This window comes from Rousettus aegyptiacus, unplaced genomic scaffold (assembly GCF_014176215.1).
Source record: "Rousettus aegyptiacus isolate mRouAeg1 unplaced genomic scaffold, mRouAeg1.p scaffold_m13_p_18, whole genome shotgun sequence".
Lineage (NCBI taxonomy): Eukaryota > Metazoa > Chordata > Mammalia > Chiroptera > Pteropodidae > Rousettus > Rousettus aegyptiacus.
Window position 1 is genome coordinate 6,769,930 of NW_023416293.1, and position 117,427 is coordinate 6,887,356.

The 117,427-nt window shown below is 39.7% G+C and overlaps 1 protein-coding gene and 1 long non-coding RNA gene across 2 annotated transcripts; one reads left to right on the forward strand and one right to left on the reverse strand.

Moving 5' to 3' along the window:
* Positions 1 to 3,644: 3,644 nt before the first annotated feature.
* On the forward strand, positions 3,645 to 101,910 carry LOC107498965. The gene is made up of 3 exons (XR_001594169.2): positions 3,645 to 3,764; positions 100,529 to 100,783; positions 101,801 to 101,910. It is a non-coding gene; the product is annotated as an uncharacterized LOC107498965 (long non-coding RNA).
* Positions 83,826 to 87,071, reverse strand: RGS2 (regulator of G protein signaling 2). The gene is made up of 5 exons (XM_016122675.2): positions 86,939 to 87,071; positions 85,869 to 85,970; positions 85,699 to 85,760; positions 84,966 to 85,132; positions 83,826 to 84,700 (listed from the first exon to the last, which is right to left on the reverse strand). The coding sequence occupies exons 1-5, from the start codon at positions 87,046 to 87,048 to the stop codon at positions 84,506 to 84,508; spliced, it is 636 nt and encodes a 211-aa protein (XP_015978161.1). The 5' UTR covers positions 87,049 to 87,071; the 3' UTR covers positions 83,826 to 84,505.
* Positions 101,911 to 117,427: the final 15,517 nt, after the last annotated feature.

The following is a 117,427-nucleotide window of genomic DNA, read 5'->3' on the forward strand; positions in this document are numbered from 1 at the left end:
GCCATCACGACCCACAATACACCCACGTCTGTCCTCTTGACTTACTTGTTCCCTCACTGGTAACTAGACACAAACATTCAACGAGGTCTTCACTTTGAGTTCTCTTACCTCCCCCTCTGACACTTGGTGGCTGTTTTGTGGAGCAGGTTCACCCCTGTGATGAGTCATGATCACCACTTTGCATTTTGATGCTACCACCCCTACTGGCGGGGCCATGTTTGAAGTTTTAAAATCGAGACCTATCTTCATAACCCTTTATTATTTATTACAGTTATGAGCAGAATGAGTACCCAGTTTGCAGGCTGCTAACTCCAGTGCCAAAGGGTTTGGCTAGTGTTTAGTATTGCTCCTTTCTCTGAAGCCCCATGCAGCGGGTCTCTTTAAGAAGGCCTTGGGATGGGTGGAGCTTCTGGCTTCGAAGGGATCCTCAATCTCTTATTAAGGGTCAGTGTGGGATTCAGTGGGAAAGAGAGAGTGGATGGATTGCTAGGCTGGCTGTGGGCAAGACTTCAGGAAGAAACTTTTTTATTGGGGTTGGTCTGACCTCTGTGCCTCTGTGAGGGTGGAAGACCTTGATGGCTAGGGTAGGATGTAGGCGAAGGGAAGAGAGCCAAATTTTAGTCTAGGCTTTAGAAACGTGGGCAAACAAAATCCTTATGGCATACACTGGGTTCAGTCCCCAGCAAGGTGTATTAGTTTCTGTCGGCCCCTGAACCAAAGTACAAAGTCGTCCTAGGAAATCAAGGAGTGTGGCAGGGTTGGCTCCTTCTGAAGGCTCTGCCTGTCTCGTAGCTTCTGGTGGTTGCTGGAGATCCTTGGTGTTCACTTGGCGTGTGGCCACGTCACTCCACTATTGGCCTCTGTTGTCAAGTGGCCTTCTTCCTTGTATGTCTCCACGTATGTCTGTCTTTTCCTTATACGGTCACCAGTGATTGGATTTGGGGCTCTGACACCTTACCTCATGGAACTAAGTACATCTGCAAAGACGTTATTTCCAAAAAAAACAAAACAAAACAAAACAAAACAGGTCATGTTCCAAAGTTTTGGGTGGACGTGAAGTTTTGGGAGACACTGTTCAACCCACCAATAAGTGTGGGAGTTTTGTAAGGAGTTTCTAGTCAGAACCTTATAAAATAAAGTGTATATTTTTGCAGTGTATCCATTCTGCTAATATCTCTCACAAATTTACTGTGTCAGGAAGGGGTGGGTCTAGAATTCAGAAATTCTTTTTACCTTTTTTTCTTTATTACCCTCATTATAATGAATACATCTAACTTTGTGACTTCTTAAATTTCTTAGGTGTAGCCTAATTTATTTAACATACCAAGTGTCCCATTTAAATATTTTTTAACTGACCAAAGTGGATGGTTTGCATAGCAAAATACAATCCAAATAAAAGACTGGAGTAGGCTTATCAAGATCTCATTAGATATTAGTGATGATAAATATTGAGTCAAGAGAATCAGCCAGGTAACATAAAAGGAGGCCTAAAATTTTATTCTCAAAACTCAAAACTTACATTTCTTTTCTTTCTCATTGAAGATATCAACCAGAGCTGAACTCTTTTTCTCTCTAAACCGTGATCAAAGAAAGAACAAGAACTTACATTATTTCTTAAAGTAGTGACTAAAAAAAGCAAAAATCAGAAAATCAGAATCGCTGGCTTTTGTGATAGTATTTCGTAAAAGGAGCCTAAGGAATAGGGTGTTGTGCCCAGAGTTTCAGCAGAAGGCATCACTGTAAGCTGCATCGTGGACGTCACCCGCCGTGATTTGAAACCGTAGAAACAAATCAAAGCTACTGCCGGTGTTTGCACTGAGTTTGCGTGTGTGTGAGCGTTCACACTGCCGAACGTGGTCAGAGCTTTCGCCAGTCAAAAATAAATTCAGGTGCATTTGTCCTGTCTCCACGCATTAATGGACGCCGAATTATTTTGGCATTTATGTAGTTATCTCTCTGGTCTCTTGACATGGTTGAAAGAGTGACATCATGTGCCTTTCATGGTACTTCAAGTTGGGGGTGAGAATGGGATGACAACAAGAGAGACTGCAAAGCCGAAGTACGGGATGATCAGCAGCACGATGGCTGTGACACAAAACCCTGTGTCAAAGGACAGGAAATTACTAACGCCTCCTTGTTCGGCTATGGTTGGTACATCCAGCTCACACTGCTTAAGAGAGAGAGGGACAGAGGCCATCTCTGATACACTGAACGAAAAAGAAGCATGCTACATTTTTGCTGGATCCAATACCACTTGAGTAGAAATAAAGAATACGATTGAGTTTCTTGGGCATTTAAGAATCTTACTGAAAGAGGGTAGAAGGGGTCAAATACGTGGTGATGGAAGGAGACTAGATTCAGGGTGGTGAACACACAATAGAGTATACAAATGCCATATTATAGAGACGTATACCTGAACTTTATATGATGTTATTAACTAATGTTACCCAGTTAAATTTAACTTAAATAAAAGAATCTTGAGGAATATGAGCTATTTTGCTTATGCTGATGATGTCTTGGAAACAAAACTTTCGGGGATAGTAATTTACAGAACTTTTTATATTTGATATTATATGCAAAATAATCCATACAGGTGAAATAGAACCAAATAGAATTAGTTTTGAATATGCGGAAGTGTTTGTTTACTTAACTTTTTAAAAATAAAGGGTAGAAATGTTTTAGAAAAAAATCATTAAACTTCAGACTTCTGCAAATGTCCCTGTATTTGGATATTAGAAATTAGATATTTTCAAATAATTCTCAACTCCTCTAACAGTCATAGACAGGCAGCCAAAAGCTAAATCTAGCTCTCCAGTGTATTTCCTTGGCTCTCACAGTTTCCTTAAACTTGTTTGGAAGGTGAATGTCTTTTACCTTCCAATTGGACTATCCTGCCAACCTTGCTCTTTGGTTTCCTGCTTTTTCCTGACTTTGCCCATGAGCTCAGTCAGATTTCTACGTCATTCTCAGGTGTGTCGCATGATTTCTCTATTTCAGAGAATTATTTTCCTCTTCTTCCTAGCTGATGCTGGTCTTCCTTCTAAATTTCCAAAAATCTGTTTTCTCTATTAAACTTATCATAATTGTGTGTAGCTTGCACTTCTGTTTCCCGCCATGGCTTCTCTGACATCATTGTGTGAGGTGATACACAGCAGAGAAACAGAATGCCGACCAAACTCAAACCGATGTAATTTCTAGGTCCTCCCCGCCGTTCTAGAATTGACTGGCTGGAGACAAAACTGGTATTGATAAACAGTCAGTTTCCCCTCTGCCTCTATCAGGGCCATTGCCTTTATCGATAATTGGTGCCTGGAAGGCAAAACTAGTGACCAAGACTCAGAACAGTGAGAAAGGGATGGCATCAGAATTCTCTGAATCTCTTTCCAAATGTTGCTCAAGTATCTACCCCTCCACCATGCAACCTAAGCCTAAGGAAGGTTGGCCCTGGCCTTGACTCAGGCAAATGCATTCTGTTTACCGTAAGCCATTCGGGGGTCATTCCATGGCATCCATTTCAGGCCAAAGAGATAGAAGGAGATAGTCTGCTGGGGGGTTCTGGGAAAGCTTCTCCAGTGTTAAGTAGGCGACATTGCAGAAGCAGACCTTGTTAACCTCTGCGTTTTATCCTTTCAGAATGTGGCACCTGGAAATGCTGCAGCCATCAGAGGAAGAAGCCAGCATGTGGAGAAGGGCAGATCCCAAAGAACTGCAGAGAAGCTGAGCTGGGACCATAACAGACCACAGCTGGAGTTGTTTCAGTCTCTGTGAGTAAGAACTTCCTGGCAGCCCAAGGCATTCTAAATGTCACCATCTCCCAAATGCACCATAACTTCGTTTAATAAGCATAATATGCTGACTTAACATTACCTCCTGAAGTCTGTTCCTTTGGTGTCTTTTGGGATGTAAACCACTTGTAGATATGGAAAAAACTCTTTGTAGAAAAACTAACTCAAGGCTATGGGGAGAAAGGTATGGAATAGTCACTGAGGATCACTATGATTTGTTTTTCCTTTCAACCACTACTTCAATTTTATTACAATTATTATACCTTGTATCTGCAAAACAATTTATAGTTTACAAAGTGCTTTATGTGTCACTTCATTTAATGCTAATAATAGCCCAGTGACACAGAGGAACGGAGGAAGATGTGAAAAACAGAACTTGTGAAGGTTATGGATTTTAACCAAAATCCCAAATTTAGAAAGTGTCAATGCCAGGACTTAAATCTAGTTCCTTGAACCTTGGATCTAGTGCTTTCACCACTGAACCACAGCTGGAGGTCGAAGCAAATCTGTGGGTTATTATGGTAAAGGAACAGTTCACAGAAAAGAAGTAGGAAGGTGGCTCCAGATCCCAGGGCAACTGGGATCTCCTCTTGGCTGTATCATGCACTAGCTGTGAAATCTTAGGTGAACCTTTATTTTTCTTTCTGAGCCTCAGATTCAAGGGACTCTACTAGGTGATCTATTGTGTACTTCCTGATTCTAACTTCTTGTGATTCTGCAACTGAGAATTGCCTATGTAAATAGGGTACAAATCACGCCTTTTTATAAGCTGTAAAGCTTCCCTAGTGACTAGTAAAGGGACACCGACTGTGTGTGTGTCCTGCTTATGGTTCCAGATTAGCCTCCATGTTCACGTCTCTTGAGCACCTGTGAAAATGTCAGCAGTTAGATGGCCCAAACATCAGCTTGCGCTAGCTTTATAACCCAAGTCATGGGCTTTTCATTTGCAGGATAATTTTACTATAGAACTGCAAAACTAATTTGTCTGTGAGCCAATCTTGTCACTGTGATTCTCGGAATATATTTAAGATGGCATAAAAGCCAACCCTACGAAGTCTTTAAGATGCTTATTTTTTTAGGCAGTTGACTGGTAGGTTCCCACAGTTAATTGTCCAAAGACTTACTTCCCTTCGCTATTTTCATGAAACACGTAATATTTGCTGCCTCATCACATTTAGGTTTGCAAATTTAGCAGCACAGAGAATATTTTCTCCTATACTCAGGATTTGAGGAATTTGCTGTCTCATCTTCACACAGATAGATTGTTTAGTCAAAGAAAAAAGTAGCACACCAGGACATAAGTGTCTTGAATAGAAACTGGGGTGTGTCAGAAAGTGGGAAATATTTGCGGTAAATTGTAAAGCAATGCTTTATGAATAACCGCACACTCGCCGACAAAATATATCAGGTGTTATGGCTATTGAAGGAAAATAGATGGAAGAGGATAAAAAAAAGGTTGGAGCAAATCTGGCTGAGTCTGAAAGATAGTGGGTCTTGCCTTTATTTTTAGAAAAAAATGCTAGAATTGAGGTCTTCAGAGGGATGGTTGTGAGTGTGAAGGTAGCTATGTAAAACTTGGTATTAGTTGTCTTTTTAAGTGATGGAAATCCAACTCACACTAGTTAAATAAACTAGAATTTATTGGCTTATATAACTGGGAAGTCCAAAAGGCAGGCTGGACCCCCCGACTGCAACCAGGGACTCAGAAGAGACCTCTGCCTATAAAGCCAGCATTTATCACTTCTCCCTCGATCTTATAATAAGATAATTACCAGAGAATAAATTTACACAAATTTACAGGAAAGAACGAGAGAGGTGACGTGGGGAGACGAGAGAGTTCAACGAAATTCTCAAGGTGAGAATTTTGAGCAGCGTTTTCCCCGATGTGGCAGGGAAGCCGAAGTCCAGAAAGGCTCAGAAGAGAAAAGAGAAAAAAGAAAGTCGATTCGCATGGATGGCAGAGTCCAGAGAGGGTCTTGGCTCAGAGATGCAGGGCTGGGGAGGAAGTCTGTATGTGGAACGCTCAACTGCCACCATGCGCATAGTGCCGGCACGACTTCCTCTAACCCCCATTTGGAAGATTGGAAGTTTTTTCTCTAAATAAATTGGACAGCGCTCCCCCACCCCCGCAAATGACCTCCAAATGGTGTCATTAGGGACACTGGCACGATGACCTGTCCACTTAGTTATGACCCTAACGCAAGTTAAAGCCATTGGAAAAACTTTGATGAAGTTAACAGAACCTCCAACTGGCTTATTGGTGCCTTATACTCAAATATGAACAGGGAGTCAGGGGTCACCATGCATTAGAGTTAGCACTCCATCAGTGGGACGCAAACACTCAGAATGTCTCTGAGGAAATACAGGGCAAAGAACAAAAGAGAGACACAAATTCCAATAGGTATCCTCGCAGGAGGGATTGGGAATGGCATGAGAAAGACAATTCAGAGGACAAAAGAAGAACTCTTAGAAATTAAAAATGTTTATTAAAACATTCAATAAAAGAATTAGAAGATAAATTTGAGGAAACTTCCAGGAAGAATAAAGTGGCTAGGCACAGAGTAAATACTTCATGCAGAGTAATATAGATTTTAAATCTCTGATGTACAGAAAGGGAGAAAACGTTGAGATACCTAAGACTTAAAATTGTAGAGAAAGCTTGTGATTGTAAAGTTATGTGAATCTGCACAACTAATCAAACATCTTTGCCATTTTCTATTGGCCAAATGAAAACAAAAAGATCATTAACAAGGCTTGGTTCAAATCAGAAGTATCAGCACCTGCCTTATTAGTATATACTCTCTGTTAGCAATTAATAGGACCTATGTCCTTTCCTCTTTGGAAAATCAAGACCTTGGAATAACAAAAAACATTTAAAAACAGACACAGAATTCTCTGTCAAAAGCCCACACTTGTTGACGAGCCCATACTTGGCTTTGAGACTGTGGCTTATGCTATGAGTTAAAAAAAAAAAAAAGAAAAGAAAATTCTACTTAGAGTCTCATTGAACTTCTCTATTCTGTCTGCATTGTTTTTGCCTGCTCTCCTAAGGCACTGAGGGACACTGTAGAACAACAAAGATAGAAACCTTGGTGTGTAACACCCAAGTTAATTCCATCACACAAAACAGATGTGAAATTTTAGCAGTTATAAGAATTACCAAAGAGTCAGATGTCTGTAGGATTATCTGTTCCCGAGATTTAAAATAGTGACAACCCAGACTTAGGTTGAAACAGACAACAGGGCCTGTGGTCACACTTGATGCTAAGAAGCCAGGCCTGATCTGGTGGAATTGTCGGTCACTTGAGCATTCAGGGGACACATTGGCTGGATCCGCAGGATCCTCACCTGTAACAGCAGCAGGCCTCAGTGGACAGTGGACAGAAGCTTCTCTAGAAGGGGTGGTCCCTCCCTTTTTACTTCTTTCCCTGCTTTTGTATGGGCTGGTATGATTTTTATGATTAGGATAGTATTTTCGGGTTTTACACTCTGTAAGTAAGCTCATCATAAGCCTGAGCCAAACCAATAACCTTTCAGTTCTCTATAAATCTTGAGACAGTCTCTTCAAGCCTTGTGCTTTCTAGTATTAGAAATGTTCATTAGTTGGTTGGGAAGATAAATGAGTCAGGGCATATGCCTGCAAGTAACAGAAAGACCTTCTCAAGTCAACTTTATCAAACAGAAATATTTGTTTGCTTACATACCAGGAAGCCTGGGATACAGCTGACTTCATATACAGCTGGGGACACGGGCTTAAATGCTGCTAGAGATTTCTCCGTTTCTCATCTCTGTTTATTTCTGTTTATGTTGGCACCTTTAACTCTTTTTCTTGTTATGTAAAGAGGTTTCCTGCATGTGACTTGGGAAAGTGGCCATTGAGCAGCCTTAAACTTAAATCCTCCCAGAGCTGTGATTCCCAAGGCAAAGAGGAAATGCACCTTATGTGAATAAACGTTTACAGTCCCACGGAGGGCTCTGTGGCCCAGTGGGGACCTCATGCTCATTTTTGAAGCTCTTGCTAGAGGTGTTGGGGGACGCCGACTGGCCTGATGTGCTCCTTTTCTCACAGCTGTGGCAGAGCCCTGTTATATTGCAGGGGGGTCTTTCTCAACGAAGAGGGGGTGTGCTATTACCACAAGTTTAGCAGGTAAATTTGTCGTTACCATAGTTTACACCGTGAGAAAGAGGAAGCAGATCTGCCTCTGTTTTCATTACATCCTTGACCTGATGACCATATTCCATTTCAGCTCCTCATAAACATGGCGGATATTCTTTGACTGTGCATTGGTTTTTAAGTTAGCGGTTGGCAGATTTATTTGGCAGTTAGCGATCATACACATGCACATATGATATTAAGAGAATTTTTCGTGAATTGTGCTTTTGATTGAACTGTCCATTCTTTCATTCACTCTTTCAGTGAATTTTATCAAGTACCTAATATATGACATATATAGAAAAAAATGTCATAGTCTCTGCCCTCATCATATTCTTAGGATAATGAAAGAGAAAGACAATCAGAGCTCATGCAAGCTCTATTTAAAATTGTTTTAAATGCTATCAGATTTTATAACAACAGTGGACATCTGGGTCATATTGCCATATCAAGAAAGCTCTCTCATAAGAAGTTATATTTAGGTGAAGTCTTGAATAATGAGCAGGAGTGAACCAGTTGAGTATAAGGATGACTTTCCAAGGAGAAGAAAGAGCATGTGTGAAGAGCCCAAATTGGAACAAAGGCTGAATCCAGTCTATTGTGTCAGATGGAAGAGAGTGAGGGGCCTAAAATGTGAGGCAAAAGACATAGAGGAGATCACGTAAGACCTTACAGGCTGGGCTAAGATGATAATGTTTTTATACTTATAATGGGGAATCCCCAAAGCGTCTAAATCAAGGCAGGGAAATCTGAGTTTCCATATCTGTAATATGAGGACATTAAAAGCACCTACCTAGTAGTGTCATTATAAAGAATAGACAAAATTATATGTCTGTATTTATGTACATATGTAAATATGTGTAAAATTTTTAGCACAATGCCTGCTACGTAGTAAGTATTCACTAAATGGTAGTTATTATTAATCTAAACTTAGGAAGTGTTGATAGTGATATATTTTTTTAAATGGAGGCTTCTCTGCTTAATTTATGTATCTTTCTGATACGTGTTCCAAATTATTGAGAAATTGGATTATTGTTAGCTGCTTAAAATATACCCCAAAGAAGAAGAAAACACACGATTCTTATATGGTAGTTATTTTTAGGTAGGGGAGTAGAAAAGATAGAATAGAAATAAGTGGAGATTTATATATTTTGCTAAAAATACTTACTTATGGACTATGAAAACCATTACTAGTGAAATATGTTTATAAGTTATTCATTAAAAATAATTATTATGAAAAAATAGTGATATACACAATATATTTTTTTAACTGGCAAAAAATGAATATTTCAAAATCACACGCATAGCTTTAAATTTTTATGAGAAAACAAATATATTTAGTGGATTTTACAAAGCACAGATATTTGTTCTTTAAAAGGTGAAGTCTGAGTTGAATATCTCTGTTTATTTTCAAAACTCTCCCAATGTTCTCTCATAATTTCTATTCTTCTTGTCTCTAAACATACCATGCCTGTGCTAGAGGCAGATGGATTTAATTTTTATTATGTTCCAGCACAAATGGAAAGTGAAATATGAAAAAGGATATTTCCATTTATATAGCAATAAGTTAACATTAAATCTAACTTTATGATGTTTAACTTTGAGATATAACTACCAAAGCAAAATTGATTGATAGGATTAAAATAAAACCACTAATGGGATGCCTCAGTCTATAAATCAGGGCTGAAGGTTATGGGGCAAAGGTCATTTTCTTTATTGCTCTTTGTGGAAAGGACAAGTAGGTAAACTTCAGTGAGTCTGTGGGCCTGGGTGCCCTGTATGGACACAAAAAAGACCTCAGGAGTTTATAAGTCTGTGGAGGAGAGAATAAAACTACTCAAGAAAGAAACTAGGAACAAGCGCTTGCAAGTGAGTTAACAGCACTAGGGGGGAAAAAAACAACACTGAGAAACGATCATGCGAAGGGAAAGTGAATTATAAGGTAAAACTCTCAGCAAATATCCTGCAATTTCTCTGTGTTCCACAAGTCAGAACATGATCCTATTTTCCTCCTTGCTAGAATTGTCAACCTAATCTACTGAGGGGGTTTTTCAGTATTAAAAAAAAAGGAAGAATAAAGGTACAAATTTTCCTTATGGCCAGCTATACATATCTCATAAAAGGAATTTATGTGTGTACCTTGTATTTCAGGCCCCAATCGATTCTCCTAAAAATAGGAACATGTCAATTAGATATTTGGCATGAAAGATTTAAAAGAAAGATAGACTGTGTCTCTCTTAAAGTCAAATAAAAGGAACAAATGCTTTGCTTGTTATTAAATTAGTTTCTCTTTCACCTCCACATTTTATCTTGACCATTCGGGTTTCCTCCCTGATTTCTCTCTTGTTTTTTCTATGTTTTGGCTCTGCTTATTTTCCTTTTTTCTGGCTATTTTCAGCATCTAAGAAAACTAGATGACTATAGTTCAGTGATTTCCTAAACTTAAACTTTCTTTCATGAATGAGAAACTAAAAACACATTAGGGGGCACCCAGAAGAATTATCATTTTTTTTATTTTTTTGTATTGCTAATGAAAGAAAGACATCAAAAACATAAAAAAAAATTAATAGATCTACTTTTAAGTGAAATTCACTAAATATTATTTCTTTCACTAATTCTCAGACTGGTGAAACATTTATTCTTGGTAGACCCCAATCTGGGCTCTAATTTGAAAAAATTAGCTTGAAGGATCCAGAGCTTCTGGTTATGAAGAGTTCTTGATCTTCTTTGTTCTAGGCCTATGAAAAATTTTCATTAAAAACTTTTAAAATTGTGTCTACTTTTTGGTTAAAGGAACATACAGTCTTCAATGACTCTTCATTGTGTTTAGGGTGAAGTCTGCATTTTTTGAAGACATATTTTCATCATCTGGTACCATCTACCGTTACAGCCTCTTCTTCCTACCACTTCTGCTTTCCTCCCTGTGTGGGTCTCTGTATACACCCATCCAAGGTCCAGTCCTACAGAATCATCAGGCTCCTTTGTGCTTTAACGTATGGTATTCCTTCTGAGACACTTTGCTTTAAAACCCGAATCAGAAACCTGATCCTAGGGGGAGCATTTCTGGGTACCTCCGTAGAGCTGGGGCTCCTTCCTCTATGCTCCCACGAATATACATCTCTATCTCTCCTCTAATACCCTCTATAATATCTTACGGCACAGTTTTATTTCTATAGTCTCTTAGAGAAGAACTCCTTGCAGATAGAAACTATACCCTTTCAGATTTTTTGTTATGCAAATAATTTACATTGTAAAAAGTTAAAATATATTAGGCAAAAGCAATCTAGGTATTAAAACTGTAACTTTTCTTTTAACTTGATTAAAATCTTAGGCAAGATGGATTTCACTGGTTTGTGTAGGCAAGAAGAAGTATAGATACTATTCTCCTACCGGCACAAATTCTATAATTCCGGTCACCATCTACACCCTTCCCTACCACCCAAACCAGCCCTTAGCAGACAGAATAACACGTGTTTGTGTTCGTTTAAAATAGCACTGCATAAAAACTGGATACACACACACACACACACGTAAACACACCGAAGTGAATGATGCTCATATGTTTTCATTTACTCTGACCATCTTCCCATGCCAATAAATGCACTTTTATTTTATTATTTTGAGTAGCTGCCTAGTTAGACAACGCGGCCGTGTCTTATTTAGATTTCTTTTTATTCTCTGGAAGTGTCTGGAATAAATACTCATTGAATGAAGGACAATGCATCTCCTCAGTATTTTTTGGTTAAGCCTGATTTGAGAATCTACGTCCTCTAGCCGCGACCTCCAATTGGAAAACAGGCAGGAAAACGAAAGGGAAGGGGTGGCAGTGGAGTGACTCATTCTGTTTTTGTGTTTAATTTCCTCTTATCGTAAAGTAAAAAACAGTGGCTGCAAAATGAAAGATGTGGTTTCACAAAACATCATCATCATTTCCTTACTAAAAGGACAATGCAGCAACATATGATTATGAAGTTTGATTTGGAGCCCAGATTATATGCCTTTGACGCAAGATGCAACAGTGGCCTTCACCAAAACATTACCTTTACTGAGGTATTAAGCATTCTGACATCATGTTATGAAATCAGGTGGGAAAATAGTAAATCGATTTAAAAATTCTTTAAGTATATGTCTTGAGCATTATATGAGTGGCAAGAGGCATCCAGTGGGAAGGACCTACTTTCCACACCCCATCCCTGGTTAAAGGGGGAACCTTGCCCTATACCAGGAAGGCAGAGAAATATTGACTCTACGTCCAAAAGTCTTCTCTAAAGATTTTTGACCTTTACTTTGGCCTCTGAAACTTCCTTTTCTGTGTGCTTCTCATTTCCTCATACATCTGAGTGCCTGATCTTTGGAGCAGGATATGAAGATACCATGGCTCCGGCCCCAAACCCTTGCCTATTAAACCAGGCCTGCTGCTGCCTAGAACGCCCAGCCTTCATCTTCTCTAGACTTTGTGGATGAGCCATTGTTCTGAACAGGGAGATAGTGCCTTTCCTTCACTGTCTCCCAAAACAGGGTTTTTAGGGAGTAGCTGTGGTCGGTTAGCACTGTGTATTGCCTGCTCAAAAGCCAGTCTTGTTTATAACTTGCTAGCAAAGCCCTGACTTTGGGTGTTGACTTCTCCCTTTGGGAATCAAAAGTGATGTCCTAGTTAGTTTTGGTAATCCTCTCCCGTGGTCACAGATTGGTTTAGGGTGAGTTATGATCTAGTGCTAGCCCATGAGAAGACAGATGGGGAGCTTGTGGGAAAGATCTCCTTATTCTTAAAAGGAGACCCCAGGAGGAAACAGTCCGTCTTGTTCTGCCAGTTGCCGTGGTACCTGGAGTGATGCTGGGAACTGCAGAGACCACCTTGTGCCATGAAGAGAGGTCCAAGCCAATGTGGAGAGGATGGCAGAATAGAGGAACTTATCAAATAGTGAATTTGATAAGCCGTGCGTTAACATATCTTGGAAGTATCTACCTTTGGACTTCTTTTTCTGCATGAGATAATAAGTTGACTTATTTGTTGAAGGTGCCAAGGTCTACTTGCAGTCAGAAACATCCTTACTGCTAAGCTCTCAACATCAGGAGGCCATAATCCTTATTTAGAACCCCAGGAAACTCAGTCACAAATCAATTTTGGACTTGAATGCTTTCCTACATATAATCTCTATTCTCTGCTTTCTCTAGTCAAGAATTCCACTGAATACAGAATGTTGTTAAAGAAAGTGGAAAAGCAATTAGACTTCTCCACCTGACCAGATTCTATGCTTTTCCATGCTTGCATACTTCTTGCATTTCTTCTATAAAATCAGCTTTCAGAACTCCTGGAACACACATATTCTTCACTACTTATGAATCTTTGCCAACGCTATTCCATCTATGGAAAAATAACTTCTTATTGTACTTCTAACTGGTGAACATTAGCCATTCTTCAGATCTAGTCCAGATCCTGTTACTTTCCAACATTCTAGCAGTCCAGATAGTTTTCTCCAGTCTATCTTTTGTACTTGTTCGAATCAGTGTTTTTGCAGTGATCTGTCTCCACTTGATTCCACATGGGTCCATTATCAGTATCCTCAAATAAGCACAACACTTTAAGGCAAAAATGAAATGATTTCTGTTAGGTGAGTCAAAACATCACATATTTTTCATACTAGTATCTATCCTACAGCTCTGGTACATTGCCCCATAGGTAGAAGGTGCTCCATCCAATTCGCCAAATCGCTTGTGTGTGAAATGAGAGCATTGGATAAAATGATGCCCTTTCCCTGTTTACCCTGAGAACATTTGCTGGCAGCATGTGTGGCTGCAGCCTTTGCCCCGAGATAACTCGCAGATTATAGCCCTAAATTCACCCCTCAAGTTTGCCATGAAATATCTCGCTTTTTATATTATTATTATTATTTTTGCATCACTCTAGTATATCGATAGTCTTTGGACCCAAATGACATCATTCTATTTATAGCATTCTGTTTTTAGTAGTTCGATCACTGAAAATGTCAAATCCTAGAAAACATAGCATTCCTACATGTGATGTTAAATGAATGCTGGCAGTGAGTGACCCTTTTTTTTTTTTACCCCCTAAATAGGGAAAGGGCTAAGACTCTTTCTGACTCTAAGCATCAGTGTTAATGTCTAAAGTAAAGTGATTTAGAAGTTTGAGGGTTGAAAAGGAAAGGAAAACTGTAAGAGTGAGTGGTAGTCAAATATAAATATCTTTGACTTTTTTTTTTAGATTAGTGTTTTTAAAACTATATCTTTATTTTTAAAATCTTTACTCATGGTATTTACTTTTTTATGACTTCTGGGTTCGCTCTTTGCAAATGTAGAAAGTCCCCTTGTTTGGGAAGCGTGTGCTGAAAATAGCATCTCATAATACATGGCCAGTCATGAACCTTTTACAGACCTGCCAGTGTTCCTAGTTTTATTGTAGAGTTATCCACCCTCGTTTTAAACTTCACACACCCCTGACATGTTGCAATTGGAGGGGATTTATTTGCTTTGCTTTAGGGAAACACTCCAATGAGTTACTTTTGAACTTGGTTTGACATTTAGACTTGAAAATACTGTATTTCCAAGATACTTATCTCTGCATAAGCTTGCAATGCAGATGTAAAAGTACATCAAGTCGAAATTTAATCATTTGCTCACGTAATCGCTCATAAAGGATTGCCCTGTTGTGGAATTTTCTTTGCGTAGATTGAGTGATGGGTACAAAATAAACACACGATTGGAAAAAGCATTGAAAGTTCAAGGACTCAAACTTACTCTTAATTATTTATCTGAAATTCTCATCTCTAAGGTTTGTGAACATAGGAAAGGCACACACACAAAACTCCCAGAGAACCTATGTTTTGTTTTAGCTTAATGCTGGACCAAATCTCTGCTTGTATTTTTACCACTTCCTCAGTCAGTTCTATTGATTTGTATGAGGATGGCTGCTAGGAACACATTAGCTACTTGGAAGTTTCCATTGAAGAGATGAGATGGAGGTGGGCCATGGAGGATGCACCAGGAGGCAGAAAGTGACGGCTGCCTTCCAAACCTCTGAAACCCCCAGAAGTGGAAAGGGAGGCTTTGGGGAGAGGGCATGCCCCATTCCTGAAGGTGAGCAGCATAGGCTGGGCAGGTTTAATTTTCAGTTGGATGAGTGGAGAAAACGGTATTTCATAGCTCTTCCATTTTTTTTTTTAATATTCTAGGATAGTGGCTCTTGACCTTTTGACCTTTTCTAAGTCTGGAATTCTTTTAAAATTCGAATAAAAGCTATCACTTCTCCAGAAACAAATAATACAGTTTCTCCCTGTAATTGATATAAAAAAATAGATATAAAGAGAACAGCTCTGGGAGAAGAACCGCCTCCCCAGATCCCCAAAGATCAGATTTTGAAAACTATTGCTCTGCCTTATTTCTCACTTGCAAAGGGTTTGAACAATTAAAGCCTTCTTCAGAAAGTAAAGATGCTTTTTAATCGTGTTTCAAGAAATAGCATTTTCCTCTGAATTAATTTAAATGCAGCGTATAGATCTTTGAAATTAACTTGTCTTTGAGTTTTATAACAAATATTTAATAACAGATTAAATATTTATATTAATTTGGAAGGCTTTTGAAAAGTTGTATTCTAAATTTAGCTGAATTTAAGTGCTATTTATAGATTAGTTTATAATGCATCACTTTTCCTATTTTCTTCTTTGGTCCTCATGAGAATCTTATGACATGAGTGGAGTATTTATCATCACTCCATGTTGCAAATGACCAAACTGAACTTCAGTGAAGTTAATTCGGTGGCCTGAGATCAACACTGAAGGAAACACGTGTCTGATGAAGAGTCACATGTAACCGATTCAACTCCTGATTCTAATGTGTGACCTTAGGGAACTGGTCTCTACCTCATTTCCCCATTTGTCAGTATCATTGCTGGTATCATTAAGCTTCTAGAGGTGTCGTCAGTTTTTACATATTCACAGCTTTCTTACACACAAGCAAGGCGCACCGGGAGCTCGTGGCCTGGGGTTTGGAGCGAGCTAGGCAGAAGCTGTGCCCGTTTTTCCAGCCCGCTCTCAGAGCACACAGCGTTGCTGCTCTGTCTTATGTCCATTTTAAGTCAGTCAATGTGGCCATCTGTATTCAAGAAGAGAATTAGGCTCCATCTTTTCATGCAAGGGTTTTAAAATCATCATGCTCCCCAAGTCTCATTATAGCTTCTTTATTCATTAACAGCATGAACAAGTTATAGTAAATATGGTGGGGTAGAAGGAGCAACTATACAAAAAAAAAAAAAAAAAAAAGACTTTATCTCTGTCCTTGAGGAGATTACAGTCTAGCTGGAGAAGATGATACTTTCTGAAGAAAAGATACCCACGTATCATTGGAGTAAAATGTTCCCCGTGGTCAATGGTGCTTGAAGGGAGGAGGACCTGTGCACTAGCTCCTGTCCCACCACTAACATGCCGCGTGACAGTGGCCATGTCATTTAGGTCCCTGGATTCTCACGTTTTTCTCAGAATCGATGGAGGGAGGGGACACCTGTGTGGAGACTGGAAGGTGGAGACTTCTTTGTGTTCCTTTCTGCAGTAAATCTGTGAAAGAGGTTTAGCTTTCATTTACTGGTTTCTTAAATGTATAAAGTACATCATATGTGTGAGGTGCACTGCTGAGTGCTCTAGGGAAAGCAGAGTAAGTTAATTCATACGTATTTCATGAACGGGTACATCTATATTATATAGATATTATATACGTAGCAAATATGTTCTTACATTGCAGGGAGAGAAAATTTTTATTTCTTTGTGTAGTATTTGATGTGTAGGATGCAAAAATATAAAAGGGCACATGTGAAGACTGAATACATAATATCTGAAACATGCATAACTCAAAGAGATGAATATAAAATTTGTATATAAATTTAACAATTATGTCAAATAATTGTCCACGTCAACTAACACCCTTTATAGAATTGGACATGTATTGTCTCCAGAGGCTGCAGACTCTATTACAATTGCTTCTGTCATTACCTAGTTTGGGCAACTTCCTTGTGCTCACCAAGCAACCCGAAAGAGCCATATCTGTAGAATAATGGGCTTGAACTATCTTGCAAGTTTCCTTCAAACTCTTAAAAAATCATTGATTTACTGACTTCTGAAAATTAATAACTCTCTGTGACTCCAAGTACAGGTGTTAAAACATTCTGCATTCTCTCCAACATTAATTGTCTATGGCGTAAATGCTTGAATAGTGATATTAAGAATATCCTTTAAATGATATTTTCTACTGAATACACTCCATGCCACAAAAAGAGAAAATGAATCTTATCAGAACAACTCTGTACCGAATTCATATTTTTTCATATTACAAAGTGCATTATGCGTATATCTACGAAATCATATTGCCTTGCCTGTGGGTCCTAGGACATGATTCAAGTGTTTCACTGGTTTCAGTTATGATTTTATCTATCTCCTGGGCTTCTCTATTCTTGCCCTTTTAAGGTCCTTTACTGGCCAGTGACAGCACTTCTGGGCCCCAGACCAATACCTCCTTGATGGGTAAACATTATATTCCCATATAAGAAGGATGAGACTGGATCTTAGCAGACAGGACTGCCAGAGAAACTATTGGGTCCTCCAGGCAATCCGCACTTTAGGAAAACTACAGAATGATACTAAATTATAAAACAACCCACTGCTTATACTCTGGCAGAGAGAAGTCTGGCTCGCTTAGGTGTGGGAAGAGGAGGGTGAGGTCTATTTTATGTGCTGAAAAAGGACTCAATTGCAAGGAGCTTTTCTAGGTAATGATAGCCTCTTCTAGGACATGCTGACTTCTAGTCGGTAGTTTCACGCAGTGTTCACCTGAAGCAGGTGAGACCCTGTTAATCAACCAAGACCCCATCCATCCTCTGTGGTCCTAACTCTGGAGCCTAAGGGCGCAGGCAGGTAGCATCGCATACCACTGGGCAGCGGTCCCCAACCTTCTCGTGCTCCCGTGAGAATCTAAGGACTGATGATCTGAGGTGGAGCTGAGGTGGTGATGATAACGCTGGGGAGAGGCTGCAAAGAGAGACGAAGCTTCACTCACTTCCCTACTATGCAGCCTGGTTCCGGACAGGCCACAGACCGGTGCTGGTTCATGACCTGTGTGGGGGGGGGCCCGGCTCCAGGGGACAATGGGCCCTTTGTACTAGGCTAACTCTCCCTGTTTTTTCACAGCATAGGGCAGGTTGGCCATTAAGGTGGCTCAGATGACATCCAACTGGGGAACAAAGCACCACCATCACCACCTCTTAGTTATTCCAAAAGCAAGTCTCTTCTCTTGACTTGAACTCATTTCATAGTTTTTGCCACAGAAACCAGAAAAAAACAAAAACAAAAACCCAAAACCCAAACAAACAAACAAACAAAAAAACAACAACAAAACACTATTAATGGAAGAGAATGGCCTCTCCTTATAAACACTGCAGCCCCCTCCCCCCAAATAGCCTTGTGCTTAGGGGCACAGAGTTTACTCTTATATTTCTGTAGGTAAAGGCTCTCAAACAAGATCATCACACCTAGGGGCAGAGTGGGGAGCTCCTTGTAAGAAGTGAGCTTTCTGTGAACTTGAATCTCTCTGCTTTCAACAAAATACCAACTCCTCTTCAATCCCTGGGATCATCGGGTAACCTCCCAGGGCAGGAAAAGATCTTAATTAGCAGACCTCACAAAATCCTATTATGCACAGGAAGGCATATCATTTTGCAAGCTCAGCTATAAACATACATATCAACATCCCTAATAAATATTTACTTAGTATCTGTAATGTGCCTAATGCCTAGAAAGATGCTTTATCAGGCATAGTCCTTCTCCTTAAGGGTTTTGCAAGTATGTTGGAGAGAAGGGACATAAATGTAAAGATATCAGGAACAATACATGATAATATGAGGTGCTAAAAGAACGTTCTAGGCAGCAAGAGTTGTGTAACATGGGCGAGAGGAGAGATTGCTGTGGCAAGGAGGGTTTGGGATGACACAAAGCATGGAGGATATGAACGGTAGGGCATTGAAGGGTGTGTGGGATTTGGAGACTCCGTAAGACATAGGAAGTGCTTTGCTTAGAGGGAGAGTAAATGGACAGAAGTGAGAGGTCAAGACTGTCTGGCGTTTGAGAATTACTCCGCAATACACAGAATCTTTGTCCACTTCTCGTTTAAGGACCACCAGCCCCTTCCCGCAGGCAGTCTCACGCCAGGAGCTGTTCCTGCCGTAGATGATCAGCAGGGACACAGCAATGGAACTTATTCATCACAGACAGCTAAGGTGATGAGGGCTTCTGCTGGACTCTCCGGCCTGCCTTTGGCAGTCCAAGGTCCGGCCCCTTCAAGTGTGTAAGACAGAGGACGATTTGTGGTCACCGTCAGCAATTAACTTGTGAGCCACCCACAGTACTCCACAGGCACAGGTGTGCTCAGACACACAGACCTCAAGATAAACACTGGTTCTCAGACACAGTGCAATCCAGATACTTGTCCAGGAAATAAAACCATTTCCTCAAGTCAAAATATCTGCATTAGGTCCGACTCCCTAGAGGCAGGGCTTGAGCCAGGGTCTGGGGTTTCTGTGATCTGTTGGGGGTCAGCTCTTCAGAAGAAACCTTTTAGAGACCAAAGCACGTGGGGTAGAAGAGAGATGGAGCTAGGTAAGGATATGAACGAAGGTGACATCTGGCCCTGGCCCCATGCAGGGGTACAGTGGGGTTGGGGCTGGGCCCGGAAGCATAAAACTACGCTGCAGAGAAGTCCTTCCTCGAAATAAGGGGCTTTATTTTTGTGGGTTGTGCCAGATAGGGGGTTGTGGCTTTTGTTGGGAGAACAGGGGAGAGTGACCATGGCGATGGTCAGCAGAGACCTTGTACAAGCTGCCAACAGCCAACCCTCGTAGAATGGGTATTTAAGCCCAGTAAAGTAGGTCTGGGCAGAACTGAGCAGACACCCCTCAACATCTACTATATGAGCACAGGACTTATACTATTTGGTGCTTCAATGTCACTCTTCATCTGGTCCCACCCCTCTGGGCCCTGATGGGGACCCCTGGCCCACCTACACAAGAAACCAGGACCCATCACAAACCCTTCTGTTGGCAGGACACCAAGAAGCGGCCAGAGCTCTGACCTTTCTTTTCCTTCGCCGGTGGCTCTCAGAGGCAGGGCAGGGTGTACCACCGTTATTCTCTGCAAACCAATCACGGCATTTATGGTTCTTTAGTACAAGCGCCCCAGGGGGCAGGAACTGGGACAGGGTGTGTGTAGGTTTCCTCTTTTCCAGTTACTCGAGGAAGTAACAGTGGCTTTGAGGTGGCGGTATCTGTGATTTATGGTTTTTTTAAAAAATTGATTCATATGGCATCATTTTTATAGTATCAGAACAGCATACTTCCTCATTAAGAGAAACAACAAACCAGAGAAAAATCTATTTTAGACTCTCAGATTTTCTTACTGTAACTGAACCATGAAGTTGTTCACATCAAGTGTAAAAGGAAATGGAATGATACAGTTTCAAATTCATATTAATACGGATGAGGACGAAGGAAGTGGTAGCTTTTGTAGAGTGGGCGGAAGTGAAATCGGCAGGGAGAATGATAGGAATGAATTTTTCCAGATTAAAAACAAAACAAAACAAAACAGTATCATATTAAAAATTTTTTTTTCAGCAAAACACTGCTCAAAATTGACTTGGAATTTCTAATCTAATCCATTTTTAGAATTTTATACACACACTTAAAAAATGTGGAACATAGGGTGCAAATAATTCGTAATCTGTTTTTAAATTAATAATGAAAATTTTCACTTACATAAGTATATTTTTCTAAAACATATCTTTAAATTGATAGCCTTTTGTTTTATGAATGTGCCATAATGTGTTTAATTAATCTTCTATTCAACATTTATTGCAGGGCAGTACATTTTGATTTTAATTATGCACAGTGCCAAACAATGTATTAATTAAAGGGGCTAAGTTACTATTGTTTGGTTGCAAGGTTTCTTTTGTCATTGAAGGAAATTTGTAAAAGTACATTTGCATTTCAGAACAACAAATTTACTAAGTGGTTCTTGATGAAATGCCTCATGATTAAGACCAGCACTATTTAAAAATTATTTAAATTTATCCAACAAATATGTACTTCCACAAGCAGGATTTTCCATTCCAAGACTTCTGAGGTAAAGGAAATTGGCATAATCTTATTTCCACGGTAAAATTAAAATAATACCACAATAGTGTCAGTATACTAAGCAGTTAGTGACTCCTATAAAATGATATTTAATTAGAGAAAAAACCAACAAATGACATTGAAAACACTAGTTTTTTTCCATAACTTATTCACTGCTAAGAAAATTTGAGAAATACCACTTGGTATGAAAGTCAGTACAGACCACATCATTGTTTAGAAGTCCTAGGGCTTGAGATGTGCCGCCCGCTCTGGTGTTCCAGTTGAGGTGTCTTATAAGTTCTTGCCTATACCCTGAGTAGGGTGCCCTGAACAATCTCTATGTTCCTTTTTGTTCTAAGAACAGAAAAATGTAGAAATTTACACTGAGTTAGGCCCAGGGTAGGGGCTATTACATTCTTATGACTTTGAGCTCTTCAGAACACACACACACACACACACACACACTTAATTTAAAACAACATATCCCAAACTTTGATTCCAGGTTCAGCTATACCACTAACTTAGCAGCCTTCGAGTTCACTTAGTATGTGTCAGCTTCCACATCTATAATGGAAGGGGTTAAACAACAACACATTTCAGATTCATACACCATCACTCCTGGAAGGTGCTGTGTGGCATTCACGCAGCCCCTTCATTTTGCGTGCAGTGGGGAGTACGTGCTGTGCCAGACCTCGTCGGGGAGGGACCGCGTCAGGGCCACAGCTCACATTCACCCCCAGGCCACCCAGCACCCAGACCCAGTGTGCTTTCCACCTGACTACCAGTCTCTCTAGCTATTTATGATCATCCAAATGGAGAGTTTATACAACCAGCCTCATGACTAGAAGCCTGTAAATACTTTTTTTTTTTTTTAAGGTTGTTCAAAACTGGCAAATTAGCTCACCAGCTTTGAGTGCTCTTTGAACAGGAGATGGTTGTTATGGTCTTCATCCTGTGAGAATAAATTTAAACCATCATCTATCTTTCCTGAATCCCTATCTGCTTGCTCTGAGACTCACTCTTGTGGCTAAAAGCATGGCTCAAAATAGCAACACACAAAAAACTAGATGTGAACAAATGGTAACAAGGGGGTTAGCAAATGATGGTAGAGCAGCCTGTTCTGTTTATTAGATTCAAGTATCTTAAAATAGTAACAGGGATAGTCTTGTGGACACAGCCTTATTTCGAAATAAAATACTTTATATTATTTCAAACATCAGCTGGCCTTGGAGTGAATGTTAATTCAGTTTTGCAACAAGTTGCTTTGCAGATGACATAGTGTATCAGCAGATTTGCCTACAGCTCAGGGTTCAAGCGAGTCTTGACTTGCAGACTGAGGTGAGCCTTCTTCAGAGGCTACAAGGTGGGAGGCGAGAAAGGATTCTCTGATCCCAATCATTTTCTCTGATGTAGATGTTGTTGGGCAGATTAAGTGTTATTAGCAGGTAGAATCAACCCTACAGCGTAGAAAGTAGGGGTGGAGATGTGGGAAATATGTGGCCAGCTGAGAACTAGAAGCTGCTTGGTCCTGCAAAAATTCACTTGGAGTTCGGCCCAAGGCCAGTGGGTGGAGCTTCTGTTTCTGCTTGTTTCTTCGTCACTCACATGGGTATTCCCAACAGAGTTCTTGGACGCATTCGAGGGGTGAGAAAGTAGAATTGCCCCACTCTCCATGTCCTGATTAAACTTGAGTAAATTTTTCTCCAACCCACTTAAAGACTGGAAGGGTTAGTTCAGCAGATCATCACTCTAGTTACTGGAAAATTCCTGGAGGAAATGGACTAACTCTCAGTTCCTGATACCACAAGGAAGGGGCCAGTCACCTTTTTCTGTAAAGAGCTAGATAGACCGTGCAGTCTCTGTAGAAACTATACAACTTCTGCTGGTGTAGGCTGGAAGCTACCACAGACAATAAGTAAATGAATGAGCGTGGCTGTGTTTCAATATTTAATTTACAAAAACAGGGGCGGGAGGAATTTGTAGTTTGCCAACCCTGCTGAAGAACGTAGATATATTTTACATCTGCTATAGATACCGAGGTGCTTTCCAGATAGAAATCTTGGGGATTATCTTTAGTTCTTTTTTTCCCCTTTATTTTCCACATTTAATCATTAATCAATATTGTGGATTCCAGCTTCTTAATACCTTCCCCATCACCTCCTCCAAGGCCTTTTCTGAGCAACTTATCTAAAGCAGGACCAACCCAGCTATTCTCCATCTCATCATGCTGTGTTTTCCTTAATAGCTCAGGTTCCAGCTTGAAATTACCTCGTTTATTTGTTTGCTTATTTATTATCTGTCTCCCACACTGGAATGTCAGCTCCTCAAGGGCGGGGACTCTGTCCTTATTGCTGTGGAATGGCACAAAGCAGATGTTCAGAGGATCCTTGTGGAAAGGGGAAAGATCCTGAACCAGTCCCCCTGCCTCTAATTTCCTGCATTCCCCATTTCATCTTTCACATGAAATGTAGAGTTATTAAATTGTCTTTGTGTCCTGCCCAATAGGAAAACGATGGCATGATTAAACAGGATAAATAAAGGGCTTTGATAGAGAGGCTTCTTATAAGGAGAGAGAGGGGCTTGATGGGCCAGCTGAAGCTCATTATCTTCTCAAAGCACAAGTCAAATGAAAACAAAGTCTTGCCTTGGATGACTTCCTATTGCCTATAGAACACAATCCAAAGTACTTAACGGGACACCTCAATCCTCCCACGACCTCCCTCCATGACATATCATTTCCGAGCCACACTCCTATTTGTGCTCTGTATTTTTGTTCTTCTCTGTAACTCGCACCAAAAGGCACTTCTCCCTAATCTGTCTCAAAACTTCGTTTAAAATTCTTCCCTGCGGAGCTGTCAAGGCACATTCAGAGTTCATTCCTTTTTTTCCCCACAGTACTTAATCCAGATTAGTAAGTACACTTTTCATTAATTTAGCCCCTATCGTTTATGAATCAGGTGCTTTGACTCTATCATTTCATTCTCATAGGAATCCAGCAATATGGCTATTTGTAGTCCTTATTACAAATAAAGAATCTGAGTGTCAGAGAACCTAGGTGTGACCACCACGCCACTTTGATGAACTTAGTGTAACTGAGGTTGTGTGGTGAGGTAAGCCTCCAGATGTGACGCAATATGAGATCAGGTCACCTCGTATGAAGGAATTTTGCCAAAATGCTTAATTTAAATCTAATCAAGACTTTAGATCTAAGAACCAGGGAATCTGGGGAATAGAAGACCAGGGTAAAATAGTACACGAAGAAACTGTCAGACCAAAGCATGAAATGGCACCTCCTATACGACACCTAGTCTGACTGCATCCAAAGTCAGTTTTATAAAAAAAATATAATAAAAAAGGGAGATGGCGAACCATGCTAGATGGAGATGTGGCAGATAGAACAATAGCCAAATACAATGTGTAATTTTTGATGGGCTCCTTGTTTGCCCAAAGCATATCGCATGCAATGGCAGAGTCATAATTCAAGCTTATCTCTGCCCGTCTTGGGTTGTAGAGATACATCCAGGCCCTGCCCATCTCCTCTCGGCACTCACTGTTCCCAATATGCCAGCTCTTCTGTGTCAAAGGCTTCTGACTCCAAGCACCTGGGGCTCTCTGCTCAGGGGCTTTTTGTTGTTTGTTTTGTTGGAAAGTTAATGGCTTTGGGAATAGCCCTCAGCCAATAGAGGAGAGAGCGTGGAGAATAAATGTTTCAGCTTCCTCTTTTGGGTGAAAAAAACTCTAAGGTGTTTTGTCTCCACCATTTCCCAGAAGTCCCCAGTGGAATTTATTTCCACTCACAGAATTAAGTGTCTCTTGAAAGCACTCCATGTGGAATTACTTTCCACACACTGTCCCCTGTACTGGCAGTGCTTCTCAAGATCCCTTTCCAAACAAAAGACTAACACTTAGCACCCTTTCCTCAGGGTCAGCTTGCAGGGGAATGCAGCTTAAGACAGGTGTCAAAGCTCCTGCTTTTTCTCCTAGACCACACTGTGTCTCTCAGGCTTTTCCGTCTACTTGTCACCTTAGGCAGTGGAAGCTGTTCTGGGAGCCCGCTTACCAAATGCAGTCTCCCTCACTCCTACAACTTTCTTGTAGCTGTGGCAGGTTTAACCTAGAGGATGGGACTCGATTTTTCTACTTTATGTTATGCCTCGTTTAAATTGTGGTAAGCATGAATTATTTTTTATAATAAAAAGCAGTGATATGTAATTCTATTAATAAAATAGCCACAAAGTATCATCAAGTACTTTGAATAAGTGTCACAGTACTTATGCGGAGCCTCTTGGTAGCGTTCCCAATGGAAGAAAATTTGTGATATTTGGCAATTTCACTCAAAAAAATTATCATAGTTTTTTTTTTTTTTTAGTATTTTTTTTATGGTCACAATGTAAAAAAAAAAAAAGTAAGATTCATATGAAACTGATGTAACAGGTCCTCAGCACACATACACATTTTTATAAAAATTTGATATAGGGAATTCTTGTCAGAACAAGGTCAGATTCTTACCAAACTTTGTGATGATCAAAGCTTTAATCTTATTATGTATTCTTAGTAGAGCTATATTTTCCTCAGAAAGAGAAAGGAGAAGGAAAGAAAAAAAGAAAAAAAAGTTCTTTTTCATCACAGCTAGTAGCTATTGCATATTCTTCCTCCCCACCCCCACCCCAAATCCATGTGAAATATAGTGGTAAAGAATTTCTTGACTTCCTTTAAGACTTGCCATTTGCCTTTAGAAATGCCTTGGAAATAGTGGAATATGATATATAAATGGGTGAACTGGCCTAATAAACATGCCAAGGTTCATATTCTTCCAGTTATAGCTCCTGGATTAAATATAACAACAAAAAATAAGGAAGTTGATTATTTTTTATTATCTGCTTAAATAAAGGTATTCATTTATTATTGATCTGGATACATTTGCAAAACCAACGAGTCGTACCCCTGACAAAGTCCTATGAAGCATAACCTCTGCATATTGCTAAACTATACAAAACTTCTAAATAAAACATTACTATCTCTAATCTGTTTGCCAAAATAATGAATCATAGTGGGCTGCTGTCGGTAAGCTAGCAGGCAGTGACGTAAGTTCTTTTGCTTTTCTTGAATGTTAGAGCAAGCGATTAAAGGCTTTATCACCAAAACCAAACTACTGGGAGCATTCTGATCCTAGGACACTTAATGCCTCACATGGCCGATCTCAAAAAGGCTTTGACGGGCACTGATCACCAACTTAGTTACAGTTTGTCAATGTCATGAATAAAAGAATACACCTCCCCACTTCCCTTCTTCCTTTAGCCTTTGCCAGAAGCCCAACTTACTGGCATGTCAGTGTGGAGCTGGCCGGACTCATTTAAAAGCTGGCAAATAGAATAAATACATTAGTCGAACTTTGGAGCAAGCTATCACCTCGGCAACCTGAGCAACATTTCATTCGTGCAGTGAGGGTATTAAAACTTACAGAACATGCGAGCACTTGCTGAAATACATTAAAGCATTTACGAATGGTTTTTTACATTGTAAAACAGTACATATTCGCTGTGATTTTTTTTTTTTAATTACAAAAAGGTGGAAAGCATAAAATAAAAGCAATGCATTATTCTGCTACCTAGGGATTACCATTTTTTTGTTGAACAAAAAATACCTGTACCTTTGGTATCTTGCTTTCTTTCTCACTTCGTCTTACAGTAAGTCTCATATTCTAAGTCACTAACTAGCAAAGCTTCATTTTTAAGCCGTGAAGCACTACATAAAGGCAAGTGTCAGACACCATTGCTCTTCTTCAGTCTTCAGCTTTGAGAGGAAAAAAGACTCCTGCATCACCCAGGGAACCTGAAGCAGCTAGTTTCTCGGCAGTTTTCAGGACAGTGACCCCTCTGTACCTGAACTGACCATCCAGCTTGTCAGACAAAGATGAACTTTCTATTTTCAGGTTAATATGAGATCAAAGTGCATCTTCGGATTTTACTTTAAATTCCCGAAGCATTTCACCAAGCAGCTTCCTCAGAGGAGCTTGGGCTATTTTGTGGAAGCTTTGCGAACAGATGCAAGAACTTTTCTTTTGTGAACCAGTAGCAAGACCAGGACATTGGAAAAACAGTACAAATGCCAATCTATAAGTTACGGGGACTGGAGTTTGAATTAAGACTTTTGGAGCACCCTAAAGTTAGCAGGGGCAGAGAAATAGAGTGGTTTTGTACAACTTACATGGAATGCCAGGAAATTTCTTTACCTGCTACTATTATTTACAAAAAAGCAAAAATGATGGTCTGAGAAAGAGATAGCCTTTGGCGAAGCCTCGGGGATATAAACGTAGATGTCCCTGACAGACACAGCTGGCCCAGTGAGGGCCTGAACACGTCACTGTTTTCTGGGATCCCACTTCCCGGCAGCGCTAGGAGCGTTCCCTTAACCTTGTGTAAGCTTGGCAGCTGCTGGGAAACACCCCGGTGTGGCCGTGGAGTCAGTGGTGCAGCTGTTGGTTTCCACGGCTCGCTTCAGTTCCCAGGAAGCCGCCATCAGATTAGGGAGGCAGAGTGCCATGTGGACCAGAGAAGTCCCTCAACACAGGGGCTTGCTAGAGCATTTCACAGAGATCTGGAGTGACTGGCCAGTGAGACCAGGCCATGGCACAGTTCCCTTCTTCACGTTGAGCCTGTAAGCCTGACCATAGGAAGACAACAGGAAAGGAAACATTTGTCATTTATTCAGAGTCTATCAGTTGAGTTTCCACAACGTGACAGAGACTTTCCATTTTTCTGGGGATGTTCTGGTGAGCAAGATAAATGATGTCCTCGCTCTCTTAGCTTAAGTATTTAATAAACAATGCGATCAACTTTCTTATTTTATATTTGTTGTTGTTGTTGCTATATTAAATCTAGAAGCTGTAAGTGGAAAAATACAAACCTCGAATGTTTATATAGCAGAGGAGAAAGACAGTAAATATACTGGTAAAAAAAAAAAAAAGATAAGAAAAACACTGGAACATAAGTGCAATACAAAAAAACTAAAACAGGATCATAAATAATAGGAAATCACTGGTAGCCATTTTATTCTGGGTGGTCAGGGAAGGCCTTTTCTAAGGAGGTGGCATTTAAACTGGGATCCAAATGACTGGAACGCCGTGCAAAGGTGAAGGCGGGGAATGGGGATACCATGGGCAGAAGCGTGGTTCATGCTTCCGATCGTCTCCGAAACGACCACCTCCACCCATTATCCCAGCACATCTAGAGTTGATCCTATCATTAATATTTGTCCTGGCCTTGTGAATGATTTACTTTTAAAAATAAAGTCAAATACACTTAACTCCATTTATAAGCAAAATGTCAGTTAAAACTATTCTGAGGTTAAGTTTTCCACCTATCAGATTGACGAAGTCTAAAGGTTAGATAACAATGTATTCACCTTCGTTCGGTTCTTCTCTCCGTGGGGTGAGGCGTCACTGGGCAGACGAACTGTGCCCGCCCAGGTCCTCCTTCCTGCTCTTGGTCATGTTCCAAGGACCTCAGAATTTCCTTCTCAGAGGGCCCTTAGTGCATTTCTACAATGTGCATGGGCCTCCTGCCAGGGTCTATCCACGACTAGGGCAAGGCATGGCTATGTGTGTGTAAAGTGTGGGTTGTCAAAAGACCTTGGCCATAGGTCAGGTTGTCCACACGTGTGTAGAGGAAGCCCTTGTACTGGGGCTGGAGCCAGAGATGGGAAGAGAAAGGAAGTAGGCTCTGTGGCCTGGGTCCCTCCATCTCTATTCTGCCCTAGGTCTTGCAAATATTAATAGAGACAATATAAGTCAATCATATGCTTACAATAACCCAGAATGAGTTACTATTTCTGGTCTGCCACTAATGCATTACTTTTCCTCAGATATTTTTGTCCTTTAAATGCCTTGAAATCTTTTATGCTGTTTCCTTTAAAAGTATGAACAGATTGTCAACTAAAGCTCTAAAACATGTACTGCAAATTCAGATGTCCTGGGGACCAGGCAAGGAACGGAAGTGATAGAAGCCGCTGGAACAAGAGGCAGTGAGAAAGGGTGGCCCCTGGTAAGGCAGAGGACACATGTCAACGTGCAGAGCAGCTTCAGCTTTATGAATGGTTGCCAGGCAGGAACGTGGCACCCGTGTTGATGCAGCTATGAGTCCTTTTAAATGGGAAGAATCCTGGTTAACAATGGTAATGAAAAAACATAATAATCTTTGCCAAACATGTAACATCTGGGGCTGAATCCAGTGCATGGTCGTCAGTTTTCAACCTCGGCTCCAAAGCCTTCGGTGATAGCAGAAGAAGAGGACTCTGTTGGGTTATGCCTGAGAGTTAGTGTGTGGTTCTGTTCCAGAATAATGAGGTCTCTATTACCAGAAATCTTGGACAAATAAATGCATGCTGATAATAATGTGCCCTGAGTGGCGTGAGAAACTGCGAGGTAGCCAGCTAATGAGCTAGTTTGGATCTCGCCTTAGCACTTGGAATGCTATCTGGGGATATTCTTTAAGTCCATTGTCAAAGGGGTTACCTGGAGATTTGTCAGGAGATTGGAGGTTTGCCTTTCTCTAACTGTCCATCAATCTCAATAAGCCTTTCGCTTATATAGGTTTTTGTATGGTTATTGATAGGTCAGCTCTTTTTGAAGCTATTTACGCTGCTGTTTCTACAGGTAGAGTATTTTTTGATTACAGTATGTTGAGCAGGCCGTCACAATGAGGTTTTGCCAATTTAAAGTTTGTAGAATTAATAGATCGTTTATGCTCAAGATGATCAAGTAGTTAACTTTGTGTTCTGTGTTTTAAATTGATACCAAGTTGTTTTAAGTATCTGTTTTTAGATTGGATATGTTTGAAAATGCCTCAGAAAATAATGCAAATTTATGTTGGGCATTTTTGTTTGTTTATTTTATAATGGATTCTTCTGGACTTAGCAGAAGTATGACAGATTTCAATTTATTAGACATAACACTTCGGACCCCTGGAAAAAAGGAATGGAAAGCCTGATTAATTGTTGGTCTAACGATCCTCTGGCCATGCTTGCTGTGTGATTTACACTGGTGTTTTGTTAGACACAGCTGAACAAAGCCCTGGCACTGTGGGTGTTCAATGAAAACAGTCATGGGGTTAGGAACTTGCATTTTCAAAGAAAATGCATACAGTACAGTCTGAATAAAGGAGATTTCTAATTTAAGGTCTTCTAGATTTTCCTGCCCAAATCATCTTTCCTTATAACCCTTATGATCACATTCATTCTCTTTCAGAAACAGGGTTCATCTATGTTTTCATGCCAAACTCGAACGATGCCTTTTAGTATTCAGCGTCTTTTGCTTGTTTATCCATGTCCACATAATTCTTCTCTGTTTCTCATTTTCCAGTGTTTTCTTTTCAAATAAACCTTCCTTCGTGTTCCTCACAGAGAATCAGTTCAGTGAGGCGATTCATGAGAAGATGCTCTATTCTACTGTGCTCTCCTGGGACTGGCTCACAGGGTTGTTTTTAAAAATAGATCATGTTTCCTGAGAGGAATTGCGCTTAGAATTTTTTGTTCTCACCTTCTTTGGCCAGTCTAGACATGGCCTTTTAATGACCTTTAAATGACAAGGGCAGCATAAGAGAAAGGGTTTCCGAACATTTGAGGGTGTCGTTTTGCTCATTAACTACCCACGAATGTTTATTCAAGTATTAAGAAATCAGTTAATCAACTAACCGGATGTACCTTTTTTTTTTTTTAAATGGCACGTACTATTAGGGGTTGGAGGTGGAAACCAGAATGAAACAGAATCCCTGCTCTCAAAGATGAACAAAGGAATCAGTGGCCACTTTATGACATATTACATCCTATGATGGCATTCCAGTTGACCCTGTTAGATATGTCCCAACAAAGTGTTACAAAGTGACGATGCTTAAACTGAACATTGTAGATAAGTAGCATTAAGAGAATAAAAGTTAGACAAGTGAAAGGGAGTGATGATAATGGATGTTAAAGAGAGAGTCAGGAGGGACCTGGGAGGACATTGAAATAGACAGTGAGTCTGTAGAAGAAAACACAATTTTGTCTTTTGCCCGAGCCAACCCTACTGGGGAGAAGGTCAATGTTTCCTTTCCCTGGAGGTGTATATTCAGGTCACAAAGACTTTGCATGATTGAGCTACACCAGACTTGTCGTTCTTGTACTTCAAGTGTGTACTATACATGAGAAACGCAGAATTTCTTATTGGTCTTGCAAATATCTGTTGTTTTTGTGGTGTTTTGCAGTTCTTGGTGTAATACGTTTATTGCATAATATAGAATTTGTCTGGTCATTGACCCTGGTTCCTGGCATGAAGTTTCTAAAACCCTTGGAAATTTCCTAAGTGACAGATATGTTTTTGTTATTCAGGAGGCCCTTGGATCTCACCCGAGTTTATGCTAATGAGGTATCTCATGGTGGGTCCCTAGAGAACTTCAAGATGGGTCCTGGTCACTAGAAAGACCAACTACCTGATTAGAGATTTGGGACTTTGAGCCAGCCTGACATCCAGAAAGGGCAGGGTGGCTGAAGATGGAATTCAATCATGTGGTCATGATTTAATTAAGCAAGCTCACATAATGAAACCCTAATAAAAACTCTGGACGCTGAAGTTTAGTGGAGTTTCCAGGTTGGTGCACACGTGGATGTAATGGGAGGGCGATGTGCCCTGATTCTACGAGGAGAAGGCAGAGGAGCTCTGCACTCAGGGCCCTCAAGTGTCTTCGTTGGCTGGTCCTCTCTAACCTTTATAATACAACTCTAATTGTAAATATTGCACTTTCTTGAGTTTTGTGAGTCATCCTAATGAATTAGCGAACCTGAGATAATTGATGCGAATTCTTAAATTCACATGAATAGCCAGTTATTCAGAAATACAGGTGACCCGGGGACCCTGAAAACGTGACTGGCATATGAAGTGGAGGCTTACGGAGGACCGAGCCCTTAACATGTGGGGCGAGCAGCACCAGAGTGAATTGCAGTACACCAGGTGGGGTTGAGACAAAATGTCATGGGATTCAGGTCGAAATTGGAGACGAGTCTTCTGCCGTTTCTGCCCAGCAGAGAGGGAAGAATTCAGTAATCACATATCCCTGCTTAAGCTGAGCATGTCTGGGAACCATCTAGATAGTCACACGGGGAAACAGGACTTCCCTCTTCCCCATTTCTCTTTAGATATCACGTTTGTCGTCTGTCCCCTCAACTGACCTTTCTCGCACCTCCTTGCGGTAAAGGTCGATGGCACCTGATCTTACACTGCCTTCTGGCAGTCGTGCTCAGTCCACGTCTCCTTTCCCTTCGTTCCCCTGCCTTTCCAGCTCTGCCGTTATAGTGCCCGCGTGCTGCCCCGGCCGCCAGATGCGCTTATTTTCAGGCCTGCGAGGCCATTGCACCATCGCCATCCACGCAAACAGTTCAGTTCCTTAGTTCACTTTCCTAGAGTGGCCTTTTTTTTTGAGAGGTTGAAAAAAAAAACTTTTGAGAAATGTCAGATCAACCCAACCAACTTAATTTGTTTTTTTCTTTAAGGGTTCTTAACCCACTGTTCTTTTTTTTTTATTCTTATACTATCACCTAAGGAAAGGATTGACTTAGCTCTTTTTCTTTAACCCGATATTTGGCTCATCAATTAATATTCATCGAGTTTCTTCTCACCGGAGGAATAGTTTTATTCTTTTTATTATTATTATTATTATTATTTTATTTTTTTAGGCGAGACAACCTTTAGTTGATCTCACAGATTGCAAGGACCTTGTCAGCTTACAACTCTTTATTTTTTAAAAAAGTTTTTATGTCTCCAGCACCTGGTCTTCCTAGGTAGCTCCCATCCAAGTACTAACCAGGCCCAAACCTGCTTAGTGTCTGAGATCAGACAGGATTGGGCTTGTTCAGGGTGACTTAGTTTTATTCTTTGGAAATAATACATTGTCAAGTCTTTGTGCCAAAAGACCAAAATAACAAAACAGACAAGCAAACAAAAACCCAAACATGAGTAAAATACAGTTATAAGATACACTTGGAAGATGACATTTTTTTTCGAGAAGTTGATTTATTTATTTTTTCCAGTTAATGTGCTTTTTTTTCTCTAGCCAACCTACACATACGGCTGTATCAGTATTTCGTGGGGAAGGAGTATGTGCTGGAACCATGTGCTGTGAGTTAACGGAGTTTGGGCAGTGACATAGTTTTTGTCAAGGTCTGTCGAGGAGATGTCAAGTTTTTCAGGAATATCTGTCCTGACCCTATTTCCATAGGAGAGGCAGTGACTCAGCGTCCCACAGAGGGCTGGCGGCAGAGGACGTCCCAAGGACCTTGCCTGCCAGTAAAGTACACTGTCCTCCCCACTTCCCTTTCTCTCTCTGGGAGGATTTGCTGTGCTTCCTTCCTCAGCCTCCAAAAGGGAAGCTCATGCTACCGACCCCCTCTGTCCGCTCGCCAACTTCCCTTTCCCTCGCGTCCCCTTTCTCCTTTCTTCCTCTTGGAAGGGAAATATGTCGTGGTTTCTCAGCTAATCCAGGTCTGAGTTTTGCCAAACTTGGCAAGTGCTCCTGGCCATCTGGTTTGGTTTCCTGGGCTGCTCGGGGACGGACACCCACAGCTGGAGGACCACCGGTCTCTCCCGAGGGCTGGGGAAACCCCACGTGAGACCTTACAGCCTCATGGTGCACTGTGGGTTTTCAGCAGCAAATCTATCCTGCCCCTGGTGAGTCATGGTGCCCAGAAGGTTTGCTGTGGAAATTCTCCGGCCTCCTTAGGCACCTCTGTGCTTCTCCTGTCTCTGCCCCCACCACGCTGAGCGCAGTGTGGTATTCCAGAAATATTTGTTGACTCGAATGGCATGGGACTGAACCGAATTGTACTGCAGCCCAAACAGTGGAAGCTCTGAGAGGTCAAGTGCCTTGCCTAAGGTCACACAGCCAGTAAGTAAGAATGAAGTTGAATTCAGAATGTGGATGCAGTCCATCTGACTTCACTGCATTGTATGAATCCCACATTCCAAGTTGGTTTTTAAAAGTTTAGCTAATGGACGAGAGTTCCACATAGCGATACCGTAGATTATTGAACAAGGGGGACCGCCCGTGATGGAATGGGTGACAGGGGAAGTGCCTGCCTCATCTATGCTTTGGAGCGGTTTAGCATATCGAAGATGGCATTTAGTCTGCTTGCCTGCCCCAGGTGAAGCCTAAATTCTTCACAGTCCCCTTGTCATCAGGTAGCGAGAAAGGCCAGATCCAGCAGAAAGGAGAGATCAGTCACCCCTGAACCTTGCCCGGGAAACTTGCATTATGGTGGTTTACCCAGTCTGCTCTGTGATCAGCCCCTAGCACCCTTCTCTCACACTTGCACAGTTTTTACATGCACGGAATATATCTCAGCCGAGGAACCAAACATGTCAGCAAAGAGGGCCCAGTTTCGCTTGTTTCAGCCCAAAGCTTGACTGATAGCTGAACTCGTATAAGGGGTTCCTCAAGCACCATTTTCAACAAAAATTTAAAGTAACAAAAACCCTCCATACCCAGTTGTTCAACTCGTGTCGTTATCAGAGGTTTTATGTATGATTTACAGCCCGAATATAGTCATCGCGTTCGGTGCACCTTACAGCATGGCAGTGGACATTTGGAAGCTCCCTGCCACTCACACCTCATCTGGAAACCTGTCTGGGGCATGGACTCTCTAAAAAGATCCCTACAGCTGCGTGACTTTGGTTGCAGCTCAGAAGCCTGGCATGCTTTATTCCAGGCACAGCTCTTTTCCTCCCCAAAGAAGCCTACAATCACCTTAGTTTCTCTTTTTTGGCTCACTGAAAAAATGAAGGCATTAACCAGAGGGCATTTTTTAAAAACTGGGATTAATATTGTCATACTCTCTCCATTTGCCTGATGGAAGGATTAACTTTGAATATTTTTGTGAAGCCAAATCTTGATTATTTCTCCCCTTTAAGTGCACGTTCCTTTAGTTAAAAAAAAAAAGAAAAGAAAAGAAAAAATGAAAAAAGAAAACAGGTACATTAATCTTCTGCCCGGCAGCGACTGGGCGAGGAAAGATTCACACGAGACAAGACACACTCGGGCCCTTGCTTCTCTCTCAGGCTCCTTTCTCACATCACAGACTGTATGCAGCAGGCACTAACTTCTCTATTTAAAGAGGCTTGTCTACATTAACTCGTGTCCACCAAGGAACTGATCAGGATGTTGGCTCTTTTCCTTGTGACCATTTAATCATAACAAAAGTAGGCAATGGGTACCAGTGAAACGACCATAGTGTCCAAAGAAGATTTAGGTCGAAAAAGGATGAAAAATGGCAACTCCCAAATGTATAGGGGTCTGTGGAATCCAGAAGCACCCTGGGCAGTCTGGAACGTACCAGTCCCTATATCAAACAGGACAGCAACTAGAGGTCAAGTTCTTATAGAGATTCAAACAGCCAAAGATACGAGGAGAAACAAATACATACTTCAGTTGGGATTTCTGGTTGGAACCCTGTTTCTTAAAGTTGAAAGAGATCGTTATTACTGAGACTCTCACACCGGCTCTGATAGCTGAAGCCATCGAACCACATCCAGGAATGTTTCAATAAATTCTACAGTAAAGTACTTGTAGAGATCATTATTTTTTTCTCTTCATATACTTACTAGTTTTTAATCTAACAAGATTTCAGTGGGCATTCCAGTGCAGTTCCGTTGGAGTTAGGCTCCATTGGGGTAACATTTGGAAAGAGAGGGCTCATAAGATAAATTTCCACCTCATTTTTTTTTTGGTCAATGGACAGCAGCAACTTTCCTATCTTAGCCTTTTCTTTAATCTTTTACTTAGAAAGCTATTTCCCCACTGCTTCTTTTCTCTCTTCTCTGTCCCTGAGATTAAGATCAAAGGCACAGTTCAGGTCACTTATCCTCACTCTACCTAGCTACTATGCTGATTAGTGTGAATATTCATTCGTTTCTACCAATATTCGATGACTTATTAATTGTATTACCCCGAGGACTCACGTCACCTTGTATACTTCATATTAATTCACAATTCTAAATTTTGTTCCTCTCATCTCTTCAGATAAACAGGGTCTCTTCCAACTCACGCCTCATCTCCGTCACACAATGCACTTGACTTTCAGCATTAGATTGAAGGAGAAGGAGCAGAGAGCCTGTCTCATGTCTGCTGGAATTCCCTGCAGTGCTTTGCACAATTGCGTGCAGTAGGTATCTGTAAGTGTTCATTACAGGAGTAAATGAGGGAGGACCTAGCCTTGAGTCTTCTTTGCCACTCACTAGTTGTGAAGCCTTAGACAAGCCACTTGACCTCTCCGACCTCCATTTCTCCACCTGTAAGTAAATCAGGACCTAATGTTCCCTCTTTTGTTTTCCATAGTCAGATCACATCCACTTACGTTGGACATCTACCTAAAAGTAGCAGTGGCTTCAGTAACCTAGGGCTTGCACGCCTTTTCTAAATCAGCAGCAGAACCCCTAAGGATGCTCGGTACTCATTTTCTTTCTAATTACATTACGTAACATCTTGTAACTAGGGCAAATAAGGTTTAATGAGAAAAGCTAAGAGACATTCTAGTTCTAGTACAAGGGAGACATCTTTTCTAGGAGATATTTACTAAAGCTTAAGATTTTTTGAAAAAAAAATTCTAATAGACAATTAGCTTTCCATTCCTTCCCTGCAAAATATATCTTTACATATCACATTATATTGAGATTAACTTTTTTTTGTTTTTTGTTTTTGTTTGTTTGTTTGTTTTACTTTTATGTTGCATCCACTATTGGCAAATGACCTGTGAGTATTGGCCAGGTCTTTCTCAATTATATTTGTATCCCCAGTGCCTAGAATACAATAATGTTGAACTACACTTTGGAAGTGGGGGTTCAGCTAAGTCAGCAAATGAAGGGAACACGATTATAAGCGTATCTCCTGATTCCAAACAGAGCAATGATGACATTAAGCCGTTAATAACCTTTGACATCTTTGTAAGAATTTGTTATCAGATGCTGGCATCAATTATGAGGACCCCAAATGGTGTCATTTTGGTAGATTTGAAATGTACAGTATACAGGCTGCTTCCAGGGTGGGTCTGGGTAGGTAGGAATGAGTACGGTGATTCTCTCTTTAAATGGAATAAGGAGGAGAAAGAGATTTAGGAGTTAATACCTCTAACCTTCTCTTCAGTGAGGACCAGGTGACCCAAAAGATATTTTAAATTTCATCCCTAGATAGAAGCTAAACTAGAACCAATGTAGAAAGATTGTCTGTGCTACATTTTTCTTACTCTACTTTAAAAAGAAATACATATTTTTTTTTCACTCAAAGGAGCAAGGGGTATTACATAATTTCACTTAAGAAGTAATCTGAAGCAATTTCATTGAAAGCGGTTATGACTTCAAGTATGCAACTAAACAAAAAAAGTAGAAAACAGGAAAATAAACAAACTATTGAGAATAAAAGCCAGGAACTGTGTGAATCAGGATTATTTACTTAATTTTATTTCTTTATATCTATGTGACAAACTAAATAAAGTTTTAAGTCTTGCATTCTGTAAAGGAAATAAGTATATAGGTAAATACAGTATTTTTAAAAGTATTTGACTAATTTAAAATTTCATAATAGGTTTATGCTATGATTTTGCTGAATATTGCTTCAAATCTTTATTCCCCTTGACATGCTGACAATATTTTTTTATCTGACTTGTTGTATAATTTTTAAAAGTAATTCGCTTCAAACTGCTTTCTTGTATTTATGTAAAAACTATTAGTAAAAAGTTTAGAAGGCTTTTTTCTTTCTTTTGTTGAGTACCTTTCTTTTAATTTTAAGATCTGATAAATAACTCATTTCATAAAAAAATAATTAATTTCATTTCATAAAAAATATTGGTTAAAATACTTTACAAATAGTAAATATAAACAATTGAAATAGTCTTGAAAGTTATTTAATTTTTTATAAAAGGCAACAACTTGCTTTCTCATTGCTAGCTCAATTCAGTTAACACAGGGATTTTTCTCCTTCGAAAAAGCAGCAATTTGAAACAGAGTCTTAAAAGAAACAATTTAAAACAGAGTCCTATTATAAAACAGGATGATTTATATAGTCTTAGCTCTGTAGTTTCGCCACTATTAGCCCGAAGTCACGGAGTTGGTGCCCCTGGAGCTGAACTGCATTGCAGATACTTGCAAGGAAAGAGCAGAACGCCTAAACAGAAGACAAAGGAAGGAGAACTCTGCGGGCTCTGTCTTGCATCAGCATTACTCCCTTTAGGCCATGGGATCATTTTGCTGAAATTCCATCCTCTTCACTTCAGAGTTAAGACAGAGCCCCAGATAAAAGAACCTTTCCTTTGGCCAGGTAATTCCAGTTTTAGAAATTCATATTTAAGAAATAATCCAAGGGAAACAAAAAGCTGGGAACACAGAGTGGTCATTGTCATATTGTCTGTAACAGTGAGGAGAGGACAGTAGTTAAAAGACCCAGCAGGAGGAGAACTGGGAAATGAATTGTTTATACTCTTCATTTGCATACATCTAAGCATAGTGAACATGCACACCTGGGTCCTTTACGTAGCATCCTCCTCCTGCCTGGCATGCCCTGACTGCCTTGTGCTCATCCTTTAAAACCTAAGAGAGATGTTCCTCAGTTTGCGCCCCTCTCTGATGGCCTTTAGTTCATCACCCTCTTCTGAGTTATCTTTCTTAGTGGAGCATATTTCTAACATTGACCTTAGTACACATTTGTATATATGTTGGTCCGTTCTTGACAAGTTCAAATTCATCAGTGTATCTACCCTGAGCATGGAGCCTGGCTCCCAGTGCATACTCAGTAAGTAACAGGAGAAATAAACAGGAACTATACTTGCAGGTAAGAATATTATGTCATCTCTAAAATGAAATTTTGAACATACAGATATATAAAAGTAGATAATAAATTACTCTGTGACAGTAGAACGTCATATATACATGTTGACTTAAGTTTTGTAAAATATACCTTAAAAAGGCTATAGGCAAAGAGTTATTTATGTAAGTGAGGTCAGGAGGAGGATGCTGAGTGACTAAAATAATTATTTGTAAATATTTTCAAACTATGGTTCCACCAATGCTGCCATCTGTCTTCCTCCTCCTTTAACTTTAGGGGACACTGGCCCAACTTCCAACTACTAACCCTGATGTTTCTTTAAGTTTTTCTCTGGCCCCTGGAGTCTCCATTGTCAGATGTGTATGGCGGGCCAAAGTTGCCCACCGGAGCAGCCCCCAGGTGGTAGTTGGTGTCAGTACCCCTGCTTCATCTGGGGTGTGTGCGCCGCTGGTGCTGAGTTCCCCAGAGAGATTTTGCACTATGTACTCTCAGCTGTAAGTTACCTGATAACTGCCACCCCTTTTTTTTTATTTGCTTTTACTTCTGTTCCCGCTCCTCCACCATTTCCCAGTTATCACCTGCAAAACAACTATTTGCACTTGAATCCTTATCTCAGGGTAAGTTTCTGAGAGAATCCAAATTAGGACACTCTGCAATAACGAAAATTAATGATGATATAGAAAAGCCCTACTAACATGTAAATATTAGGGAGAAGGTGTAACACCTCAATTTACCGAAGGTATTATTAAATTAAGTGAATGATGAAAACTGCCCGTTCCACTAGGATGGGAACACAAGCAAATGATTGTTGTGGTAGTGTATGAGGGTAAGGGAAACCTTGAATTGGAGCACCAGCAAAGTGAGGTGACATCATGGGGACCCACGGTAGCTAAGTCGGTTTGTATTTGGCCTAGTGTGGTCTTGGTAGTCACCAAGATTATACTGTTGTCATTACCTTCTATTTTCTCTCTCTTTTTTTTTTTATTTTAAACTTCTACTTTTCTTTCTCTCTTCTGGCTATTTGTTTCTATTTGCATATTTTTATATTTTACCATCATTACCTGCATCTGCATTCCCTTTAATCTCTACTGAGAATGAGAACCACCTAAGAACAGGAAGTTTGTCTCTTCCCCTCCCCCCCTCCCTAAAGTCATATATATCATCAAGAAAGTTCTCAAGACTTCTTTGTGAAAAAAATGATTGCGTGATTTAATATTGAAAAAGAAGGCCCTTCTTGGTCCTTGTTTTTTGCAAACTTTTAACTACATAATTGTTATTTTATTTCAAAGAGTCAGGTGGATCACTTTAAGCTCAGTGTCTTTACAGAAAATCACAGTATTGCAAAGTTTCTATCCAGAAAAACATTAGATCATATTAATTATATTTAAAAAAAAAAAAAAAGCTCCCTTCTCTAGTTCTGAATTGCTCTGGGGAGAAAATCACTGTAGATACAGTTCAACCAACTCTTAGGAAATAATTTCTCAAATTGTTTGACAATATTTTTATTTTATATGTGAGAGCAGACTTAGATAAAACACTATGTATTTATATTATTATCTATACAGCTCAGTGTGACAATAGAATGACCACAATGTAGATTTTTCTGGAACTAATTTTTTTATAGTAAAAGGTTTTAAAAACATGATTAAGTGGACATTTAAAGTAACAATCCAGGCATTTTGATTATTTGTGTAATGTTAACCATATCCAGATAGCTAGAAATATATGAATACATTTATAATGTCACATACAGATATTTGGTTGGTATTTGATAGGAATTAGATAAGCATTTCTCTTATAGTATGTGTATTCATCACAGGCTCCCCTGTTAAAATTCCCACTGTTTAGCCAGAGGCAGAAAGTAGCAAGCGCTTGAAAAAAATTGCAGGTGCCATGATGAGATGTAAGACAAGGAGCATCTTTGTTGCCAGATGAGTTGAAGTTCTTCAGACAAAGAAGAGCAGGGGACTCAGTCTGCAGAGAGCATGTGGTCCATGTAGAAGCAGCATACGGGTGTATGTGGGCACGTCAGGAACTGACTGGAGCATAGAGTTCACGGCAGGATATGACGTCAGAAACAGGGGCTAAGGCCAAGTTAAGAATAGCCTTTTATGCCACTCTAGAGGCATTTGAACTTTATCTTCTATTAGTCCTACACAGTCCGATACTGAAGACACTAGCTATGTGTTCATCGGCCACTTTAATGTGGCTACTCCACACTGAGATGCACTCTGTGAAAAAACACACATTGGATTTTGAATATTTAATGTGAAAAAAAAAGGTTAACAATCTCACTTATAATTTTATATTGCTTATATATTAAAATATTTTGTATATATTAAATTAAAATGCATAGTTAAAATTAATCTCACCTCTTTCTTTTTACTGGTATATTATTTTGTTGTAATTTCTTTATGTTCCTGTGTAAGGAAGTTAGAACATTTCTAAGGGAAGACAGTTTCCCTTTGTTCAGTGGATATAACGACCGTTCTATCTAAATCATGGTCTGACAGGCAGGAGGAAGATACCGGTGTTCTCTGAAACTCTTAGAATTATAGTCTAGGATTCTGAAAGTTTGTTCTGCTCTTTTTGAGGTTATATTACACAACAGTATGTGATGACTAAATAACGAATTGTTGGAATTCTTAACGAGAGATGAAAGGTTATTTTCCAGCCATCTAGAATCTTCTTTCTCTAGGAAACATTAAAGGTCTATTATTATTCATTTAATGGCCTTTCTCAAGGAATATAATTCATTTCTCTTGATGAGTAATGCATGATAAACAGGTATATTTGCTCTGTATTTATAAAGCTATAGAAGTGGGAATATTATTCCTAAGAAACTTTTTATTATTTTAAATGGCAATTATAATGGGAGGGGAGAACAGAAAATTTCTGGAACAGGGGTCAGGTTAAACCAGGTTTAAATAAATTTCAGGAAGGTTTTTAAGAGGGAAAAAGTTATCATAAAAAAATACATTTTGAGGATCCATGTGGAAAGTGAGCAAATCCAGCAGTCCCACCTCTAACCTAGAGACGCTCTTCTTGAAGTTAGTGGTCAATTGGCTGTCTTTCCTTGCACAATTAAGATCTTCAAGGCACGGGATGATCTCAGCAAGGCTGCTGCTTCTCCTCACTGCCCAAGACCCACAGGGTGAGCTGAGCACAAAATGGAACATCCATTATTGTTAAAATTAGAAAATTGCAGAGACAAAGACATTTCAGTTAGCCCTATGATTAGGTATCATAATCCTTAATTCTGCCTTTGAGAAGGCTTTAAGATGCTCGTGGGTGCACCCATCTATTTTATTGCAGCTTATTCATGAGGGTAGTTCAGGTATATTATACTCTAGAATACTACCGTAGACTTCATTAGTCCTAGCTCTCTCATCTTTATGCTTATCGGTGTTTACTCGAGTGAATCATTGCTAAAGAGATGACTAGCTCCATGCAGTCAGCTGCTCATTTATAATTACAGTCATTTCAACATTCTTCAGCTACATTTAGTCTAACTCCCTTATTTTATAGAATAAAACTGGAACCCCAGAGAGAGGAGGAATCTATCCAAAGTCACACAAATAATTAGAGCCAGAATTAACTTGGAGCCCAGACTTTTGACCTGAAGTTCTTTGTGTTGTCTTCACACTTAGTTGGGGTGCATGTCTGACAAATTAGTTCTTATCTTTAATGATTACGAAAGTTTCTCTTCTGAGATGTCATTTTCCCCTTATGTATTACTAATAGCAAGACTGGATCAGCTCCCTAGAATAATGTGAATTATATTCTCCTGGATATATTGCTCGTGATCAGCTTTTGTAATGGTGGATTGTTTAGAGGTGTTTTATTTTCCTGGAGCATTGGCAATACATGAAAATCACAGAATGCAATGGAAAGAAGCTTAACCCAGAAGCTCAGATTATAGTTTTGTCTTAATCACTGTCTTTGTGGAATTCACTTAACTTGATGGCATGTCAGTTTTCAAGCTGTAAAACAGAGGTCAATATACTGACTTAAACCTCTCATCGGGCTAGTATGAGAATCAAGTAAGCTAATAACATTATGTCAACATGTTAGATGAGTGTAATATGCTTCATACGTATAACAAAATTAGAGAAGTTTCAAAACGAGCATCAACTCATGGCAATGCATTTAGACTGACCAAATGATAAGCACCTGTCAAGAGATATTCATATTATTTGCTTTGGGAGTTTCTTGGTGGCTGGCCGACTTCTGTACCATTGATGACTCTGAAGGCGTGGTGATAAAAATGAACATCCTATTTATTTCATAATGTAATTCTGATGAACCATATCAGCATGAGCCTCAAAGAGCAGGGACCACGGCTGATTAACATCGTGCCAAGTTTTATGATATCCTAAGGAAGGTAGGACCGTACTGACTCATTTCCACTGCACATGGTGTTCTCATTTAGCAAACAAGAACACAACGGGCTCCTGAAAGTGGAGATCTGAACATTTTCTATTAATTTCAGGGAACTTGCACATTGTTTGCTCAGCTGTTCTGTCATATCCCCTTTACAGGAGGTAGAAGTCCCTCAGTAATCACGATGACAAACATAATAGCTATAATTTATGGGTTTCCTATTTTTTGTCAGTCACTGCGCAAAGATTTTACATGCATTATTTCTAATTCTCAAAGTAACCCCACGAGCTGCGGGGATTATTATGCCTATTTTACTTAATAATATCCATATAGAAAGAAGATAAACCGTATCCTAGTTTAAATGTCCGTTTCCTTTTGTGCTATGGCAGGCATGCTCGCATCTCATTTTCCTTCACGGCTGCTCTCTTGGCAAAGCAGAGGCAAGCATGATTAATTCCAACTGGCAGCATAACTAAGACAAAATGAAGTTAAATAACTTGCTCAAATATCAGAGTTCGATCTATGCGTGGGGCTTTCATTGCACCTGAGGCTATTTTTCCATTAGACCAATAGTTTTCTAATGAAAACACCGAACAGTTATATACTTGGTATGTGCTGAAATGTTGGGAGAAAAAAAATACATAGCCCCTATTTGAGTGGGGAATGAATCAAAACCTGAACTCTTTGAACAGGTCTACCTTTGGGGTTTCAGATGGTCTTACCTTTCCCTTTCCTCTGTCCCACAATATGTTTATACCACTTAACAGAGGTTTAAATAGTTGAAGTAATTTATCATCACCACCATTTACTGAGCACTATTCAAAGTACTTTACCTACATTATCTTATTTAATCCTTTTAGCACTGTGGAAGGAAGGATGCTACTTTTTTTTTTTTTTTTTTTTCTTTTTGGCCAGAGAAGAGAAACACAGAGAGGTAGAGGTTAGGACTGATTTGCATGTTCTAAAGCCAGCCATTCTGTCCCCTATCCTGCATGGCTTCCTGGTTAATGGGCCCCGTTGTTAAGTAGCAACTAGTGAATCCATCTTTTCTCTTGCTCCATGCTTCTTGGATTGCAAGGGCAGGAGAAGCGAAGGGTGCAGGGGTTGTGGAGTCCTCTCTCATCTGGAATTATGACATTATAAAAATGCCATAATGCAGTAGTAGCCTGGAACTATGAGCTCTGTGAGTGGGGAGAGCTGACTTTTGAACCCCCTCTAGGAGCTGTGCAATGATACTGAGAATTCAAACACCAGACTTGAACTATGAGACACATTGGGAAACGAGGTGTGAAGGAAACTCTTGGTGGGATTATGAAGGGAAAGTCTCAAAACACTCAGCCAGGATTATGGCTAGTGTTCCAATGCGTTTTATAATGAACCAAACTCTGTTCTTGATCTGTGTTAGCCTAGTCTGTATAGCACAGTTCTTTCATACAATTTCCCTCTAATCTCTCACATTTCATCCTAAATGCACAGTGGTATACCACACCCTGTTTCTGAGCTAAATGGACCCTGGAACTCCTGCCAAAGTGCAGTTCCTTATCTAGTATGACCCCTTATGTATCTACGAGCTTCAAAAATATGTGACCAGTGAGTAAAAGTAATGATTAGAAAAGAATTTCTTCTGGGCATAATATTTTCAGCAGTTGATAGGGTATATTGATAAATTGTTTTACCTCGCTGATTGTGGAATTCAAAGTAAAAAAGAAGAAAAGTGCTTCATCAATCATATCTTATTACACAAACAACCCCACTTCTCTGCTTTATGTCTAGCAAGCACCTCATCTTTTTGGCACATCAACCTAACTTGCCTAATGGATTACTAATCAGTTTCGGGTCCCTGCTTCTCCACCTCAATACTAACTCAATAGATAGAGAGTACTTTGTTTTAAAGTCTGTTAGAATACCGGAAGGATGTTTTATTGTTAATTTCCCAAAGCATTTGATAAAATAAAATTTAGTTGTATAATTAACCATTGGTAGTAAAAAATAATTTGATTGTCCTCTTACTCTAACAGTATCTCTATTCTCTGCATATTAAATAAGAAACAGTCTGTCATTTCTAGGATGATCTATTTGATACAGCACTAGACACTTGAAACATGGGAAATAGACTACCATAATTTTATCTTAAAATTCATTTAAAATTTTGAATTTTATAAGTATGTTTTGTTTTATTCATTTATGTATTAAAAAGTATTAAATGAATACTACTTGTCAATTTTGAGTTAGATTGTTTAGAGGCTTAAACTACATTTAGTATCAGGTTCCAGAGAATTATGAATGTATAATTCATAGTTCAATGTTTACAGATCCCTTGGCAATTTTATCACTCAATATACAAGGCAATATTGAACATGTTTGTGGGCCCTATAAATGTTTAAAGGTTACTTGGACAGTTGATAAATGATTGCATTCTGGTTCACTCTCTTTATTGACAGGCTATTCAGAAAAAAAAAATTGCTATGTTAGAAGTAATTTTTCTAAGGTCTAGATCAGGGAAATGGGAAGTAGTTCAGGGGAAAAAGCTAAAGTTAAAACCAGAAATTTCTCAATGTGTAGACTTTTTTTTTTTTTAACTATTCATTATAGTTGAGTTCCTTTAATTTCATGTTGTAAATTAACCAAACCCGGTGGCCTGTTGTTTCATCTGAACTTTCCTCATACCCTTAAACTCATGCAGTCATGCACCACTCCGCCGTGGGGATATGCTCTGAGACATGCATCGTTAGGCAATTTCATCATTCTGAGAGCCTGTCAGAGGCACTTACACAAACAAACGTAGGTGGCCTGGCCTGCCACACACCTGTATGGCACGGCCTGCTGCTCCTGGGCTACAAGCCTGCACAGCATGTCACCGCAGCAAACACTGCAGGCAGTTGTCACACCATGGTAAGTATTTGCATCTCTAAACATAGAACAGGTACAGTAAAAATACAGTATAAAAGATAAAAAATCAGAACACCTGTATAGGGCCCTTAACTGTGCATGGAGCTTGTAGGACCGGACGTTGCTCTGGGAAGGTCAGTGACCGACGATGAGCCATGCGAAGGCCTAGGACACGGCTGTGCACGACTGTAGATGACCAGCACTGCCCACTTGGCGCACCCCGAATTTATAAAACAACACAAAATCTAGTCAAGCAGAGGAGAAAATGGCACAACAAAGAGACTCAATACACACACGAGGCTGCTGCTGCCATAACTGGGCGCGCTGTCTTACAGCAAAAAATTTCTGTGCGTAGAAAGAGTACACTCTAGAATAATGATAAAAAGTCTAGTATGGCAAATACATAGACCAGGAACAGTCGTTTATTATTATTGTCGAGTGTCGTAGACACTCCCTCATTGTAGCTGCTACACTTTTCTGTGGCTGGTGGTGCCGTAGGCTTGTGTACCCCAGCATCACCGCAAACGTGTGACTGACGTGCTGCACCGCGACGTCACGGCCCCTGCAGCGGCCGTCCCGTGAGGTCGCACCGGTTGCGACAGGGCCTGGCTGCAGCGGCTGGACGAGGGGAATGTTCCAGCTCCTTTGTGCTCTCATAGAAGTGCTCTTATGAGCGGTCTGTCACCTACCCAAAACATCATTATGTGTCACGTGACTGTAGGTAAGCGTTTAAGTGACTTTCAAAGAGATTTTAAGAGACTTGAAGGCCAACCGCACCTCAGTGGATAGGATTAGATGCCCTAGAGAGTAAAATCCAGGCCAGGGGATTTTTTTTTTTTTTTTTTTTTACAACGCCCTCCGCCTTGCACCACGGGATTCATTGTGAGAACTGGTATTGGGGATACACCTCCCCATCCCTTGGGCTGCATTCTCCCAGGATCTCTGGGCTTTCTCTTTGCCTTTATTCTCTTTCACAACTGATTTTCTTGAAGGGTCATTATCGTCTCCATCTAAAATTCAATTTAGTCCATTCAGTGTCGGATATTAGTGAATGTATATGCTTGTCATTTCTTTAAAACAAAATCTGATTCTACTGTGTTACTTTGATTTGGGTGTTCTGTTTTTCCTTTTTTTGCTGTTTCTACCACATAAATGACAACGTTGGCTTCTTAGAGCAACCAGGATTCTAAAATGTGTACAGAAACCTGAGTTAGTAATATTTCATACAGGCTATAAATCATACATTAATAATATGATGTTACTATTCAACTATATACAAAATCAATATTTAACATCCTGGTTCATAGCTCTATAAATTTATAATCTCTTATCTCTTTAGCAAAAGAGATAAGAGATTATAAAAGCCTATGCGATTGATTATAAAGTTCAAAATTTTCCAATGTGGTCCATGATTTTAGAAAACATTTATTTGACATTGTATATGTAGTTAATCCTAGATTTAATTGTAATTGTATTCATTTATACTTTTCAAAATGACAATTTGAGTAGATTACCTACTAATTGAGAGCAGACTTGTCAGTAACTAGTACAACACTTGCCACTGAAGATTTCCACAAGCTCAGGATCCCTTAACCCTAAACCGAATTGGTAAAAAAAAAAAAAAAAAAAAAAAGCAACATTGAACCCTACACATTTAGATAGTTTATATCTCAAGAAGAAATCTGGGAAGCTTGACTTGCTTTGTTTGCTCGCCATTTATCGTAACCTCTTCTTAGGTTATTATTTTCCTCCATTTCTCAGTCAGAACTTTCTGATCACGTCGCTTCTTCTGTCTTCCATGATTGTCTTCTCTAATCTTTTCCTCCCTGCTGGCTGTTTGCTTGAGTAGCAAGTCATCAACTTCCATTTATGTTATCGTCTCTACCCTCCGTAAACATCCCCTGTGTGTTTACTCTTGCTTTGTGTTTGCTTTCCAAACGACCCTTGCTTATCTGGGAACAGAAGTGGTGCCTGTGGTCTAATGAATGTCTGTCAGGGGCAGAGAAGGCCAGGTGGTGTCTTGACTGGCTGCCGTGGTACTTGTCCTCTACTTTGAAGGACAAAGACACACTCCAGTTGGTGTTCACATTTAAACAGGTCCCAAGAGACTGAGTAGCAATAACTAAAATCCAAACTAGACTTAGGTAGACACCAGAATGCCAATTTGATAATTTACTTTAAGAAATAGCTGTTTCGAGAATGGAGGAGCTAAAAACCTGAAGGGTCAACTCATGCTTTTACTGTAGTTGATCTACACACATGAGTCATCATCAGAGGTCTTCCTTGGTGAGAGTAGTCAAAATAAAAATAATCTGCATCACTTTCTGAAAAGTCCTATGATAGCGTTAGAAACATCAGTGCAAGGTTAGGCCATGTTAATGAGCCATGTCAATCAGGAGGCTTGGAGTCTGGCTTGGAGGAGGCAGGCCTGCTTTCATTTTGCTGGGCTATATTCTAATCCAGGCAATTAGTGCCTCAGGTTTGCCAGGGCACCAATTTTTTAATACAAGCCATAAATCTGTATTTTTTTTTTTTTAATTACTGGTCTGTGGCTACATCTGTTTCAATTTGAGCCTCAAATAATGATAGCAAAAAATTATAATCCATTGTGTATATATGTGGATTACAATCTATTGTATAAGTTGATATTGACATATAAATATATAAAATCACTGGGAAGAAGGAAAAGGTCTTATAGTAAAAAAGTCAAATAATAAATGATGAAGTAGTGATGGAATTTGAAAATGACCATTCAGCAACCATGATAAGAATCAATAATTTAGGCACAAGTCACCATTAAATGCTAGCACTGGTGAGTAGTAAAATACATACGTAGTATCAAAATAGCTTCCCATAACATACTCAAAATATAAAGGGAAAAACAAAAATTATAGTGGAGAAACCTGGTAGAAAACACTTTAGCACAATAATTAAAATTAGCATCACTAGTAACAGGGCAAAATGACATCGATATGCCCTCTTGATAAAAAGGCTATAGAGATAAGTATATCACTCTGTGACATTTCTGCCCAAAATGCATAAACGTAATCAAACCATAAAGAAACATCAGGTAAACCCAAATTGAAGGCCATTCTATCAAACAGGTGATGTATGCTATTCAAATGTCACTGTCATGAAACTTTGAGGACTAATTCCAGATAAGAGGAGGGCACAGAGACGGGACGACTGAGTCAGTGCTTGATCTAGGATTTTTATTGCTGATATAGAGCACACACCTGGGATAATGTCTATGGAATCGGTGATCATTTTTAACCAATGTTAATTTCTCGATTTTGAGCATTGTAACAGGGCCAGAAGAGCAATACACACGCAAGTATTTAGGGGTAAAGGGGCATTGTGTCTGCAACTGACAATCCAATAGTTCAAAACAGAAATTAGAGAGGGAGAGAGAGAAGTGAGAAAGGTAAGGGTAAAGCAAGTACAAAATACTAACAACATTTGGGTGAAAAGTATACAGAGATTCTTTGCACTATTCTTGCAGCTTCTTGGACAGTGTAAAATTATATCGAAATGTAAATGTGAAAGCAATCATCAGTTTGAATTAATGCTCTATACAGAGAGCTTTTAACTGGGAGGGGGATACCTGAAATCCTTCCAGTGGCTCTCTGAGGTCACAGTGTGACAAGACACACAAGGACCCAGTGTCTGCATTTTTCCTTTCCTCCTTGTTCTCTTTTTTAGATACGTGAATAACGTTATCAGTCCTACCGTTTTCACTACTGAGTCTCAGCTAGAACTGCTTCTTGTCTACATAAAGAAAAACCTTCAGCCTCCTATTTATAAGTTGTTGTTTAGTGGTGTGACTCCAACCTTTAGGAAAAACATCCATCTCTTAATTTCATAGTTTACATTTTTTTTCAGAGAGCAATCCCTTATTCCAAGTTTTGGGGGATAATGTTCAAATAGTGACAGTATCTTTACCCTTCCTTCTCCCAGGCGGACTACGTTCTGTATCTGACAGTCTCGCTCACATGAAGCTGCTTTAATACCTAAGACCCAGAGCTCCCTACAGGTCTAATTTATTATTATTTTTATTTTAAATTTCCAGTCTCTTGGTCCTGGTCTAGTTCTGGGCATATGCAAGACTTCTCCTTCAATAGCACTTATTATAGTCATATTACCCTAAAAGTAAGTGCTTTCGGTGAGCGAACCAATGTGCAATTCGGCAACTGCTCAAGAAGTATAATGAACATTTCTATTTTAATAAGGTTTGATTAAAGTGCAGCCGTCTCTGTAAATTATCCAAAATGACACAGTACCTGTATTAGAAATTCAGCCCTGCCTGCGTCAGGGCATGCGGAGAAGAACTTATTTCCACCCTCATTTTTCTTCCATAAAAGGGAAGACTTGCTGGATGAACCACTTTAATAGGAAGTAGCAAATTGATTTTTTTTTTTTTGACAGGATTACTGAGGAGAATGATGGGGAGTGGGTGTGGAACTGACTGAGCAAAATGAGAGATGAAAGATGATAGCCCGGAATGAGCAGGAGCGCTGCTGGTGAGGGCCGGGTGGCGACTGGAATAACGAAAACGCCTGTCCTGAAAACATACTTCCGTGGATGTTCAGACAGAATTTGGTCGAGCACTCGATTTTTACGATTTAAGGCTTTTTCTGTGACTGGTACAAATCATTCTAGAAAACAAAACATAACACATGCCAAATACCACCTCGTGGGACACAAGACTTTAATCTGAGAATTATGATGGGAAGAATGCTGCGTCTTGATTAGAAAATGATTAGAAAATGTTGGCAGCCAAGAGAAGGAAAGAGAAGAGTCTTGACGTTGTCTCGGTAAAAGCTCCGAGGACCAGTAAAGAAAAAAATGGTACAAGAATGGGAGAGAGAGGAGAGGCGGAGGGATGCAGGGGGCTGGCGTGGGGAAAAAGCGTTTGTGATAACTGGCACTTTGGAAAAATAGTTGTCTGAAACAGTTTCCAAATTTGATATGAGCGGCACTCACCGATGTGAAGTTTAAAACCCAGAATGGCTAAATATTTAGGATTTGAATTAATTACACGAGAAGGCTAAGAAAAAATGAACCAGTTGGAACCGGTTCTGCTCCCACTCGTTATAAGGGAGGAATCTGCCTGCTTGACCTTGTCTCAGAACGAGGAGAGCTACCTCCTCTCTGTCCTTTGCTTAAATGTCTGAGCTGAGGTCCTGTCGGGGAGGAGGAACAAGCAGGATGTCCCCAGCAAGGCTGGGGCGAAGTTATGGCCATTTTTCCTCTAGGAAATGAGTGATTCTCCATGTCTGGCAGAGACCCTGCTCAGCAGTTGAAAGCCATCTTAAAAAGGCTGTTTTGTCCGTGGCCATCTCGCTTCGATGTAGACCGAGCTGGGTTCGCACCTTGGCTTTGCTTTTCATCAGCAAATTTCTTAATCTTCTTTCCTATTTCACATTTACAAACCTACCTAGGGTTGTACCTGTTTTCTTCTTCTTCCCCTTATAATGAAGACGTAGTGTTCCTCTTGCTTTCATGATTATTTTTTCCATTTAGGTTAGGATGCCGTTTTCTCTCACTTTCCCTAAAAATCCAGTTACACAGTATTCTTTCAGCTTTACCTGCAAGACGTGGTGCTCTTCTCTGCCAGATCCTGTACTAGCCTCCCTAGCAGGCTCGCATAGCTCCTGTTAAATTACTTAAACATGGAGGCTGGTTCTCATACCTTAGCCACCTACATGGGCCAACCCCAAACCCAAGCCTGCAAATGCCTCAAGGTTCAATCAAAACCTAAGAACAGCCAATCATGAACAGCCAACTGGGCTCTTCTGAAAAAGGCAAGCTCTTAAGCTCCAGTCGATCAAATTGTGTTCTGGCTTTGCGTTCACCTCTTGTCTAGAAGAGCCCATCCCCAGCTCCTGTCCTGGAGTGCTCTTACAACTTTTTGACTTGTTGGTGCCTCATTCAAATTGATGTTTTTGGCCAAATAAACTTTGAAAGTTCTTGAGCATGCCTCGCTTTCTTTCAGCACGCCCATGTCGAGACAGCCCTCACTGGCCTGCACATCTCCCTCCCCTTTTCTCAGCTCGCTGTGGTAATGACACGTGTCATCTTCTCACCTCCCTAAAACCCTGTTACCACGTTTGTCAGTAATTTCCGTGTTGCCACCTTCAGCCAGCGCTCCTCTGTCCTTAGTTCTCTCCATTCTCATCAGCATTCGGTGTAACTGACCAGTTCCTTTCTCTCGACAGACACCTCCACTGGCTTCCTTGGGGTCGCGTTCTCTTGGTCTTCCTCTGACCACATTGGATGGTTTTCCACCCCTTTCCACCCCACACCAGCGTCTCATTCCTGATTCAGATGTTAAATGTTGAGGCTCCTCAGGGCTTTCTCGGATCCCTCCCTTTTCCCTTTTCTTCCTCCCTCACCTCACTCCTCCTAGGTACTCTCGCCCATACCCCATGACTTTAAATATTATCTTTATACCATTGACATTTTTCTAATGTTTCTAACAAAATTTATCCAAAAGAGAAGTCTTAATTCTTCCCAAACCTGTTCCCTGCCCCTCCCCTTAAGTTTTCCTATCTCAGTAACTGGATTCACTATCTACCCAGGTGCTCAAGTCAAAACTCCAGGAGTTACCCTTCTTTCTGCTCATTTTATCTCCACATCCTATAAATGCCATCTCCAAAATATGTCTCAGATCCTGTTACTTCTCTCTGTGTCCGCTGATCACTATTATCTCTATTCCCAGCTACAACTACACAGCCTGGCAGCTGGTCTCCCTGTGCCCACTATCAAATACGTCCCCTCGCTACCAATATTTCTATTTCATCTGCTACACTGCATATAAGCTATCTTTAAATATAAATCCGGTATGTGTGCTCTCCTGCTTAAAAAGTTTCAGTGACTTTTTGTTAAAGTTAGAATGCAATTTAAACTCTCCTGGGCCTTCCGGACCCTGCATACTCAGAGCCCTTCCCAATTCCTCAAGTAAATGAGATTATAAATATGGAGTTATTAGCCAAGAGCTTGGTGCATCATGAACATTCCATAAGTATTACCTGGTAATTTTATTCACTTTTTATTCTGCAACAGCTAGTATAGTGCATAGAACACAGTAGGCTCTTATTAAATGTTTGTTCAATGATTAAATAAATGAATGAATTGTGGGCTCAATTTAATTCATCGAGTCATTTTGAAGATGAGGCATGGCATATATCAAGTTATTAAAATAGTGCCTGGTACATCGTGAGTGCTAGATGAAACTTTGTTATCAGTACTGAAAGAGCCTGCCTATTTGACCAATTAATATGACGAAGAACTGCATCCAGGGCTCTTATCTAAAACAATTGTCAGTAATTGTCCACTGGCTCCTACCCCTCCCATGTTATCAAGGGCACGGCTCCTACTATTGCCTCCCTTTATCTCTCTCTCTCCTCTTCATTAGACCCCCACCAAGAAACAAACGTGCTGAAACAGTTTTCATTTTAGTAACTCCTGCCTTGAATCCCCACATGTCCCTTCAATGACCAGCCCCTTTTTCTTCTTCTTTTTACAATTAAACTCTTGAAGGAGTTGTTCGCACTCTCTGTCTCTGATTCTTCCCCTCTAATCCTTCACCCATTTCAATCAAACTTTCTTCTCTCTTCTCCACAGATGCTTTCTTTGTCAAGGCTGTTAATGACTTCCGCGTTGTCCAAGCAGATGTTAAATTCTTGGTTCTCGTCTTCCCCGTCCAGTCAGCAGCATTGACAAGTTGCTCCTTCCTTTTTTGAAACGCTTTCTTTGCTTGGTTTCTAGGACACCATTAATTCTTGTTTATTCTTCTGTTTGATGAACCTACTTTTTCTTAGTGTTCCTTTACTGGTTCTTCTTCATGTTCCCAAACTCTAGACTTTGTCTCAGTATGAGAACCTCACCTTCCTTCTCTATACTCACTCTCCATGAAAACTCATCTAAACCCCATTTCTTCGAACATCATCTGAAAACTGATGATTCTCAATATTTTCACCTTCAAACTTTCTTTGGAACTCTATACACACAACTGGCTCCTTGCTTTTTTCCATTCAGGTGTTGAATAGGCATTTCAAATGTAACATGTTCAAAACTGTGCCGTATGTCATATCTGGAACTAACATAATATTGTATGTCAACTATAATTTTGTAAAAAATCATGGGATGTAATATACAGCATAGGGAATATGGTTACTATCATAATAACTGTGTATAGTGACAGATGGTTACTATACTTATTGTGGTGATCATAAAGTATATAAATGTTGAATCGCTGTTGTACACCTGAAACCAATATAATGTTATATGTCAACTATAACTAAAAAAACCAAAACATCTGTGCTCTTAATTCCATACTCTTCCTTCATTTTCCTGTGGGTTTGGCAACTCCATCTTTCAGTTGCTCAAACAGAAAACATGTGTTCATCTTTGATTCTTCTATGCTCCCTAGTCAAATCCGACGGGTCCACAACCACCTTTTATCACCTCAGTGGGTCTCTCCTGACTCCAAGCCTCTCACTGTGATCACTGTAATATCCGCCTCTTCATTCTCTCTGCTTCTCCCCACTCCATCATCTGCCACACACGGGCCCCAGCGATCCTTTTAAAATGGCATATCATTCCTCCACTCAAAACCATCGAACGGCTTTCCATTGAAAGTCAGTACTAAAATACTTGCCGTTGCCTGAAACTTTCTAATCTCTTTCTGGACTCACAGCACCTTTGTGGTCCATCTTTTCCCCTTGACCCCCCACTCCAGCCACACCAGGTGAGTTGCTATATAGGGAACATGCCAGCAACTCTCCTGCCTTCAGGCCTTGGCATTTGCTGTTCCTGTGTTTGAATAATTTTTCCCCAGATATATTTGCATGGCTCATTCCCTCACCTCCTCCAGGCCTCCAGCGTCCCCCTTTCCTTCGCTGTCCAATAGAAAATTGTAGTCCTCCCTCGTCACCATCAGGATCACCTTTACCCTGTTTATTTTTCTTCATTTATACCCATTTCCCCTGACTTTTGATAGGTTTTGTTATTATCTTTGGCCTCACTATTTAAATACCCTAAGAGTTTATTCTCCTCTTTACTCCCTGAACCTAGAACAGTAGACATTAAAAATATTGGACAAATCAATCAGTGAATTAATAAATGTTTTAGGAGTCTACTGACTTCTAAGTGTTTCTATTTAAGTAAAGCTTTTGCTTATTGATAGTACTAACCTGATGAAATTATGAAGGCTCGGTTTGCTGGAGTGATTTGCATTGTAGAGGGAAGTTTGTTGAATTTTTCCGTGTCCCTCAAGCCCAGCATACAACTAGCTCTATCCAGTGCCAGAATCAAATGTTACTTTTGAAAGACTTTTGTTCAACCCTAAATCATTCTGCACATTGCAATGGAAACACGACTGTAGGATGACTCATGGCATGGCTCCCCAAACTCCCAGGGCCTCCTTTCTTGGCTCCTCCCAATCACCTATTAATTGACTATTTAAAATGGTCCCAGAGAGGAAAATCTCATTTGAAAGCCAGCCTCCCTGTGATTCAGAGGCGATAAATGTGCATTTTGGCTTTTCGTCCTCCTAGAGGCACAGTGCAGCTTGTCTCATCTGTTTGGTAGGTGACCAAGTGGAGTCTGGTTTCCATCTGAAGCTCAGTCATGCTTGTGAAGTGATGATTAAGATGTCTGTGGAAGGACTTTGGTATCTTTCCTAGGAACAGAACAAAACTATAAAGTATAAAACCTCCCAAGTGGCTCTTACTCTAAAGCCAAGCCTATATATGAAACTTATTTATACATTTGGTGATTAAAAAAATAAAACAAAAAACAAAAACAGTAATACCCACGTTAGTCTTGAGTATTTCTTTCTTTTGCTCTCCTTTCTCCTTTCCATGACCCAGATCTACAGAACCAATTTGCTGCATTTGCCTGTTTTCCATCTACCTTGCGTATTAGATGAAGCCTACATTCCCATCAAAACCCTTTTAAAAAGACATTCGGCCTCTTATGATGTATCAATTGTGATCATTTAACTTTTAAGGGATACTTTTCACAGAAATCTTGAAAGTACTTTTGCTTCTTTTCTTCCAGGAAAATCTTACTGAGAGTTAGTGGACATATGCCCTAACACTTTCTGATTTGGTAGAAATGTCCAGCAGCAACTAACTTAGATGTCGATGCTGATAATAACTTCAAACCTCATAATCACAACATGTGTTTAGTGCAACTTGTGTTCACAGGGTCACATGGTGAGTTAATTAATATGTGAGCATCTTTGTGAGTGCTGACTTTAACTACCATCTTGCCTTTAAAAATAAACCTGCAAGAGGTGTTTAACTTCTACTAAAACAAATATAAAGTAGAGTTATCTTCCCTTATTCTTAAGTGGTCTCCCTACCATCAGCCTTTTCCCTATCTAGAACATCTTGCTTAGCTAGGTAAATATTTTTAAGAAATTGTTTCACATGTTATGTCACTATTAAAAGACTTCATTTTACATTTTCAGTAGACACAAACTCAATTTCTCTCTGTCTCTCTGTCTCTCTCTGTCTCTGTCTCTGTCTCTGTCTCTCTCTCTCTCTCTCTCTCTCTCTCTCTCACACACACACAGACACACACAGACACACACACACACACACACACAGTACCAACTCTATAAGAGGCAGTGGGCTAGGCTAGCAGGAAGTACAAAATAAATAAGATACAGTTTTGTTTTTTTTCTCTCAGATACACTTGAATAAAGGCTAAATTTGAAATCTTTACATTCAACGGCTTTTAAAATTTGATCATAACCTACTTTTTAAAACTTACTTTGCATTGATATTTAGATAAACTCTGTTGAAGCCTAAAATATCATGCTTATTCTCCATGAGTAGGTCTTGTGCATCCTTGATTCCTACCTGGGTAAATATTTTTCCTTACCTGTTTTCCCCACTCCTTTCCTTTAAGGCCTGCTCACGTCGTAGCCTTTCCTTAGAGTGTTCCCTGACCCCTTGTTTACAGGGCTTTCACCTTCACCTTGGGCTTTGTGCATTCCTTTGCTAGTTGACTTTCCATTCCTGTATCTTCTCTTTCAAAATTGCCTGTGACCTTCCTGAGGACAGAAACTATGTTTTGTTTGTTTTTTTTTAATATCTCTTACATTTAGAAGGTGTTCAATATTTGCTTCCTTCTTAAAGTCCATCATTTTACTTTGTTGTTGTTGTTGTTATTTTCCACATAAGTGGAACTTCTAAAGTTCTAAGTTCTTTTTTTTTCCCCTAGTCACAGGCAGCTGTCTCGGGGCGAACTCATTTCAAATTCTTTTAACTTTCTGTTGCTGGGCCTTTAATGTAAAAAATAAAAAGCCTCCAAGTTCACTTATATAAGTATCACATCACATCCTTAGAGATTTTACCGAACTGAGTGACATTTCTGATGTTTATAGATGTTTATAAATGATCCATAGTTAGAAATGAAACTGTAAGTGGTGAGGTAGAAGGATTGGCAATCTGGCTCAAGTGTCACCAACTGATAGATATTTTTTTTTTGTTTCCAGTCTGGATTTTCAGTCACAGAAGCTCTTAAATAATTTGTGCTAAACACATTCACAAATTAATTAATTTATAAAAACAGATTCTGCCCCAGTTAGTCCCTTCCTGAAAGTTTCTACCTGGGGAGGGAGGGGGAATATTGTCTAGAAATTTGGAGAATAAGGTAGAAGCAAAGGATATTGAATTCTTTAAGGACATCTTTTATCAAGTGATGATACCCCGAAGAGCTTTCTTTCTCTGATTAGCCTGAACTCATTATCTGGGACCTAAACACAGGACCGACTAATTTCTAATCTTCCTAAATTCCTTTTGTGATCTCTCCTTTGGATTTACACTTATTACAAGTTCGCACTCTCATTGTAATGCATTGCCGTAGTCTGAACTTCACGGCGTATCATTTCTAACTTACTACTTTCCAGGCGGTTTGCTCTTTGCTAACCACACTGTAGGTGAATCCCTTCTGGACTGGTCTTCAGGGGACAGCTGATCCACTCTATAGGTTGAGAATTTTTACTGTCTTTACTTTTCTCTAACTTCTGGTGTATATTCTACATTTACAGCAAGATGCTGACTAGAGAGAGCTTATTCTAAAAATGATTTATACATATTTATTGGTAAGGAATATCACCTTTTGCAAGAAATGAACTTAAGACTTCTTATAGTACTGTTGCTTCTTCACAGCTATTCGGGTGTTTGAGTTACAGCATGCTTTGTGAAAAGTGAGCCAAGACTTATAATCTCTCAAAGTAAGTAATAATAAGAAGACAAGTTCAAACATGCAACTCTAACAATAAATGAAAATAGTTAAGTCAGGGGATGAGAACAACTCTTGTTAATGTTAAACTATGTTGATTTTTTTATTGATGCTCAATAATCCAACAATTTCTTCTTTTAGGATCAATGTTTATCACATTTAAAGATAAATGCAGGAGGAAAAATTTTTGTAAATCTTTCAGATGTCAAGATTAGATATGTAAATATCAATTACTTGTTTCTGTTGGACATTGTGTTATAAGAGAAATCATCCCCGTTTTAGGATAGCTGAGTCTGACCCTCCTCTAAACCAAGTGTCACTGGCAAATGAAACAAATTAAATGAAATTAATCTTTGAGGAGCTGCAGTAAAAGAAATCCCTCTTAAATATAAATAATACTAGAACAGAATGTGCTCATTAAAAAAAATACTGACTACAGTTGTTCAAAGCCAACTGAAGAATTCTGCTTCATGTTTTAGCAGGATTCTTTCTCTATTGTATAAGGCGTGTGACAGTGTAAGTAATGAAATCATGGAAACTGGTACTGGTAATACATCGAGGCCCTTCTTGTAAACAATGCACCAGTATTAACTGTTCAAACATATAGATTAACAATTTACATAATGTGTCTTCCTCAAGTTTGTTTGACTAAAAGGAAGAATTAGTGATTTAAGATCTAAATAAATATGAAATGATTTTTGTCAAAATAATTTTTAGTTATTATTGCTCGTTTAGCTGCCATAACATATCTTACAGAACTTTAAATTGTATCTTCACAAATATCTTATTTCATCAAACAGACCATAAGCCCTTGAAAGCTTTCCACAAATTTTACTTCTTTGTATTTCTCTTATTAATAAGAAAGAAATTTGTATGGGTTCGGTATGAATAAATATGTTTTGGATTTTTGATTAAGGAAGGAGATGTGTGGTTTAAAATATGATTTATATACTACTCAAATTAGCAATTTACAAAGAATAAGAACATAATTAGATTCACAGTAAGTCTAATTTAAACATATTTCAATGGCTACCTAAAGGCCCACTCTAGATGTTATAGAGTGATAACACTTCATTTTCTAAATGCAGAAGTACTATTTAGCAAAAGGCTCTAATTAACAGTGTAGTAAATACTGGGATTGATTTTTATCATGCAAATAAACTGCTGACTGATACATAGGCATTTGTTATATAGTCACATTCTTCACAATTCAAGATGTGATACATCACATAACCATTAAATTAGGCAAGCCTGTAGAAAACAGGTGAGAAAAAATTGTGCTCATAAAGTGATCTATAATTTTTTTTTTTTGTAAAACAATCAGGTGAGTTAACATTTAATAATTTTTATGATTTTTTTATATTTTATAATTTTTTGAAAGGACAACATTAGTACTAAACAGAGATTAAGGGAAATGTTTTATTCTCCCAGCCTAAAAACAAGTCCAGTCCCATGGCTGTTTCTTGCATAAAGCACACACAGATTATGAGAAACAGAAACTTTGTGATCCTTGCTTGATATTACATTACTGAACATTTAATAATTTAAAAATGATAAATTATTTAGAAATCAACAACTGTATTTATAAGAAGGAACATATAGTAATGGAAAATTTCCATCTGTGTAAATTATTTTAAGAATATACAAATAAGGAAAATGATGATTTATAAAGAATTATCAAAACGAGACATCACACCCCATATTTGTGGACCAGAAATAATGTCATATGACTCTCTATTGATGACTCCAAAAGGAAGAAATATATTGAGACTGAATGAACTATAATAAAGTTTCTCTTTTTTTATTGCCACAATTTATAACCCACTTATGTTCTGAATTTGCTGTAAGTTTATAATAACCATATGTGTGTGTATAAAATTATGAATTCAAAATTTTTTTTAGATACCTCAAAACTCTCCAAGCAAATCTGTTTCCCACGACAACAGTTAACCACGACAGGCTTAACACAGCTGTTCAGCTATTGCTAGTGCATCTGGGCTCTCATGCTTAGTATTTACAGATGACTCAATTTTGGGGAAATAACCCTAGATTTCGCCAAACTCTGCGTGCGGTTCCACAACTGATCCCCATCCTTCCTTATGGCTTGAGATCTGCGGTTCTCCCACTCTCTTTTCTCCTGTTGAAAATCAGATTTCCTAAGAATAGTCACACGGGCGTTTTCAAGTCCTTAACCGTCACCCTTTCTGTTTTATTGTCCACCTCCTCAGCTTATCGAGAGTGTCCTTCTTGCAGCTTCACACCTGGAACTGGACACACTTCTGAGTGGCAGAAGCAGCACACAGTCTCGTATCTTCCTCGTTCTGGACATTAATTTTCTGATAACAGCCAAAAAGGACATGTATTTTTAGAAGCTACCTACTACTAATCTTGCGGTTAATTAACAGTCGTAGATTTATTTCCTAGGAACTATTAATTCAGTTCTTACGCAATCCGAATTTATAAAATGCATATTTTTTAATTTAAATACGCAGCTTACAAATAAGTTGTGCAGGATTTCATCTCGTTGGTTCTTTTTGTAGTATTCTAGATCTAGCCTTAGCATCTCAGCTCTCCAGTGCATCCTCATGGATTGCGGCCAGACCTGAAATTCCTGTTCTGTTTATTGCAATCTTCTTCTCAAAAAACAAATTGAGTCAGACATCTCAGCCTGGTGTTCAAAGTCCTGTGTAACAAGGCGCTTGCTTGGTGGCTCCCAAAGTCCCGTGGAGAAAGCGTGGCATGTGAAAAAGTGGCCACTCAGCAAATCTAGTTTCTAGTCTGACTGTGACATTTGTGGTTGGTAACTGAGGAAGCCACTTGGACCCAGTGTTCCTATCTGCATTAGAATGGGGGGATATTAGGCCACTGACCTACTTTAAAGATTTTGGGGACTTTAAAACAGATGGTGCAGCAAAAATGAAAGCCTGTAAAGACATAAGGTCTTGGCGAGGCTGAGAACGTCAAGGCCCTTGCTGTGCTGTTGAGAGCCTTTTGTGATCTGGCCCTGGCCTGCCTGCCAAGTTTGTTTTTCCCGCATGGCTGCAGACTCCTCTCCTGAACATCTAGACACATTTTGTTTCCTCCTAGTCCTTAAACACATTCATATGCTTATGCTCCTGTCTGTAGTGATACTTCCTGGGACATTTCCCCGGAGCTTAGTCTCTCTCATTCTCTCTCTCCTGTATGTCCACTCTCTCTCTCCTCCTCACTTCCCACCTCTCATTCAAGGCCAAACCCAAATGCCATCTCTTTGGTCATACTTTAATTTCCCTAATCAGAACCAACCGCTTCCTTGAGAGTATTCCCGCAGAACGAGATGGGCACCTTTCGTATTTCATTTTCATCGCCTGCCCTACGTTCCAGGTGGTCTCATCACAAGCAGCAGGTGCCATGCGCTTCCATCTTCCGACAGTCCTTGGGATTGTGCCTTCCATGGCAGGGGGATCCCAGCCTGCCTCCCTGCGAATCTCGGGCTGTGTGTGCAGTGCTGCTCAGGACCAGGCGTCCCCACGTCTGCCTTGAGGACCCTTGACGAGTGTTTGCTCATGCACATTAACACTGACTCCTCGTCTTCCTGTCTTCCTCAGCTTCATGTCCCCATGTTAGTGGCCCTAATATGGAATTATATTCATTTCTGTGCTGGGGTTTTGGAACATGCTTTCATGCTATTTGGAGTACGTATTGCATCGTGCCCATGCTGACCATTTTTGCTCTACTTCGCTCGCTTATCTTAGGTTGGTTCTTCCGAGCTGGACATTTTCCAAATTGTTCTGGGCTCCTGCCAGTCTCAGTCGCATGTAGAATCCAGTCCTGTTCTGGTGTTAGGGCAGTTATCACCCTCTCTTTTGACAGCTAATCTCGCACCCCAGGACCTGCACCTAACAGATGCAGAATGTATTCTCAGGCTCTATGACTTGTTAATAGTAGAGCCTAAAAATGACATTTATAGAGTGTTCACTCTGTGTCAGGTTCTGTTCAACTTTTCTGTTTATGGGGAAGAGGGAACGAGTGAAGATTTTTGGGTAGAAGAATAACATGTTTGTATTTATCTTTAAGAAGATCATTTTTGGCTGCAATAGTGGGAATTAATGAAAGGAGGTGGGAATGAAAGGTTCCAGATAGAAAAGATGAGGGCGGCCGTGAGAATGGAGGGGAAATGGCAGTTGGAGACAGTTTATATGGTAAAGCAACAGAACTTAGTGGCTGGTTTGCTAAAAAGGAGAAGGGCGTTTGGGAGGGGGAGAATCATGGTGACTACAGGACCCCGGCTTGGGTGACTGCAGGTGGTGGTGTTATCAACCACAAAAGGCCACTTCAGAGGAGGACAACAGGGGAGCTTTGAGTGCAGAGCAAATATGCAAATATGAGGGGGTTCTGGGAATGAGCTAAGTTTGGGGTGTCTGGGAATCATTCTAGAGGACACACATTTTATAGGCAAAAGGGCGTGTTGTTCTGGCATTTAAAAGTGCCATTAAATGCTTTTGCATATCCTCTCTGCAGATTAGGAAATCGAATTTAACGTTCCCAGATTTCACGGCTAAGCCAACTCCTAAAAATAGGAGAAAAACACAGAAAGGTGAAACGCACATATTATTTCATCTGCCGGAAATCCAAATCTCAGATAGCTGAGGCTTTGGGAGTGAAGTAGCTTGGAGGCATCACTTCAAATCAATTTTCCTCACAGTTCTGCTTGGAGTCACGTTCCCTCATGCAAAGAAATACCGGTGTGGGTGAAAGTGCTAAAAATGACTTACCTGAAAGACGATTTTAAAAAACAAAGTTCTCTGCCAGTCTCTGTGAGTTTAAAAGGATTCACACCGTATATCGTGTATTCTCCCTTTTATGTGTCATATAAGGATGGGTTCTTGCCTGACATTGTCAGAGCCCCATGTTCTTAATCATCTCAGACCTGGACTGGCAGATCCAATGGTTCTGACCCAATACATAATTTTTTAGGTGAGCTATGATGTGAAAATTGTTGGTAAGCATTTTTGTAAGGCACGCTTAAAGTCGATATTTATTCATGAAAACATACCAGTTGAAGTCTTACTATATTCCAAGTACGTGGCATTGAGTTCATTTTTATAGACTTTCATAACAAAGAAAAAGCTTAAATTAACAATAGTCAACTAAATGTTTTAAGAGAGAATAAGAAAACACTTGTTAAGGGATCGTATTTTTTATTATTATTATGTAAGTATGTTTTGAATATCTTTCCATGTAAGTACAAGTCCTGAGAGGAGAAATGAGATCTTCAGTGTTCAACTTTTCCTATGCTTTCTCAAATAGTTCTTCACACAAAGCATTTATTCAAACGTTTTATGAATGAATAAATATGATCACTTTAGACTTATTCATCCATTAATCCATCCATTGAATAAATATGAATGAATTTTAATTCCGAGAAAGGTACTAGTATACTTGTTTGGTGCATTAAATTAAAAATGAAAACAACCTCGTCTCCAGTTCTGAAAGAATGCCGTCTTCTCAGCAAATTACTGTGATAACGGAAATAACCGATAATGCAGTCAGGTGTGCTAAGCAGCACTGGCGCAAAGCGTTTCTGGTGTGTAGAGGATGCTCAGAAGGATTGCAGCTAAATGATGGGGAAGGGTAGGAGCTTCGTGTTGCTTTTTTCTGTTGCGTCTGATACTTTGCTCGATACTTTGCTTCTCTTTACATATTTTTTTTTCAATTTTAGAACCAAGTCTATACTCTCAATATTTCATGTGGCCAGTATGGCAGTGGATATATACTGGACACTTACTGGAGGGTCTCTGCCATAGCTTCTCTGGGAACTATCTTATGATCCCACCCTTGTAGGTCACACAAGTCCTTTCATAAAATGACTACCTCGTGACTGGGGAAAGCCACCTGATTCATACTGTATAGAACTTCTTTCCTAGAATTCTAGAACTGAGACCTGGAAAATGAGATATATTTTCTCAGGGAACTGGACTTCATGTCTTACCAAGAGCCAGTGGAAGGCTTACCCGCCATGCGGATGTGAGAATGAAGGAAACCAGTCCACACACACAGAAGAGACAGCAGATCCACACAAAGGAGAGAGGAAGACTGAAAGTTTCAGTGACTTTGTACTCTGGGTTCTGAATCCTTCCAGAAGTTTCAATAGAATTCATGTCGTTAAGCCTAAGGGACCTTTTTGGATCTTTATAATAAAGTTCCATTTTCTGCTTAGGCTAATTAGAATTGACTTCTGCCATTAAAAAAATATCCTAAATAATAATCTGTTGTTTGTCTCCTCAGAATTCTTCCTTCACACTTGTCTATTCGCCTTCTACCAACATCTAGATATTTCTTCGGGGGAATTAAAAAGAACATATTTTTAATCATTACGGTGGGAGTGGGGGAGTTGGTGACACTGACTGCACCCTCAGGCCCAAGGCAAGGTCCTCATTGTCAATTAGCAAAACCCTTACTCTTCCTGTCCGTGATGGGTTTAACAATGGTCCTGTGACTGCCCAGTTAAGTGGTTGGGGCATAGAGATGCTAAGTGAGAGAGTCTGGGGAAAAGGCCGGCATCCTCATTTGAGGAAGCGGCTGGAGATATTCCTATTCTTTCCAGACAACGTGGCTGAAGAGTGTGGAGCCTGGGCCAGCAACAGACCTTCTTACTGTGAAGGGAGTCAGGCAAGGGGCAAGGGAGGAGTACAGAGCGAGAGAATGCCGAGAAGCAGACACATGATGGCTTTCTGAGTCAAATTTTGATAGAAATCAACACTAAATACGTAAATTTATTTTTCCTTCCTGTTTTTTTTTTTTTTTTTTTTTTTTTTTTGGTTTCAGTCATTAGTCACTTGGATTTTCTACTCCTAAACAAAAGTGTCATAATCAACAGCAGTGCCTTCAGAATTTATATAAATATTTTTTGCTAACCTCTTGGGGACTGAAAATCTCCTGATTTACAGACTCTGGATTTATAAATTCAGTTGCCTCCGGGCTGTCCTTTGTGAAATATGGGTCTGCCAGTATTGCTCTTACTTCCATGTTATAGTGAAACTCCATTTTGACAAATGACAGTAACGAACAAAGACCAGGACACAATTGACGAGGCAGGAGAATGAGATAGGCTGTCTTGACCAGGGCTGTGCTAAGATGGTATTAAGACATGCTTAGCAATTTGAGTAACCTCAGACGCCTTCGTTTCTAGAACATGATTTTTTTTTTTTGTGAATACTTTCAACTAACAGTTTTAGGTTTTTAGACCTTGAGGATTGGAAAACTTCCTGACAAGGCATATTGTAGATAAAATCACACCTCCTGAAGCCGGCCGCCTACTCTACAAATTGTTAAATTATCGCTTTGACTTAGAGAGCCATTTGTTGTAGAAATGGGTGGTAAACATTTTCGGTAACTTAAAATCGAAGTTGATCAGATGATCTATGATTGAGCTAGTCTTCCTTTCCAGTGAGGTGTTCTCGAAGGGTCTTGAGAGTGAATGTTGCGTTCTTTGCCAGCGCTGAGCCCTGGCCTCCCTGTTCCTCCACTGCAGAAGCCCAGAACTTTCATTTCCTGCAAATATAGACGCGCTAACATCCTCTTTCCTTTTCTTCCTCTAACTTCTTCTCCTCTCCTCTTCCCCCGTTTCTCATTCCGACAAACTCTCAGAAGATTTTTACTGAGAATATTACGTCTCATGATAAAACCGATAAATTGCTAACCGAGCCAGCCAAATCTTCATTCATGCTTAACTTGAATCACCAGCTAACTGTCTAAGACACAACACTAAATGCTCTGTTTACCCGCCTCTCTACTTTGCATCTTATCCTTTAATGGAAAAGCTATTTTTAGATTTCTACGCTGTGTGATTACAAGTGTTAGCTGCCTTATCTTTCCTTGTAAGATGAGTAAATCCATTTTATGCATTTTCTGGACTCTCTGTTCCTTTGTCACAGGGTGCTTCTCGTATACTGGGACCTCACATGCTTGAGCAGACATGTTATTTGTGTAGCTAGTCAAAAGCGCCGGTTTAAGAAGCATTTTCTTTCTTCAGAGGCCATGAGGGGGTTTAGAGAAAAATAATCCTTTCCTTTGCTCATGCAGTGACCTTTAGAAGTCACATTCTAGATAATAACTTCTTAGAGTATTGTGTGATCTACTAGACTTGAGACCGAAATGTCAAGTTTACAAAAGGATCTCAGATGTAACGTTCTTTCCTGTAATGGCAAACGCAACCGTGGAAGAATGAGAACAGGGCAGCTGCGCAGAGAGGTTAGTAGCTTGTCCAAGGTCACACAGATGGCAGTGGTAGAGCAGGAATTCAAGCTCGAGCCCGCCTGGTCCCGATGTCTAGGCCCTTAGCCACAAGAATCAGAATCGCAAAGATTCAGGCTAGGTGGAGAGCCAGAGGAAAGAAAGAGCAATCAGGGGATCGTTCATAAACTATATAAATGCCTAATCAATGTACCGTATAATTGAAACTAATAAAAAAAAAAAGCTTTGAAAGATTAAAAAAAAAAGACTTGCAAAGATTCAGTGGGCCAGGTGTAGCTACACACACTGTGACGTCACAGCGAGTGGGAATTGCATCTTTCATTTCTGTATGTCTTGTGCTTATACAGTGTTTTACCTCGACAGATGTCAATTTAAATAGGCCCCCAATGGGCCTAAAGACAGGGTGGGATCTTGATGGAAGCGAGGCTGGGCTGAGGGCTTGGGAGGGACTCGCTCTTATGATGAAGCTAAGAAGGGATTTAAAAATTTGTGATAAGAACACTTAATGTGAGACCCACTCTCTTAACAATGTTTGAAGTGTATAACACAGTGTTGTTCACTACAGGTTCCGCGTGGCACAGCAGGTCTCTAGAACTTAGTCATCTCGCACACCTGAAACTTTATACCTGTTACAGAGCGAATCCTCATGTCCCTCCTCCTCAGCCGCTGGCGAGCACAGTTTTACGTTCTGCTCCTTCGCGTTTAACTCGTTTAGATGTCTCCTCCACGTGGAGTCGCGGGGTAGTTGTCCTCCTGCGACTGGCTTATATCACTTAGCATAAAGTCCTCCAGGCTTCCCCGCGTTGTTGTGTATAGCATGCTTCAAGAAGTGGAGGTTTTTGGTGTGAAGAGCAGCCGTGTACCGATGCTGGTGCTCAGGTTTCCCGGGCTGTGGCATGCTTTCTCCCCTTCCTCCGTAAGACATCCTTTAGTTGTTAGCCGGGCACAGCAGACGGCAGACGCAGTGTATGCAGCCTCCAAGAAATGCCCTGGCAGAGCAGGGGGACACCCTTTTCTTCTGCGTCTGTCTTCCTGCATGGAACGGGGACCGAATGGCGGGACTCCAACAACTGTCGTGTGCCGTGAGGGAAACTTGAGAGTCAAGCATCAAGGTAGCAGCTGTCTTTCTCAGAATGGATATCTTTGGACACTTGCATGTGAGAGTGAAGGAAACTTCTATCCTGTTTAAGCCACAGTTATTTTTTTTAAACGTTATGCATAGCTGAAACTTATCACACCTAATACATGTGTATAATTTCATTTGATCCTGACAATAACCCTCCGAGATTAGGTACTATGATTATCTCCATTTATAGGTGAAGAAATTGAGGCCCAGAGAACCTAAGTAACTGTCTCGGGGTCACACAGCTGCTGAGCAGTAATGCTGTGATGCCAGCATCCCCTCTTAGGCACTGCAGGGCGTGGATCATATGTAAGATGAATCAGACACAAAGAGCCCCTCTTGGTCTCATGTCTCTCGTTAGGCTGCCTTTTTAATAAGACCAAATGATGGGTCTGACCTTTATTAAACGTGGATAGTGCAGAGCAAAACTCTTATCACAAGTACTAGTGGAGAATACAAGATGTTTGGGTTGGGCTGTTTTGACTTTGTTACTGAAAATCCAATTTGAACTGACTTGGAGAATGAAGACATTTGTCAGTTTACGTAACGGGAGATTCAGACAGAGAGTGGTCTCAGGGTCTGTTGGTTCATCAGCTAAGTCATGTAGGCTGATGAGCTCATGAGTGCTCATCACACGAGTTCTCTTCACCTCTGTTCTGTGGCCCACAGTGTCAGCTTTATCCAGAAGCTGGTTCTCCTTGCGGGGACAGCAAGGCTGCTTGTAGCATTCAAGATCACATACTTTTTTATTCATGTCTAGCAGAAAGGAAGAAGGTATTTCCTCATCTTTGTTTTAAAATTGAGGTAGAACTTTCTCACGAGCTCTCCATCAACCTTGGCTGTAGATGTAGGACATTGGTTGTGTATAATCTGAAGGGAGATGCTAATTGGCAAATGACACCCTGGGAGTGGATGAGGTGCCTGGCTGCCTGCTGGCAAACACCTTATTTGTGACGTTGACAAAAGGACACTCCCAATGGGCCAAATAATTAGACATCTGCACTGCATACCTCCCTCCTCCAAGTCCTACATTGAGACTACAGTGGTGACTAAATTCCCCTCCTCCGTTGATCAGGCGATTTAGTACAGGACGTACCCTTCATAACCAGATGTGGCAACAAAGGTGAACTACGGTAATGCTCGTGCTATGACAGATCCACAAGCAGAGTGATTTGGTCACCTCCCTCATCCTAAATGCTCTACCTCTATTAACACAGCCTAACGCCACATTCGATGTTTGCGAACTGCAATAAACGGTCAACTTATGTCAACTTGAACTCCTGCATGTTTTCTGTAAGGGCTACTCTTCAGATCCATCCCTATCAGGCAAAGAGGTTCAGAAGAGCTTGTAAGTGAGAAAAAGGGGCCACAAACCTGAGACCAAGAGAGTCAGCAGAGTGACCAAAAGAGTCAGATGCTTCCATCTTGGAAGTGACTAATGGTGTGTGGCTTGTCCCTGCCCTGCCCGTTTGTGAGTGGGAATCTTCTTTCTTGAGCTACGCATTAAGAGTATATTGATGTGTTTAAAGTCATGGCCCAATTCCCAGCATCTTGAAGGAATTCATCAGTAAGACTTTGCTGTGTGGACGGAAACCGTCCACACCTATAACCTGGGCCTCCGTCTCTCCAGAGCATTGAGATGCGTGGAAGGCACGGCTTCCAGGACTCGGCCGCCTCCTCCCCCGTGCTTCCCTTGTTGGTGCTCTCCTCCCAGAATGCAAGGCTCCTCCCCAGCCCCCTCAAATTCTTTCTCACTTTCTTTTTTGGCAGAGCGGGAGGGTGTGGCTTGAGGAGGTTGCAGCCTCTGCCCAGTCTACAAAGGGAGGAAACTGACAGGAGCGCCTGGCAAGCCTTGACAGACGTTTCCTGGGTTTTGTGCCTAAAGGCAGGCACTGGGGAAAGGATTAACAATTAGAAATGTCTAACAATAATCATTAGCAAGGTCTTTGCTTGCTCCCAGGCAGACAATTCTTGTTCTTTTTCAGGTTGTAAACCTTGTGTCATCAGAAGAAGGTGATTCCTGAATCGGCTTTGTAGGATGCTAGGGCAGCAGAGTTTCCTCCAAGTGTCTGGCGATCGGTCGTCTGTCCATCACAGACTTTGGTGTTTTGCATTTTTCTCTTGATGGCATCACAGGCACTTTAGGGGACGATTTGAGATACTGCTTCAGAGAGCACTGGCCAACGGTCATTTAAAATCGGAGACTTAGCCACAATATTAAGATAATGATACCTATAAAGCCATTTAAAATAATTTTTGTATTTAGAAATGAAGTCATCATTCCTGGTTTGACTAGATACCTGTTTAAATGACTAACTCTACCTCAACTTAATTGCTGATCTTCATATTGGAAGTTAATACATAATTTTAAAATCAATACTTTCTCTTCAACACTCAACAATTGCTGCCTTGATTCTCTATAAATTAAAAGTGTCTCAAGTGACCCGCCTGTACTAATACTTCATTATCAAAGCTTCCCTGATAGCAGCACAATATTATTGTCATGGAATTCCCTGTTAGCAGATAAATAGGGACTTTTATTGCCAAGTAATTTTAAATGAGTGAGAGTTAATTTTTCCCTCAACTAAATTCCTCAAAGGCTAGAATTGTTATATATATATGTGTGTGTGTGTGTGTGTGTGTGTGTGTGTGTGTGTGTGTGTATATAGCAATTATATATATATAATGTAGTATATATATTATGTATTATATATATAAATAAATATATATACATACACATATATACGCATTTGCTTCTTCCAAAATAGTCATTGAATCTCCTTTTACATTTCTGTTCCTGCTGATATCACTCTAGTTTCAATGATCATGTCTTCTTACCTGCACAGTTGTAACCTGTCTCTCTTTATAATTTGTTCTTATCTCAATGTGCCCTATGTGCAGGGGCCGGACTCTTTGGAACAGTTCTCATTTTGTTACTCTCTTGCACAAAAGTGGTTTTTAAAAATGCCCACATTTTTTAAACTAAAGAGTACAAAATCTTTTGCCAGATGTTTTTGAATTGCCCAGGTCCGATGACCTCTTAACTCTTATTTGACATTTCCTCTCGCATTTTGAATTGTTTGACCTGAATTTTTTTTTTCCAGAACTTGTTTCTCCCTTATCTTCTAGAACAGCATTCTATCTTGACGCTACCATCTCTGTTAACTGTGTCTTAGTCTTTTTCACTGGATCTCATGTCTCTCGAATGTTGATATCCTCTAACAGATGCTTGGCCTCTTCTGTTCTCTCTCCGATTGCATGTTCTTTTGGAGAGACCCAACTTATTCTCATGCATTAACTTTCACGTATGGTGAGGACTGCAGAGTCTTGTCTACCTGGTTCCAAACTTGCATTTTCAAATGCCTAGTGAGGAAACCATTTGTTTGTGTCTTCCATTAAAGTGACTTCTTCAATGGCCAGAAGTAGTTGCATTATTAAATTTAGAGAAAACCCCATTTTTCTTGTGTGTAAATGACGTATAAACAATCTACAATGGTAAATCGACATTCTGTAATGGATGAAGAAGAGAGAAGGACAGTGGCAAGAAGTTTTTACTTTTGACTTTGGCACTTATTTGCCATATAACCTTAAAAACATCATTTAAACTCATGGGGCCTCAGTTCGGTGTCTTTAAAATATGAGCTAATCAACTTGAGGGTAGTTTGTGTGGTCGAAAATGGGCCGGGTCCAAAGTCTTGTCTTGGTTCTGCCCCAAAAGAGCAAAAGGACGTTGGCAGGTCATTCCACCCTCGTAAGTCTTCCTTTCTTGTGAAAAAAGGAGATTGGATTAGTTACCCCTTCTTCTAAAAGACCTGTTGCACACACTATTATTTTATTGTGAGGGTCATAAAATTGTGAAAGCGTTTTGTCAGTTGATAGGTTTTATACAGTTCTAAGGTATTATTAACAGCTACAAATAATTAAGTTTATTTGTTTTAAATGAATGACTAACGCAATTATACACTGCAAGTTGAGCACAACCAGAAGGAGCACCTGAAACAGGAAAAGTATAAAAACCTAGTAAAAGATAAAGGGAGCTGCTTTGTACTTCCCTTTATCTTGTGATGCAGTGTAGAAATCCTATGATATGGTAAAGAGATAAGTTGCTATATGACTCAGAATTCTCAAAGGTTTTAAATTATAGGGGGAAAGAAATTGTAACCCTTCTAATTCATGAGGTTTTCTTGTTCATATTTTCTGTCCCATTCAGGCACCAGCTGAGCAGTCAACCAGTTTTTATCTTCTCTCCTAGGCGATGATTGTAGAAGAGATTTGAGTAGCCATCCTTCCTTGATCCAACTTCTAGTCTGCCACAGGATGCGCGCGTGCGCGCGCGCGCACACACACACACACACACACACACACAGAGATTGAGAGAGAGAGAGAAAGAGAGAGAGAGAGAGAGAGAGAGAGAGAGAGAGAGAGAGAGAGAATAAGCGTGTTTGAAAGTCAATTCATTTGGAAATCCAATCTGGGCAACTTAATTGACATTATACCTATCTTGATTTTATGCAACTTGACATTTATAACTCTATAATGTTAATTTTACAACAACAAAGGTAATTTTAAAACATCAATTATAAGTCAGATATCCATGTTTTGTATGTATTAGGCATAAGTATATCTAAAATGTTTTTTATTTCATCAAAACTTAACTTACTTCAGATGTTTGTCTTGTTTTTAATTCAAACAACAACTCTTTTCTATTTAAGCATGAGGATCAACTTCTCTTAAAATTTACCTTAAAAATTTACTCTCTTAATTTCTTTAACTGGGCTATGCAGAAGATGTTCCCTCTGAGACCTGAATCTATTCAGACTTGAACTTCTTCAGTGGCTTCTACCTCACCGATGAAGAGTTCCAGACAGGTTATTCATTAATTATTGTCATCAGTAGCCTCTCTCACAGTATTAGCTGTCAGATTCACTGCTTAGCCTCTTTTGTCATCGGCCTTAGTAAGACCAACCTGGGTTTACCCTTCATTACAATGCAGAGGCTGTAATGAAGAGAGGAGGCGTGGAATGTCACCTTGCCGTACCAGTTGTCATTCCTGATGCTGTGAACCATTTCCCAGCTTCTTCTTAGTCATTTCCTTTCAACTCTCAGGTGGTGTATGTTTTATTTCTTGGACTTGGTTGGGTAGCTATTTAACACTGAGATGTGCAAATGGTTTCTTTATATTGTCATTTGCTTTTAAGAAGAGTTCAGTGTCGAGGAGGGCTACATGGTTTCAAGCTTTATGATACTGTATTCAAGATTTTTATCTCTTTGTGTTTCCAGGTTCTAATTAACTAAAAGCGTTATCATCAGTCACTGGTTTATCTGAATCAATCTTGTTTCTATGGTGATACTATTGAGATTGACTGGGATGTGTTCACCTTGACCCTTGGGGCGGGGTAGGGAAGTGGAGGAGGAGAATGGCATTGTGATTGGACTGGGAAACTTTGTGCCATTTATTAACACATTTATGAGGTATCAACATGCATGACATCTCTACCAGATGGCCTGTGAAATAGAGAAAGTATGCATACATTTTATTGCTCAAGTTTAGGTTAGTAGAAGTGGGTGGATAAGAAAAAATTAGGAACAAAAGCCTAAGAAATGGCTGAAGTTCGTCTTAAATAATTTAAGAATTTTTTTTCCAATTAAAATAAAAATATACAAGCACAAGGTCTTTTGGTGAGTTCTAATACATACTATGGAATAAGTTTGCTTATTCGTTCCTTCAGGCACATTTTTAGGTATTTGCTATATGTGTCAATTTGTGCTACACACTGAGGATATATGTTTCCTTATTTTCGTTGAGGAAATCATGGTCTAATGAAAGAATAGATATACATTTAAGTCTAATCTGATAGTGATTGAACAGTCTGTTACAAGTCCTGGTGTGTGGTCTTCCCCTTCTGTTTCACAACTTGCCATTAGGGTGACAGCAATTTCCAACCCTTTCAGGCCGAAGGCATGCCTATGAGTGTCCTAGGCCATTGAAAAAGCGATCTCCAGCATAGTACAATTAGGAAAGGGGTATCCTGTGGAATGGAAAGCCCACACCCAAAGCGATGGGAAGAATGGTGGACTTTAAACTCCCACGGTGACAGGCGGTATTCTCTGGAGCTTTCCCGAAGGTCCACAGGCTTGAGTCACCTTCTAAGCAACAACTCTGCGTTCTGATGGACAGTATCCGACTCCTCTCCATGTAATTGTCCTACTTCTACTTATAATTTCCCTTCTCTGTGCATTCTGGGTGGCATTGGACAGAATGCATGGAAGTTAGAAGAGTCACAGTGTGCTGTACAGAAGGGAGCTGGGCCCATTGTATTATCTTGGAATATAATTTTATGCTGTTTCCTTTGGATCTCCCTTAAAATTTTGCTTTCCCCAAAGTGTAGTTCTGTCTGTGGACTTCGATGGATGCCTGTTGATTTTCAGAATATTGTTCATAAATGCATAAGTAAAACTTATTGGATTGCAAAGGAAACACATGATATTGAAATATAGTCATCAAAATTTTAAAATACAGTGATAGAGGAGACTTCTGCTTCTTGGAAGATGGAACAGATGCTCTTTCCCCTGTTCTTCCCACCAAAAACAAAGACAAAACCTTGTATGTAATGAGAGAAAAATGGGGGAGACGAGTTGAATGACAGCAGTTTTATCAAAAGCCACAGAGACTAGAAGAAATGGTATATCATATAATTTTTCAAGTGTTGAAAGAAAGGAACTGTCAACCCCCAAATTTCACATCTTTAGGAATGAAGGGGAAATCCAGACATTCACCAATGAAGGAAAATTGAGACCACTTGTCACAGGCATACCCATAACGAATTTGAAACGTAAGTGGCAAAAGAGAATTTAAAACAGAAAATCAGGTGTTGGACATTCTACTTCATCTTTTGCAGTTAAATAATTAATTTAGAAAATGAACAAACTGACATGAGCAGGCATTTCACTAAAGAGATATACAGATGGCAAGTAGGCTCATGAAACGATGCTCACAATCATTAGTTTTTAGGGAAATACAGATTAAAACCACAGCGAGGTAACACTCTACACCTACTGGGATGGCTAAAAAAAAAAAAAAAGTTTTAATGACAGATGCTTCTGAGGATGAGAAAAAACTGGGTCACTCATGCATACATTACTAGTGAAGACATTAAATGGGATAGCCTCTCTGAAAAACAATTTGGCAATTTTCTTACATTACTAAACATACAACTTCTAGTTGTATGAACCAACAGTTATGCCCTTGGGCAGTTATCCCAGAGAAAGGAATACTTCTGTTGACACCATAACCTGTACGTGAATGTTTATAGCAGTTTTATTTACAACAGTTAAAAACTGGAGGCAATCGAGAGGTATTTCAGAGGGTTAAGGGTTCAACAGACGATGCTACGCTCCCTCTGTGGAGTACTAGTCGGCACTAAGGGGAAAAAGCCACTGAGTCACGTAACATCTGGGATGGATCTCCGCAGTATTTGGTTGAGTAGACAAGCCAGTCCCAAAAGGTTATATACTATCGGATTCTATTTATATGACATTCTAGAAATGAAAAAAATTACAGAAACGAAGAGATTATCGGTTGCCAGGGTTTAAGTTTGGGGTGCAGTGGAAGGAAAGTCTGGTTGAGTATTAAAGGGCAAGACAAGGGATTCTTGTGGTGCTGAAAGCGTTCCGTATCTTGACTGTATCCCTGTTGAAATCTTTTACTAATTTTGCACAATGTTATCAACACTGGGGGAAACTGGGTAGAAATTACACACGATCTCTCTGTATTTCTTAAAAATGTATATGAATCTACACTATCTCAAAACAAAACATTTACTTAAAATAGTGATGATAAATGTTTGTACTTTACGATTTGAACAAGATCTAGTGGCAGGTCTAATTGCTATTGAAATTTGGAAGTAATGAATGTAAACAACATTTCAAAATATCTTCAGCAGTTGTAATGTGACTTAAAAATATCTGTGATATCTGTGACAGAGTCTCATGTCTCGCTGCTACTGTTGTGGTTTGTTGTTTAGATTCACAATGGAAGAAAATGCTAGATTTAGTCAGGAGTTAGTGAAAGTTAAGATGTAATTCTTTCCTATCCCAGAGCACAGACTCCCAAAAGGTCTGTGGGCAGGTTCAGAACCTCGGCTCTAGAGCATACGTTAAGTGATAAACAAACAAACAGACAAGTAAACAAAGTGGACACCAAGCAAGATACAGAGTTCTCTTTCTTATAGAAACAATTCCACATCTTGCATAAGAAATGAGAATGCTTCTGATTAACAGAGGAGGTGGGTTTAAAAGCAAATGCAGAAAAGAAAATATTAAAGTTTTGAGATGGATATGATCTCAGTAGGAATGCTATAATGAAGGTGAATTGAAAAGAAGAAATGTGAATTCCAGGAGAACAAGCGATAGCATTTGATGTGATATTGTAAGGAGAGCTGCAAATCAAATTTTTATCTCTATTTCTTGTTTTATACTTATTTGCTCATTTAATACTTTCCTGCCACGTTTGAACTGATAAAGACAACAACAGTCCATGAGATCAAGGTAAAAATCATGTGCATTCTGGGTTTCATTTTATAGCGATCTATTTTATGATGGTACTCCCCACTCCCCCACCTGCCGCCCCAAGCCCCTGTGCACTTACTGAGTCCCAGATTGCCTCTTCCGTGACTTTAGAACAATTACACAAACACAAGTTCCCGTTTAGCATTGTATGGTAGATGTTGACTGCCTGGGCAGTTTCACTTCTTCTTTACTAACAAAACCTGAATTTCCTTCAGCTGCCCACATCTCCCCTAGGCATGTTTCCACTCCTGGAAGAAAGACTGGTGTTAGATCTTTGTGATCCTTTGCAAATGGTCTTTGGAAAAAAACAAAAAAACAAACCCAAAACAAAACAAAACAAAAACCAAGGCTTAATTTAATCAGTGCATGATTTCTTTCCTGGACTGCTGCAAGTGGATTCAATTAGGCTTAAGAAAGAAATTTTTCTTTCTGTAGTTGGAAGAGCGATCTTTTTGTCTGCACCGCTCCTCTATACAGTGGCAGTCATTTGGTGACCGTGATGGGAGCCAGTGTGCTGACGGAACAGAGGCGTAGAAAGGACCGAGTGGAAGAGAACTCTGAGTGACGGACAGCTGGAGCTCAGATTGCACAAGGACTGGTGTCCTCTCTCTCTTTGAATGTTCGTATTTTTCCTGTCAGCTCGGTTGTGGTTTGCTATTACTTGCAGGCAAAATCATCCTAATGGTAGATGTTAGCAAGGAAAATGTAACAGGGGCAATTCACTAAAGCCTCTGCTCCCTCGATGGCAGAGACTATGTCTTGTTCATGGCTTAGTTGGATACTTGGCTGAATGTTATTGGATGCATGAAATCGACATTTTAGTTCTATTTCCAATTCTCATGAGCAAAGGAGTCTGTTCCCTTGGAAAACTTACTTTTTTTAAAGTCAGGATTTTTGTATTAACTGACAGTTAGTGATTTTCCAGTCAGCAATATTTCCTCTTCTCCATCGTGTCTAGAAAGTTATACAAAGTAGTGTTAATAGCTAACAAATAAATAATATTGCTGTTAAGCCCCATTGGGTAGTGCTGTCATACGTACTTTTCAAGTATCAATCCATTTATTTTGGTGGGGGGGGGGCGGGAAGCAAAGAAGCCTATAAGTCTATTACTACTCTTTTCATAGATGAAAGACCCTGAGGTTAAAATGTCCCATGATATGTCTGTGTTTAGTCACATAGCCAGTTTGAGAGATGCAGATAAGATTTTAACTCAGGCAATCTAGCTTGATTGCCTTTGTGCAGCACGTAGAATATACTTTTCCTACTTAAAAGCAACACAGTGATAAAGAATTTCGAGAACCACCAGCTATGAAATGTATTTGGGGAATTGGAAAAAAAGAAAGTGTACATTTTGGTTTATGATCTATCATCTCAGACTCAACTCTTAAGTGCTATGCTTTCCAACACCGCAGCCTCTAGCTAGCTACCTGAGCATTGGAAATGTGCCCAGTGTGGACTCGAACGTGCTGTAAGTGTAAAGCACATACCAGATTTTGAAGTCTTAGCGAGAAAAAATATATAAAATATCTTTCATAATTTATAATGTGGATTACATATTGAAGGGATAATATTTTGAATATACTGGGTTATATAAATATATTGTTAAAATCAATTTCACTTATTTTTTACATATTTTAAAGTAGCTAGAAAATTTAAAATACATGTGGCCTATTAAATCATAACTTTTTTATTGTACAGCACTATTGATTTTGTGTACAGTGATGTTTCTGGGTTCTTTCTGTATCTTCTGAGTTAAAAAAGTCTCACGATTCAGAGATAGTTCATTAATATTAACATTTTCAATAGTGGATGGATCATTGACTCTTGCCTGAATCTAATTATATGATGACTAAAACTTATTTCTAAAATGATTGTTGTTAGCCACTCTAAAAGTGCTAATAATCTTACTAGCGATTTTGTAGAATGCTACAGGATTTTTGGCACTCTAGAATCTGAAAACAGAAGTAGAAGACATTATAAAGAGGTAGAACTAACTCCAAGCCTGACATTTAGGCTGCCATGCTCAACGGCCATTTGTGTAAGAAATCACTCTACGTGAGAATGTGCTGGTTTGTGCCAAATGGAGATTTAATATCATAAACTTCCCAGCAAACAGGGCAAAGGTCTACTAAGTACCACCTGCTTTACAAACCAAATGTACATCTGGTCTTTTTCAAACTATACCGCAATTCACAGAAATGGCATGTTTTCTTAGTTCTTTTGATATTGCAGTTCCAAAAAGCACTCATTGTAGATAACCCGTGCCTACATTTCAAAGCTAAAGACTGAGATAATAATTTGGGATGAAAGTGGAAATAGGCCTATGGGACTGGAAGTTGCAAATGCACTGAAAAAAGAAAAAATCAGATCCCTTCTTACCCCAAAGTAGACAGCAGCAAATAGTTTCTTTTTACTCTCCTTTTTGGTCCATTTCTCTTTTTTCTTATTTTGATTTTGGTATGACGTCTGTACATGCTTAAGATATACACGAGCTAAATAAACACACAGCCTCGCTCCTGAGGGAACTTTCTATATAGGTCAGTGTACTTTTTAAACCATATAAATATCAGATTAACTTGGGATTCAGGAAAAACCTAATGTTAGGACCTTATCCAAGATCCACATACTTTGGTTTTCTGCCCCTTAAATTTGCAAGGCAAAAAATGTAGAGCAAAAATGAAAAACTACATAGACTCCTGAAAAAATTTTTTTTTGTAAATGACTTTAGCAAACATAAATGAAATCATTTATATCACTGATACATTTTTACCGAAGAGTTTGTGAGTCAATAATCAATGAACTAATCAGAGTGATCAAAGGATACTGAGTATCTCTATGTCTGGAAACTTACTCATTAAAAATTAAGTGGAATAAGCCAAAATGGTTCAGTTAGTTAGAAGATACAACTGACACTCCCTTGGCAATATTTCATAGAGGTGAAACTTGATCTGAGCTTTGAAAAGTGAGTAAAATTTAAGGGAAGAAAGAGCATTTCCAAGGAAGGGAGGCAATTTGATCTAATAATAATAGAAAGATAATTTATCTCTGGAACAATAAGAAAATCCAGTCTTGAATATTTCTGGTCCGTGGTGAGAAATAAGGTTGGATAGGCAGAAAAAAAGAAATAGTGGAGAATTTTAGCCTAAGGTACAGAAGTTTACCGTGATTTGGAAGATACCAGAGAGTTCATATGTTTTTCTGGTTTTAAGAGTGACGTGAGAATCTCACCGTTCAAATGGCAGTCTAGGGAATAAATAGAAGCAGGACATAGCATCTGAGACGTCTTGAGATCCAGTTGCGAGGATGACAGTCGTGAGTAAGAACCTGGCTGTAGGAAGAGAAGGACAGGTGCTCGTGGTTTCCCGGAGGAAGCCGTCATAGAGCTGGATGACGAGGCTGGCTGATGACCTTGAGGAAATCTGCTTTTAAGAGAAATTCAGTGTAGCCTTGAGTAGTGATCCTGAGCTCCCATACTTCCCATTCCTTCCTTCTCAGTAGATGACCATTTCTTCTACTCCTTCACATCATTCTCGCCCAAAGAAACTCTTCATCAATATTTGCAAAAAAAAACTGAATCAAATTGAATCAATGTAATAGCTTTCAAATGTACATCCCCGCCAAAATAACTAATTGGCTGCACAAGTATCATAGCACAATGCAAGGTGTCATTCCGCTTTCCCTCTTTCTCTTGATTTAAACTGTTTCTCTACACTGAATACTCTCCCCTTCAACCGTATTAGTCCTTAGTAAATCTACCTTTTCTTTAAATCTCATCAAAAATGTCACTTCGCTTTGTTTCTTGATTTATTCCAGCTAAAGGTGTTTGTACTTCTCTTTTGATAATTAATCGCCAATTGTAGTCCATCTTATGTTTTAATTTTTATACGTTTTTTCGTTAGTTACTTAATTGGGGCCTCTTTGAGGACAGGGACTATGTCTTGCTTGTATTTATGATTTAATCTCTGTAGGGTTTAGATCAGAGTTCTGCACAGAGTAGGTAATGTGTCATTTGCTCTTAAGCAATATTGAATTATTTGGTGACACCATCCTGGTGTCTCTGGTGTAGGGACAGGGCATCTCTCATCTGGAGCTATTACTGAAGTCTGCTAACACACCTTCATGCCTCCAATTCAGCTTTTGTATTGCTGCCTAAATTATTTAGCTGATGTTGGTATCCCATTGGCTCAGAATAAAATCCCAACTTTTCATATTCAAGGTCCTCTGTCATCTGGTCGTGGGCCATGCTTCTATGCCCATCCTGGGCTTGATGCTGCACGTGCAGCGTGGGCATGGGTCCTGGCACACAATAGTTTTCTCAGGCCTTTGTTTAATGCTGCCGCCTTAGGCTGGGATGAGCCTCCTACCCCTGCTGGTGACTCTTCTTTTCATCCTTCAGGTCACAGGACCAGCTCTTTTGCGTGGTTATTATCACCTCAGGCAACTCTAAGTTACTCCTTAGCTAGGATGCTGAGAATTAGGTAAACATCTCCTTCCAACGACAAAGACAACAAAAATGGTTTTCTAAAGTTGTCAAAAGGCATCTAATTCAGACCTTGGGCATCTCTGTACGTGTCAGAGTTCAGTGTTTAATAGTGGTGACACTCTTATAAAGTCTGACTCCTTCTTTAGCTGCAATTTTTGGGCTGCCACAGGAAAACCGAGTTTGAATTAGGATTGTACCTGGCACAGGGCGAGTACTTGCTGGTCTCTATCCCTCGTCCATAAAATCTCTCGTGATACAGAGAAATTTCCTTCACTCTGCCTTCCTAGAAGGCGAGAATTGCTGCCATTAATGATTAAATATTGTGGCAAAATAAACACATCGACCAACCTGCTACCAAAGACCTGCTTCCTATGAAATTTCGAATGAGCACTTTGAGCTATTTCATTAAAATTCATATATTGCCCCTTTGTGCTCACATGACAGATAAGAGACAGTTTCTTCTCCTTTTTTTCCAGTGGGACTATATGAAATTACCATATTTTGAAACACTCCTGGGCTTAAAATAGATGAAAAATGAAACATCAAAACGAGTAGACTGTGGATCCTAAATGTATGAACTCTGAGAAACTGGAACATCAAGTAATATTTATTTGTGGAGGTATGTGGTTTCTAATCTTAAATCTATTTCAGTTTGTTCCACACTGGAGAACATTAGAAAATACCGCCTGAGTAAAGCCTGTGGTTTAGCGGCCCTGAAAAAGCCAAAACTCTTGTTTTTTGTTAATATAATGTGGCTTCTCCTTCTATTAAAGGTCAAAAGTTATAGAGAACATACTTAGGAAGAGGTTTGTTTGTTTGTTTATTTATTTATTTATTTATTTATTTATTTATTTATTTATTGAAAGGATAAAGCTCCGCAGGTATGCTCAGACATCTAAGCCAATAGGGATTTTAAAACCTTTATTTCCTTGTGCATTGGTACATCTTATTTCACCAACATTTATTTATAACAGCTTTTAATACTTATTCATTTATTCAACAACTATGTATTCAGCTCCCATCGTGTGAGAGGCTGGGTGCTAGGTGTTAGGATCTAGCAGCGAGCAGAAAAAGACAGTCCTCAAATTGTGACATTAACAATCCAGCGAGGACAGACCTAGGATGATCAAATAATCATACACATTAATGAGAATGCTATCAAGTGCTCTATTTTAGAGCACCTGGGCTATAAGACCATCTCAAAGGGGATCTGATCTAGGTGAAAAGGTCAAGGAAGGCTTCCTGGAGGAGGAAGTGACAATTGCATCGATATATGGATGATGAGTAAGAGCTAAAATTGCATTCCGTACAGAGGGACTATTATGTGCAAAGGCCCTGTGAAACCAGTGGGCATGGCACCTACAAGCAGATGCAAGAAGGCTAGTTTGGTCAGCAGAGAGAGCCGGACGAGATATGGTGGGGACAAGGTTGGAGCGGGAAGGAGGGGTCAAGCCATGCAGGTGTTAGACCATATTAGGGATAGTGCCTTTATCCTAATTGTTTGGGAAAACTGTCAAGGGAGACAAGAGCCATTTGTGTCTTGAAAGGATCGCTAGAAGTAACAGAGAACATATTGGAGGGGGACGGACAGTAAGGGGAGGTGAGCTGAAACTATCGTCGTCATCCCAGGCAGAGGTGGTGGCGTCTGTGATCAGGGTGGTGACAGAAAGCAGGCTGGAGATTTGAAGTAAAATAAATAGGACTTGGCGACAACTTGGATATATGGCACGACTCCTGGGTTTCTCTGCTGGCTCAAACCTCTCCAAATTAAGGCTTGTGCAGGCCTGATATATTTATTCTCCAAAGAAAAATCCCTTCCGATGACCCTTCCACTATTTATGGAGAACCTAGTATATATTATTCTGGCTGCTGGTGACAGAGTGGACAAGGCAAAGTCTCTCATGGAGCTTGTGACTCTTGGTGCCAGAAAGTCTGATTAAGGTAGAAACTAGTGCAAGCACAGTGAAAGCAGTTTAAACTAAGGGAGTTCAATTTTCCTTTTAGCAAATCAAAGCAAGTTTTTTGTTTGTTTGTTTGTTTGTTTTAGTGCTTTATAATTTTTAAAGCCCCTTACTACCTCACAGGGACCAGTGGGACAGGCAGGAAGGTGTAAATTGAGGAGCCGAGGAAGAAATCATTACTAGGGGTTTAGATTTTCCAAATCCAGGAGGAAGACACCTCTCCTTATTCGTTGTTTTATTTTTTTCCTTTATTTTTGCCTTGTTTTGCCCCCTCCTCCTTTTTAAAATGAGGAGACTGAAAAGCCAGTCTGCTGGGGAAACACATTCCCTTTCTAAAAAGCCAGTTGGAAAAATAACGCATTCAAGGTCTTCCTCTCGACACAGATTAAGTCCAAGAGGCAGAAGTACGCTTCTTTTGCCTTCATCATTAGCGAAAGTAACAGGACCAGATTCTTTCTTGGCCCAGGGAAGGCAGGCTAATTAGGAAGAGTCGGACTTTGCGATCTGTTGTGGAGGGAACAGTTTCAGGTATGTGTTTTGGAAGCTCATGCCAGTGCCCTGTGGGGGAACTTGGAAGCGAGGGAAATAAAGAGACTGGCCTGCGTTCACCTTAGCTTCCCCCCACCCCCATTTGAGAGTCTTAGGTACGTAATTTTGGTACTTTGTCTCTATGACATTATTTTAGTTCTCACATTTAGCTCGTCTTTAATGGGTCAGTGTTCTTTTGTTTCCATTAATAACAAACTTGATTTTTATGAGATTGTATTAGAAAGCTTGATCCCAGGGAGGTTCTCAGGATGCGATCATACTTCCTTTGACCCGCCGAAGCATTAGAGATCGGAGCACATCTTCCTTGCAACTCTCATTTCTCGGGTCTGAGGCACATCAGTTATGATGCCTCTTCTTTACCAGAAAGGAGATATTTTCCCTTGTATCCGCCATATTCCCAATTACCAAGCAAACACAAAACACCCGGATCTGGACCAAATTTCCAATGACATTATTTATCAAAATAAATTTATTAAAAGTATTCAAAGACCACTTCAAAGTTTAGCTGCCTTCAGGACAGTTTTTGGCACTCATAACAGATGCTGAACTTTCTACACAACAGTATTCATTCTATGACACCCCATTTAACAGTTAAAACACAGACCATTTCTGTTTTAGCGTTATATGAGACAACAGTACTGATGACCTGTAGTCATAAGAACTTCAATACGCTTGCACGTAGTAAACATTTTAATGTTACTTAGTACTAAGACAAACTAAAACTAAAACCACTGTGTGGTAATATAAGACTGATTTGGGGAAAGATGCACAGCCAGCTAGCTAAGGCCACATAATCCCAGGCCTACTGATAATGAAAATGCTTTTGGACCATAGTATTACATTATATCTTTTAGTCTCACAATCCTGCTTTACCAGTGGGAGACACACCACATTCGGACCACTCTCTCCCTGTGTTCTCTACAGTTAAGGAAGTCCTCCGGGCACTAGCTTCTCCCCGACGACCACCAGCTTCCTAACTGACTCCAGCTTCAAATCAACAGTTCTGAGTGATGTCTCCCGAACACCCAGGCTGAACTCGTCAGTCTTTGGGGCAGGCTGCAGCCTTCCCCCTTAGGAACAAAATGAAATGTCCTCCACTTTTGGGCTTCAGTTTCCATCTCATGTAGCATGGGGCTCTGAGGTGATCTGTGGCTTTTTACACAAGTCCTGGTAGAATTCTGACTCCAAGAAACGGGGATAAGAGTTGTTCTCCATCAAGCTGTATACCCTTTTCTGGGCAGTTGTAAAGCAGCCACTTGTAGCCTCTTGTATATTTTGGGCAATTAGAGTTTTGGTTTGAAAGTCTATATTTATCTGAAACAAAGTAAAAAAAAAAAAAAGGTGTCTTATTCCATATTCAGAGTTAGAGGTTTAAATCTATTTATTTAATATTTGAAAACAAAACTCTATAATGTGCGATCAGCTTCACAAGCCTAGTCATTGACTGAAATCTAAGATTAGAGAACAAAATTTTACCTCCCCCAACCCATCTCTTTTAATTTGACTTCAATTCTTTTGTTTCACTTTGGTGCTAAGAATGTTCATAATATGCTGAAAGTCAGCACTTTCGCCCGCTTACCTCTTTTGGAGCTTCTTTTTCTATGAAGTCAGTATATATTTTTCTTGCTTTCGAGGACAACTTTTGGGGTGACTTGGTTTTTTTGAAGTCTTCACAGGCCAGCCAGAATTCAATATTTTCTTCACAGAACTCAGATTTTAAGAAAGCCCTGAACGCAGCAAGACCATCTGGAGGAGAGGGAGGGGGAGAAAGAAGCATGCGGAATGTGAACTGAGTGACCAAATAATCCCTTGTATTTTTTCCTAGAACTCCCATTCCCTTACCTCTGCCCCATATTTTATTATTTCTAGACGATAGCAATTTCCTGGATTTCGCTCAAACTTGTAATCCTCAGAATTTAGCTTTTTAAAGACTAAGATGCCAGTAGGCCAAAGGCTTAAGTTGGCACACTGCTGTAAAAGACAAGAATACTTAAGTTGACTGTCAGTGAAAATTTTTATAGGGAGGCACTAAGTTCCCTGGGAACTAAGCCTCCTGAAAACACTGTATGCAGTGGAAAAGCTGACTGAATCTTAACAAAGAGCAATGGCCACTATCACTTTTTTAGGTTAATTTTCTTCCCCATCTGAACGAACCATGCACGTCCAGGGCTAAACCCTGGGAGATAAAGGAGTATGTCATAATGACTGTAAAGCTGAACTGCATCATGCACGCTGCTCTTCTCTTTTGTGGACACAACTTTTCCAGACTCTTGTGATGCTTGGAATGGATCAAATTCAGGAAGTGAACTTACATTTACTGGCTAGCAGCTCATCAAATGCTTCTGACCACAGCTGTGCTTCCTCAGGAGAAGGCCTGAAAGAGAAGTTCCGCATATTAGCTTATGTATGTCAGGGCTTTGGAGTTCTCCTTTTCATCAACAGCTAGCTAGTCATATAGGCATGAGCATGATTTTCAACTTACTTGATGAAGGTTTGCTGTTTGCTTTTCTTGCCAGTTTTGGGCTTCCCAGGAGAGGAAGAATGTTGCAAGAAGTAGCTCAAACGGGTCTTCCAATCTTTTAATCTAAAAAAAAAAAAAAAAATGTATATATTCACTGAGTGGAAACACTTGAAAATGCTCCTGCAGCTGTTGGTATTTTTACCAAAGTCACCCAGTAAATACAGACAAACCGAACAGACAAAGCAAGAACTCAAGTCGGTCTTACTCATGTAACATGTGAACCCTGTGCTTTTATGTATGGAACACAATTAATTTTATCCATTTATCTGTACTACTAGTTTTATAACTAAGGGAATAACTACCTATAATTACCAGGATATTTTAAAGAATTTAGTTTGCATAGTTCAGATGCTATCTCTGGCAGGCAAAAGGCAGCAGTTTTTCTGCAACGTTAATTACAGTCCCGAGGCATTTCACCCTTGATGAAGCTGACAGTGGAACTGCCTTGAGCCAGTCCATGCTCATCCCCCTTCTGTCCTAACAGTAGGAGGTTCTGGACCACACCAGAAGCTGTGCACAGCGAGGGGTGTGTGTGGCCGAGGCACCCACTCCCTGACTACAACACTCATTTTGAGATGATCAATTATAAAATTAAAAAAAAAAACAACAAAACAATGGTTTTAAAACGAATATATTCAGAACCAGCAAAAATACCTCCATCGTCGCAGCTGTGTAAGATGATCAGAACTTAAAATGCAGCGTACGAAGGATGGGGACGCCCTTCAGCCGCAGGATTCCCAGCTGTCATTTTAAATGCCGGGGGACACAAAGCCAACCGCAATTTCTAAGCGCATCTACCACCGCCTCTGTATCAAGAATTTTCTTTAGTTCCTAAACTCTGATAGTCCTCTCACGCAACAGATTTAACCTTACTTAGTAAATTAAGCGTTTCCACATTTTTTTTTCTGCTGCAGAGGCGCAGGCAACATAGTTTCCCATTGTTAAAACCGAGCTCCAATGCATAGCGTTCGAGCAAACCCACAGAGCTAGGTCTGCACTGCTGGCAGGGGAGAGAAGAAAGCCGTACTCACAGGGTCCGCTTCATTTTTTCCCGCTTCTCCTCGCTTTTGGAGCTGCTGCCTGAGCTCTTGTCCATGGAGCCACAGTCGTGCTGGACAGCCAGGAACATGGCACTTTGCATTATCGTCCTGCCTTTGGGGCTGATTGTGGCCGGGGCGCGCCGCAGCACTACTTATAGCAGGTAGCGGCGTGGGGCGGGGCCTCGCGATTCAGGTCCCGCCCCCAGAGGGCGCCTATTGGCCAGCTGCAGATGGCCCCGGGGGCGGGGTTAGCCTGGCCCGAGGTCGTCACGTCTCCGCCGAAGGGTATGAAAGGGAGGGCGCTGCTGACGTCTGCCGTCTCGGCTTTTTGCGCACTGGGGCAGAACGCTGCAGCGGGCTGGGGCCGACAGGGAGCAGACGAGGACCTTTCACTCTGAGCCCTCACGCTCACCGGGGGCCTTGGCCAAGGCGTGGCACCTGGGCGGGACCGCAGGGCCGTGCCTGCAGAGGTGGCCGAGGGCCGGGCGGGGACGCTCGCTCCCCCACACGTGCCTGCTCCTGACCCCCGAAGCAGGTGACGATTCCCTGCAGGCAAAGGCTGCTGGCTGAGAACCAGAGTGCAACTGCCTTATTTCAAATTAAGATTGTCCCCACCTTTTTTTTTGAGCGTGCACCTTGTCCCCACGCCTCATTTCTTGGTCTGTAAACTGAGGCCCTGGGGAGACCCTTACCGGTTTCTGCGCGACTCTATTTAATTTGGGGAAGGACGCTGTGAACAGGAGGCACAGTGACAGTCCACGGGCGGTGGCGTGGTCTCCTCTGCAGCTTGCCTGGGCATCGTGGGGCACTTTGTGGCATGAACGTTAGGGAAGGAACAGGAGAGAGTGACTGGGTGTGCGTTTTTGAGCGCGATGAGATAACGTGACTGGGTCTGTCTGTGGGGCTCAGGGCTGACTGACTCCTCAGGAGTCGTGGCTGCCTGTTTCCAGAACAGAAACCACAATGAGACAGGGGAACACCAAGACCTCGTAGCTGCGATGCGCCAACATCGTTCTAGTGCAAAAACACCAGGATGTAGGAGTTCCTCATGAGTCATTCTCAGTTGGCTTATAATTTATCGGAACACTTAATAACTGGCAAAAAGGGAGGGTAGGGGAAGTTAACAGTTGCTTAAATAAGTTTAACTTCTTAATTCTTCAAAAAATCATCTTTGCTTTAGAAAGCTTTAAATGATTCGATTGGTAAGGCAAAAGAGATAACCTCAAATATGAAACTCTTTGATTACAGAGAACGTTATTAGAACTGAACAGTGGAATATTTAAGTGGTTTTCCCATCAAGCATCCAAGGAGACAATAAGATTAACAAGATATTGACTAGGCTGCAGATATTCTCCCTACTTTGCATTACAACTGTTCCATTTGGAACCAGCTTAACATTTTCTTACGGTGAGCTGCCAGTAGTTGGAGCTCACAGGTCGACTTGGAGGGTAAAATCTACAATTATTGCTCTAAAGAAAAGCCATATGCTTTATTATGGAAAGGAAAATCATTTCGATTTTCTAAATAAATACTTTGAACATGTTTGCAAAATATAAGAATGTCACTTCTTCCAAGCATATGCTTTGTGCTTCATCTCTGAAAAAACATCGCTTAAAATTTCTCACATCTACTTACTCTTTCTAATGATTCAATATTTGTTAAATACGTGCAATATGCAAACATTTGCTTTTTCTTGCCAGTAAAAACCTCAATATATTTTTACTTAGAACATTAAATGGTAGAGCTCGCTCATAGTGGAAGGGCTAGGTGTTCTGACAAGTAGCAGGGACAGAGAGCTGGACAGGTGTCAGGACCCTAATTGGAGTCTCAGCTTAATCTACGTTAAATAAATACATGTTAAGTAAGTGTTGGGATAATCCGATCACAGCTCCTTGAGCTCCAGTTTCTCATTTGTGTGAACAATAATGTATCTTTCTTGCCAACCTCATTGTCTATTATGTGAATCTTATGTAAAAGGCCTCTGCAAATTCTGAAGTACTGTACAAACTTGTTTTTTTGCATATGTGTGAAGAAAGGAAATATTTGGAAGCATAGTTACTCAAGGTAGAAAATCATTAAAGGATTAACTCAGTTAGTTTATAAATGTGTAAGTACTGTTTACATAGCAAGATATAATGTCTCAGAGAATTGTAGAGTATCAAGCTCATAGATACTTACTAGATACTTAGTAAATACTCTCTGGATAGTAAGCAAATAAGGAAAATAAGTGAACTATTCGACATTTAAACTTTTTAGAGATCTCCAAGCAAGAAAACTTCAATCATCTTAATATATTCACAAAAGTGAATGTGTGTGTGTGTGTGTGTGTGTGTGTGTGTATCCATGTAAGCAACTGGTTTAAATACAGACTATTCTAGATGTTTCTGTAAGCATTTAATATAATGCTTTGCTTTTTTCATAAACCATATCCAATTGACAACTGGTATTATATGGCAGAAAAATATTTTTTTCTTGAAAATTAGGAGGTCGATTGACAAATCTGAATGTAGTTTATCATTTCTGTATTTATGGGAAATTTTAAGAGTTAAGCCAATACCCTCTATAGACTGAAAGCTTTTTGTCAAAAAATCGCCAAGTTATTATCTTTTTTAAAAGACAGGCAGATATATATTTAAAGCGAAAACTAGTGTTTCAAGACTTCCCTTTTTTTGTTGCTGTTGTTGTCGCAACTGGCTTTTAGGTAAATGGGATTGCTCAATATTAAAATCACACATATTTTCCATTCTGTGGTAGATGTTACACAGCAAACCACAGCTTGAGAGTGGCTTGGTAAACTAATCCTACATCCTCCATGTTGTATCTATCATGCCCCCTACTGGAGAGGCCCTGCACACATTAGTGGTTGAGGTTCTCAGCATGGTTCTTGAACTTTTTGTATTAAAAAAAAATAATAATAAATTACAGTAGAAAGCAAACAAAAAAATACAAGTTTCTGGTAATGCCAAAGGGAGAATATGAAAAGCAAAAGTCTCCTCTGCTGTACTTCTCCCTTCCCCTCTCCCTGCATGTGAACTCTTATTAATAAAAAAAAAAAATCAGTATTATTAGCGAAAAATATTTCATATTTATGCTTTCGAAATTTAGAAAACAAGATATATGCTCATAAAAACCCCACAAAAGGATCATTCTATATATTACTCCGTGCTTTGCTTATTGGGTAAAATATCTTAGTTCCTAAATTTATGAAAGCTGTAAACCTATTTACCTCATGAGGTCTTAAATGGGTAGTAAGTTTTAGAAAAAAGGAAAAAAAAAAAACTAGGAAATTAAATGCCATGTGGCAAAGGGTATGATGAGTAATTGGAAAAAATGAAAGCCGTAAGCACCCTACTTGTTGACCATATTTGAGGAAGTGTGACACCTGTCTTGTTTTTCTGTTTTTCTTCCTCCTCCTCCTCCTCCTCCTCCTCCTCCTCCTTCTTTTTTTTTTTTTTGAGGGAGTTCTTATTTAACTTTAGTCAATGAAATATTCTTCTAACAGAATGTATGTATACACATTTCTGTTCTCCACTCTTCACCCCTGATATAATCTGAGATTTAACATTATAATCAATGCCCTTTCTTAGAATGTAACGTGTATACCCAGAAGCTCATAAGAGAGAAAGTTAGTGTTTTTGTCAGGAATTAATCAGTGTTTCAACCTAACACTTGACATATATTTTAGAAGAGTTAATAATTTTACCAGTCCTGTGTTGGTAATTCCAGTGATAGTACTTCGTGGTTCCGTCTTAACTTCATCCATAGTATAGGAGATGTCACACTTCAAACCCAGGCAGGACCCACTTAAATTGAATAGTCCCGTCCTTACTAAAATATCTGAACTCTCTTTGGAAATGAACAGCAGGAGCATCACAATTTTTTTTTTTCCAAATTAAAACAAACAAACAAACACCTGTGTTGACATTCCTGTAGTTGAAGTGTGTAGTCGAAGTTGGGAGGCTGTGTCCCATGTATGCCCGGGGCTGCTCTCTCCTGTCACGGTGGATTACACAGACTCTCAGGGGAGAGAAGGGTTCGTAGATACTTTCTTATGTAATAGGTTGCCTGGAAGGCATCTTGCCTACAAAGTGAAGAGGTGAAGCTAGGCATTTCTTCCTTGGAATTTCTTCTGCCTGGGATTTTAGTTTCTGTGTACAGAATTTTGTCAAATCATTGCAGTACCCAACGTCCTATTAACTTTTTTTTTTGGAATATTGAGATATTGGTTTCATAATATACAAAATTTCAAAAGGGCTATATAATATCAATTACTGAGAATCTGTCTTTTTTTTTTTAAGTTTGAAGAGGGGCTGCTGCTAGTAAATAAGGAATCTTTTTGCACTGGTATTTCCAGTTTACTGACTGTTCCTTTGTAGAGAGTATTAATCCATTTTAGACATTGGTTTTCAAAGGTCTTTGATCTACAACTGCTTCATAAGAACCTAAAACTTTCTGGATGTTCTCTCCCAAGCACATTATTTAAAACACTCAAAAAATTCCTAAATCTTAACAAAATTGGAAAAAGGGTAATGCTTTTAAGGAGATACGAGTAGGCCTTGATAGTTGTCATGTGATAAACATTCAAGTCTTAAATGCTGAGCTAATAGCACTAGACTCCATAACATCCTTAGCTTCAAAAGTCAAAATCATTTGACATTTCTTTTTATAAATTATCCTTAGGAGGGTAGGATGGCTGAAGGGCTTACCTACCATTGGGACAATTCCTTTAGTTCCCAGTTCTCCATGCTACATCAGCTGTGACCTCAGGCAAATTGTTCAGCTTCCTTGTGCCTGGTCTTCATATCTTTAGGGTACAAGTAATCACAGCAGCTGCCCTTTGCAAGGAAATGGAAGGAAACCAGTGTGAAGAACGCCCTGAAGACGTGGTGATGGTAGTACTGTACATAGTGCAAGGGGCTGGCCTTGCAGAACCTCTTCTAGGGACTCTGTCCCATTTTTCTGGGGCTTTCCTAGCACCCATCATTTGGTGCTGCTCCTAGGATGCTCTGTCTCCTATTTAGGGGGAAGGGTTGAATCAAAAGAAGGCCCTGAGCATCTATCAGTTCAAGGAAGACCAGGACAAGCTCCGCCTGGCCTCTGTGGAGGACGCGGTGTGTTTGGGATGGGGCTGGACTAACGGAGGGCTCTTTAGTCCGTGGTCCTGGGAGGTTTGCAGCTGGTGCACACCAAGGGGCCCTGGCCTGTGCCATTGCTGCCTGGTCTTCCTCTGTTCTTGAGGGCTTGCTTATCCATCCAGTTCCTCGTGGTCCCCGTGGGTGCTTCCAGATGCCCCATGGGGAACCCTGGGGAGACAAGGTTATTTTTTTCAAAAATGTTTTTCAAAAATGTTTTGCAGTTCACATGCTAATTTTTTTCATATAATTTGGAAAGATTCTCTGTTATCTTTATAGGGCGACTTCTCTCAATATTGGATATTTGGTGAAAATTTATTTCTTTTTCTCAAAAGTGCAGTTTAGGAAGGACATATAGTTGCTTCCATTTCTTTGCCTGTTCCTTTCTAATTAATTGCATCCTCCCCCGGTCCACCCTCCCCGTTTTCTGATTCTTGCAAAGCTATCTCGTTTGGAGACTTTTAGTCTTTCAGTGCATGACTTCTTTTCTTTCCTTTGAGTAACAGGGTTCATTTGGTTTCATATTCTTTGAATATGAAAACTATGTTAAAATAAACCTAGCTAAGGCCAACAGAGTCATCTGGACTAGCTCAGCCTAGATCAGCTGTATTTACCCCAAAACATCTATCTGTGAGTTTCTTCAAAACTCCTCTGTATTCATCTTCATTAGAAGTCTCCATTTACTGATGCATTCGTTATGTAGTTCAAGGTTATATAGTCCGCGGTCACATAGTCCAAGGTCCCACCACCATCCACGTTGGAGCAGCAGGCTGATCTCTCATCTTCGGAGATGATCTGACTTCTGTAACCATTTAGGACTTGTTCTATGTGCAGCAGAATCTCATTTTATTCAAACCTTTCTTCCCCCTGATTAACAAGTTTGCTCACTCCTTCTGTCCAATTGTACACATTCCCAAAGATAAAACTTCATATCTGAGGCATCTTTTTCGTGCTGTCTAAAGCGGCTCTTCACTTTCCTGATACACGTTGAAGGATATTTTGCGTGTAGCTGCTTGGAATTGGATGTGTTTTGATGTATCTTCTGAAGATCGGATATTTCTTGCAATGCCAAGTTGCTCTAAATGTTTGAAATTTTCTTTACTAAGTCCTTTTCTGAAAGTTTTTTAAGTCCTAGAAAAGAATTGGAGGTTTCCAGCCCTTTATTAATGGCCTCCATTTTTTTTCTTCTTTTTTTTGATAGTTTGTTCTTGAGTCTGGCTTTTATAAAAGTTGATGCAAGGCTTTCAAATTCTTTTTGAATAAGGTTAAACTTGTCAATAATTTTGTATCTTTTCTCCAGAAGGGCACAAACTTCAGTGACTAGTTCTCTGTTTTGACCTGTATAAGGTAGACTTTTAATCATTAAAAACTTGACAACAACTATAAATAACAGCATCTCCCACAGCAATCCATGGGGATCTGGGTCTTTGAAGTGAGCATCATTCTGATCCCCAGATCTGATGGAGACAGCACTCAAAAGAAAACTAAAGAAAAATTTTATTTTATAAAGATGTCTACAACTTAAATATTTCAAATAGGTTACACCAGTCAACAGTTTAAAGTAGGCAGAAACACTATACACAATGCAAAGTAGAATTCTTCGCGCCCACAAGTGATAAAATAAGGTCCTTTTAATTTGTATTAGGCAGAAATTAAATCATATTATAATTTACAGAGAAGGTGGTGAATAAGACCCACCAGGCTTTGTTATGTGGGAGAATTCACACGTAGCTGTGTCGATGACCCGTGACCGCACGGAATGTGAGGGATCGCTGGCGTGCACACTGGGAATCTGAGGGCTAGGTTTAAGCTCACCATCCAACACTTGATTTTGGATATTAAACTCTCCTTTGCCACTTACGTTTTGAGCTGGTTACTGTATGCCTGTCTTATGCCTTCTTGCTTTCCCAAGATAAGAACCGCAATTACTCACCTTCGTTGCCACCTAGAACAGACTTTTCCATAAATCAAGTGCCAAGAAAATGCTTGTTAATGCAATCAAATCAAAGAAGCTGTGATATAGTGGGAAATGTGCTAGCTTTGCAGATAAGGCTTTGGTTTCATTCAGGACCAGGCTGCTAGTGATTAACTGCTTTTGTCAGGTTACTGCCTTCCCAACTCAGCTGTCACACCCCCTCTGGGGAGCCTCCTTGATGCCTGCTCTTCCCTACCTTCTGAAAAAAATGAAATACAAGTGAAATTTTCCAAAAGAACTCCCTGGGGAGCTACCACAACCCTGAGCATCCCCCAATCGAGACCTTTAGCATTCTTGCGTGTTTCCTCTGAGGACAGTGGTACCCGAGTTAGGGACCCTGTCCTCTTCGCTCTGGTCTGGCACATGGTAAATGCTAAACAAGTTTGTTACCTGAATAAAGGACTTAACTTTGCTGAGCTTAATTTTTTTCTATTTGAAATATGAGAAAAGTAATACTACATGACATCGGGGTTTCTAAGAATATTCCTTAGAAAAGAGTCCAGCCCTCTCCCCTTTCATAATAACAATAAGAGGTTTTGTTTATTGAGCACTTTGTGTATATCATCATGATCTCTTATCCTTAGTCCTCTACGAGATAGCTGCAGTTATTCCTGTTTTATAGATCTCTGGGGACAGAAGAAAATGCCCCAAATCTGATAGAGCTAGACTTTGAATTGCAAGTCTGTAATCTTTTACGATCGAATTGCTGTTTTTTTGTGGGTCGTCGTTAACAGGTCTTCTTGTGAATAGCCTGGCTGTGCAGTCATGTTTGCAAAACATTGATCTTGAAAGCTGAGCTGTGAAATTCACCTTCTATTGCATGGTATATAGTTGTTGAATAAAATAATGAATTAGTTAATGAAAAGCCAGGGGATGGTATTAGTAATTTATGTAATAAACCAAGAGACTATTCATACATGTGTGGCTGAAGAGTTTTTAAACACCCACAACTTCAGTTTACATGCCAAGCATGTATTCCCAGGGAAGTTAGACAGAATTTGATTCTCATTTAGTACATGAAAATATGTGAAATAAGGGAACTGGCTAGTCATCTAGAGATCTTATTAAAAGTGAAAATTCCTAGATTCCATCTTTAGGGCTTGTTCTTTTTATACTTTCCTCTTGTGAATGTGAAATAAAAAGCTTCGTAAATTATGGAGCACTGTATACGCAATGTATTACTAGGGATTTTTTTTTTTTACATGAAGGTTGGGGGAACTATCTTTTGAGATCTGTTGAAACTCAAGGAAGAGAACAGTTTAGAGACTCCGTTGCATTAGAAAAGGGCTCTCAGGAAGGAATCTTGTCTCCTCGGAGACAAGTCTGGTTGACCAAAATTTAACAAATAGATCCCATTGGTGTGTTTGGTCATTTGCGGGTTGAGACAGCCTCAGGTTACCTCGGGTGATAGCGGTGTATTGTCATGATGTGCCATCTGAAAGCCGAGCCAGGAAGCGGGGAGCAAGGCTGCAGAGTCTGGGATCGGCCGCGGCTCTGCTACCTGTCTGTCCTGCTCCTGACTCAGCATCTCTTCCTCTGCTCCCCTCCCTAGATTTTTCCTATTTTCATCATCAATTATTTCCTTCATCTGTCTTCGTTTCCACTTACTGCCTTTTGTCTTCAAGAAATACAAAACGGGCAACATATATTGAGGCTCACTGTGTGCCAAGCAGAATTTTATTTTGATCCTTACAGCAACCTTTTGAGGTAGGAAGAAGGTGTCCTTGTTGTCTGATCACTCATTATCCAAGTGTCCGTCTCATATGCACAGAGATGCAAAAGCTATAGAAATAGGAAAATATCCACTAATGAATTGAAAAGCAATATGTTTTCTAATCAAAATCCCCTCCCCACTTAGTATTGGTCTTGGTTACTAATAAATCACTAATATACAATGCAAACATAATGTAAAACCTAATGTAATAGGAAAATTTGCAAAAGATCCAGAATTTCAGGAAGTCAGTGTTAATAAGAAAAAGCCATTGATATAAGTGGGGGTCTGAGACGGTGACCAGTTAACAGCCAGAGAGGAGAACGTGGACAAGGTCTATTAATTTTGCTACTTGAGAATTGTTCAGCTGTTCTACTATTCTGAAATTTTGGAAATCTTTGGTATGTGTGCTGTTATATAATTGAGTGTAGGCATTAACATCAACCAGATTTTTATCTTTCTTGGGTCCCTCAGGCTTTAATGAAATAAGGATCAGGCTCCTGGAACATAATGCCAGTGACTTTTGACTGATATGTGCTCATGGGGTTAGAGAAACATGAATAACTGCTTGAAGTTCTTAAAAATTGAAGGTTATCTTAAGGTTTGTGAGTGATGGAGGCTGTGACAAATTATTCATAGGCCCAAATAGTCTCTTTAACTTTCACGTTAAAGTCTTCTTAATATCATATCTTCCTTTTATATAAGATATTACAATTCTGAAGTGTTTTTCACATGCATTATTTTTTCATGGTCACAAAGCTATATGAAGGAGAAAAGGGGAAATGGCATTAATCTATGTTTGAAGAGTAAGGGTCCTGAGATTAGTGTGATGTTGAGTCGGTTGGAAGTGGCAGCCCAGGAGTAGAATAACTTTCCAGACTCTTGGCTCCATGATTTCCTCACTCCCTGAAACAAAGAGGGAGACTGAGTAAGGAAGAAAGAAAAGAAGGAAGAAAGAGATCTAACACTGACTACTTACTAACCATGTGCTTAATATACCATTAAAGCAAGTTACTTTCCAATTATTTTGCATAATATATTTTTGGAACAGATGCTTTAAATTCATCTTTACATTTTCTGTATGAAAAAATATCAACACATTTCTATTTTATAAATGAAGAAATTCCAGAAAATCAGTGTAGGTTCGTGTGACTGGGAAATTCAATTGCTGAGTTAAATAGAATGGCCAAGTGTCCATAATCAGACAATTACTAAAATAATTAATAAACATGGAATTACCCAGGCTAATGACCCATTTTACCCAAGACAGCTTAAAAAATCCTATCTGATTTTCTCATCTTTTTCAACAATACATTTTATTGCAATTTTTTTCTTTAAAACTGATTTGTTAACTATGATAAATCAAATTGGTCAGTACAGTTTTTTATACTTTTCTCTTTGGGGAAAAAATAATACTTGGTCTTAATATTTTACTTAAAAAAAAATAGGTTGTAAACAAAATAAAGCAAGACAACACCAGCCAGAGGATGCTTAATATCGGAGCTGATCATACAGTAATTACTTCTCAAGCTCAAAGCAATGACATATTTTACTTGTAACCATAGGGGTGTGTGTGTGTGTGTGTGTGTGTGTGTGTGTGTGTGTGTGTGTGTGTGTGTGTTTCTGCGTGCTGACACGCATGTGGGGGGTGCTAAGGAAGAAAAAATGATAAAAAATTTTTGAGTTGCCTTTTATCGTTCTTTTCCTTTAAGTTTTTAGGAAGGTGATTTTTGCAGAAAGGCTGTACCGGTAATCACCGTAAGTGACCTGTGATTTTGTCAAAGGTGGTTATTTGAAATGGAAAAGGCATAAAGTTTGAACTGATGTTATCCCTGTTACACATTTTATATTTCAACCAAATTTATGGACTGAAAAATTTAGCTTACCAATCTTTGAGTAAGCTCCTGAAATAAATCGAAGCTTTTTATAGACACATGTCCTTGCTCTGAGTGCTTATCGGAATGGCATTTTTGTGGCATTTTTGTGACTCTTGGCACATCAAACTTTTCTGATTTTTCCTGACTGGTCATTTGAGGACATATTGAGAAAAGATTCAGGATGAAAAAGATAATGTCTCTGAAGGCAGTGGTACCTAATTCTACAGTTTAATAAAAAGCTATTGAAATACCATGCCTGACTTTACAACAGAAAAATATCTGTGACTTTCTAAGACCTGCTCAACAGGCCATTGGTCTCTCAGTTTTCTTGGGGTAGAAGTTCTTATTTTGTCAAGACAAATATATACAGTAAAAATTCCATTCCACTGCCTAGGACAAAATATAGCTCATGGGTACTAACATCTCATACTTAGTTATTTTATTAAAATATTTACTAGGTTTGGTAATATATTTTGATTTATTTAACTTTATGTAGCCAAATCCCCCTGCCAATCATATGCAAGTCACATAAAAGTACAGCACAAACAATTAGGTACAGTCCATGATACTTGGTAATGAATGGGTATGTTACTGACTTACTTACCGTACTATATTTTTATTGTTATTTTTGAGTGTACTCTTTCTACTTATAAAAACAAAGTTTATTGTGGAACATTATGCCCTGTTACATGCACAGCAGCCTCATACTCTTCCTCCTGATTGTACCATTTTCTCTTGACTTTAGACTCACGATGTTTTGTGCAGTTAATATACCGCACGAGTGTGTAGCCCAGGAGCAGTAAGCTTTATCACATAGTCTAGGTGTGCAGTAGACTAGACCATCTAGGTGTGTAAGTGCACTGTGATGTTCACACGACAGAATCACCTAAAACACATTTCTCAGAATGGACCCCCATCTTTAAGTAGTGCATGACCAATGGCCTGGTGGCACTGGGAATGCCTGGGGATTTGGGTGGAGTTAAGGAGAAACAACAGTGATGACTCTAAGGACTCACAGTGACATGGTCTTTGTTAAGTTCTGAAATTAGTGCTTAAACGATAAGAGCAGAGATGTCAGTTTAAAGAGCTGGTTCTCTACTGAGGTTGTGTTTGTCTCCAGGGAGTATTTGTCATTACCCGAGGACATTCTTGATTGATGTAACTGTCTCAGCTGTTCTTCCCACCCAAACCCCTCTTTCTACCCTATTGCACCCCACCCCAAGCTGGTCCTCTTTTTGTTTAGTCTTATAGTGAACTAACTATGTCAAAACTATGAAACAAAACATTGTCATGCATTGCAAAGGTGCATATAAGCGGGAAACATTGGAGAGGGGGCGTGTGTGTGTGTGCGTGCATGCACACACCCTACCGGTATTAGAAGACGGGGGCCATTGATGCTGCTAAACATCCTACAGTGCATAGAACAGCCTCCCTACAACAAACAAACATAAAAACAAAGAATTATCTGGTTCAAAATGTCACAGCCTTGAAGTTTCAAAGCCCTATATTAATAAGTTTTCTAGTTAGTGTTGATTAGAATAATATAGTTTATAACATTTCGGGAAAATATCTGGAAAAATAGAACAGTGTTTGGTAGTAATTAAGCACTATTCAGGTGAACTTTAATTAATTTATTAAAGAATATTTATTGACTGCCTATGTGAGCCAGACCATGCTCTAGGTATCCAACATGAGTTATGGGGCTGCTCAGTGACTCTCTCCTCGTTGAAGAGATAGACCCATCAGGCCATTAGATTGAATGTCATCAAACATTTAAATCATAAAATTAACTGCTTTGCCCCTTATTCTGAGTCTGTCCTTACCAAGCTCATCTGGAAACTAGCATCCCTGAGTTTCATCATTCTGGGACATTGGTGAGATAGTTTTTGGTCCTATGTGGCTGAGCGTCAGAGCAATGTACTGAGAGACGTGTAACACTGCGGGCCCTGAATGGGTGGCCATCTTACATCTTTCTAGTCTCCTGCTCTTTCTAAAGACACTTTAATTGAACTTCTAACAATAAATTATTTATTTTTAGAAGAAAATAGATTAAAACTATAAACTCGTTCTTAGTGCTTACAACATTCTTTTTCTGGATGATGTTAGCACAATTTTTTTGTTGACCGAGATTTGTATAGTCTATTGCAATTATGAACTCATTAATTTTTTTATAAAAAGAGCTTACTCAGCTCAGAATAATGCCTTTTAATTGAACTCCAGCAGCATTTATTATTGAACTTACTCTCACTCTGACTTTTGAGGCCATCCCAATCCATATGTATTTAAGTTACAGTCCAAGTAGAATGTAAACTCTAAGAGTGTGTAAACCAGGATCTGTAACTTCTTGGAAATATCTAGCCACTTTACATTGTCTGGGTACCACTGAGGTAGTTAGTGATGATGGCTCTTGTTTACCCAGCTCATACTAGGCACTGAGAGCTTTGTAGGAGTTAGCTTGTAAGCAATGACCGTGTTCAGATTTATGTGGTTTGGAGACCATATGAGTGAAACAACCCTGAGAACAGTTCAAGAACTATTCATACTACTTACTATAAGATGAATATGACTCTATAAGTCTTATTTTACAAACTGTGGCAGCCAATTTCATTTCCTCATCTCCAGATATCCCCCATGGATCCCAGGGTTACTTACGTGGTCCAGTGAGATTCCAAGTTTCTCTTTCGCCCAGACTGGGAGAGTATTCTGAATGCATCATGCTGAGATGCTATGGCAGATGTGGCCATCCTGGCAAAAGGTGGAGACTTTTCTCAAGTGTTAGCATGACTTAGTGATTCACTTCCAGGAATGGATAGAATGTGGCAGAAGAGATGGTCTTTCTCGTAAAAGACACTGACTGCCATGTTCTCCTTGCTTTCTCTCTCCCAGGTCACTCCCTTTAGGCCGGCTGCCACGTCATTAGAACACTTAAGCAACCCTGTGGTGAGGTCCATGTTGAGAAGTACTGAGGCCTCCTGCCAGCAGCCAGCAGGAAACTTTTGCCAACAGCCATGTGCATGCTCCATCTCCAAAGTGGCCCCTCCAGCCCAGTCGAGCCTTCAAATGACTGTGGCCCCAGCCAGCATCCTGACCGCACGAGACTCCACCGGCTAAGTTCCATGCGAATTCCTGATCACAGACACTGTAAGCCGATACTTTGTTGTTTTTAAAATGGCTTTGTTTTAGAGAAACTCACTACATGGCAACAGATAACACGAACTATTTGGAGAGAAAGTGTAGTTTTAGTTGGCTTGTGAAAGGCAAATAGGAGAATTTATGTTTATTTTTATTTTCATAAAAGAAGTTGGGAGAAGGCATTTTAAAACATAGCAGATGGTATATGTGAAATCACAGACAAGTCTTGGGATATTCAGGAATGATTTTCAAAAATCTAGTGAGGTCAGTGAGACTAGAGAATGCACCTGCTGCACAGTGGGGAGCTTCATGAATGAAGATAAAAGCTTGCGCAGTCTTTTGCAAAGCCAAAAAGTTCAGACTTTGCCTTTAAGGCCATGCAGAAGCATGATAGGTTTTTATCCAGGATTGGAGAACAATAAATCTCACACTGTATCCTGCCAGGTAGGTAATAAAGGTAATGAAAATGACACTTCTGTGGGTGTGAGAGGAGATGAGTTAGATCTGCCATTCCAGTAGGAGAGATATAGCTCAAGAAACTTCTGAAGTTAAATTAAGAGGATTTGAAGTCCAAGAGTCAAATTATACAGTTTAATTAAAATCAGTGTGTCAATTTATACAACATACCATAGGCATGCATTAATTTATTTCAATGAAAATATAAATTTTGTGCAGAAATTTGGGATGATGCAGAGCATCATATTTAAACAACATTGAATTCGACATTTGCATTAACACTCGATGATGCCAACCACAGGGATTTTCAGCACAGTCTCTGCAGTGCTGTTTGGTTTCGTGAGAGATTCTCTCACCTAGACTGTGAAAGTCAAGTAAGAAAGCTGGAACAAATTGTTCTTCTCTGAGATAACTAAAGTGTGGAGGAGAATGTTCATGATACATTTGGTTCATTCTCTGTCAGGAACATTGAGACTGTTCTGCTGAATATTTTGTGTGTATATTTGAGCTCCCAGGAGTCTACCTTTAGAAAAACCTTACAGAACAGAAACATGCTTTTCTTCATTTCAGGAGTTCCACATGGGACAAGGCGTAGGGATGGAGCAGGATGGCTGAGGCCCCTGAACCTGCACTCCTCCTCCCCAGACCCCACAAGGTCCTGGACTGTAAGAGCTCAACACATTCCCTCCTGCGGTGAGTGGGCCGGGGACGTGACCTGCTGTGGAAATCGTCCCTTGGCGATTTTAATGTGCCTTCTCTCACCTCCTTCTTTCTGGTTCCCTGCTCCATCCTGAAAAATTACTGTTCTAATACAAATAGTTAAGCACACCCCTTCTGTGCTGAAAAATGTATGCAGTCAACACCTTTAGGAATTTATGTCGTGAAAAGATGCTGAGCTGGAGGCCGTAGTCTTCTGTACCTCTGAACGGATGCTTCACAGATTTTCATTGGACCTTAGTGCTCTTTTGAACTGGGCTTCCATTTCTCTAGGGTGAGCACACGTATTTTTGGTTGTCCCAGGAGACCTGAGTGTGTTTCCACTGCCACTGAGGCAGTGCAGAGCTGAATGACTTGGATCCTGAGCATACTGACACGTTCCACTAAGTGAGGCACGTTAGTAATGAACTTACACGTTTGCGTTTGTAGACTTAGCCCAGTAGTCTTGGATGCCAGCTGGAGCTATGCTAACATTTTTCCTTGTTCCAGAGGTTGTGGTCGATAAGATTCTGCCTTCTCCAGGGTCCTTCTTGGTTGGCACTGAGTGCTGTTGCTTTTAATCCACATATCTAAGGTACTTTTACCTTATCACGTACATATTTTTTAAAGATGAAGAAACTGATTTCTGGTACTACGTGTATATCTGCCCTGAGGTGAACAAATGACATTTAAGTCTTTTCAATATGGTTGGCGGCGAAAAAGTAGATATAATTAATCAGTTCTTTTGTTTGTGTTTTATTTCCTATGGATGCATGTTGTCAGTGTCTCTTTTCTGTTCATAAATTTAAATACTAGTCTGTGATACACAGTTATTTTTCATGACCCTTATTTTTTTTCTATGCTTTCTATAAGGCAGTGAATGAGAGATCTCAAGAATACACTTCTCTAATTCAGCAAAGACTTTTCTTTAAATGACAATGCCCAAAGCTTACACAGAGATAAGTACCTTTGTAGCTAATGGATTGAAATATTTTGGAATTCAGAGAAGAGGGGAAGTTTGAAAGTGGTGGCTTAGTCAGGGAGGCTAGAATGACCCCAGAAATCTCAGTGTATAGTATTGACTATAAATTATCCAAAAGTTTTTTGTTTTTTCATTTTCATCATTGCTCTTTGACATTGTAATTACCAAGTTCAATTTAAAACATGATAAGCAAAAATATCTTAGTATAATGGACTAAATTACAAAGATACACAAAAGAAATATTGTCAAGCACCATCTCAAATTTGCAACTCTAAGGAAAAATGGAAAAGGAGGTTGTCTGGACAGAGGCTGCCTACTCTCAAAAGGGACTGTAGGTGTTTAAAGACGCAGCTCAAGGAAGATGATGGCCTCTCTATGGCCTATGGCTTCTAGTAGGGGCACAAAACTCTGGCAGTTATTCTGGAAGAGTTCAGACGTCCTCTGCCTGGTTCCAAGCTTTAGTGAGACCAGCTTGTGCAAACAAGCCCAGAAAGAGGAATGCATGCCAGAGATACTTCCAGTAAGGACCTTGACGAGGATGGAAGTGCGGACAATGGGGAAGTTCTGAGACCGGAAACAGGAAGCAACACTCCACGGTTCTGAATGCGGTTCTGTGCAGGGACCAAGATGGTTGGGCGGCGACAAGTTATTTGATAGTTCTGATTGTCTGCGCACTTAACGTTTGATAAACATACCCTGGAATCTTTGAGCCACTTCTCCTTTTTAATCTAAGTTTTTGGTAAGAGTTTATTCTGTATGTTAGATATTGTCAATAACAGAGAAAGAGTGACCATGGCAATATGTACTGTTCAATGCAACTAATGATGGGAGCGTTTGCAGGTAGAGGTTCTTACAATTGATTTTTATTTAGCAGTAGCTTTAAGTAATTGCTGAATGTGGCTCCTTCCACACATTAGAAAGTAAAGAAGGCAGCCAGCTCACTGTGGCTTTCACAGAAAAGTGTTGTTACTGAGGGTGAATGAGCAACTTCAAAACATAGGAAGGAAGAAGCGGAGATGGTGATTTCTTTTAGTAGGGCAATGGAAAAATTGCTAGATTATTTAAAAATCATAACAAAAAATCTTATCAATCTTTGCAATACATCATATAAGAAGAATTCCGAGTCATGGAAATGACAGTTCTTTGAACATATTCTCTCAAAATTCCACTGCCATCTCAAAAAGATGTAGGCCACTATCTCCTAAAAGTATAAAGGGCCATGAAGCTAAATATTGGTATTTAAAAACTGAAATGCCACTACAGACCCGGGAAGTAGTCTTTGTTAAAAGAACTGGCTCGTTACAGTGCTTGTAAACAGTGTTTACGCTCCGTGAACCGCATGGTTTCTCTGAGCCCTTTTCTGAAAATGATAGGTCCTGACATCACGTAGAGTATGTGTTATAAAAACATTGGGAACAATGAATCAAAACATTTAGACAGATAACATCTTGGAGACCATCTGATAGTGCTTGTGTTTAAGAATTACAGAGGGGAGGAAGAATGGGATGGGGTCATTCGTGTGTTCCCTCAGCGTCATAAATCTGTTGACAGTGGCCAAACGTATAAAGTCACATGAAGAGAGAGATAGGGTCTGAGCGAGGAAGAACAGAGGGTGTCCCTGACTGTCATTTCTGGTAAGAGCACTTGGAAATTGGCTCATCTGAATTCCAGACCATGTGGTAAGGAAAGTTTTGTGCCTGGTGATTTTATCAGGAGACAGAGAGGGGAAGAAGCCCTGATTAAATCTTCAGTGACACGTCCTTTGTAAGGTGCTCACAAAGATGTAGAACAGATACCTTTTACCAGTGGTGAAACTTTTAGGTTATTATAGATAATACATTAGTTACACCTCGATCACCTCAAATAATTTTTTTGGCATATTGGCGTATACTCTATAACCTTTCCTATCCTGGTGGTTGGCTGGGTGACTCACTTTCAGGCTACCATTTAAGCCACCTTGAAGGAGAGTTGCTCAGTGTGGGGGACAGGCTTTTGTGCCACAGAGAACTGGGTTTGAATCTCAGCGGTCACTTGCTAGGAGAGGAATTTTGGGCACATCACTTCGCTGCTCTAGGTCTCGGGCCTTGCACTGTCAGACGAAGATGACAGTAGGTCGGGTGGAGTCTGACAGAAAAACAGGCCCAAAGAAGATGCCAGTTTGCTGGCTTGAGCAGTGTGTGCGATGGAGTTGCTGTTAGCAGAGACACGGGTTTGCGGGGAGGGGATGAGGGTTTGCAGGGAGGGGATGAGGGTTTGCAGGTGGCCGGCCATGCTAGATACAGGGTGCCTTTCAGACATTCAAGTTTTTAGGGGCTTGCTGCAAAGGGGAGCAAAGGAGGAGGTCTATAGCTGGAAGAAAAAGTGGGGATCAAAATTCCTTAGTGTCACGGCTGAGCTGCTGTCAATGCCCACGCCAGGTAGTGTCACTTTGGGCAAGATACTTCACCTCTGAGTCCCAGTGTTCTCATCTGTAGAACAGGGCTCATGATATAGATACACATGAGTGCGCACGCGCGCACACACACACAGACACACATACTCTCTATCACACTTTTCTGATGATGAAATGAATTAATTTAGCATCGAGTCTTGCCTACTAAGGACTCAGTACATATTACCTAATATTAATTTTTAATTTGTGCATAACTCATACCATTTCCTATCTGTAGAATCAATAGCTGAGTAAAGATAAGAAGTGATTTAAATAGCTTTTAAAGGTATTTTGAACATGCCTTGTGTTAGGAAATAAGCTGATTTAAATGATCTTCAAAGTTCCTCTTTAATGAGACTAATATCTGTAGGAAGAAAGATGATTGGCCCTCTCTCTGTCTTCAGTGTCGAGAGCAGTTTGGTGTAATTTTCTGACAATTGTAATGGTGTCTGGCAGTGTGCCATAAGTGGCCAGTTTATGAGATTAAGCCCATGGTGAGGAATACTGTTTTGAAAATATCATTAAAGCATGTAATGTGAAAGTTGTTTTATAACTTTTTTTTTTTTTTTGCTGCAGTGTAAAGACACTTATCGTGCTCAAAGGAAACTGCTAAGAGTAGCTTATCTAACAAACCAATTAGGTTTAAAATGTTTGCTCCGTGAAGGAATCACTGCGTGCTGCTCCTTCAGTATTGTTCTGTTGCATGTAAATTATTGTGCCAGAAACTCTTATGTGCTGGAGTGCAGGGTTAAACCTGGTAATTTATTTCCTTGCACTTACAGAATTTAAAAGCTGGTGGGGTCGTGTTTAGCCCGAGCTCTGAGAATTCCTGGAAGTTCTAGGGCTGCCTCAGGGCAACTCATAGAGGCCAGTCGGGTGGGAGGAGAGGGGCCCGGAGTCCTCTGCTCATCTCTTCTCCAGCTTCAGTCCGTCGCCATTCCTCTACCTTAGATGTTCAGTTGCATGACAGACCCTGATGCTAAACCAGTTTAAAATTAACCATCTAGTTAGTCTAACTGTTCTTTCCCAGTCTCTTTAATTTTTCACTTATTTGCTCAATAAGCGTTAGACATCAGAGATTGTGCTGAAAGTTACAGTGGGTTATGAAACATAGTGATTGCACTCAAGAAACTTTTAATCTAGTATTATTTTATTCTGGTTTCAACTATTTTATGATTAGGGCTATTGGGATAATCTCTGCCAGGTGAAGCCTCTTCCAAAATTCCTGTGGTACTGAAGTTCAGGGGCAAACTCTTGGGTTGGCGGCGTGACATTCAGGATCGATGAATGCCGTGCACTCAGGAGGGCATGAACTCCTTCTTAACCTGCCCATCAGTGGTACTTAACTTTTATCGCATAGCAACATGCACACGTAAGACAATGCCAGGGGTTTACAAAAAGACTTTTGGCCATCAGGATGAAGAGAACTAAAATAAGCTTCCACAGATGAGCAATTTAAAAAAAATTAATCACAGCTCCACCCCTTCCCACGATTGATCAGAGCAGGCCATTGTGTCACCAGGCAGCCGGCTGAGAACTGGTGTCCCTTACAGCGCTCTCTTTACTGCAGTTGGCTGCTGAGTAAATGTTGGGAACCGAACTGAACAGGAGCAGAGGTCCTTCCTGTGCAGAGCAAGCTGTGTATAGAGAGGCCCAGACTCCAAGAATTGGGGATTGCTAACCCTTTCCATTGAGTTTGATTAGGGGGTGTGAATAGGGTTCCTTTATCCGCAGGCAGGGCTGACCTTACTGGTAGAATGACTGGGCCATGTGAATGATTTGATTTGAGGAGATTCTGCTAGAAACCATCTCTCCCCAAGTTCCCTCCTAGTTTTTAGAGTCATCAGTTAAATTCTTTTTCAAATGGTTTAAGCAGTTTGTTTGAAAACGTCCCTATTAAAACATGGATTCCTCAGTCCCATGTCCTCCTAGGGTGTAACTTATTTTATCATCATCCATTTGAATCTTATGGGTATTATTTAATTCATCAGATGGACTTCAGTTAATTTATAGGGACTTAAATATCTAGGACTGATTGAAAGAAAGGCAGAAATATGTTTCTGGGCACAAAGCTCTCTGCATGAAGGATTTATGATCCTGTAAAACACAGCCTTGTCCTTTCCGGAGGCTCACACATGGAATTTGAAGTATTAAAAAACTCCAAAACTCAAAACTAGTTCCTTCTTGGTTTTGTCCTTGGCCAGTTCTAACTTTTAGTCGTCTAATTCCCAGCAAGAGACTGGGAACTGCAATGGAAAGCTGTTTAGTAAAAGATGATAAATGCTTTCTTATACATGTATTTAGATATGATTTTTAGATATGGTCCTGAACTATACTGACATTGAAGGAAAAGAAAACAATAAACTTTTGTTCTAGGAGAATAGAGAAATTTCTTCCAAGACCAAAAAATACTCATTTATCTAAAATAATATCTGTAGAAAGACATATTTGCCATGACTTAATATTTTATTAGTTAACCACAGACAAAAATAATATATTTTAAAATCCGAAATGAAATACATGGATTAGGTTTTGGATTTGAAATTTTGAAGAGTTCTAAAATTTTACAATAAAAACTTCCATTAATTTATTTCTATTTTTAATATTTCAGAAGATATAACATATATAGGAATCTCTGGTATGCCCTAAAATCACTTTAGGTATTTCGAAACTTCGTGTTTATCTAATTTAATGAGATCTGATAAGTAGCTGGCTTGTACTCAGAGTGATATAATACCGAAGGCATTTTTCTTCAAGACTAGACATACAGTTGACTCATTAAGTAACGTCTGTTTACCATTGTGTTTGGCTCTTCTACTTAGAGACCTCAGTAGGTAAAAACAGATCAACTATTACATTTTGTGTTGAAACCCAAAGAACCCTGTACATCCATCTGCAAATGGACTGCGACAAGGCAAAGCATAACTATGACACACAGTTTAGATGACCTAAATGCTTCTAAAGGGGTCAGCTACTTTAAAAAAAATTAATTTCATTTCATTTATGTATTTATTTTTATTATGATGACATCGGTCAGTGAAATTCAGTAAATTTCAGGTGTACAGTTCAACAGCAAGGCACATGGATTGCATTGTGTTCATCGCCCAGAGTTAGATTTCTTTCTGTCACCACATTTTAAGGGGTCAGTTACTTTAATCACCATCTTGGATATTTTTCTCAAAAGTCTGTTATCAAAAGTTAAATTTCATAACATCGTGTGAACATTTTTGATAAACATGTAAAGTGAGCAACCTCCAATTTTTGTTACCAATAAAGTACAGATTACTTTTATTCAAAGTAATCTTACTTTTATCTTACTTTTATTCAGAGTCCCTCATAATCTGGCCTTTGCTTTCTCTTCCAGTATTATATCCTAGTAAAATTCAGCCCGCACCTTCTCCTCTAGTTGGACCGGTCCAGCCGACGTGACTCGTCTCTCCTTTCCCTATTACTCCACCCACTGACGGTACTACTGCTTCGGTCGCCTCTGCCCATTAATGTCCTGAGCATCCGTCCAGTCCCGTTGCGTCCTCCCCTCGTGCCCGATGTCCCCTTTGACTGTTCTGTTCCATAGAACATCTACTCTCTTTCCAAGTTCTTATGATCTTATCTGTCTGCCTCATTTGGCACCTAATGACAACAGGCAACATGGCCCGGGTGCTTACTCAGCACCAAGCATCGTGAGAAAAGTGTCTTCTCATTTAATCCTCAAACCTCATGGGAAAGGTACTATTTTTATCCCCATTATGCAGATGAGGGAACATCTCAGAGAATGTAAATGAATGCCAGTAGCCGAAACGTTGAAACCTGGATTCAAGTATACATTCTTACTTGATAAATGATATTACCTAAGTTAATACTTAACTTTTCATTCATTTTAATCCCCTTCTAGGTAAATTCTTTTGGCGTTCTGGAGTGTTGCAGTATATATTTGCAGCACCTCTGATACTGCCCCTCTCCTGTGCATGGTTTCTAGCATAATCCTTTGCATTTGGCTGAATCTCATTAGACACTTGTTGGCTAAAGAAAGAAAGACATATATTAATGTATGTTTACCATGGATTTATATTGTTTCCTTACAATTTTTTGGAAACTTTTGCACTTTTCTCTGTGATAAGCAATGTATTAAGATATGAGATATTCAGTCTACGAATGCCTTAGAAATGTTACCAAATTTTTTACCCAGAAACATTGAAACATTCTCAACTCTGGGGCACTTTATTGGTGTAGTCATATGGTAGACTTTGAATGTCTTCACAAGACAGACTTTGAACATCTACACTAAACCTTAGGCAAAATTCTGTTCAGTGCAAAGTGTGTTTATGTCATCATAGGCCAACGAATATTTGTTGAAAAAAAATATTTCCATGGACAATTAGGAATCAACACAAGGGGGAAAAAAAGGCCACATAGTGTGCAACGCCGTCAATATTTGTCTCAGTCTCTATGATGGTGGTTTTATCACTCTAGTGTTAGACTGGGAGGGGGACTGTCTATGAGCAAATCTGAAGGTGATAAGAAAGAAGAAAGGGACATTAAAGATGTCTATATACTATAGACATCGCTGCATTTTTTTATAAAAATAAAATATCTTAGTTTTTTTCTAGTAGAAAAAAAGAAAAAAACGAAGAGTTGAACAAATAAGACCTAAAACATAGTGTGCACTTCTGCCAAAGATACTGAAAATGGGGATAATGTCTGTATGTATAACTATTTTTCCTGTCCATTGCTAAAGAAAACTTTGACACCATGCTTACATCATCCCTTTAAAACCCCTCACTATTCATCATTGCTGTGGGAGCAAAACGTATATCTGAAAGTGAGAATGGATGTAGCTGTGATATCACTGATATATTTAATGCCACATCAGCATTCTATCACAATGAGTAACCTTATTTCCTCAGAGGCAGGGTAACTTCTTGAATTCAACAAATTAACTATCAACAAAGAACGTATAAACAATAGCACAATAGCATCGTCTTAGCAGATAATTCTTCTATACATTTCCGAATTGAAAGAAAGTATTAGGCTATTTAGGAGGACCAGTGAGTTTCTAAAAGCTCCCATAGTAAGATTATCCACGCATATACCAACTTGCTTAATTTCTTAATTTCAACTCAAGAGTTAAAGACTTCTAGGTGGTACGCATCATTGTCAGTAATTACAGAAGTGAAACCCAGCCCATCACCTGGCTGGATATGACTTACACTGATAAAACCACACTAGTGAAAGGAATCATATAGTTTAAGAACCCACCTGGAGGCCTCCTTTGCATTCACGGGTGTGGGTAGGCATTGAGTTTTTATTTCTGGGTCCTACCTTAGCCTCCTGCATTTCACCACCAGAGAGAGAGAGAGGAAATCATGAGTGATAGTTAGCCCTCTGCTAGGATGACTAGAGACTTCCTCCCTGAGGAACCTGGGGAAAACCCTTGCTTATTATAATACTGCTCTCTGACTTCCTTTGGAAAAACATTATGATAAAGCAAAAATTCAGAATTCACAACTAAAATGAAATCTGGCATGTGTACTTGTTCAAATGCTCTCTCCTCTTTTAAAAAATTTCTCCTTAGATATCTATTTAAACTGCTTTTTAAAAGGAGCCTCCACCGATATCCAATGAATTGCGTTTTTCTTTGCACTGAACAGGGAACAGAAATTGTGGACTATTATGATCAGCTACTTCTTTATTCACGTAGAAGAATGACTTCTCAGATTATCGATACTTTTTCGATTCTTTGAACTTAAATGGCATACAGAGGAATCAAACTCATGATTTTTGTAGTTACTCTTGGTTTAGACAATTATTCCAAGAGTTTTGGTAATTATAAAGATCAAAGTTGAAATTTGCCCTTCCCCGCCTGTGGAGTTCCATCCCAGGATAATTCAGCCAAAGGATGTGGCTTTTCAAGAGCTGGAATGGACAGGCAGATGTTTATGTTTTAGCTTTGGTGTGAGTGACTTTGCCATATTTGATAAGAAAGAAGTTAAAAGAATCTTGAGTTTTCTCCTCATTTGATACGGAAAACGAATGAAAAGTTTAAAAAAAAATTAAGAGAAAAACCTACCCAAACTGCCCTTCACTGAGTAAATGGCTCTTTTTCAAGATTTCAAAGCAGTTACCTATGGTCATCATCCTCAGATATCCCTGTATAAGGCTCGGTGGTATCTTACTTACTTAAAAGCTGGTGAAAGTCAGGTGACCCAGCAAGCAAGCTGTCAGGAAAGAGTTGTTTTTAGATTTCATCTGCTGGTTCATTCTACTTCATTCTAGACTATGCTCTCATTTCTCTACCTATGAGTTAGGTAACCAAGATCTTAGATCAACATCAGAGATTCCGAGTGTCTACCTTTCCTTCAGTTGAGGAAATCCTTGAGAAAAATGTTAAAGTGAGATAGAGTTTGTGAAAGAACGGTCATCAAAGTATCTATGGCATATGGTAGCAAAGTATTGATTCTTTTTTAGAGTTGACTTATTGTGGCAGAGCTGGCTGTAAAATATATTTCTATGAAGCAAACTAGTAGGATTTCCCTAATGACTTTTATTTTTAAATCAATGACATATATTCACTTATCATGTCCCGTGAAATGTGATGAGATAAATAAAATTCGAGCATCTGGTAATATGCTGGTGACACAGGAGCTGACGTGACCTTTGTTTACTAGAGAACCAGTGGAAGTTTTAACTTGAAGGGTATTGTAATTCCAGTTAGCATTTTATTCGGCCTTTGTAGTGCCGTCCAGTATCTCATTTCAACCACCAGTGGCTTCTCTGCCCTCCTTCCCCTCTCTCTTTGTTTCTCTTAAGTCTCGGAAATAGCCAAGCTCTCAAGCTTTTCTTCCTTGAGTGAAAGTAAAGTGACAAATAGGTCCAAAGCGAAATCAGACTTCACCAGTACGTTCCATGTTGGCCAGGTTAATGAGATTATAAATTAGAGTGTGATAGACTTTGTGTGATTGGAGAAGGTACTGAGAAACTCTCTGTTCAGAGATGCTATCTCACTCATTGTTCGGTCATAGTGTCTACCTCTGAGATGTGAGATTTATTTCTTTGGGTCTAGAGGGATCTACAATTTCTACAATTTCAAGAGTCTGTGATTGAAATGCAGTTACTTCTGGAGGAGTAATTTGTGTGTTATTTTACCAATATCAACAACTATGGCTTTGTGGCGATGAACTGAGAATTCTTTGAGATTAAGACATTCTAGGAAAGAAGGTAATTGGCTTGAGGGACTGTTCTCAAGATTCTTTTACAAATGTTGTAAAATGTAATTAAAGGTTTTTAATTAGTTTTTTCCCCCCAATGGATGGGAAGAAACATCCAGACGCACTTGTAGTTTTTTTCTTTTTTCAAAATGTTGCTTGATTTCTTTTGAAGGATTTACTTTTGCAAGAATGAAAGATGTGTGACAAAAAAATGAAGTGGAAATAGTCCAAATAATTTCAGCTAACTCACAGTTTAAGGAGGTCTTATCCACTGTATCATCTTTTAAATGCCATGCCACCAAATGAAATATTGAATTTGCTCTCCTTGGAGTGAACATCCTTATTAATTAGTGTCGATTTCTTCAGACAACTGACTCCTTCAATTTCATATCGGAGCGTACCGGGCCAAGAAGCTTAACTAATACTTTCTGTGTCTGTTATAATTCTTCGCATTTCTTTTACTGGTTTCCTTAGTCATTTCCTTCTTGGAAATGAAAGGCATTTGATAATCATAGGGATAACTTATCTGATCGCAGTCTGTCTGTCTCACAGGCTTAGGTAGGAGAAAGAAAAAGGTGCCTGTCATTTTGGGGATCCACAGATGGAAATTGTTGCTATACGTACATTAGGAAAACTGTTACCTGAAAGAGATTACTCACCTTGCAGAGTCTCTAAACTTACCTGAAGAGTCTGTTAGAGGACATCTAAAATTTAGTAATCCCTATAAAGTAGTTGTCACTGTCCTAGTTCTTGATTTACATAAATTGCCACCTCTACCAAAAGTTGATTTCGTGTAGCTTTACTGCCTAAAATTAGCTTTCTCGAAAGTAACTACGGTTTATTCTTACAATGAAATGGTTAAGTACGTGACAGTAGTCACTTTGCAGCTTTATTGCCACTTATAAAATGACTCATGATTAACAGTGGAATTTAAGTATCCAACTGAAAAGTCAATATGTGAAAATATGGTTAAAAAACAAGTTTTAAAAGGAAACTTGTGGTGGTAATGTTGATCCTTGTGGCCGTGCTTATGTTTCGACAGACTGTACACAAAAGTGATGTTTAAATCACTATAGTCTTTTTGGTATAACTTAAGAAAAAAGCATTTCGTTTTTGTAAAACCACACCACTTAGATTTAAAATAAAACCACTTTTTAAAAAGTTCCATTTCTCGTAGATTTTTAAAACACAAGTATTAGGTGTTTTAAAGCATCCTTATTCAAATGAAAAAATTATAAAGGTTTAGAAAAGTCTGTCAGTTGATATTGGTATCATTGTATTAATAGCCCAAGACATTGTATTATTTTATAATGCTCTTGATTTAAATACCAATTTCTGAATAATACAACACAGATGTCATTTTTATGACAATTCACAGTCTAGGAAGCTATGGTAAATTATGTTTACAGGTGTATATAATGTATCTTGATTCAATTCCAGAAAGCGTTTTAGGCTCCACTTTTAATTTGTCCTTGAGTCTAGGGTGAGATTACCTGCACTTGGAACTCAGCTTTAGCCCTTAACATCACTGTGACTTCAGACCAGCTAAACTGTAGCTAAGTGTTCTTATCTATAACATGGGTTAATAATAGTACCCATCTCATAGGCTTACTTTGAAGAATAAATGTATGAATTAGAATTACTAATTTATCTCAAGATCCTAACACTGTGCCATTCATATATTCATATACACACATATTTTTCTCTTAGTTTCTTTAAAAACATAAATTCCAGTTCCTAAGAGCCTACCGATGACGTGGAGTTAGGACTTACGTACATAAGCACCTTTGCTGTAAAGAGCTTCTATCCCATATGCCCATATATCATAACCTTTTGATATCTTTGCTTCTTGTTTTAAGATCTTTTAAAATAAATACTAAACTTCCTATTTATTCCAGATACTTCACTGAACATAGCAAAGAAGAATGGATATTTTCTTATATAATCATAGTGCCATTATAAATTAATATAAGTGTCACATGTTATTGACAGTGTCCCCAGTTATACTGTTTTGTTTTATACAGCTGCCTCCCTACCACCAAAAAAAAAAAAAAAAAGGGTCCAGTTAAATACCACTCACTGCATTTGGTTCTGAAGCTGCTTTTGATCTAGAACGTCACTCTCCCTGAAAAACTGCTTTTTTTTTCCTTTTTATTTTTCTTTCATGGTAACTGTTAAAATGTAACAGGATTGGAAAGGTTTTAACCTTTTCCCCTCATTTTACTCAATCACTCATTCATTTTTTAAAAAGAATTATTTGTTGAGCCCCTTCTGTGTGTGGGGCGTTGTACTTAAAGCTGGACATACATGAGAATAAGAGTGTCTTCCTTATGGTTTTTTGGAAATTACTTTGAAGGAAACATATTATTTTTCTAATGAAAATAAAAGTTCTGGGAATGTCATTTAAAAAATACATGTGCACATACGCACACATACCCACATGCGGTCCAGATTGAAGCAAACTTTACACAGAATGGAAATTAGGTTCTGTTTACTAAAACTGTCTCAGAGTTTATGGTTTGTAGCCATAACATTTCAGCTACAGGACTCCAGTGACATAATTTTCTAAGTTGCAACTTAAAAACAAAAGCCTGTGGTTAGGACTAAGAATGAGATTCCTCTAACTTAGGCATCTAGACTTGGCCTCTAGACCAAACAAACAGTATGCAGCAAGTGAGAACCATTCGGAAACAGACATCGTGCAAACAGTTCTGGTCCATGTGTGGAGAGTATCAGGAAGTGGGGAGATTTCCCTTTGCACCTGGAGCCTCACTGGACTTGAGAAGGAAACCGGATTGAGGAGCTCTGCCAGAAAAGACAAAGGGCCATGATTCGACTACAACCCTCATTGGAGCTCTCCTGCCACTCTGGCATCTAGATCTTTCCAGAGCTGTCTCAGGAATGGACAATCAGAAGCCTTCCCTGGGAAGAATTATAAAGCTGAAGCTGAGAAAATAAACCAGTCTCTGAGTTCCAAGGATGTTGAATGTAGGGCTTACGGTGTGTCGGCCCCATGTTCCCTGGCAGGGTTTCAGAGGGGAGGAAGCCGCTTCGCGAAGGGAAGGAGAACAAGGAAGCTGTCGTGTGGAAGAGCCATGGAGACCGTCCAGCGGTGTCTGAGTCGCCCGCAGCTCCGCCGTCACCGAGGCTCACCCAGACACCTTCCCTTCCCGTGTTCCCTGAGGAATGCGCCTGCCCCACGTTCTCTTAGCATAATTTCCCTTAAAAAGAAGTTCAGTCTGAGCTGGGTGTGTGTCCCCTACAATGTAGGATGAAACTTATTCTATTTTCACCTATTTCTCTCCAATTATTTGGATGTTAATTACAAATTAATATAAAAAATACTGGAAAAATAACAGTAGTGACTTAATGCTTCTCATATGCTAGGCATTGTTCTTTGCAGTTTACTCGTGCTCACTCCTTTAATCCTCACAATGATTGTGCGAAGCGGGTGTTGGTATTATCTCCATTTTACACATGGAGCACAGTGAAGTTAAGTGATCTGTCCGTGTTGATACGTGTGTGTTGGCACCGCACTCGACCCCAAATGTCTGGCTCTGCCGTGCCGTGACCACTGCGCTTCTCTGCCTCTGGCCGGCGCGCTTCCTGCCTCCCCATCCACCCTCTCACCCCGCTGTGACTGCAGAGCCATCCACAGTGCGTAAGTGAGCGAATGGAACAGCAGTGCCTGTTTCGAAAGCAGCAGCCCTATCTCCTAAGTTTATATGTGTGCGATCTCCATGGGACTTGCTTTCCTCCTCTGTAAGTATTAATTTTGTCACTCCTACACCCCCCAAAAAGTTTTGATACAATCTTTTCTGTCTGGGAGATTCAAAGATACATTAGTCACAAAAACTCCCTCTGAAAGCTGTGCCCATTTGTGTGTGGCTAGTCTCAGCTTTTAAGGGTAAGCTCATCATCTAGAAATTAAACTTGAGGAGAAGATAATGCTCTTAGACTGTCTGAGACTCGTCTGTTCCAGAAGAAGAATTTCCTGAATTGTTCAAAGGTATGTAAGCCTCTCACAAAGCGCATTGATCACCCACCCACACACATAAAGTTCTCTCTCAGTCCCCAAAGGACAATAGCTAGGAACTGTCACCATTCATGCATCACCAGAGATTTGCTGTGATGCCCCTGCCAGCATCCTGTAAAATCTGTATGATCTCGTCACATCCTGTGGCCTGGCCTTTTGTTGCCTGATGAATTCCGTCATTATCATGTAATGCTTCCCTATGCAAACGTTCTGTTTTTATTAGGTCATAATTTTAAGAATAGGTGATCCCCGAAGATTCGTTTCTGACACTTCTGTTCCTTGAGTAATAAAATGTTTAGGCTCCGGGTAGATGTTCTGACATTCACAAAGTCAGTGAGGATGTAATGGCTGAGAGGTTTTCTTCAGACGTGATCCTCAGGGAGGTGGTGGGGAGTAGTACGTGCCGTGTGAATAATTATATAAACTATTGAGCAAGGGGCCTGATTTTCCCAGGAACTTCCGTTTAAATATTTGTCAAAGTATGTGTGCCGTCTTGTTTCAAAATGTTGTGGTCATGGTATAGTGAACGCTTATGTGTATTCTTTAAGGAGTTGCTTTTTATTTGTAAAGACTGTGTGGAAATGCCTTCTGAGTTTCCTCTCTCAGGTAAGCCATATCAAGACTAGTTAAACAGAATTCACATACAAAAGAATCGACAATTACATGGCAATTATATGGCAACGTAATCGAAGAATTTTTGAATAAAAGAATTGCAAAGGAAGCTTTTGGGGGTGGCAAATATATATATATGTGTTCATTGTTCATTATCTTCATTGGGCCAATGGTTTCTCAGTTGCATAACTGTGTCAACACACTTATAAATATACTTAAGTGTAAATTTTGAACT

What these genes read in the sequence shown, in the direction of transcription:
- RGS2 (XM_016122675.2), bottom strand. Translation starts at nt 87,048, where the DNA reads ATGCAAAGTGCCATGTTCCTGGCTGTCCAGCACGACTGTGGCTCCATG. An exon ending in GAAAAAATGAAGCGGACCCT is followed by an intron (nt 85,971 to 86,938) that starts GTGAGTACGGCT and finishes TTTTTTTTTTAG; the next exon opens with ATTAAAAGATTGGAAGACCC. An exon ending in AAAAAGAAGCTCCAAAAGAG is followed by an intron (nt 84,701 to 84,965) that starts GTAAGCGGGCGA and finishes ACTTTGTTTCAG; the next exon opens with ATAAATATAGACTTTCAAAC.